This window comes from Lepus europaeus, chromosome 18, assembly GCF_033115175.1.
Source record: "Lepus europaeus isolate LE1 chromosome 18, mLepTim1.pri, whole genome shotgun sequence".
NCBI lineage: Eukaryota > Metazoa > Chordata > Mammalia > Lagomorpha > Leporidae > Lepus > Lepus europaeus.
In genome coordinates this window covers 70,214,378-70,358,556 of record NC_084844.1, presented here as the reverse complement: position 1 = coordinate 70,358,556, position 144,179 = coordinate 70,214,378, and the positions used below count along the sequence as shown (strand labels likewise).

Here is a 144,179-nt window from a genome sequence, read left to right as displayed (position 1 = left end):
TCCACTGTCTCCAACTTCATCATTTTTTATTCCATCCGCATTTATTCCAAATAGATTAATATATTTATACTGGAAAGTCAGGCATATGAAATTCACACATGCACTTGTCTTCATTAGCATAGAGTTAGTGAACCTAAGAATCCTCAATTCCAGGCTGTGGTACATTTCTTTCTTTCTTTTTTTTTTTTTTTTTTTGTCTCCAGCTTCTTACTGGAGGAGTAGTCGGGGGAGAGGGAAAAAGAACAAAAGGAAAAAATAAGGTGTAAAAATCAATTTCTAAGCAATAAAATGTCAGTATATTGGAAATCTTTATTTAGAGAGAATCCATAACATCTAAAAACAAAAACTGATAAATGAATTGAACGAGATTTCTGGGAAGATCGATATTTTTAAAATCCACTAGATTATTACCAAGCACCGGCAAAAAACAAATAGAAGATACTAAAGGTCAGTAAGCAGAGTGGAAAACATATAGACAGGAGCAAGAAAAAGGATTCAATTATGTGATGCCTTTAAGCATTCTTCAAATCCATATTAAAACATGATACAAATGGCCCAACAGAAAAATGAGCAGAAATACAAAGCGAAAGCCCCTAAGCCTAGAAGCAGAATTTTAACTTACGTGAAGCAGGTGACCGCCAGCTGCAGCCAGGATCCGCTTTCGAGAAGCACAGGGGGACCCCAAGGCGACCCCAGCGGGTGGCAGGTGCACCGCGGGGAGAGGAGGGCAGGGGGCCGCTTCCCACCTCTCCTGATTCACATCAAGCACAGACCGGTTAGGGAGCCACACCTTGGAGGATGCTGATTGGCTGAGTCTTTTGTGACGCTGTGTGCGCCCCCATCCAATCAGGCACGGTGATGTCATCACGCGGGATCTTGACGTCACAGTGGTCTTAGAGTTCCTCCGCAGAGCGAGGTGAGCCCAGTCGGGGTCTGCGCTCTCCACCTTCACAAGCTGGGGGTCGCCGGGTACCTAGGAGCTGAGGACTGCGACGTGGTGAGTGTGTGGGCCCGGGGGTCCTGACAGGGGGGAAGCAGAACCGGTGGAAGCTGCCTGGGACCCCGGACCCCTTCCCTGGCACCCGGAACCCCCGACGCCCGGCCATACCAGGACACCCGGGGCCCACGACGCCCAGCCTCTTCCCTGGTACCCGGGACCATCGACGCCCGGTCCCTCCCTGGCACTCGAGAACCCCGACCCGTTCCCTGGTACCTCTGACACCCGTTCGGCCCCCTCCCTGGCACCCCGGATCCCCAGAGCCCGGCCCCTTCCCCGACGCCCAGCCCCTTTCCTGGCATCCACGACCCCAGACGCCCGGCCCCCCTGACACCCGGGACCCCTGATGCCCGGCCCCTCCCTGGCACCCGAGATCCCCAACCCCCTCCCTGGCCCCCTTGACCCCAGACACCCGACCTCTTCCCTGGCAAACGGGACCCTCGACGCCAGGACCTCCCTGTCACTCGGGACCCAGGACGCCCGGCCTTCACCCTTGCACCCAGGACCCTCGATGCCCCGCCCTGGGACCTCTGATGCCCAAACCCTCCCTGGCACCTGAGACCCCCGAACACCTCCCTGGCACCCGTGACCCCCGACGCCCGGCCCCTCCCTGTCACTCGGGACCTCAGATGCCCAGCCTCCTCCCTGGCACCCTGGACCCCTGACGCCCAGCCCCTTCCCTGGTACCAGGGACCCCTGACACCAGGCCCCTTTCCAGGTACCCAGGACCCCCATTGCCCAGCTCTCTCTGCGACCCGAGACACCTGAAAACTTCCCTGACACCCGTTACCACCAACATCCAGCCCCCTCCATGGCACCTGTGACCCCTGACACCTGCCCCCCTCCTTGACACCCAAGAATTCTGATGCCCGGCCTCCCCCCAGGCACACAGGAACCCCAACACCCAGCCCCTTCCCTGGTACCTGGGACCCCCATCGCCCGGCTCCTATTGGGCCCCAGGATCCCTGATGTGTGGACCCATCCTTGAAACCCATGACCCCCGAAGCCCGGCCGTCCCTGGCACCTGGATCCCTGACGCCCGACGCCTCCCTAGCACCTGGGACCCCCAACCCCCTCACTGGCACCCGTGACCCATGACGCCCGGCCCCTCCCTGTCTCTCAGGACCCCAGACGCCCAGCCCCCTCCCTGGCATCCAGATAATCGACTCCTGACCCCTCCCTGGTACCCAGGACCCACGTCGCCTGGCCCCTTTCCTGGCAAACAGGAACACTGGGCCCAGATCCTTCCCTGGCACCTGGGACCCTGACACCTAGCCCCTCCCTGGCACTGGGACACCCGACCTCCTCCCGAGCACCTGGTACACCTGATGTCCGGCCCCCTCCCTGGCACCCAGGACCCTCAACACCTGACTCCCTCCCTGACACCCAGGAACCCTGCTGCCCTGCCCCTTCCATGGCACCCAGGACCCACGAGGCTCGGCCACCTCCCTGGCACCCAGGACTCCCACAGCCTGCCCCCTTCCATGCACCCAGGACCCTAACACCAGATACCTCCCTGGCACCTGGGACCACCGACGCCCTCCCTGGCACACATGACCTCAAAGACTGGCCTCCACCATGGATCACATGACCCCCGAAGTCTGGCCCCCTCCCTGGCACCCCAGACCCCCAACACCTGGCCACTTCCCCAACACCCAACCCATTCCCTGGTACCTGGAACCCACACCATCCAGCCCCTTACCAGACACCCGGGACTCCCGATGCCCGGCCCCTCACTGTCACTGGGGACCCCAGACGCCAGGCCCCCTTACTGGCACCGGGGACCCGTGATGCCCGGCCCCTTCCCTGGACCCTTGACGCCCAGCCCTCCCTGGCACCTGGGACTCCCGATGCCTGGCCCTCCATGTCACTTGGGACCCCGACCTCCGGCCCCCTCCCAGGCACCCGGAATCCCTGATACCCGGCCCCTTCCCTGATGCCCAGCCCTTCCCTGGTACCCAGGACCCCCATCTCTTGGCCCTCTCCCTGTCTCTGGGGACCCCAGAAGCCCGGAACCTCCTGGGCATCCGGGCCACCTGACATCCAGCCCCTCCCTGTCACTCGGGACCCCAGACACTCAGCCCCTCCCTGTCACATGAGACCCCAGATGCCCGGCCCCTCCCTGTGACCTGGGACACTCAAAACCTCCCTAGCTCCCATGACCACAGACGCCCCGCCCCTTCCCCGACACCCAGCATCTCCCTGGAACCCAAGAATCTGACGCCAGGCCTCTTCCCTGGCAACCAGGTCCCTCGATGCCAGGCCCCTCCCTGGCACCCACCCTCAATGCCTGGCCCCTCCCTGGCACCCAGAGCCTCCAACCCCTTCCCTGGAACTCTGGACCCCCAACACCCGACTCCAGAAGCCCAGGCCCCTCCTGGGCACCTGGAACGTACATCACCCGGCCCCCTCCCTGTTAAACAGGACCCCTGATGCCCAGTCTCCTCCCTTGCACCCGGGACCCCTGACACCCAGCCCCTTCCCTGGCACCCAGGACCCTCAATGCCCATCTCCTCCTTGTCACCCAGGACCCCTGATGCCCGTCCCCTACCTGGCACCCAGGACCCTCGATGCCTGACCCCTCCTTGGCAACCAAGACCCCTGACCACCTCCCTGGCACCCATGACCCCAGACACACGGCCTCTTCACTGACATCCAAGATCTCCCTAGCTCCCAAGACCCCGACGCCCAGCCTCTTACCTGGCACCCTGGACCCTGTCGCCCAGCCCCTCCCTTGCACCCATGACCCCTGACGCCCGGCTACTCCCTGTCACTTGGGATGCCAGATACCCAGCCTCCTCCCTGGCACCCTGGACCCCTGATGCCCAGCCCCTTCCCTGGTACCCGGGACCCAAATCGCCTGGCTTCCTCCTAGGCCCAGGAATCCCTGACGCCTGGACCCCTCCTTGAAACCCATGAACCCAGACGTCCAGCCGCCTCCCTGGCACCCATGACACAGGATGCCCAGCCCTCCCTTGCACCCGGGACCCCTAACGCCCAGCCCCTTCCCTGGCACCCGGGACCCTGATGCCAGGCCCCTTCCCTGGTACCCAGGACCCCCATCACCCAGATCCCTACTGGGCCCCGGGATCCCCAACGCCTGGCCCCCTCCTTGATACCTATGACCTGTGTCGCCCAGCTCCTTCCCTGGCACCCAGGACCTTCGATGCCCGGGCCCTCCCTGGCACCTGGAACATCAACTCCTGGCCTCTTCCTTGGTACCCGGGAAATCTGACCCCTTCCCTGACACACGGTACCCCCGATGCCTGGCCCCTCCCTCGCTCTTGGAACCCTGATGCCCGGCCCCTTCTCTGGCACCCAGGACCCTGATGCCAGGCCCCTTTCCTGGTACCCAGGACCCCTATCGCCTGGCTCCCTCCTGGGCTCCAGGATCCCCAACGCCTGGCCCCTCCTTGACAACAACGATCCCTGACGCATGGTCTCCTCCCTGGCACCCGTGATCCCCGACACCTGGTACCCTTCTTGTCACCTGGGAATGCTGACGCTCACCGCCACCCAGGCACACTGGACCTCCAATGCACAGACCCTTCCCTGGTACCCTGGACCCCCATCACCCAGCTCCCTACTGGACCCCAGGATCCCTGACGCCTGGTCCCCTCTTTGACACCTGTGATGCATGTCGCCCAGCCCCCTCCCTGGCACCCAGGACCTTCGATGCCCAGCCCTCCCTGGCACCTAGAACGTCGACTCCTGGCCTCTCCCCTGGTACCTGGGAAACCTGACCACTTCCCTGACACTCTGGATCCCTGATGCCAGGCCCTCTCCCTGGCACTCAGGACCCTCGACGCATGGCCTCTCCCTGGAACCCGGGACCCCTGATGCCCAACCCCTCCCTGGCACCCGGGACCCCCAACCCCTTCCGAGGTACATGGGAAACATGATGTCCGGCCCCCTCCCTGGCACCCAGGCCCCTCAACACCCGGCCCCCTCCCTGACACCCAGGAATCCTGCGTCCTGGCCCCTTCCATGGCACCCAGGACCCACGAGGCCCGGCCGCCTCCCTGGCACCCAGGACTCCCACCGCCTGGCCCCTTCCCTGCACCAGGACCCTGACACCGGGCCCCTCCTTGGCACCTGGGACCACCAATACCCTCCCTGGCACACATGACCTCAAAGACTGGCCTCCACCATGGATCACATGACCCCCGAAGTCTGGCCCCCTCCCTGGCACCCCAGACCCCCAACACCTGGCCACTTCCCCAACACCCAACCCATTCCCTGGTACCCGGGACCCACACCATCCAGCCCCTTACCAGGCACCCGGGGCTCCCGACATCTGGCCCCTCACTGTCACTGGGGACCCCAGACGCCAGGCCCCCTTACTGGCACCAGGGACCCATGACACCAGGCCCCTTCCCTGGCACCTGGACCCTTGACGCCCAGCCCTCCCTGGCACCTGTGACTCCCAACGCCTGGCCCTCCATGTCACTTGGGACCCCCAACTTCCAGCCCCTCCTAGGCTCCCGGGATCCCTGATGCCCAGCCACTTCCCTTATGCCCAGCCCTTCCCTGATACCCAGGACCCCATCATCTGAGCTTCTCCCTGTCTCTGGGGACCCCAGAAGCCCGGGCCCCTCATGGGCATCCGGGACACCAGACATCCAGCCCCTCCCTGTCTTTGGGGACCCCAGACGCCCAGCTCCCTCGCTGTTACCCAGGACGCCCGACCCCCTCCCTGGTGCCCATGACCCCAGACGCCCGGTCCCTTCCCCAATGCCCAGCATCTTCCTGGAACCCAAGAATGTGATGACAGGCCTCTTCCTGGCACCGGGACCCCTGATGCCTGGCCCCTCCCTGGCACCTGGGACCCCTGATGCCCAAACCCTCCCTGTCACCCGAGACCCCCCCGACCTCCTCCCTGGCATCCGTGACCCCCAACGCCCAGCCTCTTCTCTGGCACCCTGGACCCCGACACTTAGCCCCTTCCCTGGTACTCGGGACCCAAATCGCCTGGCTCCCTCCTGGGCCCAGGGATCCATGATGCCTGGACCCCTCCTTGAAACCCATGACCCCCAACACCCAGCCATCCCTGGCACCCAGACCCGATTCCCGACCCCTCCCTGGCACTCCGGAACCCAACAACCTCTCTGGCACCTGTGGCCCTGACGCCAGGCCCCTCCCTGTCTCTTAGGACCCCAGACACCCAGCCAGCCCCCTCCCTGGCATCCAGGACCCCCAATGCCCAGCCCACTCCCTGGCACCCAGGACCCCCAATGCCCAGCCCCTCCCTGGCACCCAGAATTTCTGACCCCTTCCCTGGTACCCGGGACCCCCAACGCCTGGCCCCCTCTCTGGCATGCAGGACCCTCGACGCCCAGCCCATCCCTGGCACCCAGGACCCCTGACACCCAACCCTCCCTGGTACCCAGCCCCTTCCTTGGCACCAGGGACCCCCATCGCCCAGCTCCCTACTGGGCCACAGAATCCCCAATTCCTGGCCCCTCCTTCACCCAGGACCTCTGACATCTGGCCTCCTCCCTGACACCCATAACCCCTGACGTCCAGCCCCCTCCATGGCATCTGTGAACCCTGACGCCTGGCCCCCTCCTTGTCACCCCGGAACCCTGACACTTGGCCTTCCCTGGCATCCTGGACCTTCAACACCCAGCCCCTTCCCTGGTACGTGGGACCCCCATCGCCAAGCTCCCAACTGGATCCCAGGACCCCTGAAGCCTGGCCCCCTCCTTGAAACCCATGACCGCTGAGGCCAGCCCTGTCCCAGGCACCCAGGACACTCTACGACCGGCCCTTCCCTGGCACCTGGGACCCCTGACACCCGGCCCTTCCCTAGCACCTGGGACCCCTGACACCTGGCTCCTCCTTGTCACTTGGGACCACTGATGCCTGGCCCCCTCCCTGGCACCCCTGACTCCTGATGTCCGGCCCCCTTCCTGGCACCCAGGGACCCTGCCGCCCAGTCCCTTCCATGGCACCCAGGACCCCCGAGGCCTGGTCACCTTCTTGGGACCCAGGACTCCCACTGCCCGGCCCCTTCCCTGGAACCTAGGACCTCCAACACCTGGCCCCCTTTCTGCACCCGGGACCCCAACACCCAGCCCCCACCCTGCACCTGAAACCCTGACGTCCAGCCCCCTCCCTGGCACCCTGGACACTGACACCCGGCCTCTTCCCGGGGACCCGGGACCCTCGACACCCTCCCTGGCACCCGTGACCCCATCGCCTGGCCCTCCCGGTCATTCGAGACCCCTGACATCTGGCTCCCTCCCTGGCACCCCTGATCCCCAATGCCTGGCCCCTTCCCCGATGCCCAGCCCCTTCCCTGTACCTGGGACCCCCATTGCGCGGGCCCCTCACTGTCTCTCAGGACTCAAGAAGCCCAGCCCCTCCTGGGCACTTGGGACCCCCATCGCTCGGCCCCTTCTCTGTTACTCGGGACCCCTGGCGCCCAGTCTCCTCGCCTTGCACCCGGGACCCCTGATGCCTGGCCCCTCCCTGGAACCCAGGAACCTTGATGCCTGACCCCTCCCTGTCAACCAGGACCCCCGACCTCCTCCCTGGCACCTGTGACCACCGACTCCCATCCCCTCCCTGTCACACGGGACCCCTGATGCCCGGCCTCCTCCCTGGCACCCTGGACCCCCAATGCCGACCCCCTTCCCTGGTACCCAGGACTCAAATCACCCAGCTCCCTGCTGGGCCAAGGGATCCCTGACACCTGGACCCCTCCTTGAAACCTGGGACCCCCGATGTCTGGCCTCCTCCAAGACACCCGTGACCCCAGATGCCCAGCCCTCCCTGGCACCTGGGACCCCCAACCCCCTCCCTGGCACCCATGACCGCTGACACCTGGCCCCCTCCCTGGCACCCCTGATCCCCCATGCCTGGCCCTTTCCCCGATGCCCAGCCCCTTCCCTGGTACCCAGGACCCCCATCGCCCAGCCCCCTCCATGTCTCTCAGGACTCCAGAAGCCCAGGCCCCTCCTGGGCACCTGGGACCCACATCACGCAGCCCCTTCCCTGTCACTTGGGACCCCTGATGCCCAGTCTCCTCCCTTGCACCTGGGACCCCTGACACCCAGCCCCTTCTCTGACACCCAGGACCCTCAATGCCCATCTCCCCCTTGGCACCCAGGACCCCTGATACCCGTCTCCTACCTGGCACCCAGAACCCTCGATGCCTGACCCCTCCCTGGCACCTGAGACCCCAGACCTCCTCCCTGGCACCCGTGACCCCCGACGCCCGGCCTGTCCCTATCACTTGGGACCCCAGACACCCAGCCCCCTCCCTGTTACCTGGGACTTCCAACCCCCTCCCTGATACCCATGACCCCAGACACCTGGCCTATTCCCGACGTCCAAGATCTCCCTAGCTCCCAAGACCCCGATGTCTGGCCTCTTCCCTGGCACCCAGGACCCTGACACCCAGCCCCTCCCTTGCACCCAGGACACTGATGTCCAGCCCCTCCTGTTCACTCAGGACCCATGACACCCTTGTACCCAGGACCCCTGACGCCCGGCCCTTTTCCTGGCACCCAGGACCCTCGACGCCCAGCCCCTCTCTGGCACCCCGGTTCCCTGATGCCCAAACCCTCCCTGGCACCCGAGACCCCCGAACCCCTCCCCGGAACCTGTAACCTCTGATGCCCTGCCCCTCCCTGACATCCGTGACCCCTGAAACCTGCCACCCTCCTTGACACCCGGGAACCCAGTCTCCTGGCCTCCTCCCTTGCACCCGGGACCCCTGACACCCAGCCCCTTCCCTGGTACCCGGGACTCAAATTGCCTAGCTCCCTCCTGGACCCAGGAATCCCTGATGCCTGGACCCCTCCTTGAAACCCTTGAACCCCGACACCCAGCCGCCTCCCTAGCACCCATGATACCCGACGCCTGGCCCTCCCTGGCACCTGGACCCCTGAAACCCGACCCCTTCCTGGCACCTGGGACCCCCAGTGCCCTCCTTGGCACCCATGACTCCCAACACCAGGCCACTCCCTGTCTCTCGGGACCCTAGATGCCTGGCCCCTCGCTGGCACCCAGGACACCTAACGCCCGACCCCTCCCTGGCACCTGGGACTCCCGACTCTCTCCCTGGCACCTGTGATCCCTGATGCCCGGTCCCTCCCTGTCAGTGGGACCACAGACGCCCAGCACCTTTCTGGTACCCGGGACCCCCATTGCCCTACTCCCTCTGGCCCCAGGACACCTGAAAACTTCCCTGACACCCTTTACCCCCAACGTCCGGCCCACTCCCTGGCACCTGTGACCCCTGACACCTGCCCCCCTCCTTGACACCCAGGAACCCTGATGTCTGGCCTCCCCCCAGGCACACTGGAACCCCAACACCCAGCCCTTTCCCTGGTACCCGGGACCCCCATTGCCTGGCTCCCTATTGGGCCGCAGGATCCCTGATGTGTGGACCCATCCTTGAAACCCATGACCCCCGAAGCCCGGCCATCCCTGGCACCCGGACCCATGACGCCCGGCCCCTCCCTGTCTCTCAGGACCCCAGAAACCCAGCCCCCTCCCTGGCGTCTGGAACATCAACTCCCGGTCCCTCCCTGGCACCCAGGACCCTCGATGCCGAACCCCTCCCTGGCACCCAGGAACCCCAAAGCCCGGCCCCTCCCTGTTACTTGGGACCGCAGACACCCAGCCCCCTCCCTGACACCTGTGACACCCTATGTCTGGCCCCCTTCCCTGGCACCCAGAACCCCCAACACCCAGCCCCCTCCCTGCCCCCAGGACCCTGACGCCCAGCACCTCCCTGGAACCTGGGACCCTTGACCCCTTCCCTGTCACTTGGGACCCCCGAGTTCTGGCCCCCTCCCTGACACCCAGACCCCAACACCCAGCCCCTTCTTGACAACCAGGACACTTGACACCCTCCCTGGAACCTGTGACCCCAGACATCCGGCCCCCTCCCTGACACCCTAGCTGTTGACACACAGCACCTCCCTGACACCCGGGACTCCCGACCCCCTCCATGGAACCTGTGACCCCCAACACCCGGCCCCCTCCCTGCACCCAGGACTCTGATGTCCAGCCCCCTCCCTGGCACCCTGGACGTTGACACCCAGCCTCTTCCCTGGAACCCGGGACCCTCGACACCATCCCTGGCACCCATGACCCTGTCACTTGGCCCTCCCTGTCATTTGAGACTCCGGACATCCAGGCCCCTCTCTGGCACCCCTGGTTCCCTATGCCCAGCTCCTTCCCCAACGCCCAGCTCCTTCCCTGGTACCCAGGACCCCCATCGCCCAGCTCCCACCTGTCTCTCTGGACCATGATGCCTGGTCTCATCCCTTGCACCATGGACCCCTGACACATGGTGCCTTCCCTGGCACCAAGGAACCTTGACACCCGTCCCCTCCCTGGCACCCGGGACTCTGACCCTTTCCTTGCACCTGGGACCCACATTGCCCGGCCCCCTCCCTGGCACTCAGGAACACTGGGCTCAGATCCTTCCCTGGCACCAGGGACCCCGACACCTGGCCCCTCCCTGGCACCCAGGACCCCCAACCCCCTCCCTGGCACCCAGAGTCCCTGCCTCCCGGCCCCTTCCCTGTCATCCAGGAACCCTGCCGCCCGGCCCCCTCCCTGTCATCCAGGAACCCTGCTGACCGGCCCCTTCTGTGGCACCCAGGACCCATGAGGCTTGGCCGCCTCTCTGGCACCCAGGACTCCCACTGCCCTCCCCCTTCCATGTACCCAAGACCCCGATGCTGGGTGCCTCCCTGCCACCCGGGACCACCAACCCCCTCCCTGGCACCCATGACCTCGAAGTTTGGCCTCCACTCTGGCTCCCATGATCCCCAAATCTGGCCCCCTCCCTGGCACCCCAGACCCACAACACCCAGCCCATTCCCCGATGCCCAACCCATTCCCTAGTACCCAAGACCCACACCATCTAGCCCCTTACTGGACACCTGGGTACCAGGGAAGGGTCTCGGCATCGGGGATCCAGTGTGCCGAAGGGGGGCTGACACATGGTACCCCCAATATCCGGCCCCTCTCTCGCACCCTGGACCCCTGATGCCCAGCCTATTCCCTGGTACCCGGGACCCAAATCGCCTGGCTCCCATCTGGGCCCAGGGATCCCTTACATCTGGACCCCTCCTTGAAACCCTTGACCCCCAAAGCCCAGCCATCCCTGGTACCTGGACCCCTGATGCCCGACCCCTCCCTGGCACCCGGGAACCCCCAACCTCCTCCCTGGCACCCATGAACCATTATGCCTGTCCCCTCGCTGTCTCTAAGGACCCCAGAAGCCCAGACCTCTCCCTGGCACCCGGAACATTGACTCCTGGCCTCTTCCCTGGTACCTGGGACCCATGAGCCCTTCCCTGACACATGGTACCCCCAATACCCGGCCCCTCCCTCGCACCTGCAACCCTGATGCCTGGCCCCTTCCTTGCCACCCGGTACCCTGATGCCAGGCCCTTTTCCTGGTACCCGGAACTCCTATTGCCTGGCTCCCTCCTGGGCTCCAGGATCCCCAACGCCTGGCCCCTCCTTGACACCAAGGACCCCTGATGCACAGCCTCCTCCCTGGCACACATGACCCCCCACACCTGGCCCCTTCTTGTCACCTGGGAATGCTGACACTCAGCCCCCCTTCGGCACACTGGATCCCCGATGCCGAGACCCTTCCCTGGTACCCAGGACCCCCATCACCCAGCTCCCTACTGGGCCCCAGGATCCCCAACGCCTGGCCCCCTCCTTGACACCTGTGATCCGTGTCGCCCAGCCCCCTCCCTGGCACCCAGGACCTTCAATACCTGGGCCCTCCCTGGCACTTGGAACGTCGACTCCTGGCCTCTTCCCTGGTACCCGGGAAACCTGACCCCTTCCCTGAGACTTGGGATCCCTGATGCCAGGCCCCCTCCCTGACACCCAGGACCCTGGATGCATGGTCCCTCCCTGGCACTCGGGACCCCCAACCCCTTCCCTGACACTGGACACCCAATGTCCAGCCTCCTCCCTGGCATCCAGGACCCTGACGTCCAGCCCCCTCCCTGGCACCCAGGAACCCTGCCGCCTGGCCCCCTCCCTGTCATCCAGGAACCCTGCTGACCGGCCCCTTCTGTGGCACCCAGGACCCATGAGGCTTGGCCGCCTCTCTGGCACCCAGGACTCCCACCGCCCGGCATCTTCCCTGCACCCAGGACTCCCAATCCCAGCCCCCCACTGTCACTGGGGACCCCACATGCCAGGCCCCCTTACTGGCACCGGGGACCTGTGATGCCTGGTCCCTTCCCTGGCACCCAGGACCCTTGATGCCTGGCCCTCACTGGCACCTGTGACTCCCAACGCCTGGCCCTCCATGTCACTTGGTATCCCTGACTTCCAGCTCCCTCCCAGGCACCCAGGATCCCTGACGCCTAGCCCTTCCCTGGTACCTAGGCCTCTCCCTGTCTCTGGGGACCCCAGAGGCCTGGCCCCCTCCCTATTACCCAGGACACCTGACCCCCTCCCTGTTACCCGGGATGTCCAAGCCCCTCCCTGGCGCCCATGACCCAAGATGCCCATCCCCTTCCCCAACGCCCAGCATCTCCCTGGAACCCAAGAATCTGAGGCCAGTCCTCTTCCTGGCAACCAGGACCCTCGACACCAGGACCCTCCCTGGCACTCGGGAACCCTAACGCTTGGCCCCTCCCTGTCACCCGGGACCCCTGATGCCCAAACCCTCCCTGTCACCCGAGAACCCCCCCGACCCCCTCCCTGGCACCCGTGATCCCCGACACCCGGCCTCTTCTCTGGCACCCTGGACCCCCAACGCCCAGCCCCTTCCTGGTACTCGGGACCCAAATCGCCCGGCTCCCTTCTGGGCCAGGGATCCCTGATGCCTGGACCCCTCCTTGAAACCCGTGACCCACAACGCCTGGCCATCCCTGGCACCAAGACCCAATTCCCAACCCCTCCCTGGCACCTGTGGCCCCAACGCCAGGCCCCTCCCTGTCCCTCAGGACCCCAGACACCCAGCCGCTTCCCTGGCAATCGAGATGACTGACTTCTTCCCTGTCACCAGGATCCCTGACACCCGGCCCCTCTCTGCCACTTGACCTCAATGCCTGACACCTCCCTGGCACCCGGGACCCCCAACAGCCTCCCTGGCACCCGTGACTCCTGACTCCTGGACACTCCCTGTCACTTGGGACCCCAGACGCTCAGCCCCCTCCCTGACACTCAGAAGCCCAGGTCTCTCCTGGGCACCTGGGACCCACATTGCCCATCCTCCTCCCTGTCACGCGGAACCCCTGAGACCCAGTCTCCTCCCTTGCACCTGGGACCCCTGATGCCTAGCCCCTTCCCTGTAACCCAGGACCTTCGATGCCTGATCCCTCCCTGGCACCCGGGATCACTGACCCCCTCCCTGACACCTGTGACCCCTGACACCCGACCCCTCCCTGGCACCCAGGACACCCAACGCCCAGCCCCTTCATTGCACCTGGGACCCCAACGCTGGGCCCCCCTTGGTACCCGGGACCACCGACCCTCTCCCTGGCATATGTGACCTTGAAGTCTGGCCTCCATCCTGGCTCCCATAATCCCCAAATCTGGCCCCCTTCCTGGCACCCCCATTCCCCAATGCCCAACTCCTTCCCTGGTACCCCGGTCCCACACCATCCAGCCCCTTACCAGGCACCTGGGACTCCCAATAACTGGCCCCTCACTGTTACTGGGGACCCCAGACGCCAGGCCCCCTTATTGGCACTGGGGACCCGAGATGCCTGGCCCCTTCCCTGGCACCCTGGACCCTTGACGCCCGGCCCTCCCTGGCACCTGTGACTCCTGGTGTCTGGCCCTCCATGTCACTTGGGGCCCCCGAATTCCAGCCCCCTCCCTGGCACCTGAGATCCCTGATGCCCAGCCCCTTCCCTGATGCCCAGCGCTTCCCTGGTACCTGGGAACCACCTCACCCAGCTCCCTACTGGTCCCTGGGATCCCGGATGCCTGGGCCCCTACTTGACACCTGTGACCAATGTCGCCCAGCCCCTCCCTGGCACCCAGGACCCTCGATACCCGGCCCCTCCCTGGCACCTGGATTGTCGACTCCATGGTACCCGGGAGCCCTGACTCTTGTGCTGACACCCGGGATCCCCGACTCCAGGCCCCCTCCCTGGCACTCAGGAAACTTGACGCCCGGCCCTCCCGGGCACCTGTGACTCCTGATGCCTGGCTCTCCATGTCACTTGGGATCCCCGACTTCTGGCCCCCTCCCAGGTACCCAGGATCAATGATGCCCAAACCCTCCCTGGCACCCGGGACCCCTGACCCCCTCCCTGGCACCTGTGACCCCCAACACCCCGCCCCTCCCTGTCATTCAGGACCCCAGACTCCCAGCATCTTCTCTGGCACCCTGGACCCCCGACGCCCAGCCCCTTCCCTGGTACCCAGGACCCAAATCGCCCGGCTCCCTCCTGGGCCCAGGGATCCCTGATGCCTGGACCTCTCCTTGAAACCCGTGACCCCCGATGCCCAGCCTCTTCTTTGGCACCCAGACCTCCTATTCCCGACCCCTCCCTGGCACCTGGGACCCTCAACCCCCTCCCTGGCACCTGTGGCCCCGACGCCAGGCCCTTCCCTGTCTCTCAGGACCCCAGACATCCAACCCCCTTCCTGGCAACTGAGATGCCTGACTACTTTCCTGTCACTGGGACCCCTGACGCCCAGCCCCTCTCTGGCATCTGGACATCAATGCCCAACATGTACCTGGCACCCGGACCCTCAACAACCTCCCTGGCATTCGTGACCCCCAACTACCAGACCCTCCTTGTCACTTGGGACCCCAGACGCTCAGCCCCCTCCCTGGCACATGGAACCTCTGACCCCTTCCCTGGTATCTGGGACTCCCAACATTTGGCCCCCTCCCTGGCACCCAGGACCCTTGACATCTGGCCCTTTCCTGGCACCTGGGACCCCTGACACCCAACCCTTCCTGGTACCCGGGACCCCTGATGCCTGCTCCCTAATGGGCCCCGATATCCCCGACACCTGGCCCCTCCTTGACACCCAAGACCCCTGACACCCGGCCTCCTCCCTGACACCCGTGACCTCCGATGTCCGGCCCCCTCCATGGCACCTGTGAACCCTGGCAACTGGCCCCCTCCTTGTCACCCCAGAACCCTGACACTCGGCCTCCCCTGGCACCCTGGACCCCCAAAGCCCAGCCCCTCCCCTGGTACCCAGGACCTCCATCGCCCGGCTCCCAACTGGGCCCCAGGATCCCCGACGCCTGGCCCCTCCTTGGCACCCAAGACCCTTGACGCCCGGCCTCCTCCCTGGCACCCTTGACCCTGGACATTGGCCTTCCCTGTCTCTTGAGACACCCGACATCCAGCCCCTACCTGGCATCCCTGATCCCAGTTACCTGGCCCCTTCCCAACGTCCAGCCCTTTCCCTGGTACCCGGTACCCCCATCGCCCAGCCCCCTCCCTGTCTCTCAGGACCCAGGAAGCTGGGGACAATCTTGGGCACCCAGGACCCCTGAAGTTCAGCCCCACCCTGTCACTCTTGACACCTGACACCTGGCCTATTCCCTTGCACCAGAACCCCTGATGCCTGGCCTCTTCCCTGGCACCCAGGACCCTTGACACCTGTCTCCTCCCTGGCACCTGGGACCCCTGATGCCCGTCCCCTCCCTGGCACCTAGGACCCTTGATACCTGACCTCTCCCTGGCACTCGGGATCCCTGACGCCCTCCCTGGCACCTGTGACCCCTGACACCCAGACCCTTCCTGTCACTCAGGACCCCAGATGCCCGGCCCCCTCCCTGGTATCCGGGGCCCCTGACCTCTTCCCTGACACTCGGGACCCTCGTTGCCTGGCCCTATCCCTGGAACTCAGAAACCCTGGGCCCAGATACTTCCCTGGCACCCAGGACCCCCGACGCCCAACCCCTCCTGGGCACCCATGACCCCAGACATCTGGCCCCCTCCCTGGCACCCAGGACGTTGCCGCCCGGCCTCTTCCCTGGCTCCTGAGACACTCGATGCCTGGCCCCTCCTTAGCACCCGGGATCCCCAACCCCCTCCCTGACACCCTTGATCCCGGATGTTGTCCCTCCCTGTCACTTGAGACACTTGACATCCGGCACCTACCTGGCACCCCTGATCCCGGATGACCAGACACTTCCCAATGCCCAGCCCTTTTCCTGGTACCCGGTACCCCCATCGCCCAGCCCCCTCCCTGTTTCTTGGGACCCCAGAAGCCTGGGCCAATCCTGGGCACACAGGACCCCCGAAGTACAGCCCTACCCTGTCACTCGGGACACCTGATGCCTGGCCTATTCCCTTGCACCGAGGCCCCTGACACCCATCCCCTTCCCTGGCACTCAGGACCCTTGATGCCAATCTCCTCCCTGGCACCCAGAACCACTGATGCCCAACCCCTTCCTGGCACCCAGGATCGCCGACCCCCTCCCTGGCACCTGTGACCCCTGACGCCCGGCCCCTTCACTAGTATCCAGGACCCTCAATGCACGGCCCCTCCCTGGCACCAGGGACCCCAGATGCCCAGACTCCTCCCTGGCACCAAGGACCCCTGACCCCCTCCCTGGCATGTGTGACGCCCAACATCTGGCCCTTCCTGGCACCTGGGACCCCCAACCCCCTCCCTGGTACCCATGACCTCTGACGCCTGGCCCCTTCCTGTCTCTCAGGACCCCTGATGCCCGGCCCCCTCCCTGGTACCAGGGACCCCTGATGCCAGGCTCCTTCCCTGGCACCCGGGACCCCTGACGCCCGGCCTCCTTTCCTGGTACTTGGGATCCTTATCGCCCAGCTCCCTAATGGGCCCTGGGATCCCCTATGCCTGGCATCCTCCTTGACACCCATGACCCCTGACACCTGGACCCTTCACTGGCATCCATGACCCCTGTCACCCGGTCCCTCTCTGGCACCCAGGACCCCCAACACCTGGCCCCCTCCCTGGCACCCCAGAACCCAGACTCCCAGTCCCTTCCCTGGTACCTGGGACCCCTATCGCCCAGCTCCCTTTTGGGCACCAGGATCCCCAACGCCTGGCCCCCTCCTTGGCACCCGGGACCCCTGATGCCTGGCCTCCTCCCTGGCACCCAGACCCCAATGCCTGACCTCTCCCTGGCACCTAGGACACTCGACCACCTCCCTGGTACCTGTGACCCCCGACACCCAACCCCCTTGACACCTGTGACCCCTGATGTCCGGCCCCTTACCTGGCACCCAGGAACCCAGCCTCCCGGCCCTTTCCCTGGCACCCAGGACCCCCGAAGCCTGGCACCCTCCATGACATCTCAGACCACCAATGCCCCACCCCTCGCTGGCACCCGGGTCTGCCAACCACCTCCCTGGCATTGGTGACCCCTGATGTCCGGTCCCCTCCCTGGCATACCGGACCCCTGATGCCTGGCGCCTTCCCTGGTACCCAGGACCCCTATCACCTGGCTCACTCCTGGGCCAGGTGACCCCTGACTCCTGGCCCCCTCCTTGACACCCAGAACTCCTGATGCTCAGCCTCCTCACTTGCACCCTGGACCCCCGATGCCCAGCCCCTTCCCTGGTACCCAGGACCCAAATTCCCTGGCTCCCTCCTGGGCCCAGGAATCCCTGATGCCTGGACCTCTCCTTGAAACCCATGATGCCCGACATCCAGCCACCTCCCTGGCACCCGTGACCCCAGATGCCTGCCCCCCCTGGCACCCGGGACCCCTGATGCCTGACCCCTCCCTGGCGCCTAGGACCCCCAACCCCCTCCTTGGCACCTGTGACCCCGAACGCCTAGCCCCTCTCTGTCTCTCAGGACCCCAGATGCCCAGCCCCTTCCAGGACGCTCAACCCCTCCCTGGCACCCAGGACATCGACACCCGGCCTCTTCCCTGGCACCTGGGACCCCTGATCCCTTCCCTGACACCTGTGACCCCTGATGCCCAACCCCTCCCTGGAACCCTGGACCCCCGACACCATCCCTGGCACCCGGGACCCCTGACCCCTGACTCCCCCCAGCACCCAGGACCCCTGACCCACTACCTGGCACCCATGACCCCTGATACCCGGCCCCACCCTGTCACTTGAGACCACAGACACCGACCCCCTCCCTGATACCCAGGACCCCTGAAGCACGGCCTAATCTCTAGCATCCTGGACCCATGATACCAGGCCCCTTCCCTGGTACCCAGGACCCCCATCATCTGGCTCCCTCCTGGGCCCCAGGATCCTGAGCACCTGGCCCCTCCTTGACACCCAGTACCCCTGACTCCCAGTCTCCTCCTTGGCACCATGACCCCCAATACCCAGCCCTTCCCTGGTACCCAGGAACCCCATGCCGGCTCTCTACTGTGAACCCCGATGCCTGGCGCCCTCCTTGACACCCATGACCCCTAATGCCCAGACCTCCACCAAACCCAGGGCACTCAATGCCCAGCCTCTCCCTGGCACCTGGGACCCCTGTCACCCAGCCTCTCCCTGGTACCCAGGACCCCGATGCCTGGCCCCTCCCTATCAATTGGGACTGCAGACACCCAGCCCCCTCCCTGGCACCTATGACCCCAGATTTCCGACCCACTTCCTGATGCCAAGGACACCTGCTGCCCGGCCCCCACCCTGGCACCCAGGAACCCTGACGCCTGGCCCCTTCCATGGCACCCAGGACCTCCGAGGCCCAGCTGCCTCCCTGGCACCCACAACTCCCGCTGCCAGCCCCTTCCCTGGCACCCAGGACTGTTGACACCTGTCCCCTCCCTGCACCCCGGACCTCGATGCCCAGCCCCTCCCTAGCACCCGAGACACCCAACCCCCCCCCAGCACCCATGACCCTGATGTCTGGTCTCCATCCTGGCTCCCATGACCCCTGAAGTCCGGCCCCCTCCATGGCATCCCGGACCCCTAATGCCCGGCCCCTTCCCTGGTACCCAGGACCCCTACTGCCTGGCCCCTTCCTGGGCACCCAGGACTCCTGACACCCGGCTTCTCCCTGACTCAGGACCCCAGATGCCCGGCCCCATTACTGGCACCCAGGACCCCAATGTCCGGCCTTTTTCCTGACACCTGGACCCTCCCTGTCAACTGGTCCACAATGTCTCACTCCTCCCTGGCACCCAAGACCCCCGACCCCCTCCCTGGCACCCGTGACCCCCGATGCCTGGCCCCTTCCTGTCATTCAAGACCCCTGACGCCATGCCCCCTCCCTGCTATCCGGGACCCCTGATGCCAGGCTCCCCCCTGGCACCTGGGACCCCAACGTCTGGCCTCCTCCCTGGCACCCCAGACCCCATCTGTTTTTGTTTCAGTACCAGGCTATTTTGATTACTACTTCACTGTAGTATTCTTAAAATCTGGTATTGTGATGCCTCCCACTTTGTTTTTGTTGTATAAGATTGCTTTAGCTATTCAAGGTCTCCTATGTTTCCATAGGAATTTCAGTATCACTGTTTCTATATCTGAGAAGAATGTCTTTGATGCTTTGAGTGGTATTGCAATGATGTGTAAATTGCTTTCGGTAGTATGAGCATTCTCATGATATTGATTCTTCCAATCCATAAACAAGGAAGATTTTTTTGCATTTTTTGGTATCCTCTTCTATTTCTTTCTTTGGTGTTTTATAATTCTCATTGTAGAGATCTTTGATGTCCTTGGTTAAATTTATTCCAAGCTATCTGATTTTTTGTGGCTCTTGTGAATGGGATTGATCTTGGAAGTTCTTTTTTAGCCATGGCATTGTCTGTGTATACAAAGACTGTTGATTTTTGTGTATTGATTCTATATCCAGCTACTTTGCCAAACTCTTCCATGAGTGCCAATAGTCTCTTAGTGGAGTCTTTTGGATCTACTATATACAGAATCATGTCATCTGAAAATAGGGATAGTCTGACTTCCTTCTTCCCAATGTATCCCTTTGATTTATTTTTCTTGCCTAATGGCTGTGGCTAGAACTCCCAGGATGATATTGAATAGCCATGGTGAGAGCAGGACTTGTCTGGTTCTGGAAAATGGTGGGGATGCTTTCAACTTTTCCCCATTCAATATGATGCTGGCCATGGGTTTGTTATAAATTGCCATGGTTGTTGAGGGATGTTCCTTTTATACCCAATTTGCTTAGAGTTTTCATCATAAAAGGGCATTGTATTTTATCAAATGCTTTCTCTGAATCTGTTGGTTTAATTATACGGTTTTTGTTCTTCAACTTGTTAATGTGATGTATCACATTGATTAATTTGTGAATGTTGATTTATCACTGCATATAAGAGGTAAATCCCACTTTGTCCAGGAGAATGATCTTTCTGATATGATGCGGGATTTGATTGTGTAGTATTTTGTTGAGGACTTTTGCATCTATGTTCATCAGGGAAATTGGTCTGTAGTTCTCTTTCTTTGCTGTATCTTTTTCAGGTTTAGGAAGTAAGGTGATGGTAGTCTTTTCTTTGTTTGGAGCATCTTTATTATTGATTCAATTTCTGTCTTGGTAATTTTTCTGTTTAAGTTTACTGTGTTTTCATGGCTCAATTTAGGTTGGTTATATGTGTGGAGGAATCTGTCCATTTCTTTTGTGTTTCCCTGTTTATTGACATAGAGTTGTTTGTAGTAATTTCTGATTTCTTTTTTATTTCAGTGGTGTCTGTTGCTACATTTCCTTTTCAGCTCTAATTTTTTTTAAATTTTTGACAGGCAGAGTGGACAGTGAGAGAGAGACAGAGAGAAAGGTCTTCCTTTTGCCGTTGGTTCACCCTCCAATGGCCGCCGCAGTAGCGCGCTGCAGCCGGCACACCACGCTGATCCAATGGCAGGAGCCAGGTGCTTCTCCTGGTCTCCCATGGGGTGCAGGGCCCAAGGACTTGGGCCATCTTCCACTACACTCCCTGGCCACAGCAGAGAGCTGGCCTGGAAGAGGGGCAACTGGGACAGGATCAGTACCCCGACTGGGACTAGAACCCGGTGTGCCGGCGCCGCAAGGCGGAGGATTAGCCTAGTGAGCCGCGGCGCCGGCCCTTTCAGCTCTAATTTTATTGATATGAGTCTTCTCTCTTCTTTTTGGTTAGTTTGGACCAGTGATGTGCCAATTTTGTTTGTTTGTTTCTTTTCAAAAAACCAGCTCTTCATTTGCTGATCATTTGTGTACTTTTTTCAATTCTGTTTATTCTCTAATTTTAGTGATTTCTTTACTTCTACTAGATTTGGCTTTGGTTTGCTTTTGTTTTTCTAGGTCTTTAAGATGCATTAATAGCTATTTTATATGGTGCCTTTATAATTTCTTGATGTATGCTTCAATTGCTCTAAATTTTCCTTTTAGCACTGCTTTTGATGCATCACATAATTTTGATATGTTATCCATGCCTAAAATACTCTCATAGGCTCTTCAGCCAGATCCAATTGCCTTAAGGGCTGATTCTGAGGCCAGAGTGCTATTTAGGACATCTGTCATTCTATGAGTCTGCTGTGTCTCCCCCTTCCCATGTTGGATCCTTCTCTCCCTTTTTTTTTAATCAGCTAGTATTAGCAGACATTAATCTTGCTTGTGTGATCCCTTTGACTCTTAGACCTATCAGTGTGATCAATTGTGAACTGAAATTGATCACCTGGGCTGGTGAGATGGCACTGATACATGCCACCTTGATGGGATTGTATCGGAATCCCCTGGAACTTTTCCAACTCCATCATTTGGGGCAAATCCAATTGAGCATGTCCCCTATTATACATCTCCTCCCTCTCCTTTTCTCATTGTTATATTTAACCGGGATCACTTTTCAGTTAAGATTTAGACACCTCAGAATAATTGTGTGTTGATTACAGAGTTTACAAAAAAATATTAAAATGGATAAAGTGTTACATTGTACATCGACAGTCAGCACCATAGCTGATCAAGTCACTACTTCTCATAGTGTCCATTACACTTCCACAGGTTACCCTTTGGTGCTCAGTTAGTTGTCGCCGATCAGGGAAAACAAATGATATTTGTTTCTTTGGGACTGGCTTAATTCACTTAGCATGATGCTTTCCAGATTGCTCCATCTTGTTGCAAATGACTGGGTTTCGTTATTTTTGATTGCTGTATAGTATTCCATAGAGTACATGTCCCATAGTTTCTTTATCCAGTCTACTGTTGATGGGCATTTGGGTTGGTTCCAGGTCTTAGCTATTGTGAATTGAGCTGCAATAAACATTAAGGTACAGACAGCTTTTTTGTTTGCCAATTTAATTTCCTTTAGATAAATTCCAAGGAGTGGGATGGCTGGGTTGTATGGTAGGGTTATGTTCAGGTTTCTGAGGAATCTCCAGACTGACTTCCATAGTGGCTTAACCAGTTTACATTCACACCAACAGTGGGTTAGTGTCCCTTTTTCCCCACATCCTCTCCAGCATCTATTGTTGGTAGATTTCTGAATGTGGGCCATCTAACCGGGGTGAGGTGAAACCTCATTGTGGTTTTGATTTGCATTTCCCTGATTGCTAGTGATCTTGAGCATTTTTTCATGTGTCTGTTGGCCATTTGTATTTCCTCTTTGGAAAGATGTCTGTTGAGGTCTTAGGCCCATCTCTTAAGTGGATTGTTTGTTTTGATGTTGTGGATTTTCTTGATTTCTTTGTAGATTCTGGTTATCAACCTTTTATCTGTTGCATAGTTTGCAAATATTTTTTCCTATTCTGTCGGTTTCCTATTCACTTTCCTGACTGTTTCTTTTGAAGTACAGAAACTTCTCAGTTTGATGCAATCCCAATATTTAATTTTGGCTTTGACTGCCTGTGCTCCTGGGGTATTTTCCAAGAAGTCTTTACCTGTGCGTATATCTTGCAGGGTTTCTCCAATGCTCTCTAATAATTTGATGGTGTCAGGTCATAGATTTAGTTCTTTCATCCATGTTGAGTGAATTTTTGTGTAAGGTGAAAGGTAGGGATCTTGCTTCATGATTCTGCACGTGGAAATCCAGTTTTCCCAGCACCATTTATTGAATAGACTGTCCTTACTCCAGGGATTGGTTTTGGATCCTTGATCAAATATGAGTTGGCTGTAGATGTTTGGGTTGATTTCTGGTATTTCTATTCTGTTCAATTGGTCTATCCATCTGTTTCTGTACCAGTACCATGCTGTTTTGATAACTACTGCCTTGTAGTATGTCCTGAAATCTGGTATTTTGATGCCTCCGTCTTTGTTTTCATCATCTTCATTAATTTCCAAAGATTTTATCTCTCTTTTGATTTCTTCAAAGACCTACTGTTCATGCAGGAGCATTTTGTGCAGTCTCTGTGTGTTTCCATATGTTGTAGACATTCCTGAGTTGCTGATTTCCAACTTCATTCTATTGTGGTAAGAGAGGAGGTGTGGTATGATTTTGATTTTCTTTATTTTGCTGGGACTTGCTTTATGGCCTAGCATGTGGTCAGTTCTAGAGGAAGTTCATGCACTGGTGAGAAAAATGTTTATTGTGCAACTGTGGGGTGAAAAGATCTGTAGATATCTGTTAGATCCATTTGGTCTATAGTGTCAATTAAATCTGCTATTTCCTTGTTGATTTTCTTTTTTTTTTTTGACAGGCAGAGTAGACAGTGAGAGAGAGAGACAGAGAGAAAGGTCTTCCTTTTTCCATTGGCTCACCCCCAATGGCCGCTACAATTGGTGTGCTGTGGTTGGCACACCACATAGATCTGAAGCCAGGCGCCAGGTGCTTCTCCTGGTCTCCCATGTGGGTGCAGGGCCCAAGGACTTCGGCCATCCTCCACTGCACTCCAAGGCCACAGCAGAGAGCTGGACTGGAAGAGGAGCAACCAGGACAGAATCCAGCACCCTGACTGGGAATAGAACCCAGTGTGCTGGTGCCGCAGGTGGAGGATTAGCTTAGTGAGCCACGGTGCCGGCCTCCTTTTTGATTTTCTATCTCATTGATCTGTCCATTGCTGAAAGGGGTATTGACATCCTCCATTACTATGGTATTGCAGTCTATGTATCCTTTTAGGCCTTTCAATATTTCTTTTAAATAGCCAGGTGCCCTGTAATTAGGTGTGTATACATTTATAATAGCCATGTCTTCCTGTTGAATTGATCCTTAATCATTACATAGTGCCCTTCTTTGTATCTTTTAATAGTTTTGGTGTTAAATTCTATTTTCTCTGATATTAGGATGGCTACACCAGCTATTTTTGGTTTCTGCTAGGGATGCAATATCTTTTTCCATCTTTTTGTTTTCAGTGTATGTGTATCTTTATTGGTGAGATGTGTTTCTTGTCGGCCATAAATAGATGGATTTTGCTTTTTAAACCATCCAGCTAGTCTGCGTCTTTTAACCAGAGGGTTGAGTCCATTTACATGCAAGGTGATTATAAGAAATGATTTGGGGTTGCACACGGCCTTGGTGCACAGCCCTGGTGGGCACCCCTCCATGGGAAGATGAGGAAGCTCCAAGAGGAGGGGAGGAAGAGGACATAGACAAAGAGGAGATGGTGGGAGGCAGCAAAAGCTGGGGACCCACTCCATGCCTCAGCCTCTCACCCCTCCCCCTCCCTTTCTCTTGACACCTTCTCACATTATGGCTGGTGCCACAGCTTTGTGTGAGGAGATGGTGTAGCCCCCAGCCCACTGAAGGAGAGCTGGACACTTGTTTCATGGCTCCTAGTTCCTCCCCTACCCCTAGAGCAGAAACTCCCTCAGCTCATGCCTCCTACATCTCCAAGCTGCTGGGGAAGCCTTGGCACTTCCTGCACCATGAGTTAATAGAGCATCTCTCAAGCAATCTCTCAAGTGCTGCTGTCGTGGTTTATGATAATTCCAATAAGAAGCTGGTGGCTCTGCTGGGTTTAGCAGATTTCACATCTATCACCATGCAGGCAATAGCACATTCAGAACCATCAAGTTGTGATAAATTGTGCCATTCCTAAAGGGTTGAAATACAGTCAAGTTACACAGACCTTCCACTAGTGGTGAGATGCTAGACAGGTGTATAATCTCAACTTTGGCAGCAAAGAGGATGCCAGTGGCTTCCCAAGTGCCATGATGCATGCCTTAGAATCATTAAATTCACAAGAAACAGGGCCAACATTGCCTAGACAAAATTCACAACTACCTGCCCAAGTTCAGAATGCCCCATCCCAAGAAGAAATGGAAATTCAAAAAAGTTAACTACAATAACAGCAAAAACAAAAGGACCTGGAGTGGGAAAGGCTGTAACTTCTAAGGCCTCATCAACCATCACACCAAAACCAACAAGAAAACCTCAGGAAAGAACAAATACCATGAATGGCAGCAAGTCACCTGTCATTTCCAGACCAAAATCCACACCCTCATCACATCCCAGTGCCAATGGAGTCCAGACAAAAGGACTTTACTATAACAGACTGAAGCAGGATATTTTAGATGAAATGAGAAAATTAGCAAATCTAAAAGAAGAACTTATCGATACAATCAGACAGGAACTGAGCAAGGCAAATATTACATAGAGAAACAACCTATGGAGAGATAGGACTTTAGTCAGGAGAAAAACTATTCCTATGAAGAAATGTTAAAAACTCACCAGCCTGCATATTGTAAGCTGAAAGAACAAAGTAGAGACAGAAGGAGGTAAAAACCAACGTATTCTGAAAGCCTTCAGACGTTATGACTGGTAACAAGCTAGTTCCATCCTAGTTTGCTCCTTTTTTTTAACCTTTACAATAGGATGGAAAAGAGTTGGATGAGAGTTCCACCAAGCAAGATCATTGTGCATTGAAATATTTTCATGTGAAGATAAAATTGCACGTTTTTCCGCAATCCATTGGTAAGTAAAGAGAAGAAAGACTTAAGAAGGTTTTTTTTTTTTAACAGACAGAGTGGATAGTGAGAGAGACAGAGAGAAAGGTTTTCCTTTATGCCGTTGGTTCATCCTCCAATGGCTGCTGCAGCTGGCTCATTGCACTGATCCGAAGCCAGGAGCCAGGTGCTTCTGGTCTCCCATGCGGGTGCAGGGCCCAAGCACTTGGGCCATCCTTCACTGCCTTCCTGGGGCATAGCAGAGAGCTGGCCTGGAAGAGGGGCAACCAGGATAGAATCTGGCGACCCAACCGGGGTAGAACCTGGTGTGCTGGTGCCACAAGGTGTTCAGCCACGGCGCCAGCCAGAAGGGGTTTTTTTGGTTTTTTGTTTGTTTGTTTGTTTGTTTTTGACAGGCAGAGTGGATAGTGAGAGAGAGAGAGACAGAGAGAAAGGTCTTCCTTTTTGCTGTTGGTTCACCCTCCAATGGCCACTGCGGCCAGCGCATCGTGCTGATCTGAAGCCAGGAGCCAGGTACTTCTCCTGGTCTCTCATGCGGGTGCAGGACCCAAGGACTTGGGCCATCCTCCACTGCCTTCCCAGGCCATAGCAGAGAGCTGGCCTGCAAGAGTGGCAACCGGGATAGAATCTGGCGCCCCAACCGGAACTAGAACCCAGTGTGCGGGTGCCGCAAGGCAGAGGATTAGCCTGTTAAGCCACGGTGCTGGCCCAGAAGGTTTTTTTTAAGAGAATAATGTTGGGGCAGGTGCTGTGTCACAGCAGGTTAATTGCCCTGGCCTGAAGCAATGGCATCCCATATGGGTTCTGGCTCCAGACCCAGCTGCTCCACTTCTGATCCCGCTCTCTGAGGTATCCTGGGAAAGCAGTAGAAGACGGCCCAAGTCCTTGGGCCCCTGCATCCATGTGGGAGACCTGGAAGAAGTGTCTGGCTCCTGGCTTCAGATCGGCACAGCTGTGGCCATTGCGGCCAATTGAGGAGTGAATCATCAGATGGAAGACCTCTCTCTCTCCCTCTCTCTCTCTCTCTGTGTGACTCTGACTTTCAAATAAATAAATAAATATTTTTAAAAAGAGAATACTGTTACTGATGAATTTAGCAAATTATGCTATTGTATTGTAAATGTTACTCATAGGTTTGTCTTCCTATCATATTTGATATTCCATGAATAATTAAGATCAGCCCTATGTAGGTTAACATCATAAAATGTGGAGCAAACAATTAGATGTGCTTTTGAAGGGTGATATTCATAGTGAACTATCCTAAAATTGATTTGTCCAGCTTGAGGAATTTTAGAATGATAGGAGGTCTCTGAAGTAAGCCTTCATGCAATTTTGTAGATTAAAATATAAATTTCATACAGAATTTAAAGATTTAGATGCTTTCCTAAATTGTTACAATGCTTTACCAAATCTATGACTTCTACATAACACAAAACAGTGGTCAAGTGTAGATTTACTGTAGATATCAACCTTTTTTAGACTTATTCCTGTGGACATTTTTATAATGTAATTACAATCACCACAAATTGAGCTTTTTAAATTGCAGGCAGTAATGTATGTCATACTAATATCTAGTGGCCTTTTCGAGGCCTAGTCACAGGGAAAACATTTTGTAGAGTACAAGAGAGGGGGAGGAAGGGAAGGAATAATTTTTTATTTAATTTCTGCACTATCGTTCTCAATTGCCTGCATGAATAATAATGAGGAATATTTTGTGACTTGAATTGGTAAACATGCTAACAAAATGAAGTACATAATCTTTTACATCATGTCTTTATCTCTCTGTATTTTAACTGCTAATTTCAATGGTCTGAAAAATGATCCTGAATGTCACGCGAGCCATAGCTTGTCATGGAACTCAAAAATTTTGATCACTGAATTTGGCAGCTACTCGTACCTAGGTGCCCCTGCAGTTACATAGGTATTTAGGTGTTCTATGAAGCTGCTTTTGAATTTCATTATGTTAAAATACAAAAATAAAAAATAACAATGATGGCAGCAGTTAAGGTTACAGAAATCTTTAGAAAAAGGGAAACCAATGAAGATATCTGCAGGTTTCTTTTAGTGAATAAAGGAAGACTTAGGTGATGGGAAAAAGGAATTACACTCCCTGCTTACCACCCTATGTGTGCATGTCTTGTCTGTATGTATTTCACTCCTTCTTCTTGTCTTTGGAACTTATAAGATTAAAATAGAGAGAAAGCCCTGAATGTTGTAATGATAGCTTTCTGAAAAATCTAGGAAATGAGAAATTCTCCACACTCCCCATCTTGATATATGCTTGACTTGTTATGTGCCATATTTGCTTAGAAATCTTTGATTAGCTGAAGTTTTACTAAAATGTTGAAGATTTATTCTAGTCACATATTACTGTTGAATTGACCTTTATTCATTACTTTGTGCCCTTCTTTGTCCCTTTTAACAATTTTTGTGTTAAGGTCTATTTTCTCTAATATTTGGAGAGCTATACCTGATCCTTTTTGCGTTATTTTAATTTGGAATATATTTTTCCTTCTTTTCACTTTCAGTCGGTGTGTATATTTGTTGCTAAAATAGGCAGCAAATAGACAAGACTATTTTAACTTTTATTTAGTAAATATAAGTCTCCAAAGTACACTTTATGGATTACAATGGCTTTCCACCCCACTCGCACCCCTCCCATCTCCTGCTCCCTCTCCAATTTCATTCACATCAAGATTCATTTTCAATTATCTTTATATACAGAAGATCGATTTAGTATATATTAAGTAAAGACTTCATCAGTTTGCAACCACACAGAACATAAAGTGTAAAATACTGTTTCAATACTAGTTTTAGCATTACTTCACATTGGACAACACATTAAGGACAGAGATCCCACATGAGAAGTAAGTACACAGTGACTCCTGTTGTTGACTTAACAATTTGACACTCTTGTTTATGGTGTCAGTAATCTCCCTAGGCTCTAGTCATGAGTTGCCAAGGCTATGGAAGCCTTTTGGGTTCGCCAACTTTGATCTTATTCTGACAGGGACATAGTCAAAGTGGAAGTTCTCTCCTCTCTTCAGAGAAAGGTACCTCCTTCATTGATGGCCCCATTCTTTCCACTGGGATCTCACTCACAGAGATCTTTCATTTAGGTCTTCTTTTTTCCCCCCCCAGAGTGTCTTGGCTTTCCATGCCTAAAATATTCTCATGGGCTCTTCAGCCAGATCTGAATGCCTTAATGGCTGATTCTGAGGCCAGAGTGCTATTTAGGACATCTGACATTATGAGTCTGCTGTGTATCCCACTTCCCATGATTGATCGTTCTCTCCCTTTTTGATTCTATCAGTTAGTATTAGCTGACACTAGTCTTGATTGTGTGATGCCTTTGACTCTTAGACCTATCAGTGTGATCAATTGTGAACTGAAATTGATCACTTGGATTAGTGAGATGGCATTGGTACATGCCACCTTGATGGGATTGTATTGGAATCCCCTGGCACATTTCTAACTCCACCATTTGGGGCAAGTCTGATTGAGCATGTCCCAAATTGTACATCTCCTCCCTCTCTTTTTCCCACTCTTATATTTAACAGGGATCACTTTTCAGTTAAAATTTAAACACCTAAGAATAATTGTGTGTTGATTACAGAGTTCAACCAATAGTACTAGACCAAAAATATACTAAAATGGATACATTGTACATCAACAGTCAGGACAAGGGCTGATTAAGTCACTGTTTCTCATAGTGCCCATTTCACTTCAACAGGTTTCCCCTTTGGTGCTCAGTTATTTGTCGCCAATCAGGGAGAACATATGATATTTGTCCCTTTGGGACTGGCTTAATACACTAAGCATAATGTTTTCCAGATTCCTCCATCTTGTTGCAAATGACCGAATTTCATTGTTTTTGACTCCTGTATAGTATTCTATGGAGTACATGTCCCATAATTTCTTTATCCAGTCTACTCTTTATGGGCATTTGGGTTGGTTCCAGGTCTTTCTTAGCTATTGTGAATTGAGCTGAAATACACATTAAGGTACAGGCAGCTTTTTTGTTTGCCAATTTAATTTCCTTTAGATAAATTCCAAGGAGTGGGATGGCTGGGTTGTATGGTAGGGTTATATTCAGGTTTCTGAAGAATCTCCAGACTGACATCCATAGTAGATCAACCAGTTTGCATTGTCACCAACAGTGGGTTAGTGTCCCTTTCTGCCCACATCCTCTCCAGTATCTATTGTTGGTAGATTTCTGAATGTGAGCCATTCTAACCAGTGTGAGGTGAAACCTCATTGTGGTTTTGATTTGCATTTCCCTGATTGCTATTGATCTTGAACATTTTTCATGTGTCTGCCATTTGATTTCCTCTTTGAAAAATGTCTATTGAGGTCCTTGGCCCATCTCTTAAGTGGGTTGTTTGTTTTGTTGTTGTGGAGTTTCTTGATTTCTTTGTAGATTCTCGCTATCAAACCATTATCTGTTGCATAGTTTGCAAATATTTTTTCCCATTCTGTCGGTTTCCTATTCACTTTCCTGACTGTTTCTTTTGAAGTACAGAAACTTCTCAATTTGATGCAATCCCAATAGTTAATTTTGGCTTTGAGTACCTCTGCTTCCGGGGTCTTTTGCAAGAAGTCTTTGAAGGTACCTATATCTTGCAGGGTTTCTCCAATGCTCTCTAATAATTTGATGGTGTCAGGTCATAGATTTAGTTCTTTCATCCATGTTGAGTGAATTTTTGTTTAAGGTGAAAGGTAGGGGTCTTGCTTCATGATTCTACACATGGAAATCCAATTTTCCCAACACCATTTATTGAATAGACTGTTCTTACTCCAGGGATTGGTTTTGGATCCTTGATCAAATATAAGGTGGCTGTAGATGTTTTGGTTGATTTGTGGTGTTTCTATTCTGTTCCATTGGTCTATCCATCTGTTTCTGTACCAGTACCATGCTGTTTTGATAAAAACTGCTCAGTAGTATGTCCTGAAATCTGGTATTTTGATGACTCCGGCTTTGTTTTTGTTGTACAGGATTGCTTTAGCTATTCGAGGTTTCCTGTGTCTCCATATGAATTTCAGCATCATTTTTTTCCAGATCCGAGAAGAATGTCTTCAGTATTTTGATATGTATTGCATTGAATCTATAAATTGCTTTTGGGAGCATGGACATTTTTTTGATATTGATATTTCCAATCCATGAGCATGGAAGATTTCTCCATATTTTGGTATCCTCTTCTACTTCTTTCTTTACGGTTTTGTAATTTTCATCATACAGATCTTTAATGTCCTTGGTTAAGTTTATTCCAAGGTATTTGATTGTTTTTTGTAGCTATTGTGGATGGGATTGATCTTAGAAGTTCTTCTTCAGCCGTGGCATTGCCTGTGTATACAAAGGCTGTTGATTTTTGTGCATTGATGTTATATCTGCTACCTTGTCAAACTCTTCTAGGAGTTCCAATAGTCTGTTAGTAGAGTTCTTTGGACCCCCTAAGTAAAGAATCATATCATCTGCAAAGAGGGATAGTTTGAGTTCTTCCTTCCCAATTTGTATCCCTTTAATTTCTTTCTCTTGCCTAATGATCTGGCTAAAACTTCCAGAAATATGTTGAATAGCAGTGGTAAGAGTAGCCATGCCTGTCTGGTACCAGGTCTCAGTGGAAATGCTTCCAACTTTTCCCCCAATCAATAGGATGTTGGCCATGGGATTTTCATAAATTGCTTTGATTGTATTGAGGAATGTTCCTTCCATACCCAGTTTGGTTAGAGTTTTCATCATGAAAGGGTGTTGTATTTTATCAAATGCTTTCTCTGCTTCTATTGGGAGAATCATATGGGTTTTCTTCTGCCGTCTGTTAATGTGGTGTATCACGTTGATTATTTTGCGGACGTTGAACCATCCCTGCATACCAGGGATAAATCCCACTTGGTCTGGGTGGATGATCTTTCTGATGTGTTGTTGCATTCTATTGGCCAGAATTTTATTAAGGATTTTATCTATGTTCATCAAGGATATTGGTCTGTAATTCTCTTTCAATGCAGCATCTTTTTCCGGCTTAGGGATTAAGGTGATGCTGGCTTCATAGAAAGAATTTGGGAGGATTCGCTCTTTTTAATTGTTCTGAATAGTTTGAGAAGAATTGGAGTTAGTTCTTCAAATGTCTGGTAGAATTCCGCAGTGAATCCTTCTGGTCCTGGGCTTTTCTTTGTTGGGAGGGCCTTTATTACTGTTTCAATTTCTGTCTCAGTTATGGGTCTGTTTAGGTTTTCTATGTCTTCCTGGTTCAATTTAGGTAGGTTGTATGTGTCCAGGAATCCATTTCTGATAGGTTTCCCTGTTTGGTGGCATACAAGTCCTTGTAGTAATTTCTGATGATTCTTTTTATTTCTGTGGTGTCTGTTGTTACATTTCCTTTTTCATCTCTGATTTTATTGATTTGGGTCTTTTCTCTTCTTTTTTTAGTTAGTTGGGCCAATGGGGTGTCAATTTTGTTTATTTTTTCAAAAAACCATCTCTTCGTTTGGCTGATTTTTTGTAATTTTTTTAGGATTCAATCCTATTGATTTCTTCTCTGATTTTAATTATTTCTCTTCTCCTACTAGATTTGGGTCTGGTTTGCTGAAGATTTTCTAGATCCTTGAGATGAATTGAAAGCTCATTTATTTGATGCCTTTCCTATTTCTTGATGTAGGCACCTATTGCTATAAACTTTCCTCTTAACACTGCTTTTGCTGTATCCCATAAATTTTGGTATGTTGTGCTGTTATCCTCATTTACTTCCAGAAAATTTTTGATTTCTCTTTTGATTTCTTCTATGACCCAGTGTTAATTCAGGAGTATGTTGTTCAATCTCCATGTGTTCGCATATGCTCTAGGGATTCCTGAGTTGCTAATTTCCAACTTCATTCCTCTATGTTCTTAGAAGCTGTATCATATGTTTCTAATTCTTTTGAATTTGCTCTGACTTGCTTTATGGCCTAGTATGTGGTCAATGCTAGAGAAGGTTCCATGCACTGCTGAGAAGAATGTAAATGCTTTATGTGTAGGATGAAAAGTTCTGTAGATATCCGTTAGATCCTCTTGGGCTATAGTGTCATTTAAATCTACTGTCTCCTTGTTAATCTTCTGTCCTGTTGATCTGTCTATTTCTGAGAGTGGAGTATTGAAGTCCCCCAGAACTATTGTATTGGGGTCTAAGTCTCCCTTTAAGTCTCTTAACAAATCTTTTAAATAAACTGGTGCCCAGTAGTTTGGTGAATATACATTGATAATCATTATATCTTCCTGTTGAATTGATCCCTTAATCATTATGTAGTGCCCCTCTTTGTCTCTCTTAACAGTTTTTGTGTTAAAGTTTATGTTGTCTGATATTAAGATGGCTACACCTGCTCTTTTTTCACTTCTTTTTCCAGCCTTTCACTTTCAGCCTGTATGCATCATTGTTGGAAAGATGTGTTTCTTGTAAGCAGCAAATAGGTTTTGTTGCTTAACCCAATCAGCCAATCTGTCTTTTAACTGGACAGTTCAGGCCATTAATGTTCAATGTGACTATTGAGAAGTGGTAACTTTGCCCTGTCATTTGCCAAAGATATTTTCTAATATATGCTTTGAACTTCCTGTGATATTTTGCTGTGAGGTTTCCTTCCTTAACCTTCTTTCATATTGGTGACCATGTTTCTGTGTTTCTGTGTGTAACACATCTTTAAACATCTTTTGCAGGGCTGGAGGAGTGGCAACAAATTCTTTCAATTTCTGTTTGCTATGAAAAGTCTTTATTTCATCTTCATTCACAAATGAGAGCTTTGCAGGATATAATATTCTGGGCTGGCAGTTTTTCTCTCTTAGTACCTGGGCTATGTCTCGCCATTCCCTTCTAGCTTGTAGGGTTTCTGATGAGAAGTCAGCTGTGAGTCTAATTGGAGACCCTCTGAGTTTAATCTGACGTTTCTCTCTTGCACATTTTTAGAATCTTTATGTTTCACTGTGGTGAGTTTGATTACAATGTGTCATCGTGAGAATCTCTTTTGGTCATATTTATTCAGGGTTCTATGATCTTCCTGTACTAGGATGTCTCTGTCCTTCTATAAACCCGGGAAGTTCTCTGCAAGTATCTCGCTAAAAAGGCCTTCTAATCCTTTCTCTCTCTCCATGCCTTCAGTAACTCCCATAACCCAAATGTTCGGTTTTTTAATAGTATCCTGTAGATTCCCAACAATATTTTTTAGGTTTCTAATTTCCTCTTCTTTTCTTTGGTTTGACTGTATACTTTCCTGTGCTCTGTTTTCTAAGTCCAATATTCTCTTTTCTTTTTCACTGACTCTGTTTTTAAGGCTCTGTTATGTGTTTGTCATTTGATCTATTGAGTTCTTCATTTCATTTTGATTTAGCTTCACTATCACTTTCCTGTTCTGCTACTTTCTGTGTTTCATTTTGATTCCTCCTTAAGATTTCATTTTCTTAAAGGAAATTTTCTATCCTGTGCAGTAAGGAATTCCATACCTCAAGCATTTGCAAACTTCTAATTGTTCTTATCATAAATATTTTGAAATTTGTATCTTGCATTTCTTCCATCTCATCTTCTTCATAATCTTGGCTTGGGGTGTCTTGTTCATTTGGGGGTGTCATAATGTCTTCCTTGTTCTTGTTTCATCAGTTTCTGCATTTGTTGTTTGGCATTGTGGAGATATTCTTTGGATTCTTCTTCCCTCATTGTGGTGTTTTATCTTGTTATACTATGACTGTATTAAATGGACTGTCCACTTTTGATGGAGCCTTTGAAGCTTGAGATGGGTGTGGTCTGAGAGCTCTGTTTGGTTCCTCAGGGTTAAAGGTGTGCCAAAGGTGGCACTTCCGGGTTAGGCATGGCAAATCTCTCTCTTTCTTTTTTTGATTCAAAAGGGAAGTAATTCCGCACAGCTGAGAGGAATTGAAGGCAGTTAGCAGGTGAATGATATACCTACAGGAGCCAGAGATTGGAAGCTCTTTCCCAAGGACCACACAGGGAATCTCTGCTGCCCTCAGTGTGGGCTCAAATTCTCCTGCAGTCTCCCACTGGGCTGCCAAGGTTACCAAATTGTAGCAATCTGGAGAGTACTCACGTGAATTCCATGAGTTCTCTCACCCACCGTCTCTTTTTTCAGTCTCAGTTCAGTAGCAGCACACATTCACTAGGTCCTAATCTCCTGTTATTTCACACACACCCCCAGAGTCAGGGTTTTTTGCTTGGTTGAGGGTGGGTGCTGCCCTAAGGTCACCCCACTTATGACAAATGTCCAAAATGGCACCTGCTCTTTGTCTTGCTTGCCTTTGAGAGGAGAGCAGAGAGAGAGAAACTTGTGTCCATATTGGTGACTTTTTTTTCCTTTCTTCTAGTTAGCCTGATGAACTTTTCCCCATGGGGTTTCAAGCCTCGTTCCCTCTAGTCTCCTCTTCTGCTTGCCCGCCAGTGTCTTGGGCTATTGAGGTTCGGCTCACCTTGCGTTCCAGAGCTGGTGTGTTGAGTCTGCCGCTGGTGTCCCAAAGCTCCCATGCTCTCCACGCAGGTCCACTGTGAATCACTAGTTCTGGAAGAGTTTCCTCTGCTGTTTCTTCCCCTACTCTTCCTTGAACCTACAGTATCTCCACTTTTATTAAACTGTCTCTCCCTGGACTATTAGTGTGCTCCCTTCCTATTCTGCCATCTTGCCACTCCCTGCCTTTTTTAAATCCATTCGACCAGTTTATATGTTTTAATTTGAGAAATTAGGCCACTTACTTTTAAGGTTCCTAATGCTAAATAACAAGTTGGCCCTGCTATTTTTCCATAAATATTCCTGTTTGCTTTCTATTTTCTTTGTACTTTTACTGGGGGAATTTCTGCCTTTATATTCTTTCATAATGATAACTATCTTTCTGTGTTTCTGTGTGTAGCACACCGGTAAGCATGTTTTGTAAAGCTGGATGAGTGATGACAAATTCTTTCAATTTCTGTTTGTTATAGAAGGTCTTTTATTCATCTTCCTTCTTATATGAGAGCTTTGCAGTGTACAGTATTCTGGTATTTTTTCCTAAGTGTTTCTTTTCTTATTACTTGTACTATGTCTTTTCTCTCCTATCCTGTGGAGTCTGTTGAAAATTCAGCTGATTCTAGTTGGAGATCCTCTGCAAGTAATCTGGTGTTTCTCTCATTCACATTTTTGAATCTTTTGTTTATGTTTTACTATGGAAAGTTTGACTGCAATGTGTCGTTTTGTAAAATCTTTTCTGGTCATGTCTATTCGGTGTTCTATGTGCTTTCTGTATTTGGACATCCCTTTATTTATCCAAATTATGAAATTTTCTTTAATTATTTCAGGAAATAGTCTTTCTAATCTTTTCTCTCTACTCACCTTCAGGAACTCCTAAGACCTCTACGTTGGGTCATTTGATAGCATTCCATAAATCTCCAACACTGTTTATAATTTTTCTAAATTACTCTTTCTTTTTCTTTCTAATGTTACTGAAAAATTTTCAAAGGTTTTTATTCCAGATTGAATATCCTTCTGCCTCACTATGTCTGTTAATGCTTTCCACTGTACTTTTTATTTGATATATTTAATTCTTAGTTTGTAAGATTTCATTTTGATTTCTCTTCTACATATCAATTTCATGGGAAAACTTTTTATTCATGTCATGTATATATTTCTTTAGCTTGTGAATTTGCTTCTGAATGCTTTGGAATATTCCTGTGATTAATCTTTTATATTCTGTCTCAGGCATTTTTTTTTCAGTTACTAAACTTTTATTTACTGAATATAAATTTCCAAAGTACAGCTTATGGGTGTCTCAGGCATTTTATCAATATCTTCATCTTCACATTCTAATATAAAAGTGTTGCGATCCTTTGGGGAGTCATGTTGTCTTCCTTATTCTTTTTTTAAAGATTTTATTTATTTGAGAGGTACAACTACAGACAGAAAGAGGGCAAGACAGATAGAAATGTCTTTCATCTGTTGGTTCACTATGTGAATGGCTACAATGGTCAATACTGAGCCAATCCAAAGCCAGGAACCAGGAGACTCTTCCAGGTCTCCTATACAGGTGTATTTGTCCAAATTTTGGGCCATCTCACACTGTTTTTCTAGGCTCCAAAAGCAGCAATCTGGATCAGAAGAGTAGCTGGGGCATAAACTGGTGCCCATATGGGCCTCTGGAGAAGGATTAGCATACTATGCTACAGCACTGCTGCCAACTTCCTTATTCTTGTTTCTTTAATTTCTGCACTTATTTTTAGGCATTTGTGAAGATAATTGTTGGTTTTTACCTCTGATTGTTTTTAGCTTTGAACTGTGCCTCTGTGGTTTAGTGGGGTTTCTGCTGTTTCAGTGAGTACCCAGGGGATGTGTGCTGGGTGTGTCCAGGGAGTCAGTGTTAAAGGGGGGTGGAGTATCCAGGGTGACTATCAATTTGGGCATTGTAGATCTCCTCTTGTTGACAGAAAGGGAGGTATTTTTATCTCTGTAATCACACCCTCATTTCCTCTCCCAACATGACGAATGCCCAGGTGTTAGCCCTCAGTGGGTGCAGTGTTCATCTATACTTTCACATGAACTGCAAAAACAAACTGTGCAGTCCTCAATGTGAGCACATATACCACTGCAGTGACCCACCCTAGGCAGGCAGGGAGCTCTGAGCATGTGAAACAGCATGTGATTGCCCTGAGAACCAGGTACCCCCTGCACTGTCTCAGCACACAAGACTCCCACAGTCATGAGGTGTGAGCACAAGAGCCACCACAGCTGCTACCTACAATTGTCCAAAAGCATGCCCTCCCTTTCTCATCTGGTTGCCAGGCACCATGGTGGTGAATGGGGGAGAGAAGTGTCCCTTTTCTTAAATTGAGTGAGCAGGCTTGCTATTCCCCTCTGGGCTCTAAACTGAACTCAATGACAGTATAGCCCTCTAGGCTGTCCCTCATTCTAAATCACCAGTGTCACAGTCTGCTGCAGTCTCTCACCTTGCTCTCCAAGCTGGCACTTTATCTTGTTCTCAAAGCTGTCACTTTCTCTGGCATTTTTCTCTGCTGCTGGGGTCATGTGTTTTGCCCATGCTCATTGCTGCATATCTGTACATTCCATGCAGATCCAAAAGTCTCTTCTGCAGAATCTTCAATGCAGTTTTTCCTCCAACTTTCCCTTGGGTATACACTTTCTCTCTTTTTACTATTTTCTTTTCTTTTTTTTTTCACTTGACAGGTAGAGTTATAGACAGTGAGAGAGAGACAGAAAGAAAGGTCTTCATTCCATTGTTCACTCCCCAAATGGCTGGCACTGCACCAATCTGAAGCCAGGAGCCAGGTGCTTCTTCCTGGTCTCCCACATAGGTGCAGGCACCCAAGCACTTGGTCCATTCTCTACTGCACTCCTGGGCCACAGCAGAGAGCTGCACTGGAAGAGAAGCAACCAGGACTAGAACCCGGCACCCATATGGGATGCCGCTGTCACAGGCAGAGGATTAACCAAGTGAGCCACAGTGCCAGCCCCTATTTTTTATTTTTATTTATTTTTTACAGGCAGAGTTAGACAGTGAGAGAGAGAGAAAATTCTTTTTTCCATTGGTTCATCCTCCAAGTGCCTGCTCCGGCCGACACACTGTGCTGATCCGAAGCCAGGAGCCAAGTGCTTCCTCCTGGTCTCCCATGTGGGTGCAGGGCCCAAGGACCTGGGCCATCCTCCACTGCACTCCTGGGCCACAGTAGAGAGCTGGACTGGAAGAGGAGCAACCGGGACTGGCACCCCAAAACCAGCCCCTATTTTAACTATTTTCCCATAGCCTAGAGTAGCCTGCCCTACCCCTATTCTACCCTCTTGGAATCCAGAACTTCTTGAATGGCTAATATGGTGCTGGTGAATTCTTTCTTTGCTTATATGGGAGATCCCTTATTTCTTATTTACTTCTTTTTTTAAAAACATTTATTTAATGAATATAAATTTCCAATGTACAGTTTATTGATTACAATGGCTTCCCCCTCCCATAACTTCCCTCCCACCCACAACCCTCCCCTCTCCCGCTCCCTCTCCCCTTCTACTCACATCAAGATTCATTTTCAATTCTCTTTATATACAGAACATCAATTTAGTATACATTAAGTAAAGATTTCAACATTTTGCAACCACATAGAAACACAAAGTGAAACATACTGTTTAAGTACTAGTTATAGCATTAAATCACAATGTACAGCACATTAAGAACAGAGATCCCACATGAAGAGCAAGTGCACAGTGACTCCTGTTGTTGAACCAACAAATTGACATTCTAGTTTATGGCGCCAGTAACCACCCTAGGCTGTCGTCATGAGTTGCCAAGGCTATGGAAACCTTGATCATATTTAGACAAGGTCATAAAAGACAGGGTGAGGATAGTAACCAATGATCCTAAGAGTGGCATTAACCAGGTCTGAACAATTATACAGCATTAAGTGGGGAAGAGGACCATCAGTACACACAGGTTGGGAGTAGAGCAATTGGAGGTAGAGTAAAGGTTATGATTACAAAGTAATGAGGCCCAAGTGCACTAGACAGGGTCTAGAACAAAGGACAGAGTCATTATTAGAGGAGCTAAGAAAGGTGCTGTCTAAGCTACAAGTAATTTTTCTGATTGAGAGGCAAATAGAACCTGATAGAAGGGGCTTGATAATCATCTGGTGGGCTTTAGGCCTTGTAAGTTAAGAGGCCCAGACCTGTAGTGGAATGAGAAGGCCATGCCAAGGTGGCCACTGGCAAGCGAGCGTCAGTTAGTCAGGAATGGCTTTGAAACTGCCTGGCGACAGGCTGTGATTGGATGGCTCTGGAAACTGCCTGGCGACAGGCTGTGATTGGATGGATTTGAAACTGCCTGGCGACAGGCTGGGATTGGATGGCTCTGGAAACTGCCTGGCAACAGGCTGTGATTGGTTGGGGTATAGACCGCCCCTTGACCAGATTGGCTGGTCTTGGCTATATAAGTGTTGTATCAACTGTAATAAACGAGTCTGCAGGCTGCTCGCCTCAAGCCTGCTCTCACCGGACTCCCGGGGTCTGTGTGTTGACTCCGCGCCTCTTGCCCCCACCACGCTGCTCTTCTCAGAAACGAACCCACTGCAACATTGTGGAGAATTCAACGGCAACATCTGGCGCGCCAAGGTGACTGAGAAAGAAACAGCGTGTCGGACTCGGCGAGGTCCCCCCTGGATTTCGGCAAGTAGGCCCCTCGGTGTTTTGTGTGCTGTTCGGTTCTGTGAGGGTGAGCACAGAACCCCCTCCTACGCCCCTTTCCTTGTCCTTGTCCTCGGTCTAAGTGACCCCAGGTTAGCACACACCGCCCTGAAGCGTACGTCACTTCTCGGCTCCTCCTTTTACTTTCAGTTCGCCCGGCGAATTCACATAAGGGACTGATCATCCCAGAATTCGGAACCAAGTCATCTTCCCTCACTCGAGAGAGGTGACACTCCGGAGACACCGTGTGGGCATACGGCCTTGACCTAACGAATCAAGGAAGTCCCCCACTAAGCACAGGACATATGTACGATCTGATACACCACTATCTGTTTGTCTAGCATAGGGAAACCTCCTACAAAATGCCATCCACAGTTGAGGTGCTAGGAATTTGCTTTGTTACGGTAGCAGTGCTATACGTGTCTTTCCTCTGGCTAGAGTTGGCGTACCGTGCCGCTCTTAAGCGCTCAGACATGGGAAAGATACCCCCCTCTCAGAATCCTGTGCGGATTATCAAAGATAGTGAATCTGTGAGTGATAGGAGCCTGACACTCCAGGTCCCTGTCTCACAGACAACGGTTGCTGACTTAGGGAGAGAGAATTCCAACAGTGAAAAAAACAACGTAGCAAACAAGGTAGCAATGCCTAGTCAGCCATCCCCCACATACCCGTGGGATGAACTAAGAGGACCTCTATGCAATAACTCATGCAATGTCATCCCATCTGCACCCAGTGAGGATCCCCACATTTGTGGCAGTCCTCGGGCACCCCAAGCTCTCAGCGCAGCCGCTAGATCCCATGCCATCAGCATGTTTGCTGCTAATGTTGAAGTGTACGCAAAATTCAGACCCTGGATTCCAATGCCTATAAAAAGGCTTCTATTAACCAAGGGTCGAGGATATGCTTGTGTCTTTCCAGAGAATGCGGAACAGCCCATTTGGGTACCAGCCAGAAACATCAAGCCTGCAACTGACAGCCAACCAGAACCAGCTGAACAAGACCAAGACTCCGCCTTGTTAGCAGACGCACCTGCCCTATCATCCTACCCTGAGCAACTGCCCGAAGCCATATCTGTTACTGTTGTGTACCCCACTAGCTGTGGTCAGCCACTCCAATGGCCCACAGCCTGTGTGCGGTCATGCCATTCCTGATAACCATTATTCCTCATTCGTACCCCATCTGAGCAAGCAATCCTGTGGTCTCTCGATTTGAGCGCTGGTTAGTCAATGACGGGAAAGATCCCCTGGGGGACAACCTAAGACAGGCACAGCTGCATACGGAGACCACATAGAAACGGGGTCAACAATGGTATGGCCAAGAATCATGCCTCCCGTTGCTCAAAAATAAACGAAAAGGGGGAAATGTAGTGGAATGAGAAGGCCATGCCAAGGTGGCCACTGGCAAGCGAGCGTCAGTTAGTCAGGAATGGCTTTGAAACTGCCTGGCGACAGGCTGTGATTGGATGGCTCTGGAAACTGCCTGGCGACAGGCTGTGATTGGATGGATTTGAAACTGCCTGGCGACAGGCTGGGATTGGATGGCTCTGGAAACTGCCTGGCAACAGGCTGTGATTGGTTGGGGTATAGACCGCCCCTTGACCAGATTGGCTGGTCTTGGCTATATAAGTGTTGTATCAACTGTAATAAACGAGTCTGCAGGCTGCTCGCCTCAAGCCTGCTCTCACCGGACTCCCGGGGTCTGTGTGTTGACTCCGCGCCTCTTGCCCCCACCACGCTGCTCTTCTCAGAAACGAACCCACTGCAACATTGTGCAGAAATCAACAACAACACAGACCTATCTATTTCTTCACATGGGGTATATCCTAAGGGAGGTGTGAACCTCCTAGGGGAAGGCACTCTGTTGACTTTCATTACTTGGCTGGCCTGGGAGGAGAGCTGGCCAGGTAAAGGCAGGGGGCATCTCTAACAAGAAATTTACAGTTCTGCCTGCAATGTTGCTGACCCTACTTGACCATCCCCTCAGCTGCAGTGGTCACTTTGGAAGTTGGGCTGAGTGAAGGGCTTTTCAGCTTAGAGCCAAGAAGATCTGTGGCTCTGACCTGGGCATCCTTCGACTCCAGGGCAGGTCCATTTCCAGTGATCCAACTTTTGGCAGAGCTGCCAGGGCTCTTTACAAGCTGACTTCTGCTGCAGCCCAGGCTTACCACATTGAAAGCCACTGCAGTGGACTGGCCTGTTGGGTCTCCTTGAGGGCAGATCACTGTACAGATCAGCCATTAATAGGCCTGCCACCCATTGCTTCTGATGCCGAGCTTTCTTTTCCTCCTGGTTTGTGTTAAAGCAGACCAGAGGATGCAAGTCAAGGGAGTGCCCAAGTCCCATCTCTAATCTTCGGTGGCCTGAACTACAAGTCTACAGTCTCAGGCATGTTCTGTAGTAGTTTTTCTAAGGTAGACAATGCCCATGAGGAAAATTATATTCTCTCTTTAAAACTTTCTTTCCCTTTGGTCTGAAAGGGTTTTTTTCTACTTACTGTTTACCTTGCTGATGGCGAAGTAAATCTAGCTATGAAATTATAATTTAAGCTCTTATTTTGGCTATGCTATTACAGAAAAATGTTAGCCATCTCTTTTATAAGGTCTAAAGATTAAATTGTGCATCCTACAGATTCCTTCATAATAAAATTAGTTTCCTACCTTGAGGAGAATAGAGAAATGAAAGAACAAGTTGGGCTTAGAATAGAGAAATGAGGGAGCAAGTCCTAGATCGCTTGCTGACAATAGCAATATCACATGAATACTTAGCAAACCATTTCAACCATTAGATAACAACTTAAGAAAACATTTACCAGAAGGTCCAATGCCTTCTATAAATTTTAAGAATCATGTATTTGGAAACACCTCTTAAATATCTAACATGGGGTAGTTTGTTTAACCAGTAAACTTAAGCACAACCATATATTATGTTTTTAGTTTCTTTCTACCAACAAGTATAAAACATATGATGCAGAGATTCAGGTCACACAAATTAAAATGTATCTTTGATTAATTTTAGCAACTTAAATTTATGGACAATCTTATCTATAAGCCAATTAAAATAAAACTCTTAATAAAATTTTTCTATGTGGACATACAATATGTACACACATATAACATAATATAATAGACCAATATAGCAATTTTAATAATAGCTTTTAAAATCTTTAACTCTTTTTGTAGATTGCCAATTGATATGAATTGCTTTTTTAGTAACCTCAGTTAACCATACTTTCTCTCAGTTGGTACTGTTAATACATTATTGGCTTCATCTGTTTACAGAGCCATCCCAAAGTACTGAATACAATAGAAGTGGCTGGAAAAAGTCCATAGGAACCTATAGGAGGACAGCTAAACACAGAACCAACAACGCTTTAGTGTTATGAGCAGCAAATCATATATAACTGTGGATGACAAAAGACTTTATGTTGCCATGTTTAAAATTATAAACTCATCAACCAACAAGAGGCACTTGCTTACTTCACAGTATTTTTGAAAGCACCTGTAGGATTTTACAAGTATTTAACCCTTTAAGCCTCTGGGGCTTTCTCATTAAGATAGCTATCATCGGCCAGCGCCGCGGCTCACTAGGCTAATCCTCCACATTGCGGTGCCGGCACTCCAGATCTAGTCCCAGTTGGGGTGCTGGATTCTGTCCCGGTTGCCCCTCTTCTAGGCCAGCTATCTGCCATGGCCAAGGAGTGCAGTGGATGTTGGCCCAAGTGCTTGGGCCCTGCAACCTATGGGAGACCAGGAGAAGCACCTGGCTCCTGCCATCAGATCAGTGTGGTGCGCAGGCCGCAGTGAGCCAGCCGTGGCGACCATAGGAGGGTGAACAAACGGCAAAAGGAAGACATTTCTCTCTGTCTCTCTCTCTCACTGTCCACTCTACCTGTCAAAAAAATAAAAAATAAAAAAGGATAACTATCATGTCTAGTAACACAAGATCATTAGACTTTTTAATTCTCAAACATTTGTATTAATAACATTTTCCATTCTAGAAACTTAAAATTTAATACCACATCACATCTTGACAGCACTTCTAATATAATCCAAATAGCCTGATTACTTGGTGTTTCTATAAAATGAGAGACATAGGTCCTTCGATTTTTTCAGTTGGGCCCATACTGGAAAAAGCAAAGTCCATTTTTTACTGGAAATTTTAGAGTCCAGATTGTTTGGAACTTTGATTTTTTGAATGCCTGTCAAGAATGCCAAGAAGGCTCAAAATCCAAAATATCTGGTTGAAATAAGATTCCTTAAAATCATGACATAACATAGACCAAATTTGATCATTGTTACAAGGTGATTATTCAAATCTTTGAAAAGAAGCACATATTTAAATAACCCAGAACTCTTACTAAAAATTCAGCTGTTTTTGAACAATTAGAATTTAACAGACATCGAGAGAACATAATAGATTACTTTAACACATTGCTTTAACAGAGCATCAGAGTTTAATTCTATGTCAAAGAGAAATTGAGCTTCCTGTGATCTTTTGCTGTGAGGTTTCCTTCCTTTACCTTCTTTCATATTGATGACCATGTTTCTGTGTTTCTGTGTGTAACACATCTTTAAGCATCTTTTTTTGCAGGGCTGGACAAGTGGCGACAAATTCTTTCAATTTCTGTTTGCTATGAAAAGTCTTTATTTCACCTTCATTCACAAATGAGAGCTTTGCAGGATATAATATTCTGGGCTGGCAGTTTTTCTCTCTTTGTACCTGGGCTATGTCTCACCATTCCCTTCTAGCTTGTAGGGTTTCTGATAAGTCTGCTGTGAGTCTAATTGGAGATCCTCTAAGAGTAATCTGACGTTTCTCTCTTGCACATTTTAGGATCTTTTCTTTATATTTCACTGTGGTGAGTTTGATTACGACGTGTCGTGGTGAGGATCTCTTTTGGTCATGTTTATTAGGGGTTCTATAAGCTTCCTGTACTAAGATGCCTCTGTCCTTCTCCAAACCTGGGAAATTTTCTGCTAGTATCTCACTGAAAATGCCTTCTAATCCTTTCTCCCTCTCCATGCCTTCAGAAACTCCCAGAACCCGAATGTTAGGTTTTTTAATAGTATCCTGTAGATTCCTGACAATATTTTTTAGATTTCTAATTTCTTCTTCTTTTCTTTGGTTTGCCTGTTTCCTTTCCTGTTCTCTGTCTTCTAAGTCCGATCTTCTCTCTTCTGCTTCATCCATTCTGTTTTTAAGGCTCTCTAATGGGTTTGTCATTTGATCTATTGAATTCTTCATTTCATTATGATTTCTCATCACTATCACAGTTTCTTGTTCTACTAGGTGTTTCATTTCATTTTGATTCCTTCTTAATATTTCATTTTCACGGGAGAGATTTTCTATCTTGTCCATTAAGGATTTCTGTAGTTCAAGAATTTGTTTTTGAGAACTTCTTAATGTTCTTATCAATTTTTTGAGATCCGCTTCTTGCATTTCTTCTGTCTCATCATCTTCATAATCTTTAATTGGAGTGTCTTTTTCATTTGGGGGCATCATAGTGTCTTCCTTGTTCTTGTTACCTTCATTTGTGCGTTTGTTGTTTGGGATGTTGGAGATATTTGGTTTCTTCACTGTGGTGTTTTTTCTTGTTACACTATGGCTCTATATTAAGTGTACTGTCTGCTTTTGGTAAAGCCTTAGAGGCTTGAGATGAGTGTGGCCTGAGAGCTCTGTTTGGTTCCTCAGGGTTGAGGGTGTGTCAAAGGTGACACTCCCAGGTTAGGCATGGAAAATCTCTCTTTCTTTCATTCTTTTCTTTTTTTTTATTCAAAAGGGAAGTAATTCCGCACAGCTGAACACACAGCTGAACTTAATTGGAGGTAGTTAGCAGGCGAATGATATACCCACAGGAGCCAGAGGTCGGAAGCTCTTTCCCAAGGACTACACAGGGAATCTCTTCTGCCCTCAGTGTGGGCTCCAATTCTCCTGCAGTCTCCCAGTGGGTTGTCAAGTTAGATCCTAATCTCCTGTTATTTCACCCCCTCACCACCAGAGTCAGGTTTTTCTGCTAGGCTCAGGGCCGGTGCAGACCTGAGGTCGCCCTGCTTATGACATATGTCCTAAATGGTGCCTTCTCTTTGTCTTGCTCGCCTTTGAGGGGTGAGCAGAGAGAGAGAAACTCGTGTCCATATCGGTCACTTTTTTTTTCTCTCTCTTCTAGTTAGCCAGGTGTACTTTTCCCCACGGAATTTCAAGCCTCGTTCCCTCTAGTCTCCTCTTTCCGTTTTCCTGCTGGTGTCTTGGGCTATTGAGGTTTGGCTCACCTTGCGTTCCAGTGCTGGTGTGTTGAGTCTGCCACTGGTGTCCCGAACTTGGGCTCCCATGCTCTCCACGCAGGTCCACTGTGAATCACTAGTTCCGGAAGAGTTTCCTCTGCTGTTTCTTCCCCTACTTTTCCCTGAACCTGCAGTATCTCCACTTTTATTAAACTGTCTCTTCCCGGACTATTAGTGTGCTCCCTTCCTATTCCGCCATCTTGCCCCAAATCTCTTATTTACTTCTTAAGGATAGCTTTGCTGGTTGGTGTATTCTGCTTTTGAAACTCTCAATCATATTTTTATTTCACCAATTGAAGTTTTCATTTCCAGTATTTCTATTTTGTTCTTCTTAATGGTTTCTACCTCTTTCATGAAATTTTCATTCATGTCATGCATTGCTCTGTTCATGATGTCATAAAACAGTCAGCTGGAGGCACACCATGCATCTGTGTTTAGAAGCATTGCTATGCTATTATTCTTAACATAGAATTTGGAACTTGGGCAGCTTTCCTATTCTCATTTTGAGAGGATACCCTTTGGCACACTTACAATGTTAGCACTGAATTGTGGAGGCAGCAAAAAGCCAGTGGGGAGGAACCTGATGATCCATGTGCTATTATTATGTGCTAGAAAAGCATGATTTCTGTAGAAATTTACCACATAATAGGGACAATTAAGAAGAATGACATCTTGGGAAGATTCCTAGATGACATAATAGGGAACAACATACTGCACTAGGCTAAGGAAAAATCTCAAGAAAAAAAAAGCATAGGAAGTGCACTCTCAGGGAAGAATTAGAAAAACCACACCAGGAATTCTACAAAGGAAGTATAATGCCATGGACATGTCTGGAAGGTGTGGATACAGCACAAACATGGACACAACACAGGATGGCAGCAGCTGAGAGCAGGAGTAGGTGGAAGCTTGGAGGCAGAGATGAGACCAGACTGCAGAAACTCTTGTTGATCTAGCCAGAGGGAGAACACGGTGTGAGTTGGGACTGTAGCCTTGGAGACAAGTAGTTACTAGTGCCTACTCAGAGACTCAGTGGAAGTAAAGAGGGCACATTTATCTCATATATTCCCCATAGCAGGGCCTGCAGCACAGCTGAGAAAGAAAATTTCAAAACCTAAAAGGGAGAGAAGACATTAAAAATGGGAAATCTCCCATGTTCATGGATTGGAAGGATCAATATCATTAAAATATACATACTACTAAAAGAAGTTTATAGATTCAATGCTATCCCAATAAAAATGCCAACGGCATTTTTCTCAGATCCAAAAAAAAAAAAACCTGCTAAAATTCATATGGAAACACAAGATATCTCAAATAGCTAAAGCAATCTTATACAGCAAAAACAAAGCCAGGGCAACACAATACCAGACTTCAAGACATACTACAGGGGCCAGTGCTGCAGCTCACTAGCCTAATTCTTTGCCTGTGGCACCGGTACTCCAGGTTCTAGTCCCAATTGGGGTGCCAGTTCTGTCCCAGTTGCTCCTCTTCCAGTCCAGCTCTCTTCTGTGGCCCGGGAAAGCAGTGCAGGATGGCCCAAGTGCTTGGGCCCTGCACCTGCATGGGAGACCAGGAGGAAGCAACTGGCTCCTGGCTTCAAATCAGTGCAGTGCACTGGCCATAGGGGGCATTTTGGGGGTTAACCAATGGAAGGAAGACCTTTCTCTCTCTGTCTCTCTCTCTCTCTCTCTCTCTCTCTCTCTCACTGTCTAACTCTGCCTGTCAAAACAACAAACAAACAAAAAAGACATACTACAGGACAATTATAATCAAAACAGCCTGGTACTAGTACAAAAATAGATGGATAGACCAGTGGAACAGAATAGAAACTCAAGAAATCAATCCAAAATCTACAACCAGCTTATCTTTGACAAAGAAGCTAAAATCAATCCCTGAAATGAGGACAGTCTGTTCAATAAATGGTGTTGGGAAAACTGGACCTCTGCTTTCAGAATTATGAAATTAGACCCCTATCTTACACTTACCCAAAAATCCACCTAAAATTGATCATAGACCTAACATCAAATTGCTACAAATATTCTGGAATTCTATGAGTTGTTGTAATAGGCCAAAACTTCTAAGAAAAGACAGAAGCACAGACAATCAAAGCCAAAATTATAAAATGCGATTACATCCAGCTAAGGAGTTTCTTCACTGCCAAAGAAATACTCAGCAAAGTGAACAGGCAACTGACATTGCAAACTATGCAACTGATAAAGGGTTAATACCTGGAATGTTTACAGAACTTAAAAAAATCAACAATAGCAAAACAAACAACCCAGTTAAGACATCTACAAAGGATTTGAACAGCCATTCTTCAAGAGAGGAAATTCAGATGGCAACAGACACTTGGAAAAAATGGTCAGGATCACTAGTAACCAGAAAAATCTCAAACAAAACCACAAGTGAAGTCTACTTCACTCCAGTGAGAATTGCTCTGATACAGAAGTCAACGAACAACAAATGATGGTGAGAATGTGGGGAAAAAGGTCCCTTGTTCCACTGTTAATGGGAATGTGCAGCGACTGTGGAAGACGATGTGGAGATACCTCAGAAATATGAATATAAACCTATCATATGTTTTAGCCATCCCCCTCGGGAATTTACCCAACTGAAAAGAAATCAGTGTATGAGTTATCTGTACCCCATGTTTGTTGCAGCACAATTCACAATGGCTAAAATATGGAATCCACCCAGGTGTCCATCAATGGATGCCTGAATAAATAAATTATAGATACACTTTTGAGTACTACTCAGCTCTAAAAAAGAGAAATCCATAAAACAGCAAAATATTTTGCAACAAAATGGACACAACTGGAAACCATTATATTTACAGAAATAATCCAGTCCCAAAAAGAGAGATACCAAAGGTTTTCCCTGATCTGAGGTAACTAATAGAGTACCTAAAATGAAATGTGTTGGAGTGAAATGGACATTTTGAGTTTCAGTGATCGTTTACAGCCCTTGTCTCTTCTGTTGAGGAACAGTGACTTTTTTCTTCATAGTATTTGTTGATCTCTTATAGTCTAGTGTTACCTTCATGATCATTAAGCAAACTAAAAATCAGTCTTTGTCATAATTCAGAGCAGGAATGGGAGAGGCAAGTGGAAGAAGGTTTGCAGAATGGGCAAGAGGGAGGGTTGAGTGGGAAGTATCACTATGTTCCTAAACTATACATAATATGAAATACATGAAACTTGTATAACTGTAATAAAATTTTTAAAAACTAGAAAAAATAAGAAGACAAAGAAGATGAAGAGGGGGAGCAGGAAGAAGAAGGGGAAGGGGAAGGAGAAGGGCATCGGCATCTTGGAGTACTACTGGGCACTAGCTGACCACACAGCTCCCAGGAAATGCAGAGAGGAAGATCGCATGATGGAAGAACAGCAGCAGGGCTGTCTGCTGTTGCCAAGGGGAAAATAGTATTTTAAAAGCGGAGAAAGTCATTCTCAGGGTAGAGTTGGAAAACTGCAATGGAGATTCTGTTAAAGGAGGAGAGGTGTGTAGATTTGTGTGGAAGGTGCAGAGGCACATCAAACAGCACAGACACAAAAAATGACCCCAGAAGCCCTGAGCTGGAGAAAATATCAGCTTTACAGGATAATGTGAATTCAGACTAAAGTGGCCTATGACATTGGTGATATAGCCAAAACAAGAGTTTAGAGGATGGCACTGTCTTTGAGTCCAGACTAGAGCCCCCAAGGGAACAGGGTGCCTGCTCACTGAGACAAAAAAGAAAAGGGGCCTCTCTCTCACCATACCTCCCCACCCAACAATGGCATTTGACCACTGATGAGAGAATTTGGGCACCATTTTGATGTAAGTATGTAGTAGTTGCTGTAGGTTGGTGTGTGCACCCAGACAGTCACCATCTTGTCAGCAGAGGCAACTGCAGTGTCTCAGGTGCAACTGGAGGGGAACATTGCCATCTTGTCAGTAGAGGCAAACACAACAGCTTCTGTGCATGAACCCAGGAATGGGTTGGGATAATGAGCCATTCTGACATTAATACTGGCTGCAAACACTTGTATGTGACCAGCATGATTGTGAAATGAGTATAGCTGCAGACAGCAGTTATTGTGCACGCATGTGACCCAAGGATTTTACTAGGGGGAAAAAGCCAAGTTACCCACTGACTTTGATTCTGGCTGAGGGGATTAAAAGGCACTGGGCAACCACATACAGCTGTGAGGTGCCCCCAACCTCTTAACATAACATAGGCTCTGGGACTCATGGGCTCAAGCTGCCTAGGTGACAGCGGGTCTGGGAACATCTCAGCCTCCCTGTGGACATGACAGGCTAGGGGGTGGAGTGTTTCCTTGGCACTCTATGACTGTAGGAGTCCTGACTGCTGAGACTGTGAGAATTCTGACTGCATGAGAAAGCTCAGGGTGTTGCTGGGTCTCTGAGCAAGTCTTGGCAAATTCAAAATTTGGAAATTGTATCATGCATCTTGTTTGACAATGATGTAATGAAGCTGGAAATTAACTTAAAAATCTCTAAAACATATACAAACACATGGATATTGAACAACATGTCCTGAATGAACAGTGAATCATAAAATAAATCAAAAGAGAAATAAAAAAATTTGAAAATAAAGATGACAATATAGCATATCAAACTTATGGCATACAGCAAAAGCAGTTATAAGAGGAAAGTTTACAGCATTTGGTGCCTACATGAAGAAAATGGAAAGGTACAAAATAAATGAGTTATCAATGCATCTTTTTTATTTTTTTATTTGACAGATAGAGTTAGACAGTGAGAGAGAGAGAGAGAGACAGAGAGAAATATCTTCCTTCTATTGGTTCACCCTCCAAATGGTTGCTACGACTGAAGCTACGCCATCCAAAGCCAGGAGCCAGGTGCTTCTTCCTGGTCTCCCATGTGGGTGCATTCACCCAAGCACTTGGGCCATCTTCCACTGCTTTCCCAGGCCATAGCAGAGAGTTCAATTGGAAGAGGAGCAGCCAGGACTACAACTGGCACTTCAGGCCAGGGCATAAACCCACTGCGCCACAGTGCCAGTCCCTCTATCCACTTTTCCTCTGCAGGTAAAATCATTGGCTAGGATTTTATATGTCAAACTCTAAAAAGTCATTTCTCTCACCTGGAAAATAAAATTCTCCTTCCATCCCCACATAATGCAATGGATCCATATGAATGAGAAATTAAATGCCACTAGATTTTTATGGTTACATTTCAGTTAAAATAAAATTATTTAATTGCTATAATCCCACCTTTGGATATATGGACCTAGTGATCCTCTGATTTTCCTATCCTACATGCTTCTCAGTTCACTGTATGTTTCTTTCTCTGTGGAATTCCCTTCCTTCTCCTAGACCTTGTCACGTTTCATGACCAAACTGAGAGCTTTCCTCTGTGAAATTGTTAAACCACATGGCTTCCACATGAGCAACTGTCTGCTCTGTACCCATCAATGACTGGATATACTTTTAAGGGGACTGTGCGAGAAAATGTGTATGAGCTTGAAAATGACCAGGCTTAAAGGGCTTCTTGGTTTGACCAATTCACTTCCTACATGAGTTTGGTTATTGTTGAAGTTTCATTGCATTCTGTAAAATGACATAGCTTTCCTTCTCCTGCTGAGCTCGAGGCATTGCCATCTCTCCAGTTGTTGAGGACTAAATCCTTGGATCCGCCATTGACCACTCACTTCCAACCCAGCAATAAATCCTGTTGCTTCTACTTTCAAAGCACATCCAGAGTCTCCTCCCTTTTACCACCTCTGTTGGGATCAACTTGATCTGAACCACCACCTTATTTGTGTGGATCACCGCCATCAGGCATTTCCTAACTGACTTCCACTCTCTTTCCTATTCCCTTCTAGTGAATAGTGGCTGAACTGATCATATTAAAATACCAAGTCAACCAATCTCCTATCCAAAACCATCCAATGGAAACCAAAGTCAAAGTTAAAGTTCTGACAGTGACCCAGGGACTGTCTCACCACCAACTTTAATTCCGGAGCCTCTCCATTCATACCACTCTGCCATTCTTACTGGTCATCTTCTGGTTCCTGGAGCAGGCCAGGCAAGTGCATGCCTAGCACTTGAGGTTCCTGCCCTTTGTCTGGAATGTCCATCCTGAAGATATCTGCATGTTTTGCCCCCATACCTCCTTCAAATCCTTGCTCAAATGGTGTCTTCTCAATCAGCCTTTCCCTTTCAAAATGGAAACCCCATTCCCAGCACTCCCCATCTCTTTTCTGTGTTTCATGGTTGATGCTACCACACTTTTTTAAATCTTTTCCATGTAGGGGATTATTTCATTGCAATGGCAGTCTCTAAGTCAACAACTAGGCAAGCTTTCCCTAAAGAGCTCACAAATTAAATTAAGATGATCAAATCACATTATTAAACCAATTTGAGGCTCACAATGGCAGAGCAGTGGAGGGTAAGTTCACAAGCTTAGCACAGCACAGAGGCGGGTAGAAGGACCACAGTACCTGGTCCACAGCAACAACAATGGTCAGATGTCTGGTTTTTTCTCTTCCATAGCCCTCCCTGATAGTTCCTGGGATCAGCATTGCCCTTCATCAAGTGCTCTCAGCAGACAGAATTGTATCTGGAACCAGCACATAGCCATGTTGTTGTCTGCTAATTAGCCTGATGAGCAGCTAGGGATCTATTTGTGATTTTTGAACAAAGGTCACCTGATACCAGAATGGATTTCACAGGTAAGTGACCAAATAAAGAACTCATGAATACCTTACTCATAGTATACTGTCATGAATATCAAGGATTCTGGCCCTGCTATTGCTTACTGGTTTTAAAAAACTAATCAATTTAATTGAAAGGCAGAGCAACAGAAAGAGACAGAGAAAGACAGAGAGAGCAGGAGAGAGAGTGCTTCCATCTGCAGGTCCACTCCCCAAATGGCCACAATAGCCAAGTGAAAGCCGGGTCCTAGGAACTCCATTTTGGACTCCTGCAGAGGTGGGAATAGCCCAAGTACCCAAGCCATCTTCTGCTGTCTTCCCAGGTGCATTATCAGGGGGACAGGATCAACAGCAGACCAGCCAGGACTGAAATCAGCACTTTGATACAGATCGCTGGTATCTCAAGTAGAAACTTAGGTCACTTGCCCCAAGGCTGGCCCCCATTCCTGTTAATGTTAACAAACACAGGTTCTACCTGATCTTTCAAACATATCTTACACATCACCAGTATATCTGTGTGCTTATACAAAATATGAATTCATAGAAATGTGAATCTCATCCATCCCGGGTGTTGTCTTCTAAAACAGAATTGAAAATTCCCAAACAATACCACCAATGCTCAAGATAGCCTTCTAACAGGTCACAACATTCACTCATTTGTTTTCTTAACTGTGTGTCTCACACCAAGTAGGATAGAAGGGCAAGGAACACTGGACTTTTCACCTGCTGTCATGGCTGACTAAGTCAGCACCTAGACATGTGCTTGGCACAAAGTCCATAACTGTTACAAAAACAAAAAATGAGTGAAATTTGAGAACCATGGAGCTTGAATCTAGAGATGAATTGCACTAAAATAGGGGAGGGGAACAGTGGCTTGGAACAGGGAAGGAAGATGAAAGTGAGGGCTGAATTGCATGTGGCCTTGTCTTGCTGGATACCTGTCCTGCTCCAAGCTCATGGGTATGGAAGTGGTTTGAAGGTTCATGTGGAAATGCTGCAGACTGCCTCTTTTTCTGGAAATGGGCTGTCTGGAGCTGTTGTTCTGCCCACTTTACCTACAGTCCAATAAGTTGTAAAGATATACATTGAATTATGCACTTAGTGGATAAATACCCTGTCGCAGTTTTCCTTGCTCTTGAAAGTGTTCATGGAGACTGACGCTTGAATGATTTCAGGTATTTCCCCTAATGGGACTGGGCTTCATTCAGCCTAAAATAGAACTGGGCAAGAGGTTGCAGCCTGAGAGACCAGGAAGTTCTAGGCTTTACTCCTTCTCTCAGTCAGCTCAGCAAAATGCCACAGACTGCGTGGGTTAACCAATAGCAATTTATTTCTCACAGTTCTAGATGCTGGGAACACGAAGATCCCAGAATCATTTATCTTTATCTATAGAGATAAGTGTGGTTCCTGGTGAGGAACCTGGCTTGCCAACAAAAAACCTTCTTGGTATGGCCTCTGCATTACAAAATAAAGCCCTGGATATCCTCAAAAAAATTTCTTAGTGAGGGGTTGGGGGGAATGCATGTCCTTCATTCCCAAGGCCACGAGTGCTCAGGATCGGGAACTCATTAAACCGCAGGCAACTCCTACAGACCCTGACTCCAAACTCAGTCACACTGGGCTTCCACAGATGAATTTTTGAGGAAGGTGGGGGAGATAATTCAATCCATACCAGGTCTGGTTTCTTCCTAGTGCAGTATCTTTTTCATATACCCTTTAAAAATATTCTTGATCGTCTTTTAAAAAATGTATACATCTCTTATACGATCCACATTTTAATCACTTGCTACGCTCGGCTTAGCTCATTTATTTCATTTGCCTTAACAGCTCCTCTAGGCCCTGAGGATATATTTTTTTCCAAACCACAATTTAGAACACAGAACATTGTGAGTATGGATGTTTATATCGAAGAACAGGGCAAAATTCCAGAGATTGGGATCATCTTGGAAAATCTGGAAATACCAAAATGATGAGGATAAATAATCTAACTCTCTATATTTGTGCAGCAAGGGGCAAGGATACCTTTAGTTCAGTTTATGGTTTGATATCACTCATACCCATCAAAAATTTTCTCTGTTCAATTAGACTTTGCAATGATGGGGGAGCCTATTGGTACTGAGCTGCAGTAAATACAAAGTTGAAAATAGACATAGCCCTCCACAACAGAATTCTGCATGTTCACTTTGGTCACGGCTCAAAGCAAGAAATTTTACCTTTGGATCTTGTACTCTGAGATGAAATTTCTCTTCTGTCCTAGCCTATCCTATCCTTTGCCATTCCATTGTTTGTTATAATACCCATTATGACCTACAAAGCTGATTTCCACACTATAAATTAGTTGTGACCTCCAGTTTGAAAGCGACAGTTCTAATGGACCAAGTCCAGTGAGCTTCAGTTTGCTTTCTGTTACTATTTAGGTTAAAGTGAAGGTGGTTTTGCTATTTGTTTCTGTTCTGTAAATAGTTATAGATACCAGCCTAGTATCTATGGAAAATAATTTTATTTCCTTAGAAATGTATCTGCTGAAGCTTCTCCAGCCACAGAGCAGAGATGTTCAGAACTGGAAGGAGCCACAGTGGTTAGATCACAATGCATTTCTCACGGGCATCCCTGTTTGAGTTCTTGGTGTTTGGGCATGGTGTCCCTGAATAAAAATGAGTAAAAATTGCTTTCCTTGTTTGTAAAACACATCTCAGCATAACTGGTCTCCACTTGTTCTCCCTTTCAAGAATCACTGTATGATTTATATTTTATTTTGTTATGTTTTTAGTTTCCTGGCTATTTTTCCAAGTCATAGTACCAGTTGATTTGGTGATTGTAGCTTGAGGTCACCAAGAGGCTTAGTATGGAGAAGGAAGGGCTATCCATGATTTTATTACACACTCAAATTACTGTATGATGACAGAAGAGTTTCAAAAGTGCCAGAGAGCCCAATGGAGGGGGGGGACCTACACCAGGAAAGGTGGGGTTGAAACTGCCAAGAGGGGAAGATGGATCATGTGCTGCCATCTATTGGTAGAGCTACGAAACGGCAGTGTTTAAGCTTTGGCAGCTTTTCAATCTCACTCCTGGGTTTTAAAAAAGTACATTATGATTTAATGCTATAACTAGTACTCCAACAGTATTTTTCACCTTCTGTTGCTATGTGGGGGCAAACTGTTGATATCTTTACTTAATATATACTAAACTGATTTTCTGTATATAAATAGAATTGAAAATGAGTGTTGATGTCAATGGAAGGGGAGAGGGAGCGGGAAAGGGGAGGGTTGTGGGTGGGAGGGAAGTTATGGGGGGGAAGCCATTGTAATCCATAAGCTGTACTTTGGAAATTTATATTCATTAAAATAAAAGTTAAAAAAATGCGATTTTTGAGGGAACTAAAGTTCAATTCATCTGCCCTCCAATACTGTTCCCCAAGCAGCCTTGCATCCCAGTGAAGGATTCCGTGGATGGGAATGACCTATCTCTAACCCTAGTGGAGTTGTCTGTAGACCAAAGGAAGAGGGGAATTCCCACACCTTTCGTTACTGTCCAACCCGATGCACTTCCCCTTTAGGATGGTCTGGGAGAAGGAGAGACTGTCTGCCCACCAGAGAGATTCCAAAGAATATGCTGTTCTCATCTTTCAGCTCTCTTCCATTCCTTCCATGGCCTCTGGGATTACCACGTGTCATGTGAGAAGGGTAGCTTTGAAATGGAACTACACAGTACCCTCCCCTTTGAAGCTTGTTGATTCAAAATGTAGCTCCATTGTGAACAGTCCTCTGGGTTTGTTTATTACTCAAGGAAACCAAGCATCAAGGACACAGTACTTCCATTTTTAAAGGATCCTTGTTCATTTTCTTGATGAGTACATATTTATGCTGAAAAAGTGATCATTTTTACAGATCACAAATAAATGCAGTTTAATTGTGTACATCATTGTGTAATTACAAGCTTTATTTATTAATTTATAAGGCATCATAATAGTGGAATGAACAACCGTAGTTCTATGCTGCATTCACACACACAAACACACACACACAATCTTCATAAAGTTCATGGAAATGTGTTGAATTGCAAGTTTATTGCAATCAAAATGACCTCATTTAATTCCATTTTTCACAAATTTCAGAAGTTTCTTGTATATATATGTATATATATGTGTATATATATGTATATATGTATATAATATGTATATGTGCAATATATACACATATGTATATGTATATATATATGTGTGTGTGTATATATATATACTGAGTTCTCTACTGGGTGCTCAGATCTACCCGTGAACAAAGCTGGCTTAAATCTGTGCTTAGGAGCATACATTCTAATGGGGGCAAATAAAAAAATGAAGCCCAATATAGAGCAAGACTGGGAAAAATACCACTTGCGATGGGGAAAAGGCTGCAAAGAACAGTTTGGGGAACATGGGTGAAGGAGTTTGTTGTAACTTTAGGTTCAGGGACTGCTTTATGGAGAAGTAGGATCGGATCGGATACTTGCAGCTGGTGAAGGAATTAGCTATGTCGGTATGCAGAGGGGGCATTCCGGGCACAGGCAGCAAACCAGTGTCCTGGATGCAGATGGGAGGTAAGGCAAAGCAGGTGGGATGCGGAGTGCCCATTGCAAGGCTTTGAACAAGGAAGAAATGGGATCTTCCATAACTTTTTAAATTAAAAAAATTATTTCCATTGTATTTAGAAGGCAGAGAGACAGAAAGATGGAGGAAGTGCTTTCAATCACTGCTTCACTCCTCAGTGCCTGCACCAGCCATGGCTGGACCAGGCAGGAGCTAGGAGCCTGGAGCTCAGTCTGGGTCTCCCATGTGGGTGGCAGGGATCCAAGTATTTGAGCCATCACCTGCTGTGGTAGCAGGAAGCTGGGTTGGACTTGAATCAGGCACTCGGATAGGGATGTGAGCATCTGAAGCTGCAACTTAACCATGGCACCGAATTCTCTCTCCTGCCTGGCTTTTAAAAGAACTATGCTAGCTGTGAAGTGAAGGATAGCACATGGGGGAGTGGATGGAGGCCACTCAGGTCACGATCACAGTGGCTTGCCCCAGCTTGCCCAGCAAGGTCATGAGGAATGACTGGATTCCATATATAATCCGAAGGCAGAGTCAGTAGTGCTGATTGCAGGAGCAGAGAGCAAGATGGCTGAGGCTTTTGGACTGAGCACCTGAAGACAGAGCAGATATCCACAGAGATGTAAAAGACACCACTGAGCATTTGGATGGAGAGAAACATTTACCAACTTCTCACAGTCCCATCAGAGGAGCTCTGTGCCTGGATGCACAACCTTATTTGGCCACTATCAAGAGACTAAGTGAACAGCTGTTTGGTCTGAGATGTAATTCCCTTCTCATGGGGTGGCTCCCTCTTATCCTGTGGCTACCACAAACACCTTCTGAGGGGGTCACCTCAGAGCATGTATTTATGATTTGGTGATAGCTGTGTGGTTATTTGCTTAATTACTATTTCCTCTACAAGACTCTAAGTGCCACATCTCTACTTTCAATGATACAGCCACCTACTGGGCTGACCCAGCTTCTGATGGGTGTCTACTGGACACAAGTTAAAGAAGCACCGAAGTGGAGTAAGACTTCAGGACCCTGCCAGAAACCCTTGGGAGCTCATTCTGCCTGATTACTGGATGCTTCTTTAACCCTACAGAACACATCGGGTCAAGGATTCTTACATGATAAACCCAAGCAGCAATGTGGCCCTGTACTAGCAGGGAAGCTATCTGGGGCCGAGGGAAACATGGGGCCTAGGGACATACATCTTGAGGAAGCTAATACCGTCAACCCTTGGTATCTTTGGGGTATGGTTCCAGGACCCCTTGCAGCTTCTAAGATCTCGGGATGCTTAAGTCCCTCATATGAAATGGTTGGTATTTGCTTATAACCTACACATGTCCTCCTGCAAACTTTCAGTTACTTCTAGATTACTTATAAACCCTGAAAAAAACACACATGATCTCTAAATGGTTGTTTTAGACTGCATTGTTTGGGAAGCAATGTGGAGAAAAAGCCTGTTCCCAGGGCAATACAATGACAGGGCTTTTTGATCCAGATATTTTCTATCTACAGGATATTGAATTTGAAGATGTGGAACCTGCAGATATGGAAAGCTGACTGCTCTGGTGTTGCCCTTTGACCTCCTGCCTGAAAAAAAAGTCTCCCTTCTCCTGTGCTTCCCTTACTCCAGCTCCTTAGCTGACCCTGTACTCTCCATGCTTTTTGGATAGATCAGAAGGGAGAGACTGGCTTCTCTCTCCACTAACTACTTTGACAGCTAACCGTCAAGGCTGCCATTAGTACCCCTCTATCTCAAGTCCATGTCCTGGGTGGGTTTATAATGTGAATACAGTATTGTTCTTCTACAGACTCTTGAAACCCTTACCCATGGCATGACCACGTCTTTATCTCTACTCCGAATTCTCCTTGTTAACTTTAGAAATAGTTTTGGTGGATGATAATACTAGGCATGGGAAGCTAAAAAAAAACTTGTTAGATTACAAAATAATCAGTGGCAGAAAATCCTGGGAAACTCACAATAGTGGGAAAATTACTGGGTTGTGTATGGTATTGCAAGCCTTCACTAATCCAAGCAGCAGTTGATAGCTGATTTGTAAATGGGAAACCAGCAAAACAAAATTTGTCATGAAATATTACCTAAAATGTGGGCTTACGGAGAGCTGGAAATAGAGCTTGACTTTCCACATTAGACCCAGAGCAAAAGGAGCTCAAAGAGAGTCAGACTCCTGCAGAAGTCAACTCCTACAAGACTCTCATTTGGCAAAGGAAAAACAGAGGGCAAAGAGCTTGGCTCAAGGGCCATAAGGAGCCTGGATTCAAACTCAGCTCTTCTAGTTCTCTGTTCTGATGTGTGATGGATTTTCAGCAATCCATTGCAAAATGAGACAAATATGGTCAATTTAGGCAGTTGTTTGTTTCTTAATTACGAGTCAATTAAATTCAAAGCACTATCCTTTATCCTCCCAGATTCATGCACTATCAGCCCTTCTAACTTTTTATTATTTTTTTATTGTTTTGGTGATAAAATATTGTCTCTATTAGGAAATTATGACTCCCAATGGCTTTGGAATTTCGGGGGTTTCTAAGTACCCTTATTTTGGCAACCCTAAAATAATTCACGACTGCTGCCACTTTAAAAAATAAACAAAACATCTGGGAACCACTGCAATAGAATGTCTGTTCCCAAAAGACAACAGTGGTGTTCCTGTTCCTAGAGAGTAAGGCAGGGTGCACCAGCCTGGAGAGTGAAGGAACCGGAGACTCATATATGAACAATATCCAGAGACAATGGCTGCCCCACGTTTCTCACCTGGCTGCTCTGATCCTTCCTCTTCCCTAATCTTCTCTCCTTCATCTCTCAGAACTTCCTGGAGCTTTCCAGAGCCATTGTACATGACTCTTCATAGGGGCCTTGTTTGATCACCAAAGTGACCATGATTGGTCTGAGCCAAGACTCCTGGGTATATTTGGTAGGAGTGCGGAGTTATGGGAGTGATGCTCTTTGAGCCATCCATGGTTTTTCCTGGCTGTGGCTTACTCTAGAATGCAAGAAGTATTAATGTGTTAGTTATTAAATTTTCTTTTTAAAAGCTTTTTATGTATTTATTTGATGGGCAGAGAGAGAGGCGTGCATGTACACACACACACACACACAGCTCCCATTTGCTGGTTCATCCTCAAATGCCCACTACAACTGAATCTGGGCAAGGAGCTGGGAATATGGGTGGCAAGCACCCAACAACTTGAGCCATCACTGCTGCCTCCCAGGGTCTGCACGAATAGGATGCTGGAGCCACGTATGGAACCCAGGGGCTCTGGTGTGGGATGTAGGCATCTTAACTTGTGTCTCAGTTGCCACAGTAAACTCATGCCTCCTCCCATTCGCGTAAGCTTTCCACCTGAGGAAAGAATGCTATGGTCCAAGGAAAGACTCACAGATACTATAGGAGTGAGACTGAAACTGCTCTTTCTTTGTCCCATGGTTAGCCCCAAGCTCACTCTTGCTGCTGAGAATAAGAGGGTGAAGTGATTCTAAAAGTTTTGCCAGGTTGAGTGTGCACCAGTGTCCTGATACACCAGTTCCACCAGACCCATCTGATTCCACATTTATGTTCTGAGTCTTCTGTGAAGGAGCGAGCCTGCAGCCCCACCATGGTCATCCGCAGTACTTGGGGGCTCATATACTGTGAGCCTATGGGTGTCCTCCAAACCATGAAGCTCAGCAGTTCCCAGCAAGCCCTTCATAGAAGGAAGTTTATGTAGGGTTTTGAAGAAGGAAGGGGACAGTGAGATGTCTCAGAGGTCTGAGACATCAAAAGAAAGGGAAACAAAAACAGGGAAGAAAGGTGCTGTCCACATTTACCTACATCCTCGTCTTCCTGTTGAATTTCTGTTTGACCAATTCCTGGACTCTCAGTTGTGTCAGAGGCCCATGTTTCTTCATCAGGAGATACTGTTCCAGTAACGTTACAGCTGGCCAAGGGCGAGGCTGGCTTTCGGTGGTCTCAGATGAGGTCACCTGCAGATACTTGCAACTCCAGGAAGTGGTAGCTGCAGAGAGGAGAGAAAGGGAGAAACAGTTCTTAACCTGCTTTGCAAAAGGCCAGTTTGGGAGCTCTCCACGTACGTTCTCATGTAACCTTCACTGCAATCCCCTGGGGTGGGTTTGATTATCCTCAGTTCACAGAGAAGGTAACTTGTCCCAGCTCACAGGCTTCAAGAGGACAGAACTGGCCCTGTTTCCCCCAGGAGCAACCCAGGATTTGAATCCAGATCCTCCTGCCCCTGCAGTGATCCAGGCCATCTGTTGCCATTGCACAACAGGGAAGAAGGGGAGTGTGGTCCCTGAGCACAGAGGGAGTCTACAGGGCAGAGGCCAGGAAACATTCCGAGAACAGTCAGCTTCACCACACAAAGTCATATTAACTGGCAGCTCCTGGGCTTCCCATGCCCTTTGTCAACCAGAGAACTGTGTTGGATGGCAGACACACTTTTGATATAGGAAAGGGAGGAATCTATATTCCATAAAAAACTAAAAACTTAGATTTCAAATTGTGATTCTTTTTCCATTCTTGCCATTCAGAAGATTTTTTTTGGTGAGCTTGTCTTTCTAGCAGTTTCTGGAGTTAGGAAACATTTGACAGTCATCAAGATGCAGGTGCCACATCACAGTGTCTCAGTTTGAGTCCTGGCTCTAGTTCCTGATTCCAGCTTCGTGCCGCTGCAGATGATGAGAGTGAGCAGTGATGGCTGAAGTAGTGAGGCCCTGTCCCTGACGTAGGAGACCTGAACTGAGTTCCCCACCCTGGGCTTCAATCCCTGGGTTAGCAATTGCAAGCTCCTGGAAGGGAACCAGCAGATAGGAGCTTTCTCTCTCTCTCACTCTCTCTCTCTCTTTCTCTCCCTCTCTGTCTGGGCCTCTCAAATAAATAGGTATTTTTAAAAACTGTTCATGGAAAAATGGGATTGAAAGATAAACATAGTGTGTTTTTTTTTCCTGCACAGGCAGAGTGAGACAATGAGAGAGAGACAAAGAGAAAGGTCTTCCTTCCGTTGGTTCACCCTCCAAATGGCCGCCAAAGGCAGCATGCTGTGCTGATCCGAAGTCAGTAGCCAGGTGCTTCCTCCTGGTTTCCCATGTGGGTGCAGGGCCCAAGCACTTAGGCCATCCTCCACTGACTTCTCGGGCCACAACAGAGAGCTGGATTGGAAGAAGAGCAACCAGGACAGAATCCGGTGCCCCAACCAGGACTAGAACCCAGGGTACCAGTGCCACAGGTGGAGAATTAACCTAGTGAGCCACGGCACTGGCCTAAACTTATTGATTTTAAAAAACAGGGTAAAATTCTGTTACATCTTTAATAGAATTACTGTTTGACCAATTCTTCTTTCCTTTCGGATCATAAATATTAACTGATGTCAGGTATACCGTGTGTGAAGACAGAAAAAGGAGTGTACCTAACAAAGCCTGAATACACCTTGAGATCCAACAAGTGGACTTTGGACAGCTCAGGAAATCTGTTGGCCTGGGAGCTGAAGTCTGTTTACATTCCATTGAAATTCCTGGGAAAGTCCAGAGCTCTCTGTGCTTTGAAAATAATGACTTATGGAGCTAAACTCCAACTGCCACAACCTGAGGAGAGATCTGAGAGGGTCCCCTGGGCAGGACGGGGCCAGGCCAACATCCCTCCCAGCCTTGGCCTCTTTGCTTTCTGAGCTGAAACAAAAACTGGTTTGTAGGCCTGAGGATTCCTGCCTGCTAAGTGAAGGCTGGGCGTGGGAGGTTGCTGCCACATCTCTTGTAATCAGTAGTGATTCTGCATGGATTTTCAGAGGCACAGCCACTCCCTGCACAGGGTGGCTACTCTTAAGGGTATGGGCACCTCTCCCTTTATGGGGCAGCTGTGAAGACAGAGCCAGCTGGACTGAGTCCCTCCTTTGGAGGTGAGGAAAATGAGGGCCTGTCAGTTCAATCAACATCTTGAGGTCCCACTTTAGGTTAGGGCTGAGGAAAGGAGGCAAGCTTCATTTATCTGCTTGACACATATTGCTTGAGCTTCACGTGATGTACAAGATGTCACTCAAAAATCACAACCAAGAAGATGGCTCTTGGACAAACTGAATTTATTGTGAGATAGAAAGGGTTCATGGATCTTTGAGACGTAAGAGATAACAGGAGGCCAGTGCCATGGCTCACTAGGCTAATCCTCCACCTGCGGCACTGGCACCCCAGGTTCTAGTCCCGGTCAGGGTGCCAGATTCTGTCCTGGTCACCCCTCTTCCAGTCCAGCTCTCCCCTCTTCCAGTCCAGATCTCTGCTGTGGCCCAGGAGTGCAGTGGAGGATGGCCCAAGTGCTTCGGCCCTGCACCCGCATGGGAGACCACGATGAGCACCTGGCTCCTGGCTTCAGATCAGCGCGGTGTGCCGGTCACAGTGTGCTGGCTGCAGCGGCCATTGGTGGGTGAACCAACGGCAAAGGGAGACCTTTCTCTCAGTCTCTCTCTCTCTCACTGTCCACTCTGCCTGTAAAAAAAGAAAAAAAAACACATGTATTTCCTGTTAACTTTTTATTTTTTTAATTTTTTTATTTATTTAGTGAATATAAATTTCCAAAGTACAGCTTATGGATTACAAAGGCTTCCCCACACACACAACTTCCCCCCCACCCCCGCAACCACTTGGGCCATCTTTTAATATTCCCCCAGACCATTACCAGAGAGCTGGATCAGAAGTAGAGCATCTGGACCTTGAGCTGGCACCCATATGGGAGGCTGGCACTGCAGGCAGCAGCTTTACTCACTATGCCACACTTCTGGCCCCTGTTACTCATCTTTAGAAGTCTGCTGGGACTTGTGTTTGGCTGTAAATCTAGAAACAAGAAGGCATAATGGTGTTAGATTCTCCCAAATAATTAACAATGTCTTGTGTGGGAACTACCCCATAGCAACTATTTCCTCAGGCAATTAAAGGTTAATCCCCTCACAAGGGGTTGGAAAAGCCACTATTACTGTAGATTTGGAGGCTGTAGCCACCAGGTAGGGAGAATCTTCTTCTCATGGGGATGCGAAGGCTACTTAACTAGGGGTGGGGAGACTTCTTTCACTGGCAATGAAAACTTATCAGAAGTTGGGTTTCAATGTCCACAGGCTCATCAAGGTGTCTCCACACACTCCCATCCCACTTACAGGATACATTCATTCTCAACTAACGGTTTCATTTCATAGTGGACAGCCTGAGAGATTAGAAGCTCATCTTGTTTTGTAATTCAGCCAAATATAGCATGAAGTTTTGCCTTTGGTTTTCATAAATTTCAGTCCTGGTCTTCAGGATAGAAAACCATTCTTTAGGGCACATTAAAACCTATTGGGTTGTGTTTGAAGTGATTTGCTCTGGGAATTCAAATCCCTGTCTTCATTCTTTTCTTCCCCATAATTTCCAGCAACATTAGTGCAACCAATCAAAGTTATCATATCTCTTCATTTTACTGAAAAATTAGAAAGTATTGTGGCTGGTGCTGTGATGCAGCTGTGGTGGCCTGAAGCGCTGGCATCCCAGTGGGCACTGGTTCAAGACCCAGGTGCTCCACTTCCCATCCAGCTCTTTGCTATGGCCTGGGATAGCAGAAGATGGCCCAAGTCCTTGGGCCCCTGCACCCATGTGGGAGACCTGGAAGAAGCTCCTGGCTCCTGGCTTCAGATCAGCACAGCTCTGGCTGTTGCAGCTATCTGAGAAGTGAACCAGTGGATGGAAGACCTCTCTCTCTGTCTCTACATCGCTCTGTAAATCTTTCAAATAAATAAAAATAAAATAAAAAAGCAAGTATTATATACAGAGTTACTTAGCTCCTTTGCTTCTTATGCATGGTTGAATAGGGAGGAATACCCAATACAGATCTTTTGTGTTCCTCTAAAACTAGACTATAACATGGACTATTTGTGCTTTCTTTACTGTTGGAAATTTAGTCATTTACATTTTAAATGTAATGACATTAGAGAACTAGTTCAAAAAATTCCAGAGACAATTCAGAAAACTCATGAAATTCTGTTCTCCTAGAACCATTATTGGTATCAACATCAGTCAAGGTCCTCCAGAGAAACCGAATCAATCTCTGTCTGTATATTTACACCAATATCTATGAATATAAATCTATAAATATTTCTCTCTCCCAGTTCTCTCTCTCACTCAGCACTTCCAAGAGCAAAAATGATAGATGACTCAGATCAGACATGTTCTCCCTTCCTCCATCTTTTTGGTTTATGTGTAGCCTTGGAAAGATTGGATGATGCCTGCCCACATTGGTAGGGGTGGTCTTCTTTGTCAAGTCTACTGATTCAAGTGCTAATTTCTTCTGGAAGCTTGCTCACAGATACAGCGAGAAATAATTTTTTTCCAACCATCACTTAGCCTAGTCAAGCTGACACCTAAAGTCAACCATCACATGCATCACATCCTTGATGAGTTTGTGCATGAAAGCTGAATTTGTATTTCTCTCTGGGTATGCTCACTTGAATAATGGCATAGGGAATGTGGGATCTGGGTGCTGAGATGCTGCTGAGGTCATGGGCACGAGACCTTAGATGCTGTGGAGGAGGACTGTAGTCCAGGATGGTAACACATCCTGTATATTGCCTTATTTAGATTCACAGCGTTCCCATCTCATATTACTTCTGCTGAGTGCCCTTCTTCGAGGTCCTGTTTTCTAATTGGGCAAACGTGTAAAGGAAGGAGTACTGTTGCCTGAGACATGGTGGTGGCATGGAGATAAAAAAAATTCTTAAAAAGGAGCCATAGTGTAACAAGAAAAAACACCACAGTGAAGAAACCAAATATCTCCAACATCCCAAACAACAAATGCAAAAACCGAGGTAACAAGAACAAGGAAGACACTATGATGCCCCCAAATGAAAAAGACACCCCAATTCAAGATTATGAAGATGATGAGATCGAAGAAATGCAAGAAGCGGATCTCAAAAAATTGATAAGAACATTAAGACGTTCTCAGAAACAAATTCTTGAACTACAGAAATCCTTAATGGACAAGATAGAAAATCTCTCTCATGAAAATGAAATATTAAGGAGGAATCAAAATGAAATGAAACAACTAGTGGAACAAGAAACTGTGATAGTGACGAGAAATCATAATGAAATGAAGAATTCAATAGATCAAATGACAAACACATTAGAGAGCCTTAAAAACAGAATGGGCGAAGCAGAAGAGAGAATATTGGACTTAGAAGACAGAGGACAGGAAAGGAAACAGGCAAACCAAAGAAAAGAAGAAGAAATTAGAAATCTAAAAAATATTGCCGGGAATCTACAGGATACTATTTAAAAACCTAACGTTCGAGTTCTGGGAGTTTCTGAAGGCATGGAGAGGGAGAAAGGATTAGAAGGCATTTTCAGTGAGATACTAGCAGAAAATTTCCCAGGTTTGGAGAAGGACAGAGGCATCTTAGTACAGGAAGCTTATAGAACCCCTAATAAACATGACCAAAAGAGATCCTCACCACGACACGTCGTAATCAAACTCACCACAGTGAAACATAAAGAAAAGATCCTAAAATGTGCAAGAGAGAAACGTCAGATTACTCTTAGAGGATCTCCAATTAGACTCACAGCAGACTTCTCATCAGAAACCCTACAAGCAAGAAGGGAATGGCGAGACATAGCCCAGGCACTAAGAGAGAAAAACTGCCAGCCCAGAATATTATATCCTGCAAAGCTCTCATTTGTGAATGAAGGTGAAATTAAGACTTTTCATAGCAAACAGAAACTGAAAGAATTTGTTGCCACTCATCCTGCCCTGCAAAAGATGCTTAAAGATGTCTTACACACAGAAACACAGAAACATGGTCACTAATGTGAAAGAAGGTAAAGGAACGAAACCTCACAGTGAAAGATCACAGGAAGCTCAATTTCTCTTTGACATAGAATTAAACTCTGATGCTCTGTTAAAGCAATGTGTTAAAGTAATCTATTATGTTCTCTTGATGTCTGTTAAATTCTAATTGTTCAAAAACAGCTAAATTTTTAGTAAGACCCATGGGTCATTTAAATATGTGCTTCTTTTCAAAGATTTGAATAATCACCTTATAACAATGATCAAATTTGGTCTATGTTATGTCATGATTTTAAGGAATCTTATTTCAACCAGATATTTTGGATTTTGAGCCTTCTTGGCATTCTTGACAGGCATTCAAAAAATCAAATTTTCAAACAATCCGAACTCTAAAATTTCCAGTAATTCTTGGACTTTGGTTTTTCCAGTATGGGCCCAACTGAAAAAATCAAAGGACCTATGTCTCTCATCTTATAGAGACACCAACTAATCAGGCTATTTGGATTATATTAGAAGGACTGTGTCAAGATGTGATGTGGTACCAAACTTTAAGTTTCTATAATGGAAAATGCTATTAATAAAAATGTTTGAGAATTAAAAAGTCTAATGATCTTGTGTTACTAGACATGATAGTTATCTTAATGAGAAAGCCCCAGAGGCCTAAAGGGTTAAATACTAGTAAAATCATACAGGTGCTTTCAAAAATACTGTGAAGTAAGCAAGTGCCTCTTGTTGGTTGATGAGTTTATAATTTTAAACATGGCGACTTAAAGTCTTTTGTCATCCACAGTTATATATGATGTGCTGCTCATAACACTAAAGCGTTGTTGGTTCTGTGTTTAGCTGTCCTCCTATAGGTTCCTATGGACTTTTTCCAGCCACTTCTATTGTATTCAGTACTTTGGGATGGCTCTGTAAACAGATGAAGCCAATAATGTATTAACAGTACCAACTGAGAGAAAGTATGGTTAACTGAGGTTACTAAAAACAAAAAAGCAATTCAAATCAATTGGCAACCTACAAAAAGAGTTAAAGATTTTGAAAGCTATTATTAAAACTGCTATATTGGTCTATTATATTATGTTATATGTGTGTACATATTATATGTCCACATGGGGAAATTTTATTAAGAGTTTTATTTTAAATGGCTTTTAGATAAGATTGTCCATAAATTTAAGCTGCTAAAATCAATCAAAGATACATTTTAATTTGTGTGACCTGAATCTGTGTATCATATGTTTTAAACGTGTTGGTAGAAAGAAACTAAAAACATTTTATATGGTTGTGCTTAAGTTTACTGGTTAAACAAACTACACCATGTTAGATATTTAAGAGGTGTTTTCAAATACATGATTCTTAAAAATTATAGAAGGCAATGGACCTTCTGGTAAATGTTTTCTTAAGTTGTTATCTAATGGTTGAAACTGTTTGCTAAGTATTCATGTGATATTGCTATTGTCAGCAAGCGATCTAGGACTTGCTCCCTCATTTTTCTATTCTAAGCCCAACTTGTTCTTTCATTTCTCTATTCTCTTCAAGGTAGGAAACTAATTCTATTATGAAGGAATCTGTAGGATGCACAATTTAATCTTTAGACCTTATAAAAGAGATGGCTAACATTTTTCTGTAATAGCATAGGCAAAATAAGAACTTAAATAATAATCTCATAGCTAGATTCACTTCGCCATCAGCGAAGTATACAGTAAGTAGAAAAAACCTCCCTTTCAGACCAAAGGGAAAGAAAGTTTTAAAGTGAGAATATAATTTTCCTCATGGGCATTGTCTACCTTAGAAAAACTACTACAGAACATGCCTGAGACTATAGACTTGTAGTTCAGGCCACCGAAGATTAGAGATGGGACTTGGGCACTCCCTTGACTTGCATCCTCTGGTCTGCTTTAACACAAACCAGGAGGAAAAGAAAGCTCGGCATCAGAAGCAATGGGTGGCAGGCCTATTAATGGCTGATCTGTACAGTGATCTGCCCTCAAGGAGACCCAACAGGCCAGTCCACTGCAGTGGCTTTCAATGTGGTAAGCCTGGGCTGCAGCAGAAGTCAGCTTGTGAAGAGCCCTGGCAGCTCTGCCAAAAGTTGGATCACTGGAAATGGACCTGCCCTGGAGTCGAAGGATGCCCAGGTCAGAGCCACAGATCTTATTGGCTCTAAGCTGAAAAGCCCTTCACTCGGCCCAACTTCCAAAGTGACCACTGCAGCTGAGGGTATGGTCAAGTAGGGTCAGCAACATTGCAGGCAGAACTGTAAATTTCTTGTTAGAGATGCCCCCTGCCTTGACCTGGCCAGCTCTCCTCCCAGGCCAGCCAAGTAATGAAAGTCAATAGAGTGCCTTCCCCTAGGAGGTTCACACCTCCCTTAGGATATACCCCATGTGAAGAGATAGATAGGTCTGGGCCTCTTAACTTACAAGGCCTAAAGCCCACCAGATGATTATCAAGCCCCTTCTATCAGGTTCTATTTGCCTCTCAATCAGAAAACTTAATTGTAGCTTAGACAGCACCTTTCTTAGCTCCTCTAATAATGACTCTGTCTTTTGTTCTAGACCCTGTCTAGCGTACTTGGGCCTCATTCCTTTGTAATCATAACCTCTACTCTACCACCAATAACTCTACTCCCAACCTGTGTGTACTGATGGTCCTCTTCCCCACTTAATGCTGTATAATTGTTCAAACCTGGTAAATGCCACTCTTAGGATCCTTGGTTACTATCCTCACTCTGTCTTTTATGACCTTGTCTAAATATGATCAGAGTCAGGGAACTTGGAAGGCTTCCATAGCCTTGGCAACTCATGACGGCAGCCTAGGGTGGATACTGGCGCCATAAACTAGAGTGTCAATGTGTTGGGTCAACAACAGGAGCCACTGTGCACTTGCTCCTCATGTGGGATCTCTGTCCTTAATGTGCTGTACATTGTGATTTAATGCTATAACTAGTACTCAAACAGTATGTTTCACTTTGTGTTTCTATGTGGGTGCAAACTGTTGAAATCTTTATACTAAATTGATCTTCTGTATATAAAGAGAATTGAAAATGAATCTTGATGCAAATGGAAGGGGAGAGGGAGTAGGAGAGGGAAGGGTTGCGGGTGGGAGGGAAGTTATGGGAGGGGGAAGCCATTGTAATCCATAAGCTGTACACTGGAAATTTATATTCATTAAATAAAAGTTAAAAATTAAAAAAATATATTCTTAAAAAGGTGGAGTGAGTTAGAGCTAAAGTGCCCAACTGCCTCTCTGGACACAGGATTCCTAATCTATTGCTAATATTGGAAAATCTGGAGGTGACAATCTTCTTCAATGGGCACAACATAGCAACCAAAAACTGAGGGAAAACAAGCCCCAAAGCTACTAAGCAATGAGACTTCCTAATCCTCCACCTACCCTCTCACCGTCATCCACTCTTGAAGGTGCTCTTGTGTTGATGGTAATATCCATGTGAACACTATCAATTTTGACTCCTTCCTTTTATTTCCCTGATTCACTGATTCCATTAATCACTAAGTTTAGTGGCCCCTTGGTCATGCATGACTGCCCATATGCTTCCCACTGACCTGGCTGAACACAAAAACTCAGTTAATGTGAGAGCCTTCATGAGTGCCATAAAACTAAGTGAGGAAGAAATAATGAACACTGGATGATTCGCTCAAAATAACTTAACTGAAATTTGGCTGAGTATCCTAGAAATATCAGCAGGGGAAATTGTTTCCTCTGTTTCTCATTGCCAAAGACTTTCTCCCATAAGCACTGTGTTAGTAGTAGCTTCCCCAACTTGCTGAGACTACAAAGCAATATGAGCAAAGCTAACAGCATCTGCTGATGATCACAGATGAGTTTAACCAGGACTGGGGAATCTTGGAGGGCCTTCTGCTGGGGTAAAGCTCTGGAAGCATCTCCACTTCTGCTTTGCCTTCCTATTTCTTGCAGTGAAGTTTCTCAGACATATTTTAGCCCACACAGAGATGCTGACACTCCCCCTGACCTTTCCACTTCAGTTATTTCCAAGTTCATCTCCACATTTCCATCGCTGTGGGATATGAGCTTATCACTCTGCTCCCAGCTGTTCTGGTCACCATTTGGCATGAGGTGATGGGGAGTTCCGTGCCCATTGCCTACAAGCATTTGATGTGCTTCTGCCTTGGTTCAACCCCTGGAGCCCAGGAATAAAACATTCCACCAGTTGTGACCTCTGATTAGCCACTGATGCAACTTGCCTCCCTATCCCTTCCATATTTCCTTTCAGATAGAAATGTTGGCTGGCTTCATAGGCACTCTGCCCACCACAAGGGTATGGTCTGTCTCAGGGTTTTTGCTGCCAAATGAAAGTAGGACTGTGATGGGTGACAAAAAGCCATTGTCCATACCACCAGACACCCCATGTGGTTTGGCAGCCTATTGCCATGAAATAAAGCTTTAAATTGACTCAGAGAAGCATAAGGCAGAATGAAAATACAGGAGGCACTGTGGTCTGTGACATAGGTGTTCTAAGGAGAATGGAACTCAAGTTGATAAAGTAGATTGGCCTCTGATATTCTGGGATCAGAAGATACACAGATTATCATATTTTGATTTGCTAAATTTAAAAATTTATTTCTGGAGGAGGCCGAGCCAAGATGGTGGAATAGTGAGGGAGCGCACTGATAGTCTGAGAAAAGATAGTTTAATAAAAGTGGAGTTACTGTAGTTTCAGGGAAAGGTTCGGAAAAAAAAACTGCAGAGGAAACTCTTTTGGATCTAGTGGATTTGCCACAGAGGACCTATGGGGAGAGCAAGGGTGCTCACGGCTTGGGAGCCCAGCCACAGAGTCTACGCAACAATGCTGGAAGGGGAGGTGAGGAGAAACATCAGTAGACTGAGACATTGGTGGGGAAATTGCAGAAAGAGCCTAGAGGGAACAAGGCTTGAAGCCCACTGGGGAAACTTCACCAGGCTAACTAGAGGAGAGAAAAATAAATAAATAAATAAAAGGGACCAGCACAGACATGAGCCTCTGTCTCCACTCACCTTAGAAACGCAAGCAAACTGGGTTGAAGGGCAAGATGGCGGAATATGAAGGGAGCACACTAATAGTCCAGGGAGAGACAGTTTAATAGAAGTGGAGATACTGCAGGTTCAAGAAAGAGTAGGGGAAGAAACAGCAGAGGAAACTCTTCCGAAACTAGTTATTCACAGTGGACCTGCGTGGAGAGTGTGGGAGCCCACAGTTCGGGACACCAGCGGCAGACTCAACACACCAGCGATGGAATGCGAGGTTAGCCTAAACTCAATAGCCCGAGACACTGGCAGGGAAGCAGAAAGAGACTAGAGCAAACAAGGCTTCAAACCCCGTGGGGAAAAGTTCATCAGGCTAACTAGAAGAGAGAGGAAAAAAAAAGTGACCGATATGGACACGAGTTTCTCTCTCTCCACACACCTCTCAAAGGTGAGCAAGACAAAGAACAGGCGCCATTTTGGACATACGTCAAAAGCAGGGTGACCTCAGGTCTGCACCAGCCCTGAGCCTAGCAGAAAAACCTGACTCTGGGGAGGGGGGCGAAATGACAGGAGATTAGAACCTAATGAATGTGTGGTGCTAATGAACTGAGACTGTGAAAAAAGAGATGGTGGGGGAGAGAACTCATGGAATTCACGTGAGTACTCTCCAGAGACAGTACAATTCAGTAACCTTAGCAACCCATTGGGAGACTGCAGGAGAATTTGAGCCCACACTGAGGGCAGCAGAGATTCCCTGTGTGGTCCTTGGGAAAGAGCTTCTAATCTCTGGCTCCAGTGGGTATATCATTCACCTGCTAACTACCTCCAATTCCGTTCAGCTGTCTGGAAGTACTTTCCTTTTGAATCAAAAAATAAAAAAAGAGACAGAGAGAAATTTACCATGCCTAACCTGGGAGTGTCACATTTGACACACCCTCAACCCTGAGGAACCAAACAGAGCTCTCAGACCACACCCATCTCAAGCCTATAAGGCTACATCGAAAGCAGACAGTCCACTTAATTTAGAGTCATGGTATAAAAATAAAAAACACCACAGTGAAGAAACCAAGGAATATCTCCAATATGTCAAACAACAAATGCAAAAACCGAGGTAACAAGAACAAGGAAGACATTAGGATGCACCCATATGTACAAGACACCCCAATTCAAGATTATGAAGATGATGAGATAGAAGAAATCCAAGAAGCGAATCTCAAAAAATTGATAAGAACACTAAGAAATTCTCAAAAACAAACTCTTGAACTACAGAAATCATTACTGGAGAAGATAGAAAACTCTTGTGCGAAACTGAAATATTAAGAAGGAATCAAAATGAAATGAAACACCGAGTAGAACAAGAAACTGTGATAGTGACAAGAAATCATAATGAAATGAAGAATTCAATAGATCAAATGACAAACACATTAGAGAGTCTTAAAAACAGAATGGATGAAGCAGAAGAAAGAATATCAGACTTAGAAGACAGAGAACAGGAAAGTATACAGTCAAACCAAAGAAAAGAAGAGGAAATTAGAAATCTAAAAAATATTGTCAGGAATCTTCAGGATACTATTTAAAAACCCAACATTTGGGTTCTAGCAGTTCCTGAAGGCATGGAGAGAGAGGAAGGATTAGAAGGCCTTTTTAGTGAGATAGTAGCAGAAAATTTCCCAGGTTTGGAGAAGGACAGAGGCATCCTAGTACAGGAAGATCATAGAACCCTAGTAAACATGACCAAAAGAGATCCTCACCATGACACATTGTAATTAAACTCAACACAGTGAAACATAATGATTCTAAAATGTGCAAGAGAGAAACGTTAAATTACTCTCAGAGGATCTCCAATTAGACTCACAGCTGACTTCTCATCAGAAACCCTACAAGCAAGAAGGGAATGGCGAGACATAGCCCAGGCACTAAGAGAGAAAAACTGCCAGCCCAGAATATTATATCCTGCAAAGCTCTCATTTGTGAATGAAGGTGAAATAAAGACCTTTCACAGCAAACAGAAATTGAAAGAATTTGTCGCCACTCGTCCAGCCCTGCAAAAGATGCTTAAAGATGTGTTACACACAGAAACACAGAAACATGGTCACCAATATGAAAGAAGGTAAAGGAACGAAACCTCACAGTGAAAGATCACAGGGAATTCAAAGCATATATTAGAAAATATCTTTGGCAAATGGCAGGGCAAAGTTACCACTTCTCAATAGTCACATTGAACGTTAATGGCCTGAACTGTCCAGTTAAAAGACAGATTGGCTGATTGGGTTAAGCAACAAAACCTATTTGCTGCTTACAAGAAACACATCTTTCCAACAATGATGCATACAGACTGAAAGTGAAAGGCTGGATAAATATATGCCATGCCAACAGAAATGAAAAAAGAGCGGGTGTTGCCATCTTAATATGAGACAACATAAACTTTAACAAAAAAACTGATAAGAGAGACAAAGAGGGGCACTATATAATGATTAAGGGATCAATTCAACAAGAAGATAAAACAATTATCAATGTATATGCACTTAATTACAGGGCACCGGTTTATTTAAAAGATTTGTTAAGAGACTTAAAGGAAGACTTAGACCCCAATACAATAGTTCTGGGGGACTTCAATACTCCACTCTAAGAAATAGACAAATCGACAGGACAGAAGATCAACAAGGATACAGTAGATTTAAATGACACTATAGCCCAAGAGGATCTAACGGATATCTACAGAACTTTTCATCCTACACATAAAGCATTTACATTCTTCTCAGCAGTGCATGGAACCTTCTCTAGGATTGACCACATACTAGGCCATAAAGCAAGTCTCAGCAAATTCAAAAGAATTAGAATCATACCATGCAAATCTCAGAACATAAAGGAAAAAAGTTGGAAATTAGCAACTCGGGAATCCCTAGAGCATATGCGAACACATGGAGATTGAACAACATGCTCCTGAATGAACTTGGGTCATAGAAGAAATTAAAAGAGATATCAAAAATTTTTTTTTATTGCGAGAGAGCGGCAAGATGGCGGAATAGGCAGGGAGCACATTCATAGTTCGTCAGGACACACGTTAATATAAGTGGAGATACTGCAGGGTCAAGGAAGAGTAGGGGAAGAAACAGCAGCGGAAACTCTTCCGGAACTAGTGATTCACAGTGGACCTGCGTGGAGAGCGTGGGAGCCCAAGTTCGGGACACCAGCGGCAGACTCAACGCACCAGCGCTGGAATGCGAGGTGAGCCGAACCTCAATAGCCCAAGACACCAGCGGGCAAGCGGAAAGAGGAGACTAGAAGGAACAAGGCTTGAAACTCCATGGGGAAAAGTTCACCAGGCTAACTAGAAGAGAGAGAGGAAAAAAAAAAAAAGTGACCGATACGGACACAAGTTTCTCTCCGCTCACCTCTCAAAGGCGAGCAAGACAAAGAGCAGGCACCATTTTGGAGATACGTCATAAGCAGGGCGACCTCAGGTCTGCACCAGCCCTGAGCCTAGCAGAAAAACCTGACTCTGGGGGGAGGGGTGAAATAACAGGAGATTAGCATCTAACTTGGCAACCCAGTGGGAGACTGCAGGAGAATTGGAGCCCACACTGAGGGCAGCACAGATTCCCTGTGTGGTCCTTGGGAAAGAGCTTCCAATCTCTGGCTCCTGTGGGTATATCATTTGCCTGCTAACTACCTCCAAGTACGTTCAGCTGTGTGGAATTACTTCCCTTTTGAATCAAAATAAAAAAGAGATTTACCACGCCTAACCTGGGAGTGTCATCTTTGACACACCCTCAGCCCTGAGGAACCAAACACAGCTCTCAGTCCACACTCATCTCAAGCCTCTAAGGCTCCACTGAAAGCAGACAGTCCACTTAATATAGAGCCATAGTGTAACAAGAAAAAACACCACAGTGAAGAAACCAAATATCTCCAACATGCCAAACAACAAACGCAAAAACCAAGCTAACAAGAACAAGGAAGACACTATGATGCCCCCAAATGAAAAAGACACCCCAATTCAAGATTATGAAGATGATGAGATAGAAGAAATGCAAGAAGCGGATCTCAAAAAATTGATAAGAACATTAAGAAGTTCTCAAAAACAAATTCTTGAACTACAGAAATCCTTAATGGACAAGATATAAAATCTCTCTCGTGAAAGTGAAATATTAAGGAGGAATCAAAATGAAATGAAACAACTAGTGGAACAAGAAACTGTGATAGCGACGAGAAATCATAATGAAATGAAGAATTCAATAGATCAAATGACAAACACATTAGAGAGCCTTAAAAACAGAATGGGCGAAGCAGAAGAGAGAATATCGGACTTAGAAGACAGAGAACAGGAAAGGAAACAGGCAAACCAAAGGAAAGAAGAAGAAATTAGAAATCTAAAAAATATTGTCGGGAATCTACAGGATACTATTAAAAAACCCAACATTCGGGTTCTAGGAGTTCCTGAAGGCATGGAGAGGGAGAAAGGATTAGAAGGCATTTTCACTGAGATACTAGCAGAAAATTTCCCAGGTTTGGAGAAGGACAGAGGCATCTTAATACAGGAAGCTTATAGAACCCCTAATAAACATGACCAAAAGAGATCCTCACCACGACATGTTGTAATCAAACTCACCACAGTGAAACACAAAGAAAAGATCCTAAAATGTGCAAGAGAGAAACGTCAGATTACTCTCAGAGGATCTCCAATTAGACTCACAGCAGACTTCTCATCAGAAACCCTACAAGCAAGAAGGGAATGGCGAGACATAGCCCAGGTACTAAGGGAGAAAAACTGCCAGCCCAGAATATTATATCCTGCAAAGCTCTCATTTGTGAATGAAGGTGAAATTAAGACTTTTCATAGCAAACAGAAACTGAAAGAATTTGTTGCCACTAATCCTGCCCTGCAAAAGATGCTTAAAGATGTGTTACACACAGAAACACATAAACATGGTCACCAATATGAAAGAAGGTAAAGGAAGGAAACCTCACAGCAAAAGATCACAGGAAGCTCAATTTCTCTTTGACATAGAATTAAACTCTGATGCTCTGTTAAATCAATGTGTTAAAGTAATCTATTATGTTCTCTTGATGTCTGTTAAATTCTAATTGTTCAAAAACAGCTGAATTTTTATTAAGAGCTATGGGTTATTTAAATATGTGCTTATTTTCAAAGATTTGAATAATCACCTTGTAACAAGATCAAATTTGGTCTATGAGTTTATAATTTTAAACATGGCAACTTAAAGTCTTTTGTCATCCACAGTTATATATGATTTGCTGCTCATAAAACTAAAGCATTGTTGGTTCTGTGTATAGCTGTCCTCCTATAGGTTCCTATGGACTTTTTCCAGCCACTTCCATTGTATTCAGTACTTTGGGATGGCTCTGTAAACAGATGAAGCCAATAATGTATTAACAGTACCAACTGAGAGAAAGTATGGTTAACTGAGGTTACTAGAAAAGCAATTCAAATCAATTGGCAATCTACAAAAAGAGTTAAAGATTTTAAAAGCTATTATTAAAATTGCTATATTGGTCTATTATGCTATGTTACATGTGTGTACATATTGTATGTCCACATGGGGAAATTTTATTAAGAGTTTTATTTTAAATGGCTTATAGATAAGATTGTCCATAAATTTAAGCTGCTAAAATCAATCAAAGATACATTTTAATTTGTGTGACCTGAATCTGTGTATCATATGTTTTAAACGTGTTGGTAGAAAGAAACTAAAAACATTTTAGATGGTTGTGCTTAAGTTTACTGGTTAAACAAACTACACCATGTTAGATATTTAAGAGGTGTTTTCAAATAAATGATTCTTAAAATTTATAGAAGGCATTGGACCTTCTGGTAAATGTTTTCTTAAGTTGTTATCTAATGGTTGAAACTGTTTGCTAAGTATTCATGTGATATTGCTATTGTCAGCAAGCGATCTAGGACTTGCTCCCTCATTTCTCTATTCTAAGCCCAACTTGTTCTTTCATTTCTCTATTCTCTTCAAGGTAGGAAACTAATTCTATTATGAAGGAATCTGTAGGACGCACAATTTAATCTTTAGACCTTATAAAAGAGATGACTAACATTTTTCTGTAATAGCATAGGCAAAATAAGAACTTAACTAATAATCTCATAGCTAGATTCACTTCGCCATCAGCGAAGTATACAGTAAGTAGAAAAAACCTCCCTTTCAGACCAAAGGGAAAGAAAGTCTTTAACTGAGAATATAATTTTCCTCATGGGCATTGTCTACCTTAGAAAAACTACTACAGAACATGCCTGTGACTATAGACTTGTAGTTCAGGCCACCGAAGATTAGAGATGGGACACGGGCACTCCCTTGACTGGCATCCTCTGGTCTGCTTTAACACAAACCAGGAGGAAAAGAAAGCTAGGCATCAGAAGCAATGGGTGGCAGGCCTATTAATGGCTGATCTGTACAGTGATCTGCCCTCAAGGAGACCCAACAGGCCAGTCCACTGCAGTGGCTTTCAATGTGGTAAGCCTGGGCTGCAGCAGAAGTCAGCTTGTGAAGAGCCCTGGCAGCTCTGCCAAAAGTTGGATCACTGGAAATGGACCTGCCCTGGAGTCGAAGGATGCCCAGGTCAGAGCCACAGATCTTCTTGGCTCTAAGCTGAAAAGCCCTTCACTCAGCCCAACTTCCAAAGTGACCACTGCAGCTGAGGGTATGGTCAAGTAGGGTCAGCAACATTGCAGGCAGAACTGTAAATTTCTTGTTAGAGATGCCCCCTGCCTTGACCTGGCCAGCTCTCCTCCCAGGCCAGCCAAGTAATGAAAGTCAACAGAGTGCCTTCCCCTAGGAGGTTCACACCTCCTTTAGGATATACCCCATGTGAAGAGATAGGTAGGTCTGGGCCTCTTAACTTACAAGGCCTAAAACCCAACAGATTGTTATTATCAAGCCCCTTCTATCAGGTTCTATTTGCCTCTAAATCAGAAAACTTAATTGTAGCTTAGATAACACCTTTCTTAGCTCCTCTAATAATGACTCTGTCCTTTGTTCTAGACCCTGTCTAGCATACCTGGGCCTCATTCCTTTGTAATCATAACCTCTACTCTACCACCAATGGCTCTACTCCCAACCTGTGTGTACTGATGGTCCTCTTCCCCACTTAATGCTGTATAATTATTCAAACCTGGTAAATGCCACTCTTAGGATCATTGGTTACTATCCTCACTCTGTCTTTTATGACCTTGTCTAAATATGATCAGAGTCGGCAAACTTGGAAGGCTTCCATAGCCTTGGCAACTCATGACGACAGCCTAGGGTGGTTACTGGCACCATAAACTAGAGTGTCAATTTGTTGGGTCAACAACAGGAGCCACTGTGCACTTGCTCCTCATGTGGGATCTCTGTCCTTAATGTGCTGTACATTGTGATTTAATGCTATAACTAGTACTCAAACAGTATGTTTCACTTTGTGTGTCTATGTGAGTGCAAACTGTTGAAACCTTTATACTAAATTGATCTTCTGTATATAAAGAGAATTGAAAATGAATCTTGATGCAAATGGAAGGGGAGAGGGAGCGGGAGAGGGGAGGGTTGTGGGTGGGAGGGAAGTTATGGGAGGGGGAAGCCACTGTAATCCATAAGCTGTACACTGGAAATTTATATTCATTAAATAAAAGTTTAAAAAAAAAAAGAAATCAAAAGAGAAATCAAAAATTTTCTGGAAGTAAATGAGGATAACAGCACAACATATCAAAACTTATGGAATACAGCAAAAGCAGTGTTAAGAGGAAAGTTTATAGCAATAAGTGCCTACATCAAGAAATTGGAAAGGCACCAAATAGATGAGCTTTCAATGCATCTCAAGGATCTAGAAAATCTTCAGCAAACCAGACCCAAATCTAGTAGGAGAAGAGAAATAATTAAAATCAGAGAAGAAATCATAGCATTGAATCCTAAAAAAATTACAAAAAAATCAGCCAAACGAAGAGCTGGTTTTTTGAAAAAATAAACAAAATTGACACCCCATTGGCCCAACTAACTAAAAAAAGAAGAGAAAAGACCCAAATCAATAAAATCAGAGATGAAAAAGGAAATGTAACAACAGACACCACAGAAATAAAAAGAATCATCAGAAATTACTACAAGGACTTGTATGCCACCAAACAGGGAAACCTATCAGAAATGGATTCCTGGACACATACAACCTACCTAAATTGAACCAGGAAGACATAGAAAACCTAAACAGACCCATAACTGAGACAGAAATTGAAACAGTAATAAAGGCCCTCCCAACAAAGAAAAGCCCAGGACCAGAAGGATTCACTGCGGAATTCTACCAGACATTTGAAGAACTAACTCCAATTCTTCTCAAACTATTCAGGACAATTAAAAAGAGCGAATCCTCCCAAATTCTTTCTATGAAGCCAGCATCACCTTAATCCCTAAGCTGGAAAAAGATGCAGCATTGAAAGAGAATTACAGACCAATATCCCTGATGAACATAGATGCAAAAATCCTTAATAAAATTCTGGCCAATAGAATGCAACAACACATCAGAAAGATCATCCACCCAGACCAAGTGGGATTTATCCCTGGTATGCAGGGATGGTTCAACGTCCGCAAAACAATCAACGTGATACACCACATTAACAGACTGCAGAAGAAAACCCATATGATTCTCCCAATAGACACAGAGAAAGCATTTGATAAAATACAACACCCTTTCATGATGAAAACTCTAACCAAAGTGGGTATAGAAGGAACTTTCCTCAATACAATCAAAGCAATTTATGGAAAACCCACGGCCAACATCCTATTAAATGGGGAAAAGATGGTAGCATTTCCACTGAGATCTGGTACCAGACAGGGATGCCTACTCTTACCACTGCTATTCAACATAGTTCTGGAAGTTTTAGCCAGAGCCATTAGGCAAGAAAAAGAAATTAAAGGGATACAAATTGGGAAGGAAGAACTCAAACTATCCCTCTTTGCAGATGATATGATTCTTTATTTAGGGGATCCAAAGAACTCTGCTAAGAATCTATTGGAACTCATCAAAGAGTTTGGCAAAGTAGCAGGATATAAAATCAATGCACAAAATATAAACAGCCTTTGTATACACTGGCAATGCCATGGCTGAGGAAGAACTTCTAAGACCAATCCCATTCACAATAGCTACAAAAAACAATCAAATATCTTGGAATAAACTTAACCAAGGACATTAAAGATCTGTATGATGAAAATTACAAAACCGTAAAGAAAGAAATAGAAGAGGATACCAAAAAATGGAGAAATCTTCCATACTCATGGATTGGAAATATCAATATCAAAAAAATGTCCATGCTCCCAAAAGCAATTTATAGATTCAATGCAATACCTATCAAAATACCGAAGACATTCTTCTCAGATCTGGAAAAAATGATGCTGAAATTCATATGGAGACACAGGAGACCTCGAATAGCTAACACAATCTTGTACAACAAAAACAAAGCCAGAGGCATCACAATACCAGATTTCAGGATATACTACAGGGCAGTTGTTATCAAAACAGCATGGTACTGGTACAGAAACAGATGGATAGACCAATGGAACAGAATAGAAACACCACAAATCAACCAAAACATCTACAGCCACCTTATATTTGATCAAGGATCCAAAACCAATCCCTGGAGTAAGAACAGTCTATTCAATAAATGGTGTTGGGAAAATTGGATTTCCACATGCAGAATCATGAAGCAAGACCCCTACCTTTCACCTTACACAAAAATTCACTCAACATGGATGAAAGAACTAAATCTATGACCTGACACCTTGAAATTATTAGAGAGCATTGGAGAAAGCCTGGAAGATATAGGTACCGGTAAAGACTTCCTAGAAAAAACTCTGGAGGCACAGGCAGTCAAAGCCAAAATTAACATTTGGGATTGCATCAAATTGAGAAGTTTCTGTTCTGCAAAAGAAACAGTCATCGATAGAAACAGATGGATAGACCAATGGAACAGAATAGAAACACCAGAAATCAATCCAAACATCTATAGCCAACTTATATTTGATCAAGGATCTAAAACCCATCCCTGGGGTAAGGACAGTCTAGTCAATATATGGTGCTGGGAAAAATATTAGAGAAAATTGGAGAAATCCTATAATATATTGGCACCGGCAAAGACTTCTTGGAAAAGACCCCAGAGGCACAGGCAGTCAAAACCAAAATTAACTATTGGAATTGCATCAAGTTGAGAAGTTTCTGTACTGCAAAAGAAAGTCAGGAAAGTGAAGAGGAACCAACAAAATGGGAAAAAACATTTGCAAACTAAGCAACCGATAAAGGATTCATAACCAGAATCTACAAAGAGATCAAGAAACTCCACAACAATGAAACAAATAACTCACTTAAGAGATGGGCCAAGGACCTCAATAGACATTTTTCAAAAGAGGAAATCCAAATGGCCAACAGACACAGGAAAAAAATGCTCAGGATCACTAGCAATCAGGGAAATGAAGATAAAAACCACAATAAGGTTTCATCTCACCCCGGTTAGAATGGCTCACATTCAGAAATCTACCAACAACAGATGCTGGCAAGCACATGGGGAAAAAGGGACACTAACCCACTGTTGGTGGGAATGTAAACTGGTTAAGCCACTATGGAAGTCAGTTTGGAGATTACTCAGAAACCTGAATATAACCCTACCATACAGCCCAGCCATTCTACTTCTTGGAATTTACCCAAAGGAAATTAAATTGGCAAAGAGAAAAGTGTTCTGCACCTTAATGTTTATTGCAGCTCAATTCACAATAGCTAAGACCTGAAATCAACACAAATGACCATCAACAGAAGACTGGATAAAGAAATTATGGGATATGTACTCTATAGAATACTATACAGCAGTCAAAAACAATGAAATCTGGTCATTTGCAACAAAATGTAGGAATCTGGAAAACATCATGCTGAGTGAAATAATCCAGTCCCAAAAGGACAAATATCATATGTTCTGCCTGATCGGTGACAACTAACCGAACACCAAAAAGGAAACCTGTTAAAGTGAAATGGACATTATTGAGAAATGGTGACTTGTTCAGCCCCTGTCCTGACTGTCGATGTACAACTTAATACTTTATCCCTTTCAGTATTTCTTTGGTTCTACTTAATACTATTGGTTGAACTCTGTAATTAATACAGTCATTAAGTGTTGAAATTTAACTAAAAGTGATCTCTGTTAAATATAAGCATGGGAATAACAGAGGGAGGACAGGTACAGTTTGGAACATGTTCACCTGGACTTACCCCTAATGGTAGAGTTAGAAACATGCCAGGGGATTCCAATTCAATCCCATCAAGGTGCCATGTACCAATGCCATCTCACTAGTCCAAGTGATCAGTTTCAGTTTATCATTGATCATAATGAAAGGATTAAGAGTCAAAGGGATCACATAAACAAGACTACTGTCTGCTAACACTCACTGATAGAATTATAAAGGAGGGAACCATACAACATGGGAAGCAGGATACACAGCAGACTCATAAAATGTCAGGTGTCCTGCTAAACAGCACTCTGGCCTCAGAATCAGCCCTTAGGGCATTTAGATCTGGCTAAAAAGCCCATGAGAGGGTTTCAGGCATGGAAAGCCAAGACACTGTGGCAAAAAAAAAAGTGACCTAAATGAAAGATCTCTGTGAGTGAGATCCCAACAGAAAGTATGAGCCATCAAAGAAGGAGGTACCTTTCTCTGAAGGGAGGCGAGAACTTACACATTGACTATGGCCATGTCTAAAAAAGATCAGAGTTGGCAAACTCAAGAGGCTTCAATAGCCATGGTAGCTCATGACAAGAGCCTCAGGTGATTACTGACATCACAAATAAGAGTGTCAATTGTTAAATCAACAACAGGAGTCGCTGTGCACTTACTCCCCATGTAGGATCTCCGTACTTAATGTGTTTCACTATGCGAATTAACAGCATAATTAGTACTCAAACAGTACTTTATACTAAGTTTCTGTGTGTGGGTGCAAACTGTTGAAATCTTTACTAAGTATATACTAAATTGATCTTCTATATATAAAGACAATTGAAAATGAACCTTGATGTGAATGTGAAGGGAGAGGGAGTGGGAGATGGGATGGTGGAGCATGGGAGGGAGCTTATGAGGGGAAAAGCCACTATAATCTAAAAGTTATATTTTGGAAATTTATTAAATAAAAGTTAAAAAAAAGAAACCCCCAGCTGAATTCTCTGATGTAGGACAGATTTGTGACAAGTGGCTTTTTTCACACTATTAATAGTTATAAGCTTTCTCCCTTACATGAGTCGCTGTTTGGATAAGATGTGATTTCCAGCATATTTTGTCATAATACTTAATGTTATTTGAGGGAAAACTCTTCCACATTCATTATATTATTTATTTATTTATTTATTTATTTATTTCACAGTGTTAGACAGAAACAAAGGTCTTTCTTCCATTGGTTCACAACCCCCCCCCCCAAATGGCTGCTAGGAGCCAGGTGCTTCCTCCTGGTCTCCCATGCGGGTGCAGGGGCCCAAACACTTGGGCCATCCTCCACTGCCCTCCTGGGCCACAGGAGAGAGCTGGACTGGAATAGGAGCAACTTGGACTAGAACCCGGCACCCATATGGGATGCCAGCACCACAAGCAGAGAATTGACCAAAGGAGCCACAGCATTGGCGCCTCATTATATTCTCAGTCTCTCTTCTGTTCAAATTCCATGATGGATTATGAGGTATGACCTATGACAAAAAGCTTTCCCATGTTTATTTCATTCATGAGATCTCTACTTTATGAATTCTATAATGTTGTAACTGGGATTTTGGCAAAGCTTTCCAACACTCATTACATTCATAAGATTTCTTCCCCATGTGAATTCTATGATGTCTTATGGGGTATGACTTCTAAGTAAAGGCTTTTCCACATGATTACTTTCAAAGGGTTTTTGCCCTGTATGAATTTGATGATGTGCAATGAGGGCTAAATTATGGTAAGAGGCTTTATGAATCATTACATTCATAAGATTTTTCCCATGTGAATTGTTATGATTGATGAGGTATGATTGGCACCAAAGGCATATCTACACTTATAATAATCTTATTGTTCTCCCTTGATGAATTGTCATTTGATAAAATGAAACTTGCACAAAAAGGCAATTGTGTGGAAAATTCCCTGTGTGAATTCAGTGATGTCTTATTAGTTGTGAATTATATCCAAAGGCTTTCTACCATCATTATTCATGACATTTCTCCCCTTGTGAATTTTCTGATGCTTTCTGATGTTTGACATATTACCAAAGGCTTCTGCACAGTCATTGCCATCATAAGGTTTCTCTCCTGGGACTTCTCTGTTTATTGAGTTCTGAATTGCACATAAAGGCTTTTCCACAGTCATTACATTCATAAGGTTTCTCCCGTGTGGCTTCTGTAATGATTTACAAGGCTTGACTTTTGGCCAAAGGCTTTATCAATCATTGCATTCAGAAGGATTATCCCCTGTGTGACTTCTCTAATGCCTTTTGAGGTTTGACTTATGGGCAAAGACATTTCCACAGTCATTACATTCATGAGGTTTCTCCCCTAAGTGACTTCTCTGATGCAGGATGAGAACTGACTTCCTCAGAAAGGCTTTTCCACAGACATTGCATTCATGTTTTCCCCTGTGTGAATTCTCTGATGGTTTATGAGGTGTGCCTTCTTTACAAAGGTTTTCCCACAGTCATTGCATAAGTAAAATTTCTCCCCTGTGTGAATTCTCTCATGCTTAATGAGGTTTGACTTAAGGCCAAAGGCTTTTCCACAGCCATTACATTCATAAGGTTTCTCCCCTGTGTGAATTATCTGATGACTTACGAGGTTTGACTTCTGGTGAAATGCTTTTCCACAGTCACTGCATTCATAAGGTTTCTCCCCTGTGTGAATTCTCTCATGCTTAATGAGGTGTGACTTAAGGCCAAAGGCTTTTCCACAGTCATTACATTCATAAGGTTTCTCCCCTGTGTGAATTCTCTGATGACTTATGAGGTTTGACTTCTGGCCAAAGGCTTTTCCACAGTCACTGCATTCATAAGGTTTCTCCCCTGTGTGAATTCTCTCATGCTTACTGAGGTGTGACTTCTGGCCAAAGGCTATTCCACACTCACTGCACTCATAAGGTTTCTCCCCTGTGTGAATTCTCTCATGCTTAATGAGGTTTGACTTAAGGCCAAAGGCTTTTCCACAGTCATTGCATTCATAAGGTTTCTCCCCTGTGTGAATTCTCTGATGCTTTCTGAGGTTTGTTTTATAGCCAAAGGATTTTCCACATTCATTACATTCATAAGGTTTCTCCCCTGAATGAATTCTCTGATGACTTATGAGGTTTGATTTCTGGCCAAAGGCTTTTCCACAGTCATTGCATTCATAAGGTTTCTCCCCTGTGTGAATTCTCTGATGACTTATGAGGTTTATTGTAAAGCCAAAAGCTTTTCCACAATCACTGCATTCATAAGGTTTCTCTCCTGTGTGACTTTTCTGATGATTTATGAGGTATGCCTTCTTGCCAAAGGCTTTTCCACACTCATTACATTCATAAGTTTTCTCCCCTGTGTGAATTCTCCGATGCCTTCTGAGGTTTGACTTCTGGTGAAATGCTTTTCCACAGTCATTGCATTCATAAGGTTTCTCTCCTGTGTGAATTCGTTGATGAATTATGAGTTGTAACTTAAGGCCAAAAGCTTTTTCACAGTAAGTACATTCATAAGGTTTCTCCCCTGTGTGAATTCTCTGATGATTTATGAGATTTGTTTTATAGCCAAAGGCTTTTCCACAGTCATTGCATTCATAAGGCTTTTCCCCTTTGTGAATTCTCTGATGTTTAATCAGATGTGACTTCCAGTAAATGGCTTCTCCATGTTCATTAAACACATGAGGGTTTTCCACTGCATAAGTACCATAATGGATGGCATGGCAGGATTTATCACTGAATGATTTTCCACAAGGCTTACATGCACATGGTTTCTTCCCTATAAGTGGTCTATGATTTATTTGGTCAATGACAGGTTCCAAAGAACTAGTATATTCATAAACTTTCTCTCTTCTGGGACTTTGTTGATGCATACTGAGGTTAGAATTTTTATGGAAATCTTGTTCTATTTGAGTTGTCTTGCCAATAGTGGCAGTTGATGTATTACTTTCTACCATAAAATGCCTCTCAGATTTACAAAATACATTTTTCCTTTTGAAGACTTTCCCTTGTCTAGTTGGTTCAAAAGCCTGTAGCACAGTCTGAATTTTGTGCTGTTGATTAAGAGCCTCACAGAACTGAACAGTGTTCCCAGGTACCTTAGTAGCATCAAATTTTTCTCCAGTTTGTAGTTGATCAGGCCCACAGTGGGGATGCACATTGTAACATATATAGTATTCTTCAGGTTTCCTTCCTGAATAGATTCTCTTTTTGATACTCAGTTTTGGAATATGGTTTGAACTCAAATGAAGTGTTTTTCTTAATTCAATGATGTTGGGAGTTGATGTCTTCTTATTTTTCATAACATCCTGATTCAGATTTTTGTCCTGACTTTTCTGGTTGTTCCTAATCAGGTCATCCCTTTTCATGGCAACTGACGAGAGAAAAAAAATAATGTTGTCAATAAATCAAATATAATTCTTTCTCCTGGTATACTCATGAAAAAGGAATGAAGTTATTTGTATTTAAGAGGGGTAAAATTAACAAAATGAATACAAGTCACTGCTTGGAAAGTCTGCATCCAAAAACAGTGCCAGTTTAAGCCCAGGCTACTCTGCTTCCAATAGAGCTCTCTGCTAATGTATACTAGGGGGCAGCAGATAATGCTTCTTGTGCTTGTGATCCTGTGATACATCACATTTGAATAGTTAGAATGCCAGGCTTTTGGCTTCAAATTAGTCAGACCTAACTGCTGCAGGTATATGGGGAGGTAGCTAATAGGAAATCTCTTGCTCCTGTTTCTCCTCTCACTGACTTTCTGCCTTTCACAAAGATGAAACATCTATTTAAGATTTTAAAGAAAGGATATATGTTTAGTAAAAATAATCACCTATTACCAAGAAATCAATTTTTAACTATCCTATTGTTTCCAGTTCATTTTTATAAAATTGTGTGTTTTTTACTTCTCTGGTATTTCAACCATCAAGATGGGAAACTTTTACTGGGTCATTTTCTTGCAGGTGGAGAAGAGTGAAATTGCCTGTATTCCAAGCAGGATCACATTTACGGGACAAGATTTGCATCTGTGGTTGTCTCATGTTCTGTCTTCCCAAGCAAACAGCATTTGTGGGATTTTTCTAATGAAAAACTGATTTATCTGCACTCTATTGCAGTTTCCCCATGTTTCTAAGGAAACCTGACAACCTCAGCCTCTGAAAACTACAACAGTTACAGAAAGGTCCAATGTACCACCTTGGTTATACATTCACAACAATTTAAAGAATTTGTTTCTGCAGACCACAATATGCTCAATTACATGAAAATTATTTCTATCTCATTGTGAAGTTGTCAACCTGGTTACCTCCTTTCATTTCTTTCTATGAACACTCCTCTGTGATACAATGTGATTCTGGAGGTTTTGATCAGTTGTTGATTTTCACATGAAACTTCATTTCCTTTGCCTTTACCAGAGATGCTGATCTCCATGGATACTGTAGAATAACTGTGTCTGAAGTAAGACTTGGGAAAAACTCATGGAAAGAGCACCACTCAACATCTGCTGCACTACTTCTACCTTGGCCTCCCTGCCTGAAATGTGCAAACTGACCTGGAAGGCTCTGATGTAGGCATTCTTCCCCTATCCAGGGCTCTGCTCCTTGCTCCAACTTGAAGATCAAGTCAGGTTTGGTCACGCAGTGTCCTATTAAGGGAAATAATGTAAGACTTTGTGAAATCACTATCTTGGGTTAATTGAAGGTGAACAGCTTGGTCCAGGAGCTATGCAACCAATGTTCCAATTTGAATTCCTTTTCAGATGGTAGATATTTAGATTCTTCATGGACTCAAATTCTATACCTGTCCTTCATTAAACTTTATAAATACTGCTCACTTATCTGTCAAATAGTAAGAAAATGTTACCATTGGGCATGCGAGGAGTGTCACTCACCCACGGAGAACAGGCTGCTGTAGGTCTCCAGCATCACATCCCTGTACAGGATTTTCTGAGCTTGGTTCATGTTCTGCCATTCCTCCCAGGTAAAGTACACAGCCAGCTCTTCAAATGCTATCATCACCTGGGATAGAACACTCCTTGTCAACAGGTCAACTCTGTCATATAACAAACAATGGCAGTTGCATATCTTCTACATGGGTATGGAGGACGAAGGAAGGATGCCATTTCATTTCAGATTTGTTGAGCATTTGGACAGCCACACAGAAGCATTCAACAGGGGGTCAAACCTATGGTATAAAGGCTGGGAAAAATGCCCAAGCTGGAGGGAAGCAGGAGTTTCAGCTCAAAAGGCCAGACTATGTCAATGGTCATTGCACAGTAGGTTGAAAGGGGGACAAAATTCACTCTGGAATGAGCAATGTTCAGAAGAATGTTGAAGTATTCAGGGAAAAAGACAAGAAACCATCAGGGAAGCTATGAAGGGATTGAACAGAGAAGAATTTTCAGGAAAACACTATACACAGTCAATGCAATTATGGCAGAGAAAAAAATATTTTAAAAGAGACAGTAGGCATTTAACTTAGTGTTTATGATGCCAGCTCAGATACTCTATCTCTGCATCAAATTTCCAAAGTTGGATTTCAGTGCCAGCTCCAGTTTCCAGCTCTCAGCTAATGCAGAACAGGGGAAGCAAGGTGATGCCAACCAAGAGGAAGGCCTAGATTCCATTCCTGACTCGTGGCTTCAGTTGTGCCCCACCTCTGCTTAGTATGAGTATTCAGGCAGTGCATGGGAGCTCTCTAGCTTTCTCTCACTCCATCAACTTCTTTCTCTATCAAGCTCATAAATATTTTAAATAAGGGAGGAGATTCAAGAAAAAATAGAAAGTAGCTTTTGTTTTTTCTATAATTATTCTACTCATAAACATTTAAAGAACTGAAAAACATTCTAACAAATTAAAGTAAAAGCAATGGAATTATTTACCCAAGAACAGACCTTGAGAAATTCTGCAGTATAATCTGCATTTGTGACTGAGGGAAATGCAGAGAGATTTGAGAACCTGCAGTAGGCACCAGCATTGTGGTGCAGCAGGTAAGCCTGTACACTCCACCTGAAATTCAGACATCCCATGTGGACAGACAATTTGAGTCCTTGGTGCTCCACTTCCAAGGTTATGGGAGATCCAGATAAAGTTCCAGGCTTCTGGCTTCCGCCTGGCCAACTATTGTGGCCATTTGGTGAATGAGCCAGTAGATGGAAGGTATCACTTTCTCACTACCCATCCCGCCCTATCTCTACTTTCCTTTCAAATAAATTAATAAATCAATCAATCTTTGGGCCAGCGCTGTGGTGCAGCAAGTTAACACCCTGGCCTGAAATGCTGGCATCCCATATGGGCACTATTTCTAGACTCAGCTGCTCCACTTCTCATCTAACCTTATGCTATGCATTGGAAAGCAGATCTGGCCCAACACCTTCGGCCCTTGAACCCACATGGGAGTCCCAGATAAAGCTCCTGGCTCCTGGCTCAGATCAGCACAGCTCTGGGTGTTGTGTCCAGCCAGGGAGTGAACCAGCAGATGAAGATCTCTGCTCTCTCTCTCTCTTTCTCTCTCTCTCTCTCTCTCTGCCTCTCTCACTGTGTATAACTCTGACTTTCAAATAAATAAATACATTTTTAAATAAAATCTTAAAATATAAAAGAACCTGCAATAGATTTTTTTCCCTCACACAGCACTTACGCTATCTCTGCATCAAATTCGGTTCCCCAAATTATTAAGGACTGCATTACTCAAACAATTAAAAAATAAATGGAATTCATTTGTGTTTTAGCACTAGCTAACTCTTACCCTTGCAGAATGCTTACTGTTTATTTCCAGGGTGGTACTGAAACACTGCCACTACATCACCTATATAACAATAAAGACTGTATTGGACATCATGACACCCAATTTAGAACATTATCATTGAAGCCTCAGCTGAAAATATAAGAAATATGCTTTTTGCTATGGCAACAGAAAGATGAGAGACCAAACTGCCTTATCTTAGATTACTGCAATGCTTGACAGTCAAGACAAATTCATTTGTCTTGTTTTTATATATTCCCTAAGAATAAAATTTATCTTTATTTTTCCATTTTCATTCATAAATTATTATAAATCTAAAAAGAAAACTGACAGCAACCTGAGAATAATTTAAAACCCCCTTACAGGGGTCAGTGCTATTGCACAGTGGGTTAAAGTCCCAGTCCTCAGAGCCAGCATCCCATATGAGTGTCAGTTTGAGTCCTGGCTTCTCCACCTCAAATCCTGCTCCTGCTAATATAACTGGGAAGGTACTGGAGGATGACTCAAGTGCATGGACCCATGCACCTATATGAGAAACACAGAAGGATCCTGCCTCTTGTCTGTAGATTGGCTCAGCTCTGACCATTGTAGCCTTTTGGGGAATGAACCAGCACATGGAAGACTTTCTTTCTCTCTCTCACTCTCTTTTCCTAGCACTCTCTGTGACTCTGTCTTTCAAATGTATAAAATAAATAATGTTTTTAAAAGTACACAATTAGCAACGGCGCTGTGGCTTAACAGGCTAATCCTCAACCTTGTGGCACCGGCACACCGGGTTCTAGTCCCGGTTGGGGAGCCGGATGCTATCCCGGTTGCCCTTCTTCCAGGCCAGCTCTCTGCTATGGCCCAAGTCCTTGGGCCCTGCACCCGCATGGGAGACCAGGAGAAGCACCTGGCTCCGGGCTTCGGATCAGCAAGATGCTCTGGCCGCAGTGGCCATTGGAGGGTGAACCAACGGCAAAAAGTAAGACCTTTCTCTCTGTCTCTCTCTCTCACTATCCACTCTGCCTGTCCAAAAAAAAAAAAAAAGTACACAATTAGCAGGTGATGTATTAATTTTCTTTGAAATATCTGGAGGTGCCCTGAATCATACCTGGAAGAAAATGTGAATGAAAGGATTTAAAAGAAAATTTCTTGGCTTTCCTTCTACATTGCACTGCAGAAAAAGGAGTGATAGAATGAATAAAGAATCATGAATACATAAATAGAGAAAACGTTAACTTCACCGTGGATGAGTAACAGACTTTCTACAGAATTTTTGGAGCTGCCTTCTATACACCTGGAGACACATTGGCCTTCTTTCAGTGCACCAATTTTTTTTTATTTAATGAATATAAATTTCCAAAGTATAGCTTATGGATTACAAAGGCTTCCCCTACACAACTTCCCCCCCACCCACAACCCTCCCTTTTCCCACTCGCTCTCCTCTTCCATTCCCATCAAGATTCATTTTCAATTCTCTTTATATACAGAAAATCAGTTTAGTATATATAAAGATTTCAACAGTTTGCCCTCACATAGCAACACAAAGTGAAAAAATACTGTTGGAGTACTAGTTATAGCATTAAATAACAGTGTACATCACATTAATGACAGAGATCCTGCATGATATTTTTTTAAAAAGATTGATTACTTTTCTATGTAATTTCCAATTTAACACCAAGGTTTTGTTGTTGTTTTTTCATTTTCAATTATCTTTATATACAGAAGATCACTTCAGTATATACTAAGTAAAGATTTCATCAGTTTTCAGTGCACCAATTTTTGACAAAAATATCTTTAAAGTCTCAACCTTATTCACCCTTTCTCCAGCTCCAAAACTGAAGAAGTGGCATTGGTGTCCCTTCCTGGGTCAGTCAAGATCTACAGGGTGCACCTGAATAACATAACACCTTGGATATATGACTGTCACCTATGCCACCAAGAGACAGACACCTGTCCTGCTCTCCAAGGTTCCTTTCACCCTCACACTAACATCCGCAGACACAGAAACCAACAGCAGAGCTCTGGAGCATATGAGGAAAGCCTCAGGGTCAGGAATTCTGTGAAGATGGTGGGAATGGTTGGAATGGCACATGCTGAGAAGGAGGCCAGAGATTTCCCATGGTCCTGACCTGATGACATCATGGGCAGATGAAGCTAGATTCCCATATACCAATGCATGCTTCCATTAGGAAGCAATGAAGATGATCCATATATCGGGTGGACAATCAGCCTCCTGGGACATGGAGGGGATACATCAGAACTTGTCTAACCACATGAGATACCTATATAATAATCAAGTCCTCATTAATGTTTGAAATATATACAACTGAAAGAAACATAGTATAAGTGGAAAATTCAAATGTGGAAAGAATTATTGGGAACTGCATTTAAATTTATCATTATTATTATTATTATTTTTAACAGGCAGAGTGGACAGTGAGAGAGAGAGACAGAGAGAAAGGTCTTCCTTTGCTGTTGGTTCATCCTCCAATGGCCGCTGCAGCTGGCGCGCTGCGGCCGGCACACTGCGCTGATCCGATGGCAGGAGCCAGGTGCTTCTCGCGGTCTCCCATGGGGTGCAGGACCTAAGCACTTGGGCCATCCTCCACTGCACTCCTGGGCCACAGCAGAGAGCTGGCCTGGAAGAGAGGCAACCGGGACAGAATCCGGCACCCCGTCCGGGACTAGAACCTGGTGTGCCGGCACCACAAGGCGGAGGATTAGCCTAGTGAGTCGTGGCGCTGGCCTCGTATTTTTAAATCTCTTAATTAAAATATGGTTCTAAAAACCTCTCATATTTCTTGTTCTTTTTTTTAAATTTTATCTATTTGAAAGATGGAGTTGCAAGAGAGTAGAGCAAGAGAGAGGTCTTCCATCTGCTAGTTCATTCTCCAAATGGCCACAACAAACAGAGCTGAGCTGATCCAAAGCCAGGATCCAGAAGTTTATTGTGGGTCTCCCATGCAGCTGCAGGGGCCCATGGACTTCAGCCTACTTCTACTGCTTTCCCAGGCCATAGCAGAGAGCTGGACCAAAAGTAGAGCAACTATGACTCAAATTGGTTTCATATGGGATGTCAGCACTGCAGGCCAGGGCTTTAACCTGCTGCACAAAAGTGCCAGCCCCCCTAATTATCATATACTCTTACAGATACTCAGAAAAAGACTTTTGGGACTCTTTTAACTTAAAATATTCAAAGATACCAATATTCCTGAACAACCCATTTTTAATACATTAAAATGATGCTTGATCTTACCTACTAAAACCATTTTTCACCCATCAGTGCATCATATTTTGCAGTAAGGAAAATTTTTTAATACATTTAGTGGATTATTATGGCTGGAAATTGGGGTGAGTGCCTTCTAAAACCTTCATGAATACTTGGAATTGCACTTCTTGGTAATTCTTTATCCAAAAGATGCTGAAATTAATCTATTAATCACTCCATTTAGTTAAGCACTTAACACAACTTTATTTTTTGAGATCTGCACTTAATTTGTGGTTTCCCCCATGAATTAGGAAGAGAGCCAGATATACAGGTGCAAGGACCTCCTGCTTTTACTCCTTTTCCTATATAAATTAGAATGGACATGAAATTATGTTCAAGCTCTTGAGGATTTGAGTGGTAGTGTCATCAGGCACTGAATCTAGACACACAGGTATTGGTCAAAAATTTATTTTATTTTTCAATTTTTATTTATTTATTTATTTTGACAGGCAGAGTGGACAGTGAGAGAGAGAGAGTGAGAGAGAGAGAGAAAGTTCTTCCTTTACCATTGGTTCACCCTCCAATGGATGCTGTGGCCTTCGCACTGGTGTTCTCCTGGTTTCCCATGTGGGTGCAGGTCCCAAGGATTTGGGCCATCCTCCACTCCACTCCCAGGCCACAGCAAAGAGCTGGACTGGAACAGGAGCAACCAGGACAGAATCTGGTGAATGGACCCGGACTAGAACCTGGGGTACCAGCACTGCAGGCGGAGGATTAGCCTAGTGAGCCATGGCACTGGCCAAATTTTTTTTAAACATATTTTTCTGGCAGCGCCATGGCTCACTAGGCTAATCCTCCGCCTGTGGCACTGGCACCATGGGTTCTAGTCCTGGTTGCTCCTCTTCCAGTCCAGCTCTCTGCTGTGGCCCAGGAAGGCAGTGAAGATTGGCCCAAGTTCTTGGGCCTTGAACCCGCATGGGAGACCAGCAGGAAGCATCTGGCTACTGGCTTCAGCTTAGCTCAGTGTGCCAGCCATAGCGGCCATTTGGGAGTGAACCAATGGAAGGAAGACCTTTCTCTCTGTCTCTCTCACTAACTCTATCTGTCAAATTAAAAAAAAAAATGAGAGACAGAAAAGCCTTCCTTCCATTGGTTCACCCCCTAAATGGCTGCTATGGCTGGTGCTATGCCGATCTGAAGCCAAGAGCCAGGTGCTTTCTCCTGGTCTCCGATGCAGGTGCAGGGGCCCAAGAACTTAGGTCAATGTCCACTGCCTTCCCAGGCCACAGCAGAGATCTGGACTAGAAGAGGAGCAACCGGGACTAGAACATGACACCTGTATGTGATGCTGGTGCCGCAAATGGAGGATTAACCAAGTGAGCCATGGCATTGTCCCCAATTTTTCTATATATAATGTCTGAATTGTGCAGTTCGAATTCCCATGTGATCTCTGGGCTCGTAATTAACTTTCAGTGACTTTATTCTGCAAATTGAGAGAGATCAGACTTCTTTGTTTTTTATTTTTAAATATTTACAGGATTGCTTTATTTATTCATCTGAGAGGAAGAGTTATAGATAGGGAGAAGCAGAGACAGAGATGCATTCATTCCACTGGTTTACTCCCAACTGGCCACAATGGCCAGAGCTGGGTGGCACCTGCTATGTCACAGCAGCAATCTCAGTAAAGCTTTTTAAAAATCTAAAGAAGGAAAATGTAAAATACATAAATTAGAGTTGTCTGCATGTATACATTTCTGAAAAGTACATAATTTGATCCTACTGAAAACCTAAAATTTGTTTTTAAATTATATAATGAAAAAGGATAAAAAAGATGTTCCGTCATATGTCTCTACAGCATAAGATACACATCAACTTTCCCAGGTTCTATATGCATTTATGAACAAAGTTTCATAGGTGTAATCAGTAGAGTAGCTCCAATAAGTCTTAACCAGGGACTCAACTAAATTTAACAAGGCCACTCAATAGGAATTTCAGAAGAATTCCAAAATATGTATCAGAAGAAAAATAAATATTTACTTGGTACATTTCACTTTAACTATATTATTGTCTACATTTCCAATTGTCAGATGTACTAACAAAATCCCAGAAGTGGCAGAGTTAACATGATGAGGAATAAAATAAAGTTTTTAAGATACAACTTGGCTAGAGAAAATGAGAATTCACAGATCCCAGATTAAAATAACCAAGATGGCCCAAGAAAAGGAAACTCAATGTCTTCATACACTAACATTTATTATCTCAGATTTATTTAACAAAAAGGTGATTAATCCAGCTATTCCCCATTAGGCATCCCAATTTTATCTGCTAAATCCAGTAAAAAAAAAAATATATATATATATATATATATATATATATATATATAGCACCTCATGATAGATTACTAAAATCATATTGCTATATACCATCCACCATGTCCACTGTAATTTATACCTAATGTTAACAAATCTGATGCATCTCAATAGATAAATGATGTGTCTTAACCAAGTGTGGCAAATGTGTTTTGTTCAAAGTTTTTCAAAAAACCCCTCAGTCTCAGTTTGCCTTCACCTTGAAAAGATACTTCTTCTGAGGTATACATGGGCACCTCATTGACTTTGCCATCAAACAGAATTTTTGCAAAAAAAATTAACCACACCCACCACTTATCAGGACCACAAGCATGCATCACATAGATGACAAGCTCCCTGAATGAGACGACTTGACACACTTCTCAAGTACACACAACCCTAAAATCATCCTACTTGGGTTTTAGTGCAATGCATACCTCATTTACAAAATTAATTGTCACCTTTGCTACAAATCAATCCAGCTTCTTTGGGCCTCCCTCTGATGAAAGGGGCTAAAATCCATCAGAATAAACTCTAAGCACTGTCCTTGTGCTCTCAGTGACTTTTTCACTCTAGGCGCTCACAAACCTTCTAAATTTTCTAAATAACCTGTGATGCCCATTAGTTCTCAAACTATGATGCAAGTAATTTCCCTCTTGGATCAAAACCAATAGCATACTCCATCTCTGGGAGAGACAATACTTGGGTTTTCATTTGTGCAACAAGTGGGTTTAGAGGACCCTGTTCACCTCTAGAGGGCAGAGTCTACATGGAAGTAAAGAAAGCTTAATGTTTTTCTGATGGGCTTATTAAATTCTTGGCCAGTGCCTATTACCTTTGCCACAAACTTTCCAGTCTCACTAGTTTCCTTCTCCCTCTTCTCTGTGGCTTGCAAAAATAGTATACCTTCTATATACTGAGGATACTTTTGTTTTGTTTTATTCCTTCTGTCATGGCTTAGGAGAAGGTGTGAAGGTGAAACTAGATAACATCTACTGAATTTTACTTTCTTTTTCTTTTTCTTTTTTTCTTTTTATTTTTTGACAGGCAGAGTGGACAGTGAGAGAGAGACAGAGAGAAAGGTCTTCCTTTGCTGTTGGTTCACCTTGCAATGGCCACCGTGCTGATCTGATGGCAGGAGCCAGGTGCTTATCCTGGTCTCTGATGGGGTGCAGGGCCAAGGACCTGGGCCATCCTCCACTGCACTCCCGGGGCACAGCTGAGAGCTAGACTGGAAGAGGAGCAACCGGGACAGAATCCGGAGCCCCAACCGGGACTGGAACCCGGTGTGCCAGTGCCGCAAGGCAGAGGATTGGCCTGTTGAGCCATGGCACCGGCACTTTCTTTTTTTATTTTTAAAAGATGTATGTATTTATTTCAAAGTCAGAGTTACACAGAGAGGAGAGGCAGAGAGGGAGAGAGGTCTCCTATCTAATAGTTCACTCCCCAATTGGCCACAACAGCTGGAGCTCTGCCAAATCAGAACTTTTTCTGGGTCTCCCACGTGGGTGCAGGGGCCCAAGGACTTGGGTCATAATCCACTGCTTTCCCATGCCACAGCAGAGAGCTGGATTGGAAGTGAAACAGCCGGAACTAGAACTGGTGCCCATATGGGATGCTGGTGCTACAGGCACCAATAAAGTGGTAACTTGGTGACAACTCTGTATAAGAACATGTGAAACACTCAAACACAGTTTGTCACATAAAGTCAGCAAGTTTTCAAGGGCAAACCTTCTACTCCATTATGTGGGCATCTCTGTGGGCAGAGAGGGGCATTTTTTTCTTCCCCTCTTCTTTCTTACCCCTCTCACAGTTGTAACTTCTATAGATGATTCCACAGACCAGTCTCTATGAAAATGCAGAATATCCTCCCATGACAAAAATGTCATGGGTTTAAACACAGAACCCAAAATAAGACAAGTATTTGGCCTTCTCGATTAAACACTGGGGAATGTAAGATAATCAGTGGATCACTCGATAACTGTAAAGACCTGGGCAGAGAAAAACTGCTACTTTTCTGTATTTATGATTCTGTAATTCTCCATGTTATGCAAACTCAGATTAAAATACTTCCAGTTAGTGGGCAGCACTGAGGCAAGAGTGACTACTCTCTACAAATGCTATTCTCTACAGAGTCAGCAAACCATATGGGCGCTGGTTGGAATCCTGGCTACACCAATTCCCATCCAGCTCTCCACTGTGGCCTGGGAATACAGAAGAAGATAGCCGAAATCTTTCATCCCCTGCACCTAGGGGTAGGAGACCTGGACAAAGCTCCTAGCTCTTGGTTTTGGATCAACACAGCTCAAGCCTTCTTTCTCTCCATCTGCCATTTTGTAACTCTGCTTTCAAATAAATAAATAATTTTATTAAAAAAATTAGCTCCAACCTGGAAGAAGCTCCTGTCTCCTGCCTTTGGATCAGTACAGCTCTGGCCATTGCCACCAAATGGGGAGTGCACCATCAGATGGAAGACATCTCTCTCTCTCACTCTCTCTCTGCCTATCCTCTCTCAGTGTAACTGAGCTCCAGTTATTGACCCACACAGTAGACTGGAATTAATTTTAGTTCACTTGTCACTTTGCAAAGGGATCAGCAGCAGGTAAAAACAGTTGACAGCCTTCCTAACAGGGGAAAGAAAAGCTGAGGACAGAAAATGAAAAGTAGCCCCCATCCAATGCAAACCTTGAAAAGTGGATGCTCACAATTAACAAGTGAAACAGCTGCCCACTGAAATCTTGTCTAGGGAAGGAAGATGTCCTAAGTTCTGCTTCTGTAAACTCCAGTCATAAATCTGTCCCTGGCATCTCTTTTACAACCATACTGGACCCACCGACCATTGGAAATGTGGTCCTAAGTCATGTAGGCTGCATTTAAACCCACCAATGCTGTAACAGCTGAGGTATGATGCTGATGATCCTATAAATATTCTAGGAAACTTGAATTTATGCTCAGTTCTCAGGAAATCATTGCAGCTGAGCCCTGGGCCATCAATATAAACCCCTTGGATCCTCTACTCTCTCTGTGCCTGTTTGAAAGAACAGAGTTTTCCCACCCCAGGTTTCTGTAACAGCTTCAAATTCCAGATTGGAAACATCTGTTAATTAAATACAGAAATGGGATCAATACCCAAAGCTACTGCACACGCTTCACACTGCACCCTCTGGGAAAATATAATACTGGTTTAAAAAAATCATTCTTTTGTCATGAGGCTCAGTTTCTAACACCATAAGTTTCTCATAGGGCAAAAAAAAAAAAAAAAAAAGAGAGAGAAGAGTGCCTACAATAATTTACACTGTAGAGAACCACATATGTTTATAACTTGTCTGAAAAAAAGGATGAGAGCAATGGGGCAGATCCTAGTCAGATCCTCCTTCCCACCCCTCTGCTGCCCCAGGCTCCCTGCTGAAGGCCATCCAGCCCCACCCCACAGGAACCAGGCCAGGAAACAGCAGGAGGCCTGGCCAGACTGCATTATTTTTTTGAAAACTTTTATTTAATGAATATAAATTTCCAAAGTACAGCTTATGGATTACAATGGCTTCCCCCCCCCATAACTTCCCTCTCACCCACAACCCTCCCCTTTTCCACTCCCTCTCCCCTTCCATTCACATCAAGATACATTTTCAATTCTCTATCGGAAGATCAGTTCAGTATATATTAAGCAAAGATTTCAACAGTTTGCCCCCATATAGCAACACAAAGTGAAAAAAATACTGTTGGAATACTAGTTATAGCATTAAATAACAGTGTACAGCACATTAAATACAGAGATCCTACATGATATTTTTTAAAAATTAATTTGCTATGCAATTTCCAATTTAACACCAGGGGTTTTTTTTTTTTCATTTTCAATTATCTTTATATACAGAAGATCAATTCAGTATATATGAAGTAAAGATTTCATCAGTTTGCACCCACACAGAAACACAAAGTGTAAAAATACTGTTTCAGTACTAGTTATAGCATCACTTCACATTAGACAACACATTAAGGACAGATCTCACATGGGATGTAAGTACACAGTGACTCCTGTTGTTGACTTAACAATTTGACAGTCTTGTTTATGGCGTCAGTAATCTCCCTAGGCTCTAGTCATGACTTGCAAGGGCTATGGAAGCCTTTAGGGTTCGCTGACTTTGATCTTATTCCGATAGGGTCATAGTCAAAGTGGAAGTTCTCTCCTCCCTTCAGAGAAAAGTACCTCCTTCTTTGATGGCCCCGTTCTTTCCACTGGGATCTCACTCACAGAGATCTTTCATTTAGGTCTTCTTCTTTTTTTTTTCCCCCCCCAGGGTGTCTTGGCTTTCCATGCCTAAAATACTCTCATGGGCTCTTCAGCCAGATCCAAATGCCTTAAGGGCTGATTCTGAGGCCAGAGTGCTATTTAGGACATCTGACATTCTATGAGTCTGCTGTGTATCCTGCTTCCCATGTTGGATCGTTCTCTCCCTTTTTTATTCTATCAGTTAGTATTAGCAGACACTAGTCTTGTTTGTGTGATCCCTTTGACTCTTAGACCTATCAGAGTGATCAATTGTGAACTGAAATTGATCACTTGGACTAGTGAGATGGCACTGGTACATGCCACCTTGATGGAATTATATTGGAATCCCCTGGCACATTTCTAACTCCACCATTTGGGGCAAGTCCAATTGAGCATGTCCCAAATTGTACATCTCATCCCTCTCTTTTTCCCACTCTTATATTTAACAGGGATCACTTTTCAGTTAAAATTTAAACACCTAAGAATAATTGTGTGTTAATTACAGAGTTCAACCACTAGTACTAGAACAACAACAACAACAAAATACTAAAAAGGATAAAGTATTACATTGTACATCTAGAGTCAGGACAAGAGTTGATCAGGTCATTGTTTCTTATAGTGTCCATTTCTCTTCAACAAATTTCCCCTTTGGTGCTCAGTTAGTACCCATCAGGGAAAACAAATGATATTTGTCTCTTTGGGACTTGGCCAGACTGCATTCTGAGACCAACCACAGTGGGAACCTGGATTATTTACCTGGAGAACGGGAATCTCCCCGCCTTCCCTCCCTGTGCTCTCTGCTGCCCTGCGTGTGCAGGTTCCCAGAACGCTGCCCTCTCTCTCCCGTAACTACTAAATAAAGCACCTTAGGGACAGTTTGGGCGAGGATCTTCAGGTGACAGGCCAGGCGCTGGGAGCCTGGGAAGCGGAGGTGGGAGACAGAACAGCCCGGGTCCCAGCCCTGACCTTGGCAGAAGCTGCCATGATCGCTGAGAAGTAAGTGAGCCTCACTGGGGGCCTCCAGCTGCCCTGGCACCCACCCTTCTCCCACATGCGTCCCAGCCCCTTCCTGTACCCCAAACCTGCTGCAGAAATCCTTTCTTCCAGACACATGGGGAGCGAAGCAGGGAATGCGGGGCAGAGTCACTGGCACGCGGGGCCCACAGGCAGACGATGAAGAGGGAAGAAGCAGCAGGAGGCAGGCACGGGGTCAGCGCTTGGAAACTGCCTGGGATCGCACGTGCAGAACAGGAGATGCAGTAAATCCGGGAGAAGGAGCAGCACAGCCCGGGGGCTGACCCTGATCAGGGAATGAACTCCCTCTGGTCCAACTCAGAGCCCCGCGGGCGGGCACTAGCACGTGCATGCACACAGGCATTCAAAACACAGATTACGTTGGAGCTCCTGGGGCCTCTGGGAAATGGAGTCCAGGCCGCAGCATCCCAGAGACACCAGCTGGCCCGCCCCAAGGGCAGCAGGCTGGGGTGGGTGCCCACCACCAGAGGTCGTTGGCTTTTTTTAAGTCCCTCTTTCTTGTCCTTCCCACCCCAAAATCTCAAGGATCATTTAGTGACCTTCCTTTCCAGAAGCAAAATCTTTTTTTTTTTTTTATAATGTGAATTTTCTCTCTTCTCTTTTTTTAAAGATGTATTTATTTATGTATTTGTAAGTTGGAGTTAGGAGAGAAGGTGAGGCAGAAAGTGAGAGACAGAGACAGGGAGAGAGGGAGGGAGAGAGAGAGAGAGGTCTTCCATCCGCTGGTTCACTCCCAAATTCGTCGCAGTGCCTAGGGCTGAGCCAATTCAAAGCCAGGAGCCAGGAAATTTTTCCAAGTCTCCCACACGAGTGTATGGGCCCAAGGACTTGAGTCATCTTCTACTGCTTTCCAAAACCACAGCTGAGAGCTAGATGGGAGATGGAGCAGCTGGAATTTGAACCGGTGCCCATATTGGATGCCGGCACTTAGGCAGTGGCTTTAGCACAGCGCCAGACCCAGAAGCAAAATCTTACGGAGTGACACCCACTGCTGCTAATTGACCCCAAGTCCTGACTCCCTTATAACCTCTGTCTTCTTCCAGAAAAATCTTATTTGCTGCATTGTCCCTGGAAACATATCCAAAATCATAAATGACTATGAATAAAATGTAACTTTTAGCACAGGTGTAGAAGGCACAGTTTAACATCCAGTTCTGAGAATACAACTTTTATTTACATTGTATTCATTGTTCTTTTCAAATCATTTTACACCTTCTTTTAATTTACTAAGTACAGAGACCAACAGAGGAATTGGATGCAGATCCAACATTGCTGAGTATCTTCAAGGAGCCAGGTTAAGGGGCTAAATGTCTTACATCATGTCATTTATAACTTAGATCAATTCTGTGGGCAATATTATCAATTTTCAAACAGGAAATTGAGTGGAAAGAGTTCAGAAAAAGCCCATGACAATACCATTAAGAAGTCTAAGCTAAAAGCAAATGAAAATATAATACTGGTTTTAAAAAATCATTCTTTTGTCTTGAGGCTCAGTTTCTAACACCTTAAATTTCTCATAGGGCAAAAAAAAAAAAAAAAAGAGAGAGAGAAGAGTGCCTACAATAATTTACACTGTAGAGAACCACATATGATTATAACTTGTCTGAAAAAGGGAGGAGATTCAAAATTGCTATTATTCCATGGTCATTTTTTCTTATGTTTAATATCAAAAAGGAATGTATGTATTATGAATTCTTAGGTAGTTGTGTGTTTTTTTGGATTGTTTGATTTTTTAAATAGAAGTTCAAATGGATAACTGAGTGATTGCTTCTCTGAATTAGAGTTCATGGAATTACATTTGTTGCTGGATTAGGAGTGGTTAAATCTTTATCCACTGACTTCACACTAGTATTTACAAGGTCAGGCAATATTCTTTGGGTAGATTGCTCGTTCTTACCAGATGGAAAGCTTCATGGGGCAAGAAACATATTTGATGTGAAATTAAAATTCAGCATCTTGACAGTATTTATTTAAATGAATATTTGAGGATATACAAAATAAATAAATAAATAATATTTCTGAGCTCCAAGAACTACCTAATAGATGGGCCTAGGAAATAGAGATCTATTTGATGACTGCCACACTTAAGTGAATATATAATTTGTTCTGATGCAAGTTTTATCATAAAAAGGGCATATCAATAATTATACACTGTTGATATGTACAAACCAGAAACATCTTGGGCCAAACAAGTTAAATGTTCATCCTAGCTATGGAAGGCATTCCATTTCTCTATTTAATAAGCATTTCTTTAAATATTTATTTGAAAATCAGAGTTACACAGAGTGAAGGAGAGGCAGAGAAAGACAGAGGGGGGGAGGGAGGGGGAGGAGGAGGGGGAGGGAGAGAGAGAGAGAGAGAGAGAGGTCTTCCATCTGCTGGTTCACTCTCCAATTGGGCGCAATGGCCAGAAATGTACCAATCTGATGCCAGGAGGTAGGAGCTTCTTCTGGCTCTCCTACATGGGTGCAGGGCCTAAGGGCTTGGGCCATCTTCCACTGCTTTTCCAAGCCACAGGCCACAGTAGAGAGATGGATTGGAAGTGGAGTGCCCAGGGCTTGAACCAACACTCATATGGGATGCCAGCACTGCAGACGGTGCCTTTACCTGCCTAGCCACAGCACCAGTCCCTTCAATAAGCATTTATCAAAAATTCGTTTGTGTGGTATGTTGAAAGAATTAGCAGCCACTTGATTTCCCTAGAAATTGGAATAAGAGATACTCAGCAGCATGATGTAGGCAGGGAGAGTGGGTTGATTGACAAAAGGCTTTGGACACAAAGGAAAGGAAACAAAAGGTAGGGAGGATAATGAAAAAGTCTATTAAAGGTAATTTAGTAGGACCTGAACCAAGGAACTGTGGCAGTGGGGATGTAGAAGAAACAAGATTACAATGAGATCTAAAAGGTAGAATCAACAGGAGTTCAATGCTTTACTATGGTAGATCAGGAGAAAATTCACGTGTAAATCTGAATTTGGATTGTATTATTAAAGGACAAGGTGTTCTCAGCATATTAATGTTCACCAGTAATAAATACTTCCTCTAATCCACCTATAAAATGCCCATAAAGTCAGGACACATTCTCATAGGAAGATGTGATCTGTAATCCCTATGTCAATCATCAAGCCAAACATTTTTAACTGCTACTATATACCATTGTCCTCATAATGATGCAGTTATTTAGAAACAAGAAGGCATAATCAGAGGCTGTAAGAACAGTCTTTAAAAAGTTAAATTCAAAGTCCACAAAATTATTTAATTCAAAGCTAAATTTGGAATACCTCACAAATTCAGAGTTCATGTGTCTACCAACCTCAGGTACTCAAAGTACAATAAAGGAGAACATAAGTAAAAATTTTTCCCAGAATAGCCAAAATATGCATTATAAGGCTCCAGTGAGGTGTCCTGCCACAGGCTCAGCATGGTGATTCTTAAATAAACTCACTCTGTCTTGGCTGCTCTGGCAGGAGTGGCTGGGCACACAGAGAAGAAGAGAGCAATACATGTGAACTATGAATAAGTTGAAAGGGTTCCAACAAGAGTGCTGCGGAGCTCCGTGGCCCTAGCTGAATGTAATATGCAGGCAGGCATCTGATTTCTGGGAGACTGCAATGCTCTAGGAGAACTGAGCACCATCAGAGCATTCAAGGCCAACATCCACAACTCACTGAGTGATGATGGATCACAGTATCTTGGCTTCATGGATAGAACTAAGCTTGACTCACTTGCTGCATCTTTCTGTTTGGAGCCACTGGAACTGAAGAGCACATGGGGTCAAGGAGTGGAGGAGAATGGTGTGTGGGGGTCTCATGGTGGTGGTAGCTGTGCAGAGGAAGGGGTGGAGGAGGAGGAGATCAAGGGCCCTTAGCGCTGTGGGAGTGTGGAGCAGAGAAGGGAGGGAGACAGGGCTGACTTCTCTGCATCATGCCTGGTACTCTCTTGGGTGTAAGTGACAGAATATGAATGGTGGGAATATAATGCTTACCCTAACAGCACTTCCAGTCCTGGGGGACAGATGACAAGACACAGACAACCACAAAACCATGTGAGAAAGGATGTAGGTGCATGAGAGAGTCTCCTACATCATTTGTGAATGCCATGCCAGTGTCAGGTAAGAGTATTGGGTTAAGGTCAGATCTCAGGGGTAGCAGAGCCCAGAAATGACAGCATTGTCTGAAATGAGAACAGGGAGATGGTAGTCAGAGGCAGGAGAGGCAGCACTGTGAGGGCTGCATGGAGAGCCCTGGCTGTGAGCACAGTGCCTGCCACCCACCGTGCATGTGAATTTGCCACAATGGCAGGGAGGGCAAGTGTTGTGACAAAGGTAAGAGGGGAGCTCATGGCTGGGGCTCCACGTGTCTCCAGAGAAGTTTCATATATTTATTGAATACATATTGCATACTGCTCACTCTCAAATACGTGATAACCATTTTGAAAATGTAATATCTGTTGACAAATCTTCGTATAAATCTAAAAGTAGGGGAAAGCAGCTGCTAAATATTATGCTTACTTTACAGATGATGAAATTGAGGCCCATAGAAGAGCTCTAACTTGTACAAAGGCATTTTGTGTGAGACACACTCAAGAGAGCCAGGACCAGGAGTCTCCTGACTCCGAATTCGATGTGGTTTCCCCCAGAACACTACACCCACCTTGGGGCTGGCTTCTAATATGAGTCACATCCATGGAGCCTTGAGTCTGGAGGACCTGTTAAGTTGGGTCCAATCATGTCTGAGAACCAGATGTAAGGGGCTTTCCCGCATGTCTCCTCTCCTCTCCAGATGAGCATGTCTGTAGCACACACCACCCCACCCCAGAACAGTCAGTGCATGTATGACAGAGTCAGGGATGATTGTGGGCACAGGATGACTGTGGACTCTGCCTTGTGCTGCACTGCAGATGTCAGCATCAATATCTTCTTTCACTCCCCACTCCAGCATAGCAGGTGGTTCCAAGATGTCCATGACTTTGTCATCAACTTCACTTGCCCCTGCTTGGTGGGCTTTGTGGGTGCTGCTACCAGGTAAATATGATGGCTGCCCAACATGGCCTTGTGCTAATGGAGCCACATGCCTTGAAATCATAAGCTGCTTCTCCTACCTCTGCTCTGTAGGCTTTAAGGGATTCTTGTGCACCACTAAGCTAGATAAACTCTCCCAGCTGCCCATGCTAGAGAGGACTGCTGTTGGGATCAAATGCATTTGGACTGTCTCTGCCCCAGTGACTATGTTAGCAAGATTTGTGAGCTTTTCTTATCTTCCCAAACCACCTCATCACGTTGCATACCCATCCAGGGCTCACATGAGCTCGGTATCACCTCTCATGAGGCCAGCCCAACACCATGCAGGTGCTTGTCTATCATAAGTTTTGGTGAAGGAGATGGTGAGGAGACAAGAGGCTGACCTAGGGGCTCTAATATGGTGGACTTGGTGTCATTTGGGGCACTGACTGCTGCTGTGTTCCCAGACACCCTGAGGGGCCATCACTAGCATGTCTTCCCCCAGACCCTGTTGCTACCCTGCCCCACACTATGCACCAGCACACCAGGACCAGGAATATCAGGTTAGCAGCTGTCAGCAGTGCTGGTGCTTGGAGAGACACTGAAATGTTTCCATTTATGAAGATTGGGAGAAAAGTGAGCCAGGGAGATTTTTTTTAAAAAAATCATTTATTTTTAGATTTTTTTTTTATGTCTTTATCTGAGAGGTAGAATTACAGACAGTGAGAGGGAGAGACAGAAAGAAAGGTCTCCCATCTGCTGGTTCACTCCCCAAATAGATACAATGGCCAGAGCTGCATCAATATGAAGCCAGGAGCCAGGAACTCCTTCAAGGTCTTTCACCTGGGTGCAGGGGCCCAAGGATTTGGGCCATCTTCTACTGCTTTCCCAGGCCATAGCAGAGAGCTGGATGGGAAGAGGAGCAGCCAGGACTAGAACCGGCACCCACATGGGATGCCGGTGCCAAAGGTGGAGGATTAACTGATTGCTCCACAGCACTGGGACCAAACAAGGGAGATTTTTAAAGAAATATTTATTTGTTTATGTGAAAGCAAAGTTACATAGAGAGAAGTACAGACAGAAAGAGACGTCGAAGTGAGGAAAAACTTTTTAAAAGCCCTGTGATGAAATCAGTGATTGGGCATTTTGTAAATTACTTTCTATTTAGATGTGAGAAGAATAAGTAGTCAGAAAATAAATTATGAATGCATAGGCCAGGATGATAAATGCTTCAAAGGCTTCACAGCATTCCCCCATTCTGTTTTCCCAGGAAACACATTGCTAATCATGCAACTACATTCCTGCACTTTCTGATGCATCTTCTGAATCCTTTACAACAGAGTTCAGAGTCAGAACTGGCCTTGGAGGTGGAGCACCAGGAAGTACCAATCTCACTCTGATTCTTGATTCTGGGTAAAATTGAAATCCAAAATGCAGCTTTATAAATCTATCTTGCATGCTGCACCTGGGTGCAGGGACCCAAGGACTTGGGCCATCTTCCACCACTTTCCCAGGCCACAGCAGAGAGCTGGAGGAGACATGAAGCAGCCAAGACAAGAACTGGCACCCATGTGGAATGCCAGCCCTGCCAGCAGCAGCTTTACCTGTGATGCCACAGTGCCAGCACTGGAAATATCATTAATTTCTATTGAAATTTCATGAAATCTCAAATAATAAGAATGATGTGAAGGCCAGCACCATGGCTTAACAGGCTAATCCTCCACCTTGCGGCACCAGCACACTGGGTTCTAGTCCCGGTTGGGGCGCCGGATTCTATCCCAGTTGCCCCTCTTCCAGGCCAGCTCTCTACTATGGCCCGGGAAGGCAGTGGAGGATGGCCCAAGTGCTTGGGACCTTAACCTGCATGGGAGACCAGGAGAAGCACCTGGCTCCTGGCTTCGGATCAGCGAGATGCACCGGCCACAGCGGCCATTGGAGGGTGAACCAACGGCAAAGGAAGACCTTTCTCTCTTTCTCTCTCTCTCACTATCCACTCTGCCTGTCAAAAAAAAAAGAATGATGTGAAATGTATGGGAATTTCAAGGGTGACAGTGTGAAGGTAGAATGTTGCTATCCTTGTCCTGGTTTTGGCTGTTACTATGCTTTTAACTACCAATTTTCTATTGCTTGCTGGAGTTTCTATGTAATTATTTCATTAATATGTCTTATTTTAAAAAAATATTAATTTATTTGAAAGGCAGAGTTACAGAGAGGCAGAAGCACAGGGAGAGAGAGTTCTTCCATCTGCTGGTTCACTCCAGAAATGGCCACAGTGGCCAGAGCTGAGCTGATCCAAAGTCAGGGGCCAGGATCCTCCTCTAAGCACTCACACCCAGGTGAAGGGGTCCAAGTACTTGGGCCATCTTCTGCTCTTTTCCCAGGCCATAGCAGAGATCTGGATCAGAGTAGAGCAGCAGGGACTCAAAACAATAACCACATGGAATACCAGAACTGCAGGTGTTGACTTTACTAAGCTACAGCACTGGCCCCATTAATATGTCTTAACATTGTTTTTTCCTCTCAGACTTTTCTCTATTGTTATAGTTAATACCTTTTCTTTACATTCAAACTCTCTCAGCTGTCAAAGCTTATTCATCTTAATTCTGTTGTTCCTATTTCCCTCCCTTTTATTCTGTCCCTAGGCTAATTGAGGTCAAGATTCTCCATTCCTTCTGTGTGGTGTCACAGTAGCCTTTAAGTGTTCTTTTTCTCTTCTGATTTCTAAAGAAAGAAATTATGTATTCCCCCAGTTTAGATATTTTAGGAGTTTATTCTAAAATGAAGGTTAAATTTTCTTAATTTGACAAGAATTTTGGGGGTCAGCGCTATGTTGTAGTGGGTAAAGCCACCACCTGCAGTGCCGGCATCTCATATGGGTGCTGGTTGGAGTCCTGGCTGATCCACGTCCCCTCCAGCTCTCTGCTATGGCCTGGGAAAGCAGTGGAAGATGATCCAAGTTCTTGGGCCCCTGCAACTGCATGGAAGAAGCTCCTGGCTCCAGCCATTGCAGCCATTTGGGGAGTGAACCAGTGGATGGAAGACCCCTCTCTCTGTCTCTACCTCTTCCTGTGTAACTCTTTCAATTAAATAAATAAACATAAATTGTTAAAAAATTTTTTTCTAATTTTATATTTGTTCTACTTCATTGCTTCTTCAAGATATGTGTAAGGAATGCATATCCAGCTTTTCTATTTTGGAGTTTTGGGATTTTGTATTAGCTCTGATGTTGAGCTTATTCATTTTTCTTCAGCATTGGTGATATCTTCTCCTTAATCATATCAAGAGAGACAGCAATAGCCCTCATGTCTTTTTAGGCAAGCAAGGCATTAAAAACAGAGCATTTAGTATACATTCATAGTATTTTGACTTGTTCAATTGATTTTCCTCACCTCCCTTGCATATTCTTGGTCTTTGCTGTACAACAGTCTATACTCATTAATTCTTTGATATTCCCAAATCTGGAAAATGAATGAATCAGCAGCTGTGTTTCTGTATTTGCTGGGACTCAGGTTAAGTGAGAAGCAAAGCGGAGGTGTTCAGGAACCTAAAGTTACATGCTACATAGCAAAGCAAACCATTTCCTATACAAAGTGACTGGGAAATCCAGAATCTTTTGCACACTATATTGGATCCTGTATTATCATGAACTATTCAGTAAGATTTTAATGTATTTATTTTCTGTGTGTGTGTATTTGTATTTCTAAATAAACTTTGCTGGGCTACTTAACATTAACATGTACTGCAGAATTCTTTCATCAGTTTTTACTTTTAAAAAGTTTCTGTTTCAGTTTTATGGGAGAAGGTGTAAGTTTTCTGCTATGTAAGTGAAAATTCACTCATTAATTAAAGTTAAAAATATTTATTGGAAATTGGTGGAATACTATTAATTCTCATGTGATTTACATGAAACTAAATACACACTCTATTTTCTCTATTTTGTTTTGCTTAAAATTTCTGCATGTGTGTGTGTGCTTCTTTTTTCCTTATTGCCCCAAAACCCTTTGTGTATTGGGATGGAAAGTGGGTTTTACACTGGACAAAACATGCTATTTTGGCAAAGTAGTACTTACCTTTCCTGCTTCAAGTACTCAAATATTACATTAGAAATCAGTATATTTGTTTACTGTACAAATGCCCTTCATACAACTTTGTAATCTTCATCTTCCTTTGTAGTTAGTCCTTTTTTAAAAAGATTTATTTATTTTACTTGAAAGAGTTACAGAGAGAAGGAGAGACAGAGAAAGAGAGGTCTTCCACCCAATGGTTCACTCCCCAATTGGCCATAATGGCTAGAGCTGCGCCGATCCGAAGCCAGGAGCCAGGAGCTTCTTTTGGGTCTCCTACATGGGTACAGGGGCCTAAAGGCCTGGGCCATCTTCTACTGCTTTCCCAGGTCATAGCAGAGAGCAGGACAGTAAGTTGAACAGCCAGGACTTGAACCGGCACCCAAATGGGATGTCGGCACTGCAAGCCACAGTTTTACCCGCTATGCCACAGCACTGACCCTTGTATTCTTATGACTATTGCTATGCTATTGGAATTTATAATTGATAATTATTCCCAAATATTGAAAAGTGGCATGGTACACATTTGAATGTGAGTTGTTTTGTACTAGTTCTAGAAACAGCTTAAAATATATTTATATTTAAAAATGTAAGGTTTGATCTAAAGTTTTACATTACCTTAAGGTGCCTGTTAGGAAACTGAGAGATCTTTGAAGTCTATCTTGAGTACAAATGATCTTATCCAGACCTCCTTTTTCACATGAGGATGCTAAATGCCAAGGCCCAGAGAAGTAAAGTGAATGGTTCAAGGTCACATAGATAAGTTGTAGCAGTGATAATTCTGTATAGAATTAAATATCCTGATACATAGGCCACTGTTGTGTCAATTTATTACTCCTCCTGCAGTTAAAGATCATAAGTTGTGGAAAATTAAGGTTGGAAATTTAGTGGCAGTTTTGTTGTTATGGTGAGAAATTTCTTCGTATACTTTTGAGTTGCTTGAATTTTATTCAAGATATTTTTCTAGTATGTTTGCTATTTATTTGAAATGCATAACAAATAGCTTCATCTATTTGCCAAAGATTTTTTTTTAAGATTTATTTATTTTATTTGAAAGTCAGAGTTGCACAGAGAGAGAAGGAGAGGCAGAGAAAGAGAGAGAGAGTGGTCTTCCATTCACTGGTTCACTCCCCAGTTGGCCACAACCACTGGAGCTGTACTGGTCTGAAGCCAGGAGTCAGGAGCTTCTTCCTGGTCTCCTACGCAGGTGCAGGAACCCAAGGACTTGGACCATTTCCCACTGCTTTCCCAGGCCACAGCAGAGAGTTAGATTGAAAGTGGAGCAGCCAGGTCTCGAATTGGTGCCCCTATGGGATACTGGAACTGCAGTCAGCAGCCTCACCCACTATGCCACAGTGCCGGCCCCTTGCAAAAATAATTTATACAAGCTATTACATATATACACTTAACAATTATTTGGTTACTTGACAGGAACTATCCCTGCATATTTGAAAACTTTGAATGGTAGTCACTTGAGTTTTAAGAATGTTATATTTTAGGTCTCTTAATATTTTCAGTGATGATTTTTTTTTTTTTTGGACAGGAAGAGTGGACAGTGAGAGAGAGACAGGGAAAGGTCCTCCTTTTGCTGTTGGTTCATCCTCCAATGGCTGCCGTGGCCGGTGCACTGTGGCTGGCGCACTGCGCTGATCCAAAGGCAGGAGCCAGGTGCCTTTCCTGATCTCCCATGGGGTGCAGGGCCCAAGCACTTGGGCCATCCTCCACTGCAGTCCCAGGCTACAGCAGAGAGCTGGACTGGAAGAGGGGCAACCGGGACAGGATCCGGTGCCTCAATCAGGACTAGAACCTGGTGTGCCAGCGCCACAAGGCAGAGGATTAGCCTACTGAGCCATGGCGCCAGCCTCAGTGATGATGTTTTAAAGGCCCTTTGTGTTTTATGAGAAATAATAAGGATTTTGTATTTCAGTGGCCATAGTATTACCACTTAAAGCAATATATTAGAAGATGGCGGAATAGGCAGGGAGCACACTTAGTCCGGGGGGAGAGAAAGTTTAATATAAGTGGAGATACTGCAGGGTCAAGGAAGAGTAGGGGATGAAACAGCAGAGGAAACTCTTCCGGAACTAGTGATTCACAGTGGACCTGAGTGGAGAGCGTGGGAGCCCAAGTTCGGGACACCAGCGGCAGACTCAACACACCAGCGCTGGAACGCAAGATGAGCCGAACCTCAATAGCCCGAGATACCAGCGGGCAAGCGAAAAGAGTAGACTAGAGGGAACGAGGCTTGAAACTCCGTGGGGAAAAGTTCACCAGGCTAACTAGAAGAGAGATAGGAAAAAAAATAAAAAAAGTGACCGATACAGACACAAGTTTCTCTTTCTCCGCTCACCTCTCAAAGGCGAGCAAGACAGAGCAGGCGCCATTTTGGACATACGTCATAAGCAGGGTGACCTCAGGTCTGCACCAGCCCTGAGCCTAGCAGAAACACCTGACTCTGGGGGGAGGGGTGAAATAACAGGAGATTAGCATCTAACTTGGCAACCCAGTGGGAGACTGTAGGAGAATTGGAGCCCACACTGAGGGCAGCACAGATTCCCTGTGTGGTCCTTGGGAAAGAGCTTCCAATCTCTGGCTCCTGTGGGTATATCAAATGCCTGCTAACTACCTCCAATTACATTCAGCTGTGCGGAATTACTTCCCTTTTGAATCAAAAAAGAGAGAGATTTACCACACCTAACCTGGGAGTGTCATCTTTGACACACCCTCAACCCTGAAGAACCAAACACAGCTCTCAGTCCACACTCATCTCAAGCCTCTAAGGCACCACTGAAAGCAGACAGTACACTTAATATAGAGCCATAGTGTAACAAGAAAAAACACCACAGTGAAGAAACCAAATATCTCCAACATGCCAAACAACAAACGCAAAAACCAAGCTAACAAGAACAAGGAAGACACTGTGACGCCCCCAAATGAAAAAGACACCCCAATTCAGATTATGAAGATGATGAGATCGAAGAAATGCAAGAAGCGGATCTCAAAAAATTGATAAGAACATTAAGAAGTTCTCAAAAACAAATTCTTGAACTACAGAAATCCTTCATGGACAAGATAGAAAATCTCTCTCGTGAAAGTGAAATATTAAGGAGGAATCAAAATGAAATGAAACAACTAGTGGAACAAGAAATGGTGATAGTGACGAGAAATCATAATGAAATGAAGAATTCAATAGATCAAATGACAAACACATTAGAGAGCCTTAAAAACAGAATGGGTGAAGCAGAAGAGAGAATATCAGACTTAGAAGACAGAGAACAGGAAAGGAAACAGGCAAACCAAAGAAAAGAAGAAGAAATTAGAAATCTAAAAAATATTGTCGGGAATCTACAGGATACTATTAAAAAACCCAACATTCGGGTTCTAGGAGTTCCTGAAGGCATGGAGAGGGAGAAAGGATTAGAAGGCATTTTCAGTGAGATACTAGCAGAAAATTTCCCAGGTTTGGAGAAGGACAGAGGCATCTTAGTACAGGAAGCTCATAGAACCCCTAATAAACATGACCAAAAGAGATCCTCACCACGACATGTTGTAATCAAACTCACCACAGTGAGACATAAAGAAAATATTCTAAAATGTGCAAGAGAGAAACGTCAGATTACTCTTAGAGGATCTCCAATTAGACTCACAGCTGACTTCTCATCAGAAACCCTACAAGCTAGAAGGGAATGGCGAGACATAGCCCAGAATACTATATCCTGCAAAGCTCTCATTTGTGAATGAAGGTGAAATTAAGACTTTTCATAGCAAACAGAAACTGAAAGAATTTGTTGCCACTCATCCTGCCCTGCAAAACATGCTTAAAGATGTGTTACACACAGAAACACAGAAACATGGTCACCAATATGTAAGAAGGTAAAGGAAGGAAACCTCACAGCAAAAGATCACAGGAAGCTCAATTTCTCTTTGACATAGAATTAAACTCTGATGCTCTGTTAAAGCAATGTGTTAAAGTAATCTATTATGTTCTCTTGATGTCAAATTCTAATTGTTCAAAAACAGCTGAATTTTTATTAAGAGCTATGGGTTATTTAAATATGTGCTTTTTTCAAAAATCTGAATAATCACCTTATAACAATGATCAAATTTGGTCTATGTTATGTCATGATTTTAAGGAATCTTATTTCAACCAGATATTTTGGATTTTGAGCCTTCTTGGCATTCTTGACAGGCATTCAAAAAATCAAAGTTTCAAACGATCTGGTCTCTAAATTTTCAAGTAAATCCTGGACTTTGGTTTTTCCAGTTTGGGCCCAACTGAAAAAAATCGAAGGACCTATGTCTCTCATCTTATAGAGACACCAACTAATCAGGCTATTTGGAGTATATTAGAAGGACTGTCAAGATGTGATGTGGTACCAGACTTTAAGTTTCTATAATGGAAATTGCTATTAATACAAATGTTTGAGAATTAAAAAGTCTAATGATCTTGTGTTACTAGACATGATAGTTATCTTAATGAGAAAGCCCCAGAGGCCTAAAGGGTTAAATACTTGTAAAATCCTACAGGTGCTTTCAAAAATACTGTGAAGTAAGCAAGTGCCTCTTGTTGGTTGATGAGTTTATAATTTTAAACATGGCGACTTAAAGTCTTTTGTCATCCACAGTTATATATGATGTGCTGCTCATAAAACTAAAGCGTTGTTGGTTCTGTGTTTAGCTGTCCTCCTATAGGTTCCTATGGACTTTTTCCAGCCACTTTTATTGTATTCAGTACTTTGGGATGGCTCTGTAAACAGATGAAGCCAATAATGTATTAACAGTACCAACTGAGAGAAATTATGGTTAACTGAGGTTACTAAAAACAAAAAGCAATTCAAATCAATTGGCAATCTACAAAAAGAGTTAAAGATTTTAAAAGCTATTATTAAAATTGCTATACTGGTCTATTATGCTATATTATATGTGTGTACATATTGTATGTCCACATGGGGAAATTTTATTAAGAGTTTTATTTTAAATGGCTTATAGATAAGATTGTCCATAAATTTAAGCTGCTAAAATCAATCAAAGATACATTTTAATTTGTGTGACCTGAATCTGTGTATCATATGTTTTAGACTTGTTGGTAGAAAGAAACTAAAAACATTTTAGATGGTTGTGCTTAATTTTACTGGCTAAACAAACTACACCATGTTAGATATTTAAGAGGTGTTTTCAAATACATGATTCTTAAAATTTATAGAAGGCATTGGACCTTCTGGTAAATGTTTTCTTAAGTTGTTATCTAATGGTTGAAACGGTTTGCTAAGTATTCATGTGATATTGCTATTGTCAGCAAGCGATCTAGGACTTGCTCCCTCATTTCTCTATTCTAAGCCCAACTTGTTCTTTCATTTCTCTATTCTCTTCAAGGTAGGAAACTAATTCTATTATGAAGGAATCTGTAGGATGCACAATTTAATCTTTAGACCTTATAAAAGAGATGGCTAACATTTTTCTGCAATAGCATAGCCAAAATAAGAACTTAAATAATAATCTCATAGCTAGATTCACTTCGCCATCAGCCAAGTATACAGTAAGTAGAAAAAACCTCCCTTTCAGACCAAAGGGAAAGAAAGTTTTAAAGTGAGAATATAATTTTCCTCATGGGCATTGTCTACCTTAGAAAAACTACTACAGAACATGCCTGTGACTATAGACTTGTAGTTCAGGCCACCGAAGATTAGAGATGGGACACGGGCACTCTCTTGACTTGCATCCTCTGGTCTGCTTTAACACAAACCAGGAGGAAAAGAAAGCTCGGCATCAGAAGCAATGGGTGGCAGGCCTATTCATGGCTGATCTGTACAGTGATCTGCCCTCAAGGAGACCCAACAGGCCAGTCCACTGCAGTGGCTTTCAATGTGGTAAGCCTGGGCTTCAGCAGAAGTCAGCTTGTGAAGAGCCCTGGCAGCTCTGCCAAAAGTTGGATCACTGGAAATGGACCTGCCCTGGAGTCGAAGGATGCCCAGGTCAGAGCCACAGATCTTCTTGGCTCTAAGCTGAAAAGCCCTTCACTCAGCCCAACTTCCAAAGTGACCACTGCAGCTGAGGGGATGGTCAAGTAGGGTCAGCAACATTGCAGGCAGAACTGTAAATTTCTTGTTAGAGATGCCACCTGCCTTTACCTGGCCAGCTCTCCTCCCAGGCCAGCCAAGTAATGAAAGTCAACAGAGTGCCTTCCCCTAGGAGGTTCACACCTCCCTTAGGATATACCCCATGTGAAGAGATAGATAGGTCTGGGCCTCTTAACTTACAAGGCCTAAAGCCCACCAGATGATTATCAAGCCCCTTCTATCAGGTTCTATTTGCCTCTCAATCAGAAAACTTAATTGTAGCTTAGACAGCACCTTTCTTAGCTCCTCTAATGATGACTCTGTCCTTTGTTCTAGGCCCTGTCTAGTGCACTTGGGCCTCATTCCTTTGTAATCATAACCTCTACTCTACCACCAATAACTCTACTCCCAACCTGTGTGTACTGATGGTCCTCTTCCCCACTTAATGCTGTATAATTGTTCAAACCTGGTAAATGCCACTCTTAGGATCATTGGTTACTATCCTCACTCTGTCTTTTATGACCTTGTCTAAATATGATCAGAGTCGGCAAACTTGGAAGGCTTCCATAGCCTTGGCAACTCATGACGACAGCCTATGATGGTTACTGGCGCCATAAACTAGAGTGTCAATTTGTTGGGTCAACAACAGGAGCCACTGTGCACTTGCTCCTCATGTGGGATCTCTGTCCTTAATGTGCTGTACATTGTGAGTTAATGCTATAACTAGTACTCAAACAGTATGTTTCACTTTGTGTTTCTATGTGGGTGCAAACTGTTGAAATCTTTATACTAAATTGATCTTCTGTATATAAAGAGAATTGAAAATGAATCTTGATGCAAATGGAAGGGGAGAGGGAGCAGGGGAGGGGAGGGTTGCGGGTGGGAGGGAAGTTATGGGAGGGGGAAGCCATTGTAATCCATAAGCTGTACACTGGAAATTTATATTCATTAAATAAAAGTTAAAAAAAAAAAAGCAATGTATTAAATAACACTTTAAACAAAATCTTTTAATACTGAATTCTTTTTTTGTTTGTTTGTTTGTTTGACAGGCAGAGTGGATAGTGAGAGAGAGAGAGAGAGAGACAGAGAGAAAGGTCTTCCTTTTTGCCATCGGTTCACCCTCCAATGGCCGCTGTGGCTGGCGCATCTCGCTGATCCGAAGCCCGGAGCCAGGTGCTTCTCCTGGTCTCCCATGCGGGTGCAGGCCCAAGGACTTGGGCCATCCTCCACTGCCTTCCCAGGCCATAGCAGAGAGCTGGCCTGGAAGAGGGGCCACCAGGACAGAATCCGGCACCCCGACTGGGACTAGAACCTGGTGTGCCGGCGCTGCAAGGCGGAGGATTAGCCTGTTATGCCACGGCGCCAGTCTTAATACTGAATTCTAATACATTGGTATATTTTAAAGTGAGAAACTGGATTTCTTTCAGATATCCTAAATAAGAATGATAATCAAAATTGACGATATCTACAGATTTTCATCACTTGTTTTAAATATTGGTCATATTGTTCCAATTAGAGTTTTTTATTTTAATTTTAATTAGCTTTTAAAAGATTCAGTATGGTTTATAGATATAATTCAAAGAACATAATTATATACTCAACCATTTCTTCATTTCCTTCTTTCTTTCTGTGTTATTTTTTTAGCTTATGAGATAACATTTTAAGTTTACATTACAGTAAAAAGAGTTGTTGTTTCAAGGGACAAGTTTAAAAGGTAAAAAGTAAAAAGATCCTAATTTAGAAGGAATACAGACAATGGCTCTAAACAATATTTGAATATCAAATCTAAACAATATTTGAAGAAATTAATTGATAAAAATATTTTTAATTTATCCTAAAATGCTCAGAGAAAGTCTTTCATTATTTATCAAATATTAGTGCAAAAATATGGATTTAAATGATCCCAAAAATCGTGTAATAAAATACAATTTTTGTCAAGGCTTCTTGACAATCTCACAGGAAGCTTCTTTGTGAATGGGAAGAATAATATCATCAAAATGTCCATACTACCAAAAGCAATTTACAGATTCAATGCAATCCCAATCAACATACCAATGATGTTCTTCTCAGAGCTAGAAAAAATGATGCTAAAATTCATATGGAAACATGAGAGACTCTTAATAACTATAGCAATATTATAAAGCAAAAAAAGCTGGAGACATCACAACACCATATTTTAAGACATATTACAGGGGTCGGCACTAGGACAAAGCAGGTAAAGTCATCGCCTGCAGTGCTGGCATCTCATTTGGGTGCCAATGTGTTTCCCAGCTGCTCCACTTCTTATCCTCCTGTCTGTTATGGCCTGAGAAAGAAGCAGAAAATGGCCAAAGTCTTTGGGCCCCTGCACCTGCATAGCAACCTGGAAGAAGCTCCTGACACTTGGATTCAGATCGACACGGCTCCAGACATTGCGGCCCTTTGGGGAGTAAACCAGTGGATGGAAGACCTCTCTCTCTTTCCCTCTTTCTCTCTGCCTTACACCTCTGTAACTCTGCCTTTCAAGTAAATAAATAAAGTGTAAAAAAAAAAAAAAAAGAAGAAGAAGAAGAAGAAAAAGAAGCAGTGTTAGCACTAACATAATAACAGACACATAGTTCAATGGAAAAGAATAGGTAGAACAGAAATAAACCCAAATTTCTATCGGCAACTCATATTTAACAAAAGAACTAAAATGAACTGGAGAAAGAAGAATCTCTTTCACAAATGGTCCAGAGGAAGTAGAAGCCTGAAAATATACTCCAATATCTCCTACACTATGTGAAAGTGAACTCACAGTGAATTAAAAATCTAATCCTAAGACCAAAAACTAAGTAAACATAGGGAAACTCTAAATATTGTCAACAGACAACAAGTTTGGGTAAGATTCCAATAGCAATAGTAACAAAAATAAAAACAGAGAAATCTGAGTATATCAAACTAAGATACTTCTTCACAACAAAGTAAACATCACAGTGTAGATACTTGAACAGAATGGCAGGAAAAATTGAAAACTCTGAATATGTTAAAAGATTGATTTCCAGAACATATACATAAATTGAAAAAAACTCCCAAAAATACAGTGAAGAAATGGTCAATGATCTGAACAGACATTTCTCAGAAAAAAATATAAATGGTCAAAACCCAAGTAAATATGCCCGATGTCACTAGCCATTAGGTAAATATAAATCAGAACACAATATAAGTCTCCAACACGTGTGGGAGAATACAATGCTCAGGTTTATTTGTGTACAACAAAAGGGAAATGAGACAAACATATCAAAGAGAGCAATTTTCCCATAACACAGTCACTATAACACAGTTCACCACAGCCATGATTTGGAACCAATCTAGCTGTCCATCAATGAAAATATGGACAAGGGAACATCATTTAGATACAAAAAAGAACAAAATATTGTTAAATTAATTGAAATATACCAGAAACAGAAATGTAAACGTCACATGGTCTTTGTCACAGGTAGAAGTGAAAGGAAATAATGGATCTGAACACAGAACTGTGGTTATTAGAAGCTGAGAAGGGAAGCAGCTAGAGATAGAGGGGGATTGGATAACAGGTAACAAAATACAAAGAGGCAGAAGGAACTTCTGATGTTCCATAATATAATGAGATGACTACATTCAACCATATTAGGTTCTGTGTAAAGAACTGGAAGAGAGGAGCTGGTAGCTTCAAATCATGAAGAAGAATTAGAAACTGTAGTTGCTTGGGGGCCAGCACTGTGGCACAGTGGGTTAAAGCCCTGGCCTGAAGTGTGGAATCCCATGCAGGCACCAGTTCTAGTCCCAGCTGCTCTTCTTCTGATCCAGCTCTCTGCTATGGCCTGGGAAAGCAGTAGAAGATGGCCCAAGTCCTTGGGCCCCCGCACCCAAGTAGGAGACCCAGAAGAATCTCCTGTTTCCTGGCATCAGATTGGCATAGCTCCAGCCATTGCAGCCATCTGGGGAGTGAATCAGCAGAGGAACACCTGTCTCTCTGTCTCTACTTCTCTCTGTAACTCTTTCAAATAAATAAAATAAATCTTTTTAAAAAATTTTTAAAAACTTGCGGCGCCGGCACACCGGGTTCTAGTCCCGGTTGGGGCGCCGGATTCTATCCCGGTTGCCCCTCTTCCAGGCCAGCTCTCTGCTGTGGCCCGGGAGTGCAGTGGAGGATGGCCCAAGTGCTTGGGCCCTGCACACGCATGGGAGACCAGGAGAAGCACCTGGCTCCTGGCCTCGGATCAGCGTGATGCGCCGGCCGCGGTGGCCATTGGAGGGTAAACCAACGGCAAAAAGGAAGACCTTTCTCTCTGTCTCTATCTCTCACTATCCACTCTGCCTGTCCAAAAAAAAAAAAAAAAATTTTTAAAAACTGTAGTTGCTTAGCTTGATCAGTTTCTACTGTTTTTTTTTTCAGACAAATTTTTGTATGTAATTTATTTATTTATTTATTTATTTATTTATTTATGTATTATGTATTTGACAGATAGAGTTAGTGAGAGGGAAAGAGAGAGAATGATCTTCCTTCCATTGGTTCACCCAATACATGGCCGCTATGGTCGTAACCATACCGGTATGAAGCCAAGAGCCAGGTGCTTGCTCCTTATTGCCCATGCAGGTGCAGGGGCTCAAGCACTTGGGCCATCCTCCACTGCCTTCCCAGGCCATAGCAGAGCGCTAGACTGGAAGAGGACCAACTGGGACTAGAACCCGCTACCAATATGGGATGCTGGTGCCACAGGTGGAGGATTAACCAAGTGAGCCACAGCATCACACCCTTTTTCAGTTCATTTTTACAAAAATTGTGGGTTTTGTACTTCTGTGATATTTCAACCATAAATATGGGGAAGTTTTACTGGATCATTTCCTTGCAGGTGGAGAAGAGTGAAATGTGTCTATACTCTAAGCAGGATCACATTCACAGGACAAGATTTGAATATGTAGTTGTCTCATGTTCTGTCTTCCCAGGGAAACAGCATTTGTGGGATTTTTAAAAGGAAAATTTTGTTTAGCTGCACTCTATGACAGTTTCCCCATATTTCTAAGGAAACCTGAAATCCTCACTTCTGAGAACTAACTTCATTTCCTTTGCCTTTACCAGATACTGATCTCCATGGATACTGTAGAATAACTGTGTCTGAAGTAAGACTTGGGAAAAACTCATGGAAAGAGCACTACTCAACATCTGCTGCACTACTTCTACCTTGGCCTCCCTGCCTGAAATGTGCAAACTGACCTGGAAGGCTCTGATGTAGGCATTCTTCCCCTATCCAGGGCTCTGCTCCTTGCTCCAACTTGAAGATCAAATCAGGTTTGGTCATGCAGTGTCCTATTAAGGGAAATAATGTAAGACTTTGTGAAATCACTATCTTGGGTTAATTGAAGGTGAACAGCTTGGTCCAGGAGCTATGCAACCAATGTTCCAATTTGAATTCCTTTTCAGATGGTAGATATTCAGATTCTTCATGGACTCAAATTCTATACCTGTCCTTCATTAAACTTTATAAATACTGCTCACTTATCTGTCAAATAGTAAGAAAATGTTACCATTGGGCATGCGAGGAGTGTCACTCACCCACGGAGAACAGGCTGCTGTAGGTCTCCAGCATCACATCCCTGTACAGGATTTTCTGAGCTTGGTTCATGTTCTGCCATTCCTCCCAGGTAAAGTACACAACCAGCTCTTCAAATGCTATCATCACCTGGGATAGAACACTCCTTGTCAACAGGTCAACTCTGTCATATAACAAACAATGGCAGTTGCATATCTTCTACATGGGTATGGAGGACGAAGGAAGGATGCCATTTCATTTCAGATTTGTTGAGCATTTGGACAGCCACACAGAAGCATTCAACAGGGGGTCAAACCTATGGTATAAAGGCTGGGAAAAATGCCCAAGCTGGAGGGAAGCAGGAGTTTCAGCTCAAAAGGCCAGACTATGTCAATGGTCATTGCACAGTAGGTTGAAAGGGGGACAAAATTCACTCTGGAATGAGCAATGTTCAGAAGAATGTTGAAGTATTCAGGGAAAAAGACAAGAAACCATCAGGGAAGCTATGAAGGGATTGAACAGAGAAGAATTTTCAGGAAAACACTATACACAGTCAATGCAATTATGGCAGAGAAAAAAATATTTTAAAAGAGACAGTAGGCATTTAACTTAGTGTTTATGATGCCAGCTCAGATACTCTATCTCTGCATCAAATTTCCAAAGTTGGATTTCAGTGCCAGCTCCAGTTTCCAGCTCTCAGCTAATGCAGAACAGGGGAAGCAAGGTGATGCCAACCAAGAGGAAGGCCTAGATTCCATTCCTGACTCGTGGCTTCAGTTGTGCCCCACCTCTGCTTGGTATGAGTATTTAGGCAGTAAATAAGTGCATGGGAGCTCTCTAGCTTTCTCTCACTCCATCAACTTCTTTCTCTATCAAGCTCATAAATATTTTAAATAAGGGAGGAGATTCAAGAAAAAATAGAAAGTAGCTTTTGTTTTTTCTATAATTATTCTACTCATAAACATTTAAAGAACTGAAAAACATTCTAACAAATTAAAGTAAAAGCAATGGAATTATTTACCCAAGAACAGACCTTGAGAAATTCTGCAGTATAATGTGCAATTGTGACTGTAAAATGTAAAATACATAAATTAGAGCTGTCTGCATGTATACATTTCTGAAAAGTACATAATTTGATCCTATTGAAAAACTAAAATTTGTTTTTAAATTATATAATGAAAAAGGATAAAAAAGATGTTCCATCTTATGTCTCTATAGCATAAGATACACATCAACTTTCCCAGGTTCTATATGCATTTATGAACAAAGTTTCATAGGTGTAATCAGTAGAGTAGCTCCAATAAGTCTTAACCAGGGACGCAACTAAATTTAACAAGGCCACTCAATAGGAATTTTAGAAGATTTCCAAAATATGCATCAGAAGAAAAATAAATACTTTACTTGGTACATTTCATTTTAACTATACTAATGTCTACATTTCCAATTGTCAGATGTACTAAAAAAATCCCAGAAGTGGCAGAGTTAGTCTAACATGATGAGGAATAAAATAGTTTTTAAGATACAACTTGGCTAGAGAAAATGAGAATTCACAGATCCCAGATTAAAATAACCAAGATGGCCCAAGAAAAGGAAACTCAATGTCTTCATACACTAACATTTATTATCTCAGATTTATTTAACAAAAAGGTGATTATTCTAGGTATACCCCATTAGGTAGCCCAATTTTACCTGCTAAATCCAGTTATATATATATACATATATATATATATATATAGAGAGAGAGAGAGAGAGAGAATATATATATATATATATATATATATATATATAGCACCTCATGATAGATTACTAAGATCATATTGCTATATGTCATCTACCATGTCCATTGTACCTTATACCTAATGTTAACAAATCTGATGCATCTCAATAGATAAATGATGTGTCTTAACCAAGTGTGGCAAATGTGTTTTGTTCAAGGTTTTTCAAAAAGCTCCTCAGTCTTAGTTTGCCTTCACCTTGAAAAGATACTTCTTCTGAGGTATACATGGGCACCTCATTGACTTTGCCATCAAACAGAATTTTTGCAAAAAAAATTAACCACACCCACCACTTATCAGGACCACAAGCATGCATCACATAGATGACAAGCTCCCTGAATGAGATGACTTGACACACTTCTCAAGTACACACAACCCTAAAATCATCCTACTTGGGTTTTAGTGCAATGCATACCTCATTTACAAAATTAATTGTCACCTTTGCTACAAATCAATCCAGCTTCTTTGGGCCTCCCTCTGATGAAAGGGGCTAAAATCCATCAGAATAAACTCTAAGCACTGTCCTTGTGCTCTCAGTGACTTTTTCACTCTAGGCGCTCACAAACCTTCTAAATTCTCTAGATTACCTGTTATGCCCATTAGTTCTCAAAGATTATGATGCAAGTAATTTCCCCTCTTGGATCCTTGTTATTAACTGTGCTATATGGGAAATGAAGTTCCCACACACTTTGTGCTTAGGATTCTCCAAATCATGTTGTCTGCTAGGACTTTGGCCATGAATATAGGACAGTAAAACCTGAGCACAGTTTCTGAGGTCTCCTTAATAAAGGATGGACTGGGGCAGGCACTGTGGTGCACTGGTGTAATCTTCCACCTGCAGTGACGGCATCCCATATGTGCACTAGTTCTAGTCCCCACTGGTCCTCTTCCCATCCAGCTCTCTGCAATAGCCTGGGAATGCAGTAGAAGATGGTCCAAGTGCCTTGGTCCCTGCAAAAATGTGGGAGACCTGGAAGCTCCTGGCTCAGATTGGCCCAGCTCCAGCCATTGCAGTCATTAGGGCAGTAAACAAGCATATGGAAGACCTTCCTCTCTGTCTCTTTCTCTCACTGTCTGTAACTATATCTGTCAAATAAATAAGTAAATCTTTATATATATATATGATATGTATAATATATATATATGCATGTATGTGTGTATATATATGTATATATGTGTATATATATATATATATATATATATATATGACGGACCAAAATGTGGCATTCTCCATTTGGCAGAAGGAATGGGCTCCAATATCTAATGTCTATGTCAGTATGTCAGTATAATGCAGGAAGTAACCCATCTACCAAACAAGAAAAGCTATTCAAGTTCAGAGGACACCATTCTGCTGCCTGTTGACCTTATTACTGTTAGTCTGGATGCTTTCACCCATTGTAATCCAGAGACCCAATTTTCCCTTAGATATTAACATCAGCAAACATGGGAAAATATGCTAAGAAAAGCTTAAACTGAGAGTTATAACTATTTTAACAAAATTTCTCAGAATCCATCTAGTCCAAACCTTGGACAATTGGAAGCTGTTGTCCTTGGTCCACCCATAATCGAGATGCATTCTAAATCCTTTAACTGCAAGCAGAGTATCATAGACATTAATGGTCCAAACTGATCCAGTTCCCTGCTAATGTGTCTGGGAAAGCAGCACAGGATGACTCAAATATTGGGGCTCCTGCACCCAAGTGAGAGACATGGAAAAAGCTCCCAGCTCCTGACATCAGTCTGGTTTTGCCACAGTCATAGCAGCCATTTGAGGAGTGAACAAACCAGGAGGAAGATCAATCTCTCCCACTCTCTCTTTCTAGCACTGCCTTTCAAATGCATAAATAGATCTTTTAAAAAGTAGATCACATCAATATATTTGCCATTGCTCAGTCATGATGACTTTTACTACCTTAAGTTCTTTTTCAAAAGATTTATTTATTCAAAAGGCAGAAAGAGGAGCTGGTGGTTGTGGTGCAGTGGACAAAGCTGCTATCTGTTACATTGGCATCCTGTATGTGCACCAGTTCAAGTACCAGCTATTCCATTTCTGATCCAGCTCCCTGCTAATGGACTGAAAAAGCAGTGGAAGATGGCCCAAGTGCCTGGGCTGCTGCCACACACATCAGAGGAGAAGCTCCTGGCTTAAACCTGGCCACATTCTGGCTATTGAAGTCATCTCAAAAATGAATTAGGTGGTGGAAGATTTCTGTCTCTTCCTCTCTCTATAATGCTTTCAAATAAAATAATTAAATATTTTAATATGATAAAAAAAAAAAAAGGCAAAGAGACACAGAGACAAAGAAAGAGGGAAAGAGAAGCAGAGAGATCTCCCATCTGCATGTTCACTTTCCACATGACTACAACAACTGTGCAAGACCAGGTTCTCAAGTCCCCATTTAGGCTACAGTTCTCCAAATTAGATGACAGGAATGAAAGAATTTGAGCCATCATCCATTGCTTCCCAGGGATATTAACATGAAACTCATTTGGAAGTGGAGTACCCAACTCAGATTAGCACTGCAATATAGGATGTGGGCATCTGTTGTGATGGCTAACAAATTGGAAAACCTAGAGGAAATCAACAGATTCCTGGACATACACAATATACCAAAATTGAGTCATGAAGACACACAGAAAAGCTAAACAGATAAAAAACCAAGACAGAGATTGGATGAGTAATAAAGACCCTCCCAACAAAGAAAAGTTCAGGATCGTACAGCCTCACTATTGAATTCTACTGGACTTTTAAAGAAGAACTAATTCCAATTCTTCTCAAACTATGCAAAAACAATTCAAAGAGAGACAATCCTCTCAAATTCTTTCTATTAAGCCTGCATCATCTTAATTCTTAAACTAGAAAACGATACAATGGAGAAAGAGAACTATAGAAAAATATCCCTGATGGGGGCCGTGGTACACTGAGTTGATCCTCCACCTGCAGAGCCGGCAACCCATGTGGGTGTTGGTTCTGGTCCTGGTTGCTCCTCTTCCAGTCCAGCTCTCTGCTCTGGCCTGGGAGGGCAGTGGAGGATGGCCCAAGTGCCTGGGCCCCTGCACCCACATGGGAGACCAGAAAGAGGCATCTGGCTCCTGGCTTCAGATCAGCACAGCTCCAGCCATTGTGGCCATTTGGAGAGTGAACCAGCGAAGGGAGGACCTTTCTCCCTGTCTCTTTCTCTCTCACTGTCTGTAACTCTACCTGTCAAATAAAAAAATTAAAAAAAAGAAAGAAAAATATCCCTGATGAACATAGATGCAAAAATCCTCATAAAAAACATTACTAATTGAATCCAAATGACCACAATACCTGGAGCTGGGCTGATCTGAAGCAAGGAGCCAGGAGTTTCTCCAGGGTTTCCCATGTGGGTGCAGAGGCCAAAGTAGTTGAGCCACTTTCCACTGACTTCCCAGTCCATTTGCAGAGAACTGGATCATTAGAGGAGCAGCCAGAATACAAACTGATGCCCATGTGATATGCCACTGTGGGTGGGAGAGGCTCAATCTACTATAACCACAGCACCAGCCCCCCAAAAGCAATTACAGATTCAATACAATCCCAATCAAAATACCAACAACATCCTGGGATCTAGAGAAAATAATGCTAAAATTAATATGCAAATCCAAGAGACCCCAAATAGCTAAAGGAATCTTAACAAAAACAAAGTTGGAAGCCTCACAATACCAAACTTCAAGACCTATTACAAGACAGTTATAATCAAAACAGCCTGGTATTGGCACCAAAAAGTCGTGTAGATGAATGAAGCAGAATAGAATCCCCAGAAATCAATCCAAAAATCCATAACCAACTAATTTGTGACAAATGATCTAAAAGAAATCCCTGGACAAAGAACAACCTTCAAAAATGGTGCTGAGAAAATTTGACCTTCTCATGCAGAAAAATGAAACAAGATCTCTACCTTACAACTTATATAAAAATACAGTGTAAATGGATCAATGATCTAAATCTACGATGTGATACCATCAAATTCCTAGAGGGAAACTCTGCAAGATATTAGCATCAGCAAAGCCTTCTTGGAAAAAGCTCCCAGAAGCACAGAAGAAAAGTATAAATGGAATTACATCAAGCTAAGAACCTTCTGAACTGCAAAGTAAACATTCAACAAGATGAAGCAACTGACAGAATGGAAGAAAATATTTGCAAACTAGGCAACTGAAAAAAGGAATAATATCCAGAATCTAGAAAGAGCTCAAGACTCAACAACAAACAATCCAATCAAGAAATAGGCAAAGGATATAAATCAGCATTTTTCCAAGGATGGATTTCAGTTAGCAAGCAGATACATGAAAACATGCTCAGGAACAATAGCCACCAGAGGACTACAAATAAAAGCCACAATGACCTTTTGCCTCACCCAGTTAGAATGGCTCTCATACAGAAACCAAAAGTCAGGGGAGGGAGGTTTTGTGTAGCAGGTTAAGCTGCTGCCTGCAGTACTAGAATCCCATATGAATGCCATTTTGAGTTCTGGCTGCTCCACTTCTGATCCAGCTCCCTGCTAATGTGCTTGGGAAGGCAGCAGAAGATGGCCCAAGTGCCTGGGCCCCTGCACCCACTTGGGTGACCAGGGAGATGCTTCTAACTCTAGCTTCAGATTGGACCAGCACCACCTGTTGGGCCATATGGAGAATAAACTAGCAGATAAAATACTTATGTCTCTCTGCCTCTGCCTCTGCCTCTCTGTAACTCCACCTTTCAAATAAATAATTCTTTTGAAAAAGTTAACAAACAATAAAGGCTGGTGGAGAGGTAGAGAAAAAGGTACCCTAACCCACTGTTAGTGGGAATGAAGCTAGTACAGCCATTATGGAAGGCAGTATAAAAGTTCCTCAGAAATCTGAAAACAGATATACCATATGATCCTGCCATCCCACTCCTGGGAATTTATCCAAATGAAATGAAATCAAATATGCATGAGTTATCTGTACCCTCATGTTTATGAAAGCTCAATTCACAATAGCTAACATGGAATCAACCCAGATGTCCATCAACTGGTGACTGGAAAAAGAATATGAGCTATATATACAGTGTAAAATACTATTCAGCCATAATTGAGAATGAAAGCCTATCTTTTGCAACTAAATGGATGCAACTGGAAATAATTATGCTTCATGAAAGAAGCCAGTCCCCAAAAGACAAATATCATATATTTTCTCTGATTTGTGGTAATTGCATCTGAGTTAAATTGATATTTTGAGATTTGAGTATTGTTCATAGCCCTTTTCTGTACTCTTTGATAGAGTATAGAAAATATACTCATTGATATTTCTGCTATTACTTGCTGAATTTTTTATTTTGTAGAAGGTTAAAGCTTGTGATTCTAAAATAAACTCAAAGCCTGCAGTTGTAAAAAAAAAAAAAAAAGAAAATAAAACAAGGAGGGAGTTGGAAGTACGAGGCAAAGGAAGATAGAGTAGGACATATCATTTTGCTCTTAAATCTATATATATAAATTACATAAAATTTGTTCATTTAATATGAATTTTAAAATATAAACTTAACACTAGAAGAAAAAGACCTGATCAGTGTTTTCTGGATCACCACTAATAAAATTTAGTCTTCATTTATGTCTGACCATATTTGATTTTATATTTATTTATTTTATAAGAAAATTAACATCACCATTCCTAATAAGCCATTCTGAATCATCTATATCTATCAGTTTCTACTATGCTAATAATTTCTCATGAACTTATATCCATATCATCTTAAAAAGATGCAATGTGGGACCGGCACTTTGGCATAACAGGTAAAGCTGCTGCCTGCAGTGCTGGCAACCCATATGGGTGCCAGTTCAAGTCCCAGCTGCTCTACTTCTGATCCAGCTTTCTGCTATGGCCTGGGAAAGCAATAGAAGGTGGCCCAAGTCCTTGGGTTCCTGAATACATGTGGGAGACCCAGAAGAAGCTCCTGGCTCCTGGCTTTGGCCAATTGGGAGTAAACCAGCAGATGGAAGACCTCTCTATCTATTTCTGTCACTCTCCCTCTCTCTGCCTCTCCTCTATTAGTGCAACTCTGACTTTCAAATAAATTTTAAAAAATCTTTAAAATAAAAACCTGATTCATGTTATTATTTATGTGTTGGAGGCTTTTCAGATATTGATTACATGTTCCATTAAAATGCATTAAAATGCAAATCCTATAACAGGCAACTCCATGTTCACTAAACTGGTAAAATCCAGGGCATGTGTTGAAAAGAACACACTAGCAATAAATTTGAAAAAGTATTATAAGTGGCTGTCAAAGAGCTAAAAATCATACAATGACTCATTATGTCATTAATTTAGTAAATAATGCTGAGAAAATCAGAAGTATTTGTTAAAATTTCTGCTACAATGCACTAGATTTATAATTTTTGAATGCATCTTTCCTACGTGTAATGTAGCCCTGAGCTAGTTTAGAGTATCAGAAATTTAAAATGTGCTGGCACTGTAGCAGGGCAGGTTAACGCCCTGGCCTGAAGCACCTTCATCCCATATGGGCACCGGTTCAATACCCAGCTGCTCCACTTCTGATCCTGCCCTCAGCTATGGCCTGGGAAAGCAGTAGAAGATGGCCCAAGTCCTTCGGCCCCTGCATACATCTGAGAGACCTGGAAGAAGCTCCTGGCTCCTGGCTTTGGATTGGCACAGCTCCAGCAGTTGCGACCAATTAGGGAGTTAACGTCAGATGGAAGACCAATCTCTCCTCTCTCTGTGTAACTCTGACTTTCAAATAAATAAATATTTAAAAAGTAAGAAATTTAAAATGTGAAAGGTTTTTGAAAAATTTATTAATTTATTGTGAGACAGAGGAAGAGAAAGAGATGTCTTCTATCCACTGGTTCACCCCTTAAGTAGCCACAATAGCTGGAGCTGGGCCAATCTGAAGCCAGGTGCCAGAAGCCAGGAGTCAGCAGCTTCCTCCAGGTCTCCCATGTGGGTGCAGGGGCCCAAGCATTCAGGCCATATTCCAATGGTTTCCTAGGCCATTCGCAAAGAGCTGGATTGGAAGTGCAGAAGCAGGGACTCAAACTGGTGCCCACATGGGATGCTGGTGCTGGTGCTGCAGGTGGAGGCTTAATCTGCTGTGCCACAGAGTGGGCCAGTGAAAGATTTTAGGAAGACATCTTTCATATAGATTAGGCTGCAATATTGTAAGGTTTAGCTTTTATTTCCCACACATCAGTATTCTTCTTTTAGCAACTATTAATATTGAATATCATATATATATTTACATAAATATAGGTACCTGCGGATTTTGTCATTCTTTCTAATTCTCTTTTTAATATCTGCTTATAGGCCATCTTATGGATTATTGTATCAATGTTACCTTTACACAACCATTAGGCATTTACACTGTAGAATGCATTAATGTGTACAGGTATTTTTGTTTGTGTGTACATGAAAAAACATGACTCTAACTGAAGAAAGTGCTTTTAAGCAGGTCAAATGATATATGTCTGTCACATCAGGAGAAAGGCTTCTGGAAAAATCAAGGCTATCAAGACCTTGATCTTGTAGTTTCAACCTCCACAACACTCAGAAGTAAAATTCCATGATTTAAATCACATTATCTGTGGTATTTTCTTAGCAAATTAATACATCCTCATTTCTGCCAGCATTTTCTACAGTCATCTAGAAGGTCCTCATGATTAGCAGAAAATATAGAAACTAAAAACTATGTCTTTAGATTACCAAGTATGTACTAACGTAAACAAACATATCCCAGAAGCAACCTACCACCATTCCCCAGGACCCAGAAAAAAACAAGAATGAGTCAAGTTGCAGGACAGTAGAAAAACATGAATAATGAAAGATCAGAGCAGAAATAAATAAGGAAGGGGCTGGTGCTGTGGTGCAATGGGTTGAAGCCTTGACCTGCTGTGCATGTATCCCATATGGTGCTGCTAGGAGACCAGGTGCTCCACTACCAATCCAGCTCCCTACTAATGCACCTAGGAAATTGGTGGAAGATGGCCCATGTTCTTGGGTGCTGGCACCCACATGAGAGACTTGGAAGAAGCGTCTGGCCTTTCAAATAAATAAATAAATCTTAAAAAAAAAAAATAGAAGCAGTGTTAGCACTGTTGTAAAAACAGACACATAGTTCAATGGAAAATAGGTAGCCAAAATAAACTGACTTTTCTACAGGCAACTCACATTTAACAAAGGAAATAAAACAAACAGGAGAAAGAAGATTCCTTTTAGCAAATGGTCTAGAGGAAAGTGATTATCTATATGTAGAAGCCTGAAAATATACCCCAACACCTCATACACTATGTAAAAGCAACTCAAGGTGAATTAAAAGTCTAAATATAAAACCAAAACTAACTAAACCTAGGAGAAACTATAAAACATTAGCATAGACAACAGTTTTGGGTAAGATTCCAAAAGCACAAGTAACAAAAATAAAAACATACAAATTTGAGTATATCAAATTAAGATACATCTTCACAACAAAGTAATCATCAGAGTGAAGAAACAACTAACAGAATGGCAGAAAACATTGAAAACTCTGAATATGACAAAAGATTGATAGGCAGAACTTACATATACAGAACTGTAAAAACCCCAACAAGAAGCAAAATGTACAGTTAAGAAATGGGCATGATCAGAATAGATGTTTCTCAGAAGAAGAAATCTAAATGGTCAAGACATATATGAACATGCCCAATGTCACTAGCCATTAGGGAAACGTAAATCAAAACCAATAAAAGACTCCATCTGTGGGAGAAGACAATGCTTGGGTTTTCATTTGTGCAACAAGTGGGTTTAGAGGACCCTGTTCACCACTAGAGGGCAGAGTCTACATGGAAGTAAGGAAACCTTAATGTTTTCCTAATGGGCTTGTTAAATTCTTGACCAGTGCCTATTACCTTTGCCACAAACTTTCCAGTCTCACTACTTTCCTTCTTTCTTCCTCTCTCTGTGGTTTGCAAAAACAGTATACCTTCTAAATACTGAGGATACTTTTGTTCTATTTTGCTTTATTCCTTCTGTCTCATGGTGTTCCTCTAAAAAATCACAACCCTCAAAGTATTCATTCATTTATGCAGCCTGCAGTTTTCATGGGCTACTACATGGCAAAGTACTAGGTTAAAGGAAAGGTATAGGCCAGGAACTGAGCAAAGTTCACAACGATGAAGCCACTGGGGGAATGAACCCCATGGAAGGCCTCTCTCTCTGCCTCTCCTTCTCTCTCTGTGTAACTCTGATTTTCATATAAATAAATCCTTAAAAATAAATAAATAAAGTAGTAACCTGGTGGCAACATCTTTCTATCAGAACAGTTTGTCAAGAAAAGTCAGCCACAGTTTTCAAGGGCACACCTTCTACTCCATTATGTGGGCATCTCTGTGGGGAGAGAGGGGCATTTTTTTCTTCCCCTCTTCTTTCTTACCCCTCTCACAGTTATAACTTCTATAGATGCTTCCACAGATCAGTCTCTATGAAAATGTAGAACTAATATTCTCCCATGCCAAAAATGTCATGGGTTTAAACACAGAACCCAAAATAAGACAAGTAACTGGCCTTCTTAATTACACAGTGTGGAATATATGATTCTCAGTGGATCACTGGGGAACTGAAAAGACCTGGGCAGAGGAAAACTGTTACTAATCTGTATTCATGATGCTGTAATTCTCCACTTTATGCAAACTCAGATTAAAAGAGCTCCAGTTAATAGGCAGCACTGTTGCATAGTGGGTAAAGCTACTGCCTGCAGTGTCAGCATCCCATATGGGTACTGGTTGGGGTCCTGGCTGCTCCACTTCCCATCGAGCTCTCTGCTGTGGCCTGGGAAGATAGCCCAAATCCCTCATCTCCTGCACCCACCTAAAGGACCTGGACAAAGCTCCTGGCTCCTGGTTTTGGATCAGAACAGCTCCAGCCATCTATCTCTGCTTCTGCCATTCTGTAACTCTACCTTTCAAATAAATAATTATTTTTAAAAATAGCTCCAACCCAGAAGAAGTTCCTATCTCCTGGTTTCAGATCAGCACAGCACCGGCTGTTACTGCCAATTGGGAAGTGAACCACTGGATGAAAGACGTCTCTCTCTCTGCTTCTCCTCTCTCTGTGTAACTCTTTCAAATAAATAAATAATTCTTTAAAAAACATAGCTCCAGTTATTGACAACACAGTAGACTGGCATTAATTTTAGTTCACTTGTCATTTTGAAGGACTTGTACTTGTGAAAATTTACCAGAGCCTAACCTGCTGAAAAACAAGGAAGTTTCAAGAAAAGTCAGTTTCTGGGAAACTGCAACTTAGCAGATAACAGGGAATACCAGTTTGGAAACCCCCCTTGTGCAATGGTTAAGATAAGTAAAACTGATGTGCACTAAGATAACAAACTGCTGTATGCTAAGATAAACAAAAACCCCCTTCCCCTTTGTATTCACTTGCTTAAGATAATTTTGTGGTTTTTGCCTTTAAATACTGCCTGTAACCCTCATCTGGCACCTCACTCTCTCAGGAGGGAGGGGTCCGTTTTGCGCAAAATATAAATAAACCACCTCTTGTGCTTGCATTGCTCCTGGGAGAGCCTGGCCACCACTCCCGTCTGAATATTTGAGTTTTCTGTTTTGTAGGAGTTTGTTTTTTGTGTGTCTGTGTTTTTATTTTCCCTTCCCTGGCTTTTTCCTTTTGAGACTATGGGACAGAGATTAACCATCCCCTTGAGTTTGACTCTAGGACGTTGGAAGGAGGTGCAGGAACGGGCTCATAATTTGTCCGTGGAAGTGAGGAGGCGAAAGTGGGTGACACTGTGTTCCTCGGAGTGGCCTACTTTCAATGTAGGATGGCCTTCTAACGGATCTTTTTCCCATAGTCTCATCCTGCAGGTGAAAGACCGAATCCGCAAATCTGGTCAAGAAGGGCACCCGGATCAGGTCCCCTACGTTACAGTATGGGAGGACCTGATATCGGAGCCACCCTCTTGGGTTTCACCCTTCTTGCAGGACAAAGAAGGACATAAATCGCCGCCCCCTCCTTTGGTTGTCCCGATGACTCCCGTCCCCGCCCCAACTGCGCCAGCGCTGCCCCCGACCTTTCCTGCCATCTCTACCTTGTATCCCTTACAGGAGCTGAGAGAACAGAAGCCTTGGAGCCCCCCTGTGCTGCCGGACAGCCAGGGGGACCTCTTGATGCTGGACCCTCCTCCTCCCTATGGACATCAAGCGGCGAAGCACCCGCCGCCAAACTCTACCATGGAGTCTGAGGAGGGAACAACTCCCACTCCCGCTGACCCATTCTCATCACCCCCAAGCAGCCAATTGCGGTTGCATAGGGAAAGAGGGGAGGGGGGTGGTGGGGAATGGTCTTCCCAGGCTTTTCCCCTGAGGATGGTAGCTGGACAGATACAATATTGGCCGTTTTCCGCCTCTGACCTGTATAACTGGAAAACACATAACCCGTCTTTTTCACAGGATCCACAAGCCCTGACTGTACTCATAGAGTCTATTTTACTAACACATCAGCCTACCTGGGATGATTGCCAGCAGCTCTTGCAGACTTTACTAACCACTGAAGAAAGGCAGAGGGTTTATTTGGAAGCCCGTAAAAACGTGCCGGGAAACGACGGGCGACCCACGCAGCTTCCAAATGAGATAGATGAGGCTTTCCCCTTGACTAGGCCCGACTGGGACTTTAACACCGTGGCAGGAAGGGAAAGACTCAGACTCTATTGCCAGACTCTCCTGACCGGCTTGAGGGGAGTGGGGAGGCGCCCCACAAATCTGGCAAAGGTTAGGGCCATTGTGCAGGGAAGTGAGGAAACCCCAGCAGGATTTTTAGAAAGACTGATGGAAGGATACAGGATGTACACCCCCTTCGACCCTCTGGCCCCGGACCGACAGGCCGAGGTCATTATGTCCTTTATTGGACAGTCGGCCCCTGACATCTGGGTGCACCTTCAGAGGCTGGAGGGGCTTCAGGGGTATACATTGCCTGATTTAGTAAAGGAAATGCCCGAGGAAAGGGAAGACAGGCTAAGGCGGGAGCAGGATCGAAAGAAAAAAATGGAGGGAAAAGCGTAGAGGAAAGGAACTGACTAGGATCCTGGCCACCGTAGTTTCCAAAGCAGAGCAAGGGAGGACCAGGTCAGGAAGGGACCCGGGAGACCGGCGAAGGCCCCGTCTTGACTGAGAACAATGCGCGCTGGGCAAAAGAGTGCCCGAAGAAATAAGCTCGTCCAAGATCCGTTCCTGTACTATCTCTGGAGAATGAAGACTAGTAAGGGGATCCGGTGGTGCACGACTGCCATCAAGTCCTTTCCAAAATCCACAGGACTCGAGCCGACCTGACCGACATTCCCCTGCCAAATGCGGACCATACCTGGTATACCGACGGGAACAGCTTCCTGCAAGACGGCGAGAGAAGAGCCGGGGCAGCGGTGGTGGACGGCCGAACAAGGTCAGTAGTCTGAGCTTCTGCTCTGCCCCCTGGAACCTCCGCTCAGCGGGCAGAGCTGATCGCTCTGACCCAAGCACTCCGTGCAGCCAAGGGAAAGCGGGTGAACATCTACATGGACAGCAGGTCCGCTTTTGCCACTGCCCATGTCCATGGGAAAATCTATAGGCAAAGGGGGCTCCTGACCTCCATGGAAAAGGACATTAAAAACAAACAAAAAAATTTAAACCTCCTAGAGGCCCTGCACCTGCCGCGAGAACTTAGTATCATCCACTGCTTGGGCATCAGAAAGGAGGGGGTCCCGTGGAGGAGGGCAATCGGCTCGCAGACAAAGTGGCTAAAGAGGCAGCCTTAACTAGCCAACTGTTGGCTGTAAAGGACTCTCCTAATGCAAGATGGACAAGGGTATTTTATAATTGGACTGGACTCTCTCCTCCGACAAATCATCGAGGCCTGTGTGCCCTGCGCTAAAGTGAACCCCAAACACCTCAAGCTCCCAGAGGGGGCCAGAATCAGAGGGACGCGACCAGGCATAAATTGGGAGATAGATTTTACTGAGGTCCGCCCTGGCAGGTATGGAGTTAAATATCTTTTCATATTTGTAGAACTTTCTCAGGGTGGACAGAAGCCTTCCCGACTAAGAAGGAAACGGCGCAAGTAGTAGTCAAGAAAATTCTGGAATAAATATTCCCCTGATTTGGACTACCAAAGGTACTGGGGTCGGATAATGGGCCGGCTTTTGTCTCCCAGGTAAGTCAGATGGTGGCACAGGTGTTGGAAATAGAGTGGAAGTTGCATTGTGCTTATAGACCACAGAGCTCAGGTCAGGTAAAAAAAATAAATAAAACTCTTAAGAAAACTTTAACAAAACTGGTCATGGAGACTGGCACTAGGGACTGGGTCAAATTGTTGCCTATGGCGCTGTTCCGGGTTCGAAACACCCCCTCAGCCTTTGGCTTGATGCCCTATGAGATCCTATATGGGGGACCCCCACCCATTGGGGATCTGTTGGGTCCCAGCATTGATTCCTATGCTACCATCCCCTGGCTAAAGTTCATTACAGAGGGAATGCAGATTTGAATGTCAATACCATGAATATCCTTACCAGCACCCACAAGTTACTTAATCTCTCTGCCCCAGGCATTGCAGGAAAATGCTGGCTCTGCTTACTCCAGGGACCTCCCCTCCCTCTTGCTATTTTCCTGCTGCTTAATGATACCCTTGGGTTTAATAGCTCCGTTAATTGCCCTCCCATACAGCCTTTTTCTGTCCTTCCTGTTCCAATGGAAAATATTACTTGCCTTTATAAGCCTCCTAAAAATAATTCCTTTGACATTGATATAGGCCTTGCTTCTTTCTGCGAATATAACAATAAAATACCCTCTTTATGCCCCTAATTCTACTGTATTTGTATGTAAAAATAATATGGCCTATGCCATTTTACCAGCAAACTGGACTGGTAGCTGTGCGTATGCTATGCTTCTGCCCAGTGTAGACATTATTAGTGGAGATACTCCTGTCCCGATTCATTCCTTCGATTATAATGCAGGAAGACAAAAACGAGCTGTACAATTCATTCCTATATTGGCTACATTGGGAATTTCCACAACTATGGTTACAGGATCCGCAGGACTAGAAGTTGCGGTCCAAAAATATAGAGATTTGTCCCAACAACTTATTAATGATGTACAATCCCTATCCTCCAACCTTCAGGACCTCCAAGATCAAATCGATTCCCTAGCGGAAGTGGTCTTACAAAAACTGTAGGGGCTTAGACTCGCTTGCCACCGAACAAGGAGGTATTTGTTTGGCTTAGTAGGAGAAGTGCTGTTTTTATGCTAACAAGTCCGGCATTGTTCCCTATAAAATAAAGACTCTCCAAGAAGATCTGGAGCCTCGCCAACCTGGAGCATCGCCTACGTGCCATTGCTGAAAACCCCCTGTGGACAGGATTCAATGGACTGATTCCTTACTTGCTACCACTTCTAGACCCCATTGCTGGTTTGCTTGTTACACTATCTGTGGGTCCTTGTATTTTTAATAAACTGATGCAGTTTGTTCGTGAACGCCTTTGAACCGTTCAGGCTCTGAGCACTAAAAACCGCAGAATCTAGCCTGTAAATTTTAGGATTAAAATTTGCACAAAAACAAAAAGTGGGGAATGAAAGACTTGTACTTGTGAAAATTTACCAGAGCCTAACCTGCTTAAAAACAAGAAAGTTTCAAGAAAGGTCAGTCAGGAAGTTTCAAGAAAGGTCAGTTAGGAAGTTCCAAGAAAGGTCAGTTTCTGGGAAACTGCAACTTAGCAGATAACAGGGAATACCAGTTTGGAAACCCCCCTTGTGCAATGGTTAAGATAAGTAAAACTGATGTGTACTAAGATAACAAACTGCTGTATGCTAAGATAAACAAAAAACCCCTTCCCCTTTGTATTCATTTGCTTAAGATAATTTTGTGGTTTTTGCCTTTAAATACTGCCTGTAACCCTCATCTGGCACCTCACTCTCTAAGGAGGGAGGGGTCCGTTTTGTGCAAAATGTAAATAAACCACCTCTTGTGCTTGCATTGTCAGTGTCCTGAGTCTGAATTTCTGGGTCCCCAGGGTGCTACCCAGGACCCCCCCAGCATTTGGTCCTTCAATTTTACAAAGGGATCAGTGCCAGGTAAAACAGTTGACAGCCTTGCTAACAGGGGGAAGAAAAGCTGAGGACAGAAAATGAAAAGCAGCCAAAGAAATCATCAGCCACAATTCCATGGCCTTGTAGAAGAAATATGGCCACAATCTGAGACAAAGAAAGAAAAGTGGAGCCCATCCAACACAAACCTTGAAAAGTGGATGTTCACAATTAACGAGTGAAACAGCTGCCAACTGAAATCTTGTCTAGGGAAGGAAGATGTCCTAAGTTCTGCTTCTGTAAACTCCAGTCATAAATCTGTCCTGATAAATCTGTCCCTGGCATCTCTTTTACAAACATACTGGACCCACCGACCACTGGAAACGTGCTCCTAAGTCATGTAGGCTGCATTTAAACCCACCAGTACTGTAACAGCTGAGGTATGATGCTGATGATCCTATACATATTGTAAAAGCTGAATTTAGGCTCAATTCTCAGGAAATCATTGCAGCTGAGCCCAGGGCCATTAATATAAACTCCTGGGATCCTCCACACTCTCTGTGCCTGTTTGAAAGAAGGGAGTTTTCCCACTCCAGGTTTCTGCAACAGCCTCAAATTCCAGATTGGAAAATCGGATAAATACAGAAATGGGATCAATCCCCAAAGCTACTGCACACGCTTTCCCTCTGGGAAAAAGCTGAACACGCAGGGCCACACCCGGCAGGTGTGTCAGCGGGGACCCCACCAGGAAGATGAGCTGCAGGATGAGAGCAGTGGGGCAGATCCTAGTCAGATCCTCCTTCCCACCCGTCTGCTGCCCCAGGCTCCCTGCTGAAGGCCATGCAGCCCCACCCCGCAGGAACCAGCCCAGGAAACAGCAGGAGGCCTGGCCAGACTGCATTCTGAGACCACCTGCAGTGGGAACGCGGCTTATTTAACTGGAGAGCGGGAGTCTCCCCGCCTTCCTTCCCTGTGCTCTCTGCTGCCTTGCGTGTGCAGGTTCCCAGACCGCTGCCCTCTCTCTCCTGTAACCACTAATAAAGCACATTAGGGACAGTCCAGGCGCTGGGAGCCTGGGAAGCGGAGGTGGGAGACAGAACAGCCCGGGTCCCAGCCCTGACCTCGGGGAAAGCTGCCATGATCGCTGAGAAGTAAGTGAGCCTCACTGGGGGCCTCCAGCCGCCCTGGCACCCACCCTTCTCCCACACGCGTCCCCGCCCCTTCCTGTACCCCAAACCTGCTGCAAGAAGTCCCGGGAGCAGGTACCCTTTCTTCCGGACACACGGGGAGCGAAGCGGGGCGTGCGGGGCAGAGTCCCTGGCACGCGGGATCCACAGGCAAACGATGAAGAGGGAAGCAGCAGGAAGCAGCTCGAGGTCAGCGCTCGGAAACCGCCTGGGATCGCACGTGCAGAGCAGGAGATGCAGTAAATCCGGGAGAAGGAGCAGCACAGCCCTCAAGGCCGACCCCGAACAGGAAATGAACTCCCTCTGGTCCAACTCAGAGCCCCTGGGCGGGCACTAGCAGGCGCATGCGCACAGGCACTCGGAACGCAGATTACGTCAGAGCTCCTGGGGCCTCTGGGAAATGGAGTCCAGGCCGCAGCATCCCAGAGACACCAGCTGGCCCTCCCCAAGGGCTGTAGACTGGGTGGGTGCCCACCACCATAGGGCGTTGGCTATTGTTAAGTCCCTCCTTCCTGTCCTTCTCACCCCAAAATCTCAAGGATCAGTTGCTGTTCTTCCTTTCCTGAATCAGAATTTACAGAGTGACACCCACTGCGGCCACTGACCCCAAATCCTGGCTCCCTCATTACCTCTATCTCTTCCAGAAAAATATTTACTGCCTTGTTCCTGGAATCTTCTCGCAAATCATAGATGACTATGAATACAATGTAACTTTTAACAGAGGTGTAGAAGGCATGATTTAACATCCTGTTTGGAGAATACAGCTTTTATTTGTGTTTTATTGATGTTTACAGTTCTTTTGTTTAATATTTATTTATTTATTTGGACATCAGAGTTACACAGAGAGAGAAGGAGAGGTAGAGAGTGAGGTCATCCATCCACTGGTTCACTCCCCAATTGGCAGCAGAGCCACAGTGCTGACCCCTTATAGTTCTTTTCAAATCACTTTACAGTCTTTTAATTCACCAAGTACAGAGACAAAAAAGGAATGGGACACAGAGCTAACATAGTTGAGTATTCAGGGAGATAGGTTAAGGGGCTAAATGACTTACATCATATCATTTATACCTTATTTAATTCTGGGGACAGTATTATATGGAGTTTACATAGCAAAAACTGGTGCAAAGTGTTCAGAATTTGCCCATAGCAATATCATTAAAAAGTCTAAGCTAAAAACCAATCAAGGGGCTAGTGCTGTGGCATAATAGGTAAAGCTACTGCCTGCAGTGCTGGCACTGCATGTAGGGTGCCAATTTGAGTCCTGGGTGCTCTACTTCTGATCCAGCTCTCTGCTATGGCCTGGGAAAGTGGTGGAAGATGCCCAAGTCCTTGGACCCTTGCACTTGTGTGGGAGGCCTGGAAGAAGCTCCTGGCTCCTGGCTCCTGGCTTCAGATGGGTACAGCTCCAGCCCTTCCAGCCAAATTGGGGGTGAACCAAAACATGGAAGATCTCTATCTGTCTCTCTTTCTCTCTCTGTATCTCTCTTTCTCTCTGCCTCTCCTACTCTGTGTAACTCTGACTTTCAAATAAATAAATCTTTTATAAAAAGCAAATCAAAATATAATACTGGTTTAAGAAATTGTTCTTTTGTCTTGTGGCTCAGTTTCTAAAATCTCAGATTTCTCATAGGGGAAAAAAATGTGAGAGTGACAAAGAGTACCCACAACAATAATTTATACTATAGAGACACGTAGGATTACAACTTGTCTAGAAAAGAATGGGGATTCAAAGTTGCTATTATTTCATGGTTATTTTTTCTTATTTTTAATATCAAGATGTGGCATATAAATATTATGCATTCCTAGGCATTTGTGTGTTGTTTGGTGTGTTTTATTTTTTAAGCAGAAATGCAGGTGGATAATTGGGTAACATGGACTTCTTTTTCTGATTACTTCTCTCATTAGAGTTCATGGGATTAGAGTTGGTGCTGGATTAGGAATGCATAAATCTTTATCCACTGACTTCACACAAGCATTTACTATGTCAGACAATAATCTTTGGATAGATTGCTCTTTCTTGTCAGACTGCAAACTTCATGGGGGCAAGGAACGTATTTACTTTGACACTAAAACTCAGCATGTTGACAGAGTCAGTCTTTTAGTTGAATGAATAAATGAGGATATACAAAGTAAATAAATAATATTTCTACCCTCCAAGAACTGCCTAATAGAGGAGACAAGGAAATAGAAATTTATTTCATGACTGTCACTATTAGGTGAATATATAATTTGTTGTTCTGACACAAGTTTGTTCATAAAAAGGGCATATTAATAATTACACAGAGTTGAAGTGTCTGAACAGGAACCAGCTAGGGCCAAGCAGGTTAAATGTTCACCCTTGCTATGTAAGGCATTCCGCGTCAAGAAAAGAGGAAGGAGGAAGAGGGTAGGGAGTGTGGGTGGGAGGGTGGTTACAGTGGGAAGAATCACCATGTTCCTAAAGTTGTAATTATGAAATGTATGCAGTTTATATTCCTTAAATCAAAGGTTTTGGGGAAAAATAGAATTTTTTGTAGATGTTATAGCTTTTACCAAGATACTAAGAGAAATGTGTGAAATTCTATTTTTTTAATATTTATTTTATTTAGGCCGACACCGGGGCTAAATAGACTAATCCTCCGCCTTGCGGCGCTGGCACACCGAGTTCTAGTCCTGGTCAGGGCACCGGATTCTGTCCCAGTTGCCCCTCTTCCAGGCCAGCTCTCTGCTGTGGCCCGGGAGTGCAGTGGAGGATGGCCCAAGTGCTTGGGCCCTGCACCCCATGGGAGACCAGGAGAAGCACCTGGCTCCTGCCTTCGGATCAGTGTGAAGGACCCAAAGCTGGCGGGGTCCTGGGTAGCACCCTGGGGACCCAGAAAATCAGACTCCGGACACCAGCGATGCAAACAGCAAGAGGCGGTTTATTTACATTTTGTGCAAAATGGACCCCTCCCTCCTGAGAGAGTGAGGTCTGAGACAAGGGTTACAGGCAGTATTTAAAGGCAAAAACCACAAAATTATCTTAAGCAAGTGAATACAAAGAGGAAGGGGATTTTTGTTTATCTTAGCACACAGCAATTTTACTTATCTTAGTACATATCAGTTTTACTTATCTTAACCATTACACAAGGGGGGTTTCCAAACTGGTATTCCCTGTTATCTGCTAAGTGCAGTTTCCCAGAAACTGACCTTTCTTGAAACTTTCTAACTGACCTTTCTTGAAACTTTCTTGTTTTTCAGCAGGTTAGACTCTGGTAAATTTTTACAATTTTCCACAAGTCCTTCAACTGCAGTGCGCCAACCACAGTGCACCAGCCGTGGTGGCCATTGGAGGGTGAACCAACAGCAAAAAGAAGACCTTTCTCTCTGTCTCTCTCTCTCACTGTATATATATTTTATTTTTTAGGGTTACAAAGAGAGGTAGAGCCAGAAAGAGAACTCCTAATCTGTAGTTCACTCCCCAAATGACTGCAATGGCCAGAGCTGAGCTGATCCAAATCAGGAGCCAGGAGCTTCTTCCGTGTCTCCCACGTGGATTCAGGGACCCAAGGACTTGGGCCATCTTTGACTCCTTTCCCAGGCCATAGCAGAGAGCTGGACTGGAAGTGGAGCAGCCAGGACCCAA

General features: G+C 44.8%; 1 protein-coding gene, 1 long non-coding RNA gene and 1 pseudogene across 4 annotated transcripts; all 3 read right to left on the bottom strand.

Moving 5' to 3' along the window:
* LOC133746978 (protein-L-isoaspartate O-methyltransferase domain-containing protein 1-like) overlaps positions 1-4,636 on the bottom strand; it is a 17,844-nt pseudogene extending 13,208 nt beyond the window's left edge.
* Positions 4,637-57,046: 52,410 nt separating this feature from the next.
* On the bottom strand, positions 57,047-140,891 carry LOC133776954 (uncharacterized). Of its 3 annotated transcripts, none has more exons than XR_009868460.1 (4): positions 140,626-140,891; positions 64,060-64,214; positions 61,209-61,396; positions 57,047-57,984 (listed from the first exon to the last, which is right to left on the bottom strand). It is a non-coding gene; the product is annotated as an uncharacterized LOC133776954 (long non-coding RNA). The 3 variants fall into 3 exon arrangements; XR_009868462.1 differs by lacking the exon at positions 57,047-57,984 and adding an exon at positions 60,169-60,384; XR_009868461.1 differs by lacking the exon at positions 57,047-57,984 and adding an exon at positions 60,169-60,384 and having other exon boundaries at positions 61,213-61,396.
* On the bottom strand, positions 84,577-89,365 carry LOC133776953 (zinc finger protein 260-like). Its single transcript, XM_062216304.1, is given in 4 exon segments — positions 84,577-85,783; positions 85,786-87,726; positions 88,900-88,992; positions 89,239-89,365. Coding segments are annotated over 4 exon segments (2,304 nt in total). The 5' UTR covers positions 89,363-89,365; the 3' UTR covers positions 84,577-85,637.
* Positions 140,892-144,179: the final 3,288 nt, after the last annotated feature.